The 144,179-nt window shown below is 41.8% G+C and overlaps 3 protein-coding genes across 3 annotated transcripts in view; all 3 read right to left on the bottom strand.

The window, feature by feature from the left end:
* The window catches only part of paqr6 (progestin and adipoQ receptor family member VI), a 20,490-nt gene extending 15,282 nt beyond the window's left edge, over positions 1–5,208 (bottom strand). Inside the window, exons 1-2 of the mRNA XM_044034018.1 lie at positions 5,052–5,208; positions 4,027–4,446 (exon numbers count right to left, since the gene is read on the bottom strand). Coding sequence (XP_043889953.1) covers positions 4,027–4,087 — 61 coding nt within the window. The 5' untranslated portion in view covers positions 4,088–4,446; positions 5,052–5,208. The remainder of the gene's footprint in view (positions 1–4,026; positions 4,447–5,051) is intronic.
* Positions 5,209–5,268: 60 nt separating this feature from the next.
* Positions 5,269–26,540, bottom strand: smg5 (SMG5 nonsense mediated mRNA decay factor). The gene is made up of 22 exons (XM_044034016.1): positions 26,102–26,540; positions 25,715–25,813; positions 21,846–21,969; positions 20,780–20,936; positions 20,144–20,233; positions 19,269–19,358; positions 18,960–19,038; positions 18,438–18,563; positions 16,966–17,034; positions 16,537–16,763; positions 15,457–15,594; positions 12,871–13,794; positions 12,522–12,691; positions 12,331–12,406; positions 10,922–11,097; positions 9,635–9,793; positions 9,299–9,358; positions 8,525–8,684; positions 8,197–8,287; positions 8,028–8,102; positions 7,800–7,938; positions 5,269–6,725 (listed from the first exon to the last, which is right to left on the bottom strand). The coding sequence occupies exons 1-22, from the start codon at positions 26,164–26,166 to the stop codon at positions 6,642–6,644; spliced, it is 3,378 nt and encodes a 1,125-aa protein (XP_043889951.1). The 5' UTR covers positions 26,167–26,540; the 3' UTR covers positions 5,269–6,641.
* An 8,867-nt stretch (positions 26,541–35,407) lies between these two features.
* On the bottom strand, positions 35,408–139,923 carry syngap1b (synaptic Ras GTPase activating protein 1b). Its single transcript, XM_044034307.1, is given in 21 exon segments — positions 35,408–35,769; positions 46,107–46,123; positions 46,126–46,178; positions 51,076–51,287; positions 52,581–52,754; positions 53,652–54,122; positions 55,109–55,702; positions 56,090–56,291; positions 56,976–57,178; positions 57,763–57,964; positions 58,285–58,521; positions 58,624–58,768; positions 59,981–60,125; positions 62,205–62,540; positions 63,513–63,752; positions 67,467–67,565; positions 68,393–68,546; positions 74,169–74,290; positions 77,793–78,289; positions 125,814–125,919; positions 139,835–139,923. Coding segments are annotated over 21 exon segments (4,545 nt in total). The 5' UTR covers positions 139,853–139,923; the 3' UTR covers positions 35,408–35,451.
* Positions 139,924–144,179: the final 4,256 nt, after the last annotated feature.

Here is a 144,179-nt window from a genome sequence, read left to right as displayed (position 1 = left end):
CAACAACAACAACACGAGCCTTTTGTAGCGTTGACTCGCTGGTCACATGACCAGAAGACGTCAGAAGACGATTTCATCGGTGAAAGCTGAGTTAAAACAGAATTATTATTTTTTTATAAAATTGTTGTTGTTTGTGTTTTGTTATTACAAAATGATAAAAAACACCAAATGCAGTATTTTAGTCCCTATTAAAATAACTTTTTTTAAGTCATTAACTTTTCTAGAACATATGGACCAAGTTTGACACCACTAGCTATTTTTGTTTTTCCAAAATGGCTGACTTCTGGGTGGGCGGAGCTACTGGAAGTACCTTAGAAATGTGTTTGGAATCATGAGAGCACAACTATGTGCGACTTGGACGCGATAGAAAAAAAAAATGCAAAATAAGCATTGAACGCAATTTTAGCCACTTCCTCTCATGGCAAAAGTTCCCCCCAAAAAATCCTCAAGAAACTTTGGAGTAAGCCGGACAAACTCACCAAAAAAGAGCGAAATACCAACACACACGGATAAAAAACTATCACACAGACGCACTTAAAGAGACAATATTTCAAATAAAGAGGAAAAACGACCAAAAAGAAACAAAAAAACATAATCAGCGAGGAAATGAAACTGGAAATGGAACTGCCCAGCCAGTCAGTGATGACCTCAGTGATGACCTCAGTGACCCACAGAGTGACGTCACACACACACACACATATGGTGGAAGTTATTTTTACTCCACTTCATTTAACAGAAGTGACGAAGCCTCTTGACTAAATCTCCCCAAGGTCACAGGACGCGGCCCTTTTTTTCCTGATGTCCACTCTCACATGATCACATGACTGCGTGGACCTCGTTCACACGAAACAGGGGGGGACGAGGACGCACGCCTTTGTCCCGATGCCAAATCCAGAGACAAAGACACATCCTGTTTTGATCAGCGCAGGCAGGAAAAACTAACTTACAGTTTTCTGTCAACACGACTTTCTCCTCCATCAAACTCCCGTTTGTTTTTTATGTCAAGGATATTTTATTTTTCTTCTATATGAAATTGAATTGAATTGAATTTAATTGAATTTAATTGAATTTAATTAAATTGAATAAGATAAGTAAAAAGGCCACACGGTGATGTAGTGGTTAGCACTCTCGCCTTGCAACGAGAAGACCCGGGTTCGAGCCCCGGTTGGAACAAGGGCCTTTCTGCATGGAGTTTGTATGTTCTATGTAGCTGAGATTGGCACAGCACCCCCCGCGACCCTCTGGTGGAGGATAAAGCGGTTAGATGATGACTGATATTTTAATGACATGCATAAAATAAGAGTCATAACTAATTTATTGCACGTGTGTTGGTAAAAAAATGATTGCTCTTGTCATAATTTATATTGTGCTTTGGCTCATGATAGTTTGTTATCTTTTAACAGTGGGACCACTGCATTTATTTTTTTAAAAAAGCACAAACATTTCATGTGCACACTCACATTTTATAATAATAATAATACTCATAATAATATTAATAATTACTCCTTCAGTTACAATAGGTCAATAGGAAACAATAATGGTGAACATACATAAATTATATTTATTTTATCTATAGTAATAATAATACTGTTATACTTTACAAGAGGCAGAATTGTCAGCATTACCATATAACTGCCACATCATTATATAATTATACTAACATATTTGTCATTGTTATATATTATATTCGAAATAAAAACAAATAAATAACATTACAATTTATTGTATTTATGTATATATATATATGGATACAGATCTTATCAAACTATTTATGAATAAAATTACAAAATATTTTCAATTCTGATCATTGTTACTGTCATTTCTGTATTATAATGTTATTTTGAATAGGGAGGAGAAAAAAATGACTCACAACTTAATTAAACACTCGTGTGACTGAATAAATAGTAAGAATTCTCCCACGATGCTTTTCTCCAGAAGTTGAATCCTCCCTCATTGCATGGAAGTGTTTATCATTATTTTGTGAAGTAATGTTCACCAGCGTTTGTGAATTATGTGTTTTTGGACTCGCTTGGAGTTGGGAGGGACTTAGTCTGGGAGGAGATGGAAGAGGAGGAGGGTTTAACTGTAAAACACAACAATTCTTAGAAAGAGGAAGAGTCATCCAGGGTTTGTGTAACGTCACATCTCTGACTGACTGAGAAACAGCAGCAGATTCTTACACAACTTGAATGAAGTGACTCGTGCAAGAAGCTAAAAAAGAAAGTAAATATACTGTATTTCCCCCCCACACGCAACAAAATTACCTCATTCTTCTTCTTTGTGTTTTTCTTCCCCAGTCTCCCTGTTGTACCAAGCTCTTCCTTCCCCCTCCCTCCCTCCCTCCCTCACTCCCTCTGCACATTCCTGCAGAAATTCAATGAAAACACTGCTGGACCCTCTGATGTCGAAACCCTGTCGCACCCCAAGGCCCGAGGCTTGTATGGAAGGCCAAGTGTGTTTACAGCAAAAAAAGAATTAGAACATTTATTCTCAGTTTAAATTGCGAGATAAAAAGTCCTGTTTATGAGTTCGAAAGTCAAACTGAAGAGAGACAACGTCATATTTATGAGACTAAAATGTACAATTGTTATTTACGATGTCAAAATGACGCTATAAAAAGTCATCATTTTGAGATTGAAAGAGATGAGAAGGCGAGATGGAACTACAAGGTCATATTTTACGAGATAGAAAAATCACAATTGTTATTAAAGGTGACATCGAATGCTTGTATCACACATATATGTTAGTTATGGAGGTCTACTTACATATATGAACTTGTTTTCATGATTAAAAACCTCCTAGTCGCTGCAAACGAGCCGATCAAAATATCTCCTCACTGACGCTCTCGTCAGCCACGCTGTTTCAGACCAAAACCACACCCCCAGAACGTGGACTGTGTTGTGATTGGCCAGCCAACGAGTCCTGTGATTGGCCAGGTACCTGGAAGTGACGTAATAGATAGGCCAGCTCTCGGATACACAGCTCCACCTCTGGCACGGTGGATGCTCTGCATCTCAGCAGCTACAACGAGAGTAGTTCTTCTTCTTCTGCGGTTGAATGTACGCAACCGGATGTGCCCGGACAGGAGGCGCTACAGTGGTGAGGATTTCTGATGACGACATCAAATTAAGGAAGTGCCGATCCGCTTCGCAGAGCCCAGGAAAACAATACAACACTATTTTCTCAGCAGTGGCTGAACTGTTTGTTCTGAAACTTTAGGGTTTCATAAACGAGGTAATGACGCAGATACACACACACAAACGCAGCGTTAATTGGAGCTTCCGGTCTATGTGGGCTTTAACAATGTCAGTAATGTGAGATAAAAAGTCATAATCATGACACGTGTAGTCAAATTGACGGGAGATTAAAAAGCAAGACAGAGATATGAGGTTATATTTAGGAGTTAAAAAGCCCTAATCTTGATTTACAGTGTCAAAATGACAAGATAAAAAAGTCCAAATTATGAGATAGAAAGACAAAAACACTGTAGATAAAAAGTGAGATCGTGACACACGGTCATATCTATGAGGCATAATCAAAAAAAAGTCTTAGGTTACAAGATAAAGTCACACTGAAGAAATAAAACGTTGGTTTTGAGACATAAAGTCGAAATTATGAGTAACAAAATTGAGGTTAGGGTAAAGATACAAAGTTAAAGTTGTGCAATATAAAAGTTCTAAAAGTTAAATTAGTATTTATTATTTTAAATCAAAAAGTAAAAATATATATACATATATATATATGCAAAGAGATATATAAAATATAATATATCATTTATAGTTATGAGACAAGAGAGATGAGTGATTGTGACACTGTTGGCTTTCCGTACACTTTCCTCTCTTGTATGAGGCAAAGACACAGAGCTCGTTTGTCATGACGGGGAGACGAGGCAGAGAGGGGAGCAGCAGCTCTGACATCATCACCATCAGCAGCAGCAGCACAGCATGCATTTACATTAATATCCCCACACAATTACAAAAGCATAAACATAATTCCTGAAAAGAAAAACAAGACAAAGTTACTTACGCATGAACTCCAAACAGGCGAGACATTTCCCCACAGCGAGCACCGACCCCTGCATGGACATGGCCTCCAACAGATGAGACACTTTTCACTCCCTGGGACACGCGTTTACAAAATGATGGGGGTTTGTATGTTTGAAGCCTTCATCGTGTCCCCGCCGCAGCCTTTACATCCGTCCTCTCCGAGCTCCCTGCAGCCTCACCGCTTCACGGGCTTCCAGAAAGAGGGACCGTCGTCAGCGAGGGTCAGTGAGGTTTCCCATCCCCACCCCCACCATACCCGGTACAAGTGCCCTGCGTCTCCAGTGAGTCAGGGTGGCACTGATCCTGCTGCCAGAGGATTGGCTATTCTGTGTGTGCTCGGTTAGTGTTGGGCACGAGGCCACGGGGACAGAGAGGAACACAAGAGATCCTGGTTTCAGAGCTGAAGCAGAGAAACAAAGACTCAAGGGGGTTGAACAGGTTCACGTCGCACAAGGATTAAAGATGCAGGAGCTGCAGCTGAAACTTTATATGTATCATGTTTTTTAAAGTTTTTTTTTTAACACTAAAGCTCCAGTTTGTGACATTTACATGGGTTTATTGACTGGAGGCTGGACAAAGTAACCAATCCCCATTGATTGGGTTAAACTGGACACTAATGGCCCTTTTCCACTATGGTCCCAGCTCGCCATGGCACGGCACTGCACATGAACATATTATCTATTTATTAAATGTTTACACCAGGTCTCAAACCCGCGGCCCGCAGGCCCCTGGTTGTACTTGCGGCCGCAGGACACCACTGGCACTTGCCTAACCCCCTGGTGGTCCGCAGGCCCCTTGTGGCCTGGAATTTAATGCAGCCCTCCTCTTGATATAAAGTCACAGTATATCATCACAAATATCGTTATGTTGGGGGATTTTTTTCCCTCACTTTATCGGCCCCTCCTGACCAGACTAGACACTCAGTGGCCCCCAGGTCAGTTTGAGACCCCTGGTTTACATCAAATCTTCAATTAAGAAATTACAAAAAACACTATCTTAATTCACCTTCCTTGTTTCCATTAAAAGAACTTTGAGAACCCAGGACTGATGAACTTCTGGATTTTCGTCCCTGAAAAAGTCACATAATAACATAAGCTGTGTGTGTATGGAAACATTGATATGATTGCTGTGTGTTTTAAACTCAAGTACGTGGGGAGTAAACGGATATTTGTGTGATGAACAAACAGAAACGGCACAGAAATGATCCAGATGAGAGACGCCATCATCATCTTATGAGTTCCTTTTTATTGTTCAATGCATGGCCACACACACATACACGGGTTTCTATTTTGCACGGTGTATGATGGGACAGTCACTATGGAAATGCTGATGTTGATGGGATACATTATTAGGAGTTTACATGGGGTCCCGAATTCCTCAAGGGAGGGAGAAAAAAAAAATTATCAGCCAGTCCCCTTCCCTCTCTCTCTCGACGATTAGCTACAACGTGACGCTAACCAGCTCCTCGGTCTAACACGACACTGTGATAAATAAAATCGGAATCCTTCTTTTTTTTTGTTTTAATTCTACTTCAGTGGATCCACAGGCGTCATCAAATCCTTTCCCTTACACATTCTTGCATGTCACTCAAATTTAGCTTACAAAAAAAAAAGCAAAATAAACGTCATTTGGGTACAAAAATAAAATCCAAATTAAAAACCTCTCACAGGGCAAACGCCTGTCGTGTCTTTTTTTCTTTTCTCTTAGCACAATACATAAGTCACTGGTCACAAAAAAGTACACTGCAAATAAAGAAAAAAAACTAATCGAAAACAAAAAAAGCCACATAGGAAAGAAACCGATCCCGAAGAATTGTACATCCGTCCTCAACCTTTACCTGCCAACGAGCTGCGAGAGCGCTCGTCTGATTTCGAAGGCTGGGCGCCTCCACTGTCACTCTGTGTGTCTGTGTGTGTGTGTGTGTGTGTGTGTGTGTACGTTTGTCATCATCGCCCGCTAGTTTACAAAAAACGCCGCCCGATCAGGCTCCAACCTTCTCGGCCCCGTTTCTCAAATACAGACTGAAGAAGGGGGAAAAGGGATGGAACAGAAAATCCAAACCACTACCGCTCTAAATATCTATATGGACTCATCTGAGCGCGAGTGTGTTCATGTGTGTGTGTGTTTGTGTGTGCGTGCACGCGCGCAGTTTCTCTCTCGACACGTTATGTACTCGTTTTGCTAACATATACAGTGTATTCCTGGTTAGGGTGTGAACCAGGGGCACTTTAAAAGTTGTGTCGCGTCCCCCACCATTTCCCTCACCCCAACCACTAGGGGTCACTCTTTATGTTAAAAGGATTGGAAGTGGCCGATGTGCCGCTGTTATTCTTTTAGTGCCACTTCCCCTCCCCCCTCGCTTGTCTCTTCTTGTTATTTTTTTTATTTTTTTACTCCACTGTCTTCACTTTTCCAGCTCTCCAAGCCTGAACTCTTCCTTCCACACCGCTTTTACTTGTCGGTTGTTTTTTTTGTTTGTTTTTTTTTGCCCTTCGGAGACGCAGATACACAAAAGAGTGGGAGAGAGAGAGAGGGAGCGAGTGTTGTGATCGATCAGCTGTTCGCAGCACCGACAGCTGCCGCCATTTTGACCTCTCAGCCCATCTCCTTCCACTGCCGGTAGAAATCCACGATATTCTTTAGCTCCATGCCCGCCGAGCTAGCTGCCTGCAACGCCGTCTGGCAGGAGGGGAAAAAACAAAAATCCACTTCAATAAAAATCGCTGTGTGGATTAGATTATTCTGTAAAACTCCCCAAAGCGAGAAGTTGATTGCACACAAATATTTGACCGTAAAGCTCAGGTATGTAACTTTTGTTGATTATAATTGTTGATGAATAATTGTTGCTGTTGTTATTCTTCTACCTCTGTTTGGTCTTTGTGAACAGAGACCATGATAAGTCATTTGTTTACTGCCTTGTCCTTCTGAAAACAGGCTCTGTCAAGCAAAACTATCAGACCTGACTGAGGGAGCGTTTGAGTATATACACAACAACAGAGCAGAGGCCGCATCATTTACAACTTGTGCTAAAATATTATTAACTCCCGTCAAGTCAGACAACTTGTTTTAAAAGAAACAACATCTAATTGTTAATCTAGTAATTAACACTGAGCACACTCTATCACAAAAAAAGTACTAGTGTTTGCAGGGTTCCCACACCTTGGCCGACATCAAATTCAAGGACCTTCCAGGACCAATTCCCCCAAAATTCAAGGACTGAATGTGCTGACAGAGCTTAAGATGGGAGCGCAACTTGTAAGAGCCGCTTCGCCCATGGCGTCCGCTTTTGTGGACAAGTGATTGTCCTTTTTGGGATCTTGATCCAAGTCAGTCTTTGTGTCATTTTCTTTGGCGAGACAGAGATCTTGGAATTTCCATTTCCCAGACATCACGCTGTCATTTGCTCACTCTCTTGCGTAACGTTACTCGCTCATTGTTCTCCGCGGAATCTCGTGTTAACGGCAGAGAGACAGTGGACAGAGTCCACAATCACAGTAATCTGCACGCATCAAGCAATGAAGGGCCTGAAACAGTAGGTGTCGTCGTAACAAACAAGGGAGACATTTACCTAAATATCAACCATTTCATTCTTGCAGAAATGTCAAGCAATTTCAAGGACCCATGTCTGTCTAGGGCAATTTTCAAACTCTTTCATGGGCCTTGAAATCTTTTTTTCCAAATGAATTTCAAGGACCCGTGGGAACCGCGTGTTCGACAACTTGCGAAATGTTGAAAATACAGCGTGCGACTCACCTTCATAGCTGCTGATCGATTGCAAAGCTCCTCCACCTGATGGCCGGTCAGAATGGTCACCATGCCGGCCGTGTCTTCATCTCCGTTGTTCTGGGAGACGGTTAACTGACGACAACTGTCCACCATCTTATACAGATGCCTGGAAAGACAAAAGAGGGGACCCCGCGTCACGTCAACGACCTCCGAGACGTCAAAAAAAAATCATTTAAACAGAAGTAAAAGTCTTACCAGGCTTCCACGTCCTGCCGTTTCAGCTTGTCTCTTTCAAAACTACGACCCGACTCCTTCTGGCAGCGTATGTACCTGCAGCAGCGTGAAGTAAACAGCAGTTAAAAAACAGCCTTGCATATAATTTGGAAAGAACAGCAGGAGGAGATCCAGTAGAACCCACACACACCTGTTGCCTTTGCGAAATTCAGACTCCAGGAAGCGGATGCCGTCCCTCGCACCAGGGTTTTCCTTCTTCAGTCGGTCAAGTCCATCGATTACTGCAACAAAGAACAAAAATCCCTTGATGTTGTTTGGATAAGAAATGGATACAGGTTCATGGTCTGCTGTCCCTCTCTACAGGTGAGTCATTAAAAGAAAGTTTGAAATAATCGAAGAGTTTCCATCCACTTCCTTGGTTCAGCGACACATCAGCGACAGCAGGAAACATCTCATCCCTTTCTCCTTCACCTCCTGCTGCTGCTCAGAAGAGTCAGAGGCGGAGTCAGTGCACTGACCTGTCCGGGGGATGATGATGATGAAGCAGCCGCTGCTGGCCAGCTGCCGGACGAGGTTCAGGTGCTGGCAGAGAGCAGCTGCGTCTGGCACCAGGTAAGGAGACATGGATGACTGAGCCTTGGGCTGTTGAAGGCTGCCCTCTAGCTGCGACACCTCCAACTACAAGGATCAGGCAGAGAGAGGGAAAGCCATCAGCTCATGATCTGATGATGATAATATGATAATGTCTGTGGCTTTAATGCTCCACATACACTCCGCCAATTTATTAGGTACAATCGGCGTCGCAGTGACTCAATTCACGTACAAATTAGAAGAATAATAAATTAAATTAAAATAATTTGCTCCTCTTGAACCAATCAGATGAGGAATTACATGGATTTTAACTTGATCTTTATCCAACATCTGCGAAAATGTAAAATGTTGTAAAACGTGCATCACCTAGTAGGGTGACCATGTCGTATTTATTCAACGTAGCAAGCTAAACAAGCTATAACAAGTGGTTGTTATGGCAACCCAAGTGCAGGTGATCAAAGCAAATGAGGCAGAGAGCAACTTTAAAAGTCTTCAACTGAGTTATGCAAAAAAATAACATTTTCATTAGATTTACTTGTGTTTTGTTTCACATGACTCATGAGTTTATGCATCTCTGCCAAGCACATCCATTTTTAATGTGACATTCTTGGAGTTAATGAAATGATCGTGCATGTGTGTGTTTTTTTTACAAACAGGATTTCACACGCAGGACAAAATAAAACGTTGGGCGTAAAAAAAACCTGTAATCGAAGTTGGGCCATATCCCTCATTAAGCGATTCCGACGCGCCTCCTCCTCCGCCTGGACGAACAAAGACGATAAGGAAGTCAACATTAAATGGCACACCAAATAAAGACCGTTCAGTAAATGCAATCGATGATAAGCATTTTAAAATCTATGAATATATAATGCATAGTATATGCAGTGTATAGACAGAGAATAACTAGAATATACACAGAATGAGCTTAATATTTACCGTGTAAACATTATCACAATGAAGTCGCACATCACTTCTGTTGCACTTTTAAGACTCTGCAGTAGAATAACAGGACGGACTTGCAGCCTCTGGTCACTCACCATTCTGAACTGGGCCTTGGCCTGTTGCACCAGATTGTCCTGTTCACACTGGCTGATGCTGGTGAAGATTCCCGCCTCTGGGTTGAAGTGAAGCACGTTGCCCTGAAGATTTGTTACAAAGTGGCCAAAACTGCGAATGCAACACACTCGCACCACACACTGGAGAAAAGAGACGGCAGATCATTTATAATTTAGTACGGAGATTTGTTGTTTGTTTGTATACGTGTTCTGTTTGGAACGCATCAAAAAAATACAAGGTCCTTTGGTGTGGAATTATCAAAGGCCTCATAATGTCGTTTAAGCAGCCACTACACACAGAAATTATTGTTTGTAAGAAAAAAGCTAAAAGAATTAGAGCTGCAACTAACAGTTATTTTCATAATCGATTAATCTGTCGGTTATTTTCAAGATTAATCATTTGGTGTGAAAAATATTGATCAGTGTTCCTCAAACCTGGAAATGATGATGTTCTCAAATGTCCTGTTTTGTCCGAAAACCAAAATGATTAGCTTTTAATGATTTCTTTGTTATCCAGAGCAAAAAAATTAAGAAAATATTCACATCTAAGAAGCTTAAACAATCGGAACTCTACTTTTAATCATGAATAAAGCTTCAAACCAATTGATCGATTATCAAAATAGTTGTTGATTAATTTAGTAATCGATTAAGTGACACATGATGAAAATATAACTCGACACCGAGACACAGAATTTATGTCATATCATTTTAAAGTGTTTTGATTACTTGTGTTGGATCAATCAACCTCCAAGGACTTTAACCTCTAAATGTTGTTAAATACCATAGAGCTCACGTGTCTTTGAGCTCTTGGACTTGGTTTCATGGCCTATAACTCTACTGTTGAACCGGTTTCCAACTAAAAACAGGACTCTACCAGCACACAATTGTTTAACATTCAATAGCCAGACATTTCCTTCAGGAGTTAGCGGAGACTAAACACAGAGACAAATAAGAGCAAATATTGTACTTGGATTCATCAGGTGGCCACGGACACGACTCCAAAATGAATAATAATGCTGTTCTGTGTCTATTTTGATGATCAATTAATCCATTGGGGTTAAGTTTTCTGATTCTTCAGCTTCTTAAATGTGAAAATGCTCTGCTTTCTTTGCTCCATGTGACAAAGAAACACTGATAAACATGTTATCATATTCAGAATTTCTTTTAAACCAAACCCTAACCCTATTAATTGATGACGAAAAGTCTATATAATGTTGAGCTGATTTAATTCATTCCACTGTGTGTTTCTGTGTGAGTGCATGAGTTCACCTCCTGCAGGGGGCTGAGGGAGGTGTTGCGGCGGCTGAAATCAAGGCGACGGTGAGCAACGCCGAGAGCAGGCAAGTGTCGCAGAGCCACGTCCTCGGGCAGCAGCAGGGTCTGGACCAAACCGGGCTGTTCACACTCATTTAACAGCTGCGTCAACTCTGTGTTCAGACCAAGCTCTGCAGCGCGCGCACACACACACACACACATCAGTGAGAAAAAAAAAAAAATGAAACGAGAAATATTCAGCGTATTAACGATGTAGTGTAAGTCAACAAAACATGGATGAGATGTTCTTGTGAACACAAGAGTTCAAATGTATAAGGTACATGCAAAAATATGAACTAATATAACAAATGACATAAAACTGCATGGACAAATAAGATTTATGATTTCACCGTTTAACAAACCACACCAGAAATGCATTATACTACTGAAATATATCAAATAATATCCCAATTAAACAACTACTGTATGGTTTTACACATGGGGAAACCACATATATATCATGCTTATTGAAGCATGCTTATTTCCGTGATTTTGAATTTACTTGCAATCTAATTTCATTACCGTTGTATTCCACATATTCCAAAAGACGCTCTTTCTTTGGCTTAATTTTGTCCCTCAAAACTTTGTAAACACGTAACGAATATTCAATAAAGCAAAACCTCAAACTAAAACATAATATTCTTAAGTGGGGACATACAGTACTGCACAAAGTGCTAATATAGAACCTTTAAATATTTAGATTTGTCAGTGTATTATGGACTTGACAGCTGTAGTGACTTGATAGTATTTTTTTTGGGAAGAAATATACACTAATATACACAAAACAGACAGTGGACCACCACCAGCAATAATGACATTACACAATGTTATTTTAAATGATAGTCAGACAACGGTTGTGAAATCAGCCATAAAAAAATGCAGAAAAAGGACGACTTCAGCACTATCAAATTTCAATAACTGATATACTGTGCAACACACTTGATGTTGTCTGTGTAGATATAGTAAGTTAGGACTTGTGGATTTCATAATTCAATAGATTTTTGGATGTTAATTTACAATTACGTTTGACCTCTGTAACCCGCTTTAGTTGTGTTAAACACAGAGACACTAGTCCAGAAGTAAAGGTTTGTGCATTTCACAGTTTGTCCGGTTGTTTTTTCCAAAGATGAATTTTACATTATACTAATATTGAAGCAGCAACGACACAGATTATTCCCGACTTCCGTTGCAAAGTTAACATTCTTAGGGGATTCACTACCACAGTAATGGCAGCTTGTTTACTACCAGTTTTCTACCTTTTCTGTGCAACCACAAAAGAATAACTGATTTAGGAGTAAAAGTCGATGTCTATCAGCGCTGCAAACATTTGAATCTTTATGAACCCAATGGTGTCAGTAACTCACCAGCCTCGAGCATCTTGTTTCCATCTGGCAGCAGGTTGAGCAGGACAGACAGTCGGTTCCACAGACTCTGAGAACTCTGCAGAGAGAACAGTGGATTACAGTCGGCTGAATCTACTCCTCACGTGTGTGTGTGTGTGTGTGTGTGTCCCCCCAGAGTCTCATGGTCATAACAGGAGGCGCTGTCGTCTTACCTGTGCACACATGAGGATAATATCAGTGTTGGTCCTTAGCCAGTCGACAAAGACCTTCACCACTTGGATCAAACCCTGATTGGTCAAGATCTCCAGCTTCTCCAGAAGGGTTTTCTCACTGGGCACGGACTGAGTGCTGGGTTCACTCCCCTCTGAATCAGAGTCCAAATCTGAAGAGAAGGGTGGTAGAACAACAGAACAAAAAACGAGTTAAAGGGAATCTTTGACATCACTAAAAGTCATCCACTGAGTAACAACGGAAAGGCTGCAGTTTAATTTTTTTCTCATCAAATTAAAAACAGCACACGTATGATTTAGAGCTCCATTTTCTAGTTGAAAAGCATATTACCATGTTCACTGGTTCCGTTGGCAGTGCCAGGGTTGATGTCGCTGGAAGACTCCCCTGGAGGAGGCGGAGTTTCTTGGGAGGGTGGAGCCGAAGCATCAGTGGAGGTGGGAATATCCGCGGAGGACGAGGCCTGTGGCCTCAACAGCATGTTACTGAACGTCGGTGCCAGGCGGAAGCAGCGTTTGGCCTGAAAGAGTTGCGAGGACATGGCCTGGAGGTTACTGCTGATGCTGGAGTCGGTGGGCAACAGTGGCCCGTTGGTAGTCGGAGGAGTGTCGCCGTTCCTCTCGCCTCCTTCTTCCTTAGGTTGCTCTTCGTCCTCCTCTTCATCCTGGTGCTCTCGAGCCTGACCCTCCAAGTTGTCCGAGCTCTCCGCGTCTTCGATGTCTTCCAGGTCTGAGCGGGACTCCTGGCTGTTCATGTCAGAGTCGGTCTCAACATCAAACGCTGTTCCGCCTTCCTCCTCCTCCTCGGAGCCACTCCCCCAGCTGCCCTCCTCACCCAGGGGGTCTCTCTTTGTCTCCTTTCTGACAGAGGACGAGTTGAGAGGGGCTCTTTTCGCGGTGCCACCAGTTGAATCGCAACGTCCGCGCTTCTCCTCGTCATCGTCTTCGTCGTCTTCGCTCTCAAAGCCTTCGCTGAGGTCACTGTCGTCCTCTCCTCGGCCGTCCTTGTGAGCACAGCGACGTCTGCGGAGTCGAGACAGGCGAGTGTATTTCTTCTTCTGCCTCTGTTTGTCGTCTTCAGACTTGCGCTGTTCGTCCACGCTGCTTTGCTTCATGGCAACAACCTTCTCGGGGCCATCTTCCTCCTTAGCTGCCTCCTCCTCCTCTTCATCTTCTTGCTCCAGAGAGCCATTCTGCAGAGGCTTCTCTTCGGAGTGATCCGTCGGTAAAGATGCCAAATCCCTGATCTCCAGATCATCTAGATGAAGAGGAAATGTTCACATTTTAAAAAATAAACAAAATTTGTGTTCAATGCTCAAGAATGCTCTCTGCTTCTAAAAAGATGTTTCACTAATATTCCTGATTGATTTCTTCTTTAAAGAGAATATCAGACACAGTCAATAAAACTGCTCTCCACAGCTGAGCCAAGGTGTAAGTGGAAAAATACATTTTAATAAGGTGGAAACTTCTCACACTGCTGTCCCACAAGATTTAAAACAAAAAGAACAGCACTTTAATCCTAAAAGATGTTGCTGATGAGGATACATTGGGATTGATGCATTGATCTATGAAGCAGGCTGGAAGATTTCCTGTACTGTGCTGACTAATCAGGATTTTTTTCAGCACTTTCTCACAGTTCAGTGTTCCCACACCTACTTAAAAATCACATTATAAAAGGACTTTCAAGGACTTTCCTGGCCCATTGATCTCAAACTCAAGTACAGCTTGAGACGCAGAGGAAGGTTAGTTACTGTTACAACACACACAGGCTTTAGAGAAGTTCATAAAAGCCCCCACCAGACTAAATGCATACGTTTTCTAAATGACCAAACAAAACAAATGCCAAATATTGTGTTCCTTCTCTGCTTCTCCCTCCTCTGAAACAACATCGCTCAGAGGAATTCTTCCAAAGTCAAATTTAAAGCACTTTCAAGGTCTATTTTCACATTTTCCCAGCACCTTACAGCCGTGGTAAACTCCATATGTATGATGAATAAACACAAGCTCATTATTTTTCCCCACTTAAAGAGATTTTTATGAGTGTAAACAACCACAATTGTTTCATAATGGCAGGATTATAATACATAACTAAATCCACACTACTACATTCACCAGCCAGTGGATTAGGTCAACCTGTTCAACTGCTTGTTGAACCACACAGCAGCAACTAACCACATTTTAACCGTGTTTATTTGTTTTTAATATTTATAGATTCATTTAGCATCAGATGTGGGGTTTTTTTTATTGAGAACTACACATCTATCTTTCCGTAACAAAAGTTACTACACATTTTCTATTTCATAATTCCATACTTTTCCAGTCAATATTAAACATCTGAATACCAATTGTTAGAACCTTATTATGTAAATAAATGGTTTTAAAATACAACTTTTAACAAGTATGTTAAATACTGACTTTGTATGCCATTATGTTGCCAAGTAATTATAAGACATGACACTGTCGCTGCCGACAATAGGTCGCTGGCTCGACGACACGTATGGAAAAAAATTTAATAAATGCGCATCGCAGTCGCACGGGAAACGGTAACCATGGTAACCGAACACCATTCTACAGCCAGCTTGATTAGTTTCATATCATCTACAGGTAGGGTATGTTGTGTTACTGAACAGATGGTTTTCTCACACAGTTGGACTTTTTTCACTTAACCGTCACCGCCTGACCAGACTCAAATGACCTCAAGTTCAACTCCAGTTCAAACTTCTTTAGCATCAGGACGAGGAAGTGAAAGTAATTTAAGTGACTTAGTGATATTTAGTCAGACAGATATTTGTTGTGAAATTTAAGTGCTTTCATGAATTCCAAGCACATGTAAGAGGCCCTGTAAATAAACTCAAGCACTTCCAATTAATTTGCAAACCCAGGGTGTTGAAAACTGTGCAGATAAGAGTTTCTCTCTCACCAGTGGCATCAGTGTGAAGTGGAGGCACCTGGCTCTCCGCTTCCTCCAGTTCAGCCTGCAGCCGGATGTTCACGTGGTTCACCAGGTGGGAGAAGAGGGCCAGAGTGAATGCGATGGATGCGCTGTACTGCTTAGATCCTAACGAAACAACACACCAACAACTATCAGTATGAGACAAATTAAAAAATGTGTCTACCAGTAGATGATTGTTTCCAGAAGGCGGTAAAACAGGTGTAGTCAATTCATTTCTTTAGGTTTGCTTTTCTAAATACCAAATTTCAATTGCCCCCCAGTACTTTCAATACTGGAGATAATTGATCACAAATACTCTTGTGAGACCGATGTTGGTCCTCGAAGAATTGGTACAGAAATGTTTTTACAATTTTAATGTTATACTTAAGTTATTAACATGAAGATTATAAAATTATTTTAAAATCTTAAAACACAAAAAGCCATATTTATGACAGTCAACTTTTATATATACACATATATACACATGTGTGTGTATATATATATATATACACATATATACATGTATACATATATACACACACATATATACATATATGTATACATATACACACACATATACATATATGTGTGTGTGTACATATATATACATATATACACACACACACATATATACATACATATATACATACATGCATACATACATACATATATAAATATATATATACACACACACACACACATGGCCTTAATATACAGCCCCGAATACACCCACTTTTTTGCACTGAAGCAGATGCTTATTACATAAAATGAGGAAGACTGCACATAAATCAGACGCCGGCTGTCTGTCCTAAACACCAAGTAAGGAGGAAGGGTAAATGCCAGAGAGGTGGGAGAAAGGACACTCTAGTTCCAGGACATGCTTGGGAATGGGAGGAGTGTGCATTCTCATCATTAGATGTCACCAATTATTAAACACTGGACTTTTAACAGGTTAATAACTCATAAAGTTGAATTCCCAAGGAGGCACACAACATTTTCAACACAAAAAACTCACAAAAACGTGCTCACATATACTGACTTAACAATAAAAATCATAGCAACACCGACCTCCCCTCTTCAGGCTGTGCACCACCATCAGACAAGTGACGACCATCTTAAAGACGAGGGTGTCCGGCAGCACGGGGCAGGAGCTGTCACTGTGCTGCTGCTCCTCCTCTTCCTCACTCGGCGACTGGTGAGCGCCACCATGTGTTATAGGCGGCAGGTAGAACAGCACCAGGTTAAAGTCCTCCAGCACCGACTGGCAGAGTGACGTCACCTCAGTCTCCATCAGACTGCAGGAGAAACAGTGGGAATTATAAAACAGCTGGTTGCGCAATAAACACACCGGGAATCATCGAGTGTCCATTTATGTATGCAAGTATTTGACTCTGATTTCACTGTGTACACGCCTTAAAAATGCCAATAAAGTGGTTAAACATTAAAAATACAGTAGAGTCAATGATTAATTCTACAGTGTGAACGTTGGTGTTTCACCTGTTCTTGGGCTGCAGGAGGCTCTGCAGGTACATGAAGCTCACCAGGAGGCGTTTGATGTCTTTTGATCTGCAGCAAAATAATGGACACTAATAAATAACAAACAACTCTTTTTTTTCTTTGGTGAAAATGAGCGTGGAAAGCAGAGTGAATTTCTCAACGGTTCTGTCTGAAGCACTCCCCACCATCCTTAACCAGGCTAACATTAGCTTAGCTTGCCATGCCCAGATGTTCAAGTGTTGCAGTAAAACATAAAAATATAAACAGTAGATCTATCAGTTTTATTCATCAAAGCATCAAATCAATTCTTTTTACCAACCAAATGACTGAATCTAACCTAGACGGTTTAGGATCAGGTTTACAATGTATAATAAAAGCACATGAATCACATGTATGACAACATTTGAACAAATAGAGTTCATCTCCAAGAAGTGCTGCAACGCGAAAACCCGATTATTAAATGATCGCTTAATGATCGCCGACTATTTTGATTATCGATTTGTTTTGTTTTTTTTCTCCAAACAATGAAAGTTCTTTGATTTTTCAGCTTCTTCAGTGTGAATATTTTCTGGTTTCTGGTTAAGAAATAATAGACGAAACGAGAAAATATTGGCAGATGAATCAATTATGAAAAGTATATATAACACACAGTACATTTGTACATGTATTATCATCAGTATTAGTGTTAGCTCTGAGGTCACAGCGTTATACTGACTTGAATTATGTCCAGAGATATTTAATAATTACCTTCTACATGCCTCTTGTGTATATTTAGGTCACATACCTAATAATTAAAATTAGAAATAGCTGCATTTATGTTTTATTTATTATATATTATAAAAGGGGATGTTCACAATGACAGTACTTTGAGTGTTCTTTCCAAGTGGCAAACAATCTGTTAATCTAAATGTCTGCATGCACCACCATGTAAATACTCCTGGTGACAAAAAGTGCCATCAATCATGGTTCACACTGCATCTTAAAAAAACAAACAAATCACCCGATTCAAATGTCTCTGTGAAATGTTTTGGACACCATCGTGGAGAAGAAGCTTCCTGAAGCACAAAGCTCTAAATTATTCACTTTGTCTTTAATTCCTGCTGCAGCTGCTGTTGAAACAAACTAATTTCCCCACAGGGATCATCAATCATCTAATCCCATCAGCGGCGAGACGCTGTTTTATCCCAACAATAGTTAAAGAGTGTTTCTGATTAAAAGGGAGAGAACACAAGTCAATAATTATATAAAAGACCCCGATATGAAATGGGACTAAATTAGAATTACTCTGGGGTGTCAAAACACTGAAGACAAAATATCCTGTTTATTCCAGACTGATTAGCCAGTGCATTATGAAAGGAGGCCATAATCTAAAGATGCCCAGTATCATTTATCTTGGCGTCATATGAAGTGTAAGGGATCTGCCGTGGTTTTCCGACATGGTCAGAAACCAAACCCACAGAAATGCTCCTCACCTTTGACGAGATGGAGACAGCTTCTTCATTTCCTGCTTCTTCACTTGATGGTACATCTTAGCAGCTTTGTCGAACAGGCGCTTCAGGTTGCCATAGGCGCCCTCAAAGGGGGTCTCTGATTGGATGCTGAGCACGGAAAGAAGCATCTGTTAGGAACTTAGTTACTTATGAGATCTGGCTTAGTTTCAAACATGACTTGCAAAAGTATTCACCTCTTTGGCAGGTTTCCTTTTCTACAGAATTTTGGGATATCATGGACTGAATTTACACAAAATATGTCAAAATTGGAAGCGAATGAAGAGAAATTAAAAAAATAAAATAGATTCCAAAAATTGCATTGAGAGGGCCGAGAGACTTGAAGCTGTAAATGCTCTACCAAACACCTTCAAAGTAGCAGGTAAGTCATATAAATCAAATGACACAACCGCCCCCTAAAAACATTATAGAATATGGGAGAAACGACAATGGGGTTGAATACTTTTGCACGGCACTGCAATGGCACATAAGAAAAAGTTTTCTCACCAGCGTAGGTAGTAGTAGGTTGCTTCGACGTTGTAGAACTTGCTTCCTGCCAATGTGCCCAGTTGGTTAAAAGGCATTCCTTTACACAAGTAAATAAAGAAAATGGTGAAACACTTTAATAGCATTGTAAACAGAATGTATGTGTAACAATCTTCCATCTTCAGTTACTATATTTCTCATTATTAAACCACAACATCTATAAGCTTCTAAAATACCAATCAACTCATCGAGAAGACAATCAACAGATTCATTCATCCTAAAAAAAAATAAAATAATACTATATTTTAAGAGGTTCTACAAGACACTCACCCATGTGTGGCATGACAGAAAGGGCCTGATGATAAAACCTTTCAGCCAGCTGCTCAGCCTCCACACCAGCAAGCTCATTCTGGTAACGGGCTGCAGAGGAAAACGCATCAAATAATAGTAAAAAAATAGATACTTTTTATCGGAAAAAGCTTGATCATTTACAAACACTTTACAAAGTACAGTCTAACATAGAAATTAAAAAGCAGCGGCAACATTTAAACTAATGAAAAAATTAAATAATGAAAAAAGTAGACATAATAGACATTTTAGCAAGAGTAACTTGTTATGGATTTTAAATCTCTAAGATCACATAAGAGGAGGTAAATAATGATGAAACGATCAATCAATTATTTATCGATTACTAAATTAATCAACAACTATTTTGATAATCAAAAGTTTTTTTTCATGGTTAAAACAAGATTTCTGATTGTTTAAGCTTCTAAAATGTGAATATTTTCTTCATTTCTTTGCTCTGGTTAACAAAGAAATCATTAAAAGTGAATCATTTTGGTTTGTGGACAAAACAACACATTTGAGAACATCATAATTTCGAGGTTTGACAAACACAGATCAACATTTTTTAAGGTTTTCTGATATTTTATGAAACGGTTAATCGAGAAAATAATCGACAGATTAATCGATTATGAAAATAACCGTTGCAGCTCTAATGTACACAAACGCAGACAACGGACTAGAGTTAGCTCACATCCAGTTCAATCATTAAAATTTCAATATCTCTGTCACAGATAAATCTAAAGCAGTGCACCTGCCAAATAAACTCTGCAGCGGAGCCAAGATTTCCCACACTGAATGACACGCATGCTGTCTCACAACTCGACAAGCTGGCTACAAAGGCGGCGTTATCATGTTATTACCTAGATCTCCGAGGTAAACCAGACAGCGATGACACGCCATCTGTGCCCACTCCATCTCCTTGGGTGAGGCAGACACTGGTTTCTTTCGGCCTGTGTGGGAAAAAATTTACCCAACACATTTTTGTTTTACATTTCATTTAGTTGATGCACTCATCTAGACGGGCGTCAGATTTATATAACAACGCATACAGATAATATTTCAGCAAAGCAACAGTTTGGAATCAGAGAACAAGTCAACATTTTCCACACAGTCTATATTAATTCTCCTTCTCTACATGTCAGAAGGTTATTCTGTTTTAAGTGGCCAATAATAAACCATTGTATGTATTTGTTGTATTTTTCCTTTGTGGCTCTAAAATAATCTCATGTCACTAAAATCTTAAATATTAAACCCACAAGTTTCAAAAGACTCATTCCTGACTAAAGCATTAATAACAAACTCATGAACAATTATTTATCACTTGACATAAAACAAAAGGTTTCATTATATTCTACTGTAAATTCTCAATTCCTACTTAAATATATAGAAAAATAGAGATCACTTTGGACGGATACACTACATGAACAAAGAAATGATCAAATTAAATGCAGCTCGTCTGATCCATGTTTGCATGAGGGTGTTTTTGAGCATCTGACCGATCAGAGGGTCTGTGACGTGCGTCCAGTCGATGCAGTCCTGCAGCTCCAGCTGGTAATGGGACTGGATGTAGAGCAGCAGGTGTTGGTAGAAACCCACGCCGGCGATCAAGTGCGTGCGGTAGGCACACTCCAAAGCGCTGCGACTGTGGATGTGCTGCATTGAAGGAAAGAGAAGGAAATCGGATAAGGTGAAACATTACAAAGGTGTGACCAGAATCAAAAAATATAAAGCTGAGGCAACTGTCAAATGAGTTCACACAGTGCCAATTATGCCCATCAGCTTCACAAAACTTTGTTTCTCAGTGGAGCAGAGATGTGTCTTGTGTCACCCAATGACATTTTGCGCGCCACACACGTGGAATAATGCATATTACGTCACGACTGATGGAGGGAAGGTGAAAGTGCGACAGTTTCATAGAGCAAGTAAAGCTGAGACAGCAGCAAATGTCGGAATATGGAGTTGTGGTATCGGAAAGCTGGAGAGCAGCTAGACTCTTAAAGCCGTGTGGAACGGTTCAGTACAGTATGTATTTTTTCTTTTGCATTTCCAACCGTTCCACTCTTTGGTACCCGTCCCTTCCACACTGTACAGGACTGTACCAAACGAACCATACCATGATAGAAACGCAGTATGTGTGCCAATCTAATGTAGACTGACTGCCATTTATGAACCCTTTTTTTTATCAACAGTTAAGGAAAATGCACCAAATTTAATAAGCAGTTTATGAATATTTTAAAGCACAACTCTTTTATAGCAAAAAAAAAAAAAATCAGCTGAGAAATGACCCAGCTACATTTGATTGTATTAATGATCCTTTTACCGTGTTGGTCAAATACCAAAGCAAAGTGCCATTTTTTAAAGGTTTGGTTTCCGCTGGCACAGCCTGTGAATAACATGGTATTTTGTGAGGTACTTTATGAGCCAGTGACGACAGAACAGCAGATGTCCTGTTTAAGTTGACCTTTAACCCATAACCAGTGTGTTGAGCCAGCTAACAAGCAAGAAACAGCAGTCTGCAAACACATGCAAAGAGGCATGTTCCACAGCTGTAGGACCGCTCACCTTCTTGTTGGTCTTGATGACCTGGATGACCTCGTAGTAAACCTTCCTCCAGAGCAGCTCCTCCGCCTTGCGGCCGTAGTCGACAGGGTGGAGAAACATCAGTTTCACACAAAGCTCTCGCAGCCTGAAAGCACACAGACGCGCACACACACACGAGTTAAGGAGGTGATTGGTTTGACTTGAGGACCAATGGATTTATTTAATTTCACAAGAGAAGTTTACACAGGAAGAGAAAAGAATTACAGGATTGAAACCTTTAGATTTGACCTTTGGTGATGTTGACCTTTGCTGGTTCAAGCTTCTGACATCGCCAGAGAGCAATAATATAATGATTAACACTATTTGAATATGTTTCAATTACTAAATTGATTTAACCATTTTGATAAAAGATTATTCAGTTTAGGTCGTTTTTTTTAATAATTAAAAGAATCATTTAGATTTGTCATCTTCTAAAAGTAAGTTTCTGGCTTCTCTGCTTCATATATCAACAAAACCTTTTAGAACCGATTAACATTTTCAAAAAAAAAGAAGAATAATACTGATAATTCCCAGCAAACAAGAAGGTGTACATCATTTATGTGTGACCCAGGCATCACCCCTTCAGATGTTTTCCAGCTGTTTTGAAAACATCTGGTTCACTTATGTTTGTTATAGGTTGACAGCGAACTACCCAGACCCCATCCAGACACAGATCTTAGACTTCACTACGATGACTCTGAATACATGAATGAAATCACGTCACATTCAAATATAATCTTAATGGTGTGTCCAACAAAATGCAACAAATTATTGTAGATACTTTTTGTTTCACTTGACAATTTAACTGATGAATCGCTTGGTCTATAAAATGTTATGTCCCAGAGCTGAGGGTGGAAAACTTTGTATGTGTCTCTTTGACAGTCAAAAACAAAAAAAGATACTCATTTGTAATTTACATGACCAAGAAGAAAAGCAGAAAATATTCACAGTTAGAAGACAGAACTAGAGAAAGATTTGCGTCTTTTGTAGAAAAACATTTAAAAATGCTCAAAGTAGTTGGTAACTGTTTAATTTTTAAGACACATTTGTCCCGACAACAGTGACAGGCCACCTAGTCAATGAATCAGAAGTCAGAAATGTACAAACTTCTTATAGACACTGAGCAGAACGATCTCGATCTGTGTCTGTGTAGACACCTATGACTGTTTCACACATTTACTTCCTCTTTCTCATTGTGTGCTTTCATTTTAGTGTATTCAGTTTGCATACATGCCCTGTTACGCTGGCTGTGCGACTAAAGCTCAATTTATCTTTAACTTACTTTCCTTAAATCTTTAAGAGATCACATGTTCGTGTACATACACTGATAAAATTAAGAGGCACAAACGGACATGTGGCTGCATTTAACAGGAACTGTAATGCGAGACTGCAAATCACTTTACTAACAATTTAGTAACCAGCCTAATTACCACACTGACCCGAAGGTTATTTCTGAGTTACTGTTCTGAATGTATTTCTAGAATCTCCAGCAATCCTTTAGACTAGACAGGTGGGAATGAACTGGTTATATCAAGAACATCTTTCTTCAGAAGCATGTTTACTTCTAAATCCAACAATAGGAAACAGGAATCACAGGTTTAAAAGCAGGTTAGTTACCTTTCATCCAGGTGATGAAGGAAGGAAAAGTATGTGGGGACTAGTTTGGAAAGTTTTGGAATGCACTGGAATGTTTCTGTGTAACTGTTTATGTATTCTAAGGATAGACTGAGATTACGTATTCAAACACATTTGAGCAGTATATGGTGGGTTTTAATTTGCTGGTCATAGCTCAAGACAGAAATGATGAGATAGACTCGGAGTCAGATCCATATTCAGGAGCTTTTCTACAAACCACTGTTAACCTAATGAGTGATATTAACACTGTGGCAAACTAAGCGGCCATTACCGATGTTTTTGCTCAGGCCTAATACTGACACCTGTCCTGAGAGTTTCAATCACATGCAAAGAACAGGTTTGAAAGTCCCTAATGCATCCTGAATGTGTCATCGGGTGCAATCACAAAAACACATTTAGAAATGTTTTGGGCTGCATTTGGACTCATACTCTGAGGTCAGTTTCAAGTCTTTTAGTTTTTCGTTAGTGAAAACAAATTGGATATGAATTGGATATGTGCATTTACATCTGAGAAGCAGATGGAACACATGTGGACACTATCCAAGATTACATGACTCTCTTTTGACTGGTGCAAAGGAGGACAAGGCCTCAAGCCAGAGGACTCATGAAATGTTCCTGCCCTTTTAGCCTTTGAGATAAGGATTTCTAAATGTCAAAATAACACTACTTTCAGTAGCAAAGCTGACCCTGTGGGCTGTCTGCCTAACTGTCAAGCAGTTTAAATGCAGATTTCAGATGTGGGTCACTTTTGAAACACAATGTAAGCAGGTTTTCAAAAGAAATTCAAAATTACATCTCAGCAAAAGAGCATCAAGTGTAAATGTAGCCTTAGAGATGCATGTGGCCTTATTCTTGAGCATGCATGAAAGCAATCCATCACAGATTTATTTACAATTCTCAGCACCCACATGTTAGTTTCCATTATTTATTAAAATACTGACAAAACACAAAACCCTTGATATTCCATGACAAAGATAAATACTCTTAAATCTCCTCTCTCTCATCTACACACTCGTACTAATACACAGATGGACACACAAAACCCATTCACAGCAGTACAAACTAGTTAACATAATTGTGTTAACTTGAATAGACATGACGTCAGTGTGTTTATGAATACAGTGTGGGTAAAGCTAGAGCCAAGCACATGTGGTCATCGGAGGTGCATTTTAATTCCAGGTGAGAACAATTATACTTAATGCTGTCCAGCTGCTGTGTGTGTGTGTGTGTGTGTGTGTGTGTGTGTGTGTGTGTGAGGGTAACAGACCCGACCCGACCTCAGTCGCAGTCAGTCAAATGTGCCTGAAATTTTTAAACCGACTCTAGACGTAATCAGGTAGTGTGTATTGACTACTGACCCAACTGCTAACACTGCCAGCAGCCAATGAAAGAGTAGGTTGGAAATAGTGCCAGTAGACGAAGACGACAGGAAGAAATGGGAATATCAAAACTGACGCTCTCATAGACATGGCTGCTCTCGCATTTAGATGCATTCAGTTGGTTTGACAAATGTAGTCTGTGATCCATCATCAGGCATAGTCATTAAAAGTATGATCCCCAGTCTTTCAGTCCTCATAAGCTGCTGAGTCGGTCAGTTAATAAAGTTAGTAAATAATAAAGTTAGTTTTTATTAATCCCCTTAGGGAAAGTATTCCTCTGCATTTTGACCCATCCTAGAATTAGGAGCAGTGGGCTGCCACACTGAGTGGCGCCCGGGGAGCATTGGGGGGATGGGTACCTTGCTCAGGGGTACCCCAGCCCTTTTTTGGCCGGGTGGGGATTTGAACCGGCGACCTTCTGGTTACAAGTCAAGTTCCCACAATGTGTGTAGTCAATGTGTAGTCTTTTCAAAATCGGTAACAACTGTGAATGTTGTGAAGTGGTTCTGCAGCTTTACCAGGACCTGAACAGGGCTTAAAGATGAAATGTCAAGGCAAGATTCCTATATGTAAATACATGCATGGTAAATCATTTATTATTCTGACTTCTGTAGTTAACTCTGTGATGTGAACGCAGGCAGGCAAATGAATGAAGTCCATAAACTGCAGGTAGATTTGAGATTAGCAGCTGTGCTGCAGGTTATAATAATGAAATAAGAAGACAGCTTGCCAGAGAGTCACGTTAGCAAAATAAACACGAAGTCAGCTGACTTGGGATTTGCGTGAAACGAAGGAAGATGTAAACAAATGTTCTGACAGTCGGACACATGCACTCACTTGTTGCGAAGGCTGATGTTCTCCGGCTTGAAGACCTCTCTGTAGGACGCTTTACTGCCGATGATGACATCCAGTTTGTGCACAGACTCCACCACAGCCCTGGACAACATTAAACATTAGAACTGTGACAAGGCTAAAAATTTACAGCACGCTAGCAGACAGGCAGGCAGCTCCCTTTTCTTTTAAGTTTCACTGGAACAAAGACAGTGGTGACTAATAACGTTCATTTTACACTGACGAATGCTGCAGGGTAGTTGGGCTAACATTTCAGATCTGATGTGTCATGGAATAGAAGAGGACTTGAGCTTATTCTTTTATTTGCAATGCGCGAAGTTAGCTATCATTTAGCACCTTGGTTAGCTTGACAGAACGGCCTCGCCAACTTACCTATAAAGCCGCTTGATGTGAAGGACTTTCGCCTCTGGCTCGCTGTCCTGTCCCGGTCCACTCATGTTAGAACAAGTCCAGTTATTTGTTCACACGCTCCAGGGTTCAGTCGCCGCTTCCTCCAACCCCCCCGACACTCGTCACGGCTCCTCGGGTTTGTTCCCCCGGCAGTGACAATCCTGTTGATAGCCCGCTAACGCTAGCTATCAAGGTGGCGTTAGCTTTCCTCTCCTTCCCTCCGAGTCTCTTTCGCTTCGTGTGTCCTTTGGCAAGACCCCCTCTACCCATCCGCTCTGAAACCCGGGTAGGAGGGGGTGCCCGCTGATGTGAGCTCTTCCCGGTCAGCTAAAACGCTCTGATATGCCTCTTGTGTTGTTACCCGTTCTAGCCATTGCAACGAAGGCGGCCATTACTCCTATCAGTCAGTGACCGCCTGAACGTCGCGAGAGTGTGGAGCACAATAACGAGATTATGGCACGGGTTGCCAGATCATCTTTAAATTCCTCATTTTAATTCAATACTTTATTGTCACGCTCCTTCAGTCCTTAACCCTAACCCTTTTAAATTCGTTAATAATATGAACTATATAACTATAATAACATAAAGTCTGGTGCCTACCACAAAAGTTATATAACACATACAAGTTTATGTTGTTTCACAGGTTTTAGAATAGAATAGAAATACTTTATTCATCCCCGAGGGGAAATTGTATTAACAATTATGCATTAAATTTTATCGATAAAAGCTCTTCTGCATAGGATCAAGTGCAACATTTACTGTATGTGAAATGTTCTTTTTGTGATTTGCACTCACATCTCTTTTGCTCTTGCGACTTTACTCAGAAGTTACTTCATTTATAGTTAGAAATAGTTTTCCTGACTTCACTCTCTGTGACAGAAATATTACATATGTTATGATCACTAAAGCAAAGATAATGATGCTTTTTATTATTATTATTATTATTGTTGTTGTTGTTAATTTGGTCCTATTTCTTAAATAATTAAATAAATAATTTATCTTTATTAATCCCCCTTAGGGGAAATTATTCTCTGCCAAATTCCTGATCCATAAATACACATATTATAAAGGGATTCAAAGCAGAAATGGAGCAGTATGTCTTAACTTGCCACTGTGATGAACAAAAAAAGCAAGCGGTAAAAAGTCTTGATGTTTGTACAATGTCTAATGTACTTATTTTAAAAAAAAGAAAAAGAAAATAGATTTCAGACCGCTATGCAGCAATATTCTGTAAGTTTCTTCTCTCGACTTCTCTCATGTTGCTGTGTTCATATGAAAAATAATAATGACAAGGGGAAAAAGTTTAAAATAAAATAATACAATTAAAAAAAAAAAGTATGAGTATGTTTGGTATTTTTTCTGTTTGATTATTCTTGTACTTAAAGCTCCAGTGTGTAACATTTAAGAGGGTTTATAGCCCAAAATTAAATATACCTGTGGTTCAAAACCTGAAGACAATGGACCTTTGATTAAAACTTCACATACAGGTCTTTTACTTGTGTACACATACAATGTGGTCATTCTACTACCTTTTAAAAAGCTTTTAATACAGTTTTATTACCATATTTTGGTGGCAGCACACGAAGAAAATAAATGACTGGTAAATTGCATCCATTCCTGTTACTACACTCTGGTCATGTAATTCTTATTTCTTGCCATTAGAGGTCGACAGAGATCACAGATTACTCAATGATGCTCTTCTAAACAGTGTAATGTATTTTTTAGTCGGTTTGGGGAGAGCGTCATTAAATTAGTGGCTTTTCATGTAAACATATGACGAAAATAAAATTCTTGCATTTGATGTGACTGACAAAATACTTATGCTCACTGTGACGTGAAGTGTAACCTGACAGACTTATTACGTGGCTGTGTTTCATTTCTGTGTGGTTTAACTTTTTTTGTTCCTGCTCTCTGCACCAAATTCAGAGAATTCATCAGCCCTGTGAAGGAAGCAACGGCGATTTACGAGGATAATTACAAGTTTGCAATATTCCGGTCAATCCTATACTTTGCCTGTCATCCTCGCAGTCGACACCTCAGCCGGGGGGGAGGGGGTTTTGCTAACCCTTGATTACAATTGAACCCAGTTTGAGCCTTTTCTATTCACACCCGGAGCAGGGTCAGCTCTACAGAGGCCATGTTTCTACAAGAGCATTCAGTGGACAGACTAAAAACTTTATAGTTTTGATGCTCACTAAAGGCTACATATGGACAAAAGCATTTGGACGCCTGACCGTTGCACAAACAGGGACTGTAATGACGTATTCATTCAAATAAATATACAGTACTTTAACATGAAGTTTTTGCAGCCATAACATGTAACGTCACATAAAATGTGACGTCAGCAAACTGCCGGGCCACTGAAAAATGATTGATGAGTGATTTAAGGAATGAGTAAGGCTCCTGTAATATTTCATATTTGTTTATCTGAGAGAGCGATCAATGTAAAGATGTCACGCTGGACCTACATTTATCCCACGTTATCCGCCTTTTATGTTTCCCAATTTTCTGATATTTTATAGATTAATATCAACATTGTCATTGACAGAGACTGGATCAGAACCCATGGGTCATATAGAAGCCTTTCACTTAAAATTGACCTATATTTTATTTTATTTTATTTTATTTTATTTTATTTTATTTTATTTTATTTTATTTTATTTTATTTTTATTTTTTTAACCATGGCCCATGGGTTTTCTCTTGCCACAGTTAATAACATTAATTGGGTCATGGTCATTTATCATCTTTGACCCATGATCAATCAATATTTTATGTTTTAAGATTATGATTTTAGAGACTTTATTCAAACAGTAGAAGGTTGTAGGTCGTGTTTTCTCCTGTGGATTAACGCATTTTGCATTTATGGCAGAAAAATAAAGGTAAAATGGAATTAACATGGGAAAGATCATTCACTTTTTGGATAATGCGGTGGATAGTGAGTTGACTTTTGTTGACGGTGTTTACATGGACAGCAATATTCTGACCAGATTAAGACAACAGTCTGATAAAGACACTCTCATGTAAATCAGTAAATCAATCAATCATCAAATTGCCTAAACCTGGATGACGTCACGCTCAGAATAAGATGTATTAAAAGTGTAGAGAGTGGTGATACAGAAAAGACCTTTTTCCACAAATGGTCCCAGCTCGCCTCGCCTCAGCACGGTTTAGGTTGGTTTTCCACTACAAAGTAGTACCTACTCAATGTGGGCGGAGTCATCACTGCACAGCTGCATGAAGGGGGAGGTGCAAGTTTTGAGGTATATTCTTGAAATTTTTAACTTGTAAATTTATTCTTATTTTATTTGTATTCTTTAACTGTGTAATTTTATTCTTAGGTCTATTCGTACTTATTTCTTTATTATTATTATATGTCATTTAGCAGACGCTTTTATCCAAAGCGACTTACAATGGAATTGATTACAGTCAGTGAGGGGTGGAATCGAACTTGCGACCTTGATGTTTTTCGCACATAGGGTACCAGTCTTAACCACTGAGCCACTCCGCCCCCCTATAGTTTCTATAGTTTTTAACTTTGTAAAAAACTGCTGCTATAACATTCGTTACCTTTGTACACTGGAGCGCTGTGACGAAAGAATTTCCCGCAAGGGATTAATAAAGTATATTCTATTCTATTCTATTAGAATCAGCAGTGCTGTTGCTAAATACGTTTTTATGATTGCTAAGTCTTTTTAACAAATCTACAGTTCAGCTTCGTTTGGTATTCTTGTGTCGTCTCTTCCTGTGACGGCGCTCTGACCAATCAGTGGCCGGCAATCTGGCGACATCATGCCTAGTATCGCCTCAGCTCACTTGAAACCTCGCCAGAGCAGAAAGTACCAGGTACTATAACGGAAACTAACCGCGCCGTGCCGGAAACGAGCTAAAATAATCAGATGTGGAGTAATCTGATCTGTAGTCAGATGGAGACACTGTCTATTCAAATCTTAATCAGATTATAATGCCCTTTTGGAGTTGTGTTGAAGCACATAGGCCTGAGTCGTAATCAGACTATACTCTGTGATATGTAAACTGGAATATGAATGGAATATTTGATTAGAAACATATCAGATTACAGGCGTCAGCTCACCTCACTAACCGCTTCAACAAAAACAGACAGACGGTGGCGCAGGAACAGAACACACGGCGTTCGCCGCCAAGTTAAGAATTTAATTATTTGTTTATTTAATAATTTATTTACGTCTTTCTATATCTCCAGATTCACTCATTCGGAAAATATAAATTCCGGTGTATTCCAAAAAGAAAATGGGAGGAAAGAAGGAACAATGGCATCTTCATCAACCGCATCAAAAAAAAAAGAATCAAGTGGCAATAATTATGATCATTATTACAATAATAATTCAATGACCAGAATATCCACATTCAGAACAAATCCATATACAACTGCAATACACTCGTCAACACCACTCTTCCATTAATATACACAAAATCCCCAAATGTCTGTCCTGGTAAAACAACAATAGAGGGGGGTTTTCTGGGGGCTATGGCTTGTCAAGGGGGGGTTGAGATGAGTGACCAGTGCAGTTATGGATCTAAGGTTAGTAAGAGTATAAGTGGGGAGGCACACTGATTTAATAAGGACCTATACAAACAAAACAAGCGATGTTCCGTCATGACTTTCATGGAAGAAGTTTGCCAGTTTTTCCGGAGACGGGAAAAAACAAAACAAAAAAACAGGCTAGAAGGCTCCATGAGAGGCAGAATTTGGGGAACAAAAGAATTCCAAGAAATATAATATTAAGGGTTGTCAGAATAAATATAGAACTCTGAAGGACAACCGCTGAAAACATAGACGTGAGAAAGTCAGATACGCAGCAGGGAACTCAAAAACAGCCGATGGACTGACGGTTTTCCGAAAAAAACCCAAAAACAAACAATTGTCTTAAGTCTAAATATGTACAAACATTGCTTGGTCACCCAAATCTACTGATAGAAAAGCTCTTGAGTTGATCAGAAAATGAGTGCAAGCTTGTTAGGATTACATGAGTCGCGCCGTACGTGACAGACCTCGCTGATATCTCGGAGTTTTTGCACAGAAAAGTGTTGTTTGTTTTTTTTTTTGAAAAACCCCTTCCATGCCTCAGTATTGGTAAAACTTGAGAAGACCCTATTCATAGAAAGAGAGAGAAACATTAGAGGGGAAAAAATAACTGTACACTCTGCATATACAAACAAACTGTATATACACATAGACACACTATATATACACATTTACCCGCTATATACACGGAAAAAAAGGTTGATGTACGCACACACGTATGTACAAACACATTCACTCCTTTTAAGCAGGAATCTCTAACGTGTCTCTCTCTCTGTCCTCGGTTTGAGTCGTCTCGTGGGACTGGCAGCTGGGGTTTTCTTTATTAATCCAACGCAGATCGGTGTCAGTGGAGTCCGGCTTCGCGGGGACTCGTTGGACGGAAAACGTCGGCCCGTGCGCCGAAACCAAGAGTTCGTCCACGGAAAAACTCCGCGAAAGACACAAAATACCTGTAAGAAAAGTGGTGGTGGTCGTCGTCGTCGTCGTCGTCGTCAAACAGCTTTCACATCGTCCGTTAAATGGAGAGCTCCATGGCGATTTGTTTGTTTGGTTTTCGGGAAGCAAAACATGGTTCTTTTACGTTGTTTTTTTTGTTCTTTTTTGAACGATCGCGACCAAGAGGAAGGAGGGCACACGTCGCGGCGGGTGTTTTTGCGAACTGTGCATAATAGGGGGAGTAGGTAAAACACAAGTTTGTCCCTCGTTTTTTCTTTTTTTTTTTGTCCTCAAGGGCAACGATTCTCTCCCACACAAGATTGTCTTAGTAAGAAAAAGTCGGTTGATATAAAATGGATTTTTTTCTTTTTATCAACTTTCCATCAGATAGAGGCATCTATCTATGACCGAGACATAAATATCTGCTCCGGAAGATTTCTGATGAAGAGGTTTTTATATAATTATATATATATATATCCATATATCTATAGATAGATATATATATGTAGAGAGAGACTATTGTAAGAATAAGCAGTATCATAGAAATATAAATCATAACATTCTGTCCAGTTGTTCAAAGTCTTCATTGAAGCAGATTCACTTGTTGTATTTTATTAGACTGTGCATATTTTTAGTTTCCTTTAAAAATGAAGAGTCCGAGAGAGAGAGAGGGAGAGAGAGAGAGAGAGCGAAAACTATGTGGAATCAAGAAAAAAGAGAGAGAACGTGGTTAAATAATGAATCCAACGGTAAAGAGTGAATAGATTAATTGGAATTTGAAGAGACTACGGAGGAAAGAGAGGGAAATAAATGCTTTTAAAATAGATTTTGTTGTGTTTCAAGAGCACCTTTGAAATACACCTTACGTCCCAGAATGCATCTGCCTCCCCTCTCCTCTCATTTCGAGCGTCACAGCCCTCCTTGGCCTCTGATTGATCACAGACTGCATAGCTGTTCTTTGCATGCGCGGCAGGCCACCAAATACTTCACATAAATGTCCGGCCTGCCTTTTTAGAAAAAGAAAACAAACAAACAAACAAAAAAAAAAAAAAGTAAAGCAGATCCAATCACAGGGTCCAAACACCACTTTTAAAAAAAAAAAAAATCCTTCTATCAAATCAGAGAGAGAGGGCGCAGGTGTAAAGAGGAGGAGGAGGAGGAGAGGGGGGGGAAAAAAACACCCACAACTTCCCAGCATTTCCTTACATGGTCCGCTGGGGCTCTGCACCATCCTTTGAGCAAAGAGAATGGGACCAGTGGCCCAAGTTCTCCCTTTGTCAGCCAATCGCGTCACGAGAGAGGGCTCGGGACACTTGGCCGTGCCACCCTGTGGACTGCCGATGGTGCATCAGCCAATTAGGTTCCACATTGTCCTCCATGAAGCTTTGAGAGTGGCTATAGAGGGAGGGGAGAAGAAACAGGGGAAACAGAGAGAGAGAAGAAAACGGGAGGAGGGTGCTTGATCAGGTGCTATTGAGGCATGTCGCTATTTGACCCAGTATCTGCACTGTGGCAGTCTTTCCAAACAAAAAAAAAAAAAAGAAAGAAAAACTGGACTCGTCTCCTCTCTATAGTTGTTGTGTTCAGCTCTGAGGCAACTGCTTGTTTACCTGAGTCACTGAGGTATTTTCACAGCAATGTTAATTTATCTCGCTCACGTCTCTGGAGAGATGTTCAAACTTATATCTCGCTTTAAATCCACCCATAAGAAAAAGAAAGTATAGCCCTACATGCTGCCTTAAGAGAAGACAATCTTTTCTTTTTTTTCTTTTTACTGCGCAACACTGCCAGCATGATTAAAACATGTTTAAGAACATCGACTGTAAATGAGAGTCTAATCTAATCTAATCTAATCTGATCTGATCTGATCTGATCTGATCTGATCTGCTAGCTCTGGACTGTTTGGCCCGACAGTCGCGTGGGTTCTTCTTGGTTCAACCTTCACATTTAAAGAAGCAGAGTTGTTGCAGAGCGACACCAGAGTGTGAGGCTACAGGGACAAGAAAAAGAAAGACAGATTGACAACCAGACAAACCTTACAACAACAACAACAACAACAACAACAACAACAGACACAGTTCATACACAGAATGAAGAAGAACGACGATGGAACACGCGCGCGTTTGCGGCATCTGACACGTGAGAAAGTGCGAGGCGACGTACAAAAAGGAATAAAATACGACTTAAAACTACACAAATGTGTCAAATTTCCAATTTATCATCAGGGGGGTATAACTTATATGTGTTAGCAAGGCTTTTTAAGGTGCATTTGGTTGATAGCTAGTGAGTCTACTGGCCAAAGGATGCTTATTATACTATATCCCAGGCACTTAATGGCAAAGCTTCGCAAAATTAATGGTGGAAATAGTTGCGGCCGAGCTGGAAATGAAAGAAAATAATAATAAAAAAAAGATCCTGGCAAAGTTTATACCAAATACTGAAACATAAGGGAAATTACTAATGTACAACTTTAGTTTTTGGCACCACTTTTCTTCCATATTTGGACCGACAAAAAAAAACAACAACTCAATTTATTCCCCGTGTCTTCACACATGTGATAAAACCCTGTGTAAAAATGTTTAGTAGCTGATGCTTCGAACTGGAGCCGGAGCTGCGTTCATTTACTGTAAGTAAAAAACCAGAGATTGGAGGAGGTTTCTTTGTAAAAACACAGACATGGAAACTCTCCCGTTAAGACACAAGAACACAACATGATGCACAGAAAACACAGAGCGACAGAGAGACAGGGGACATATACAACACATACTGAGGTGAAACCCTGTCAAAGACACATCGCAGCCGAAGGAGACAGACAGAGAGAAAAGACAGCGAGTGAGTCATGACAGAGGCAGTGCTATGGCAGACACAGACAAAAAAAAATGGCACCATTTGTTTCTGTTTAGCACCAGTTTTGTCACATATTGGTTCTGAGATTGAGAAGAGAAAAATTGCACGAGCTCAGTCCCGCCCCCTCCCCTCCCCGCCCCGCCCGCCCGCCCTCCACAAAAACAAAAACACAAAAAAACACCCCACCCTTATATTGAAAGATAAGAGAATGTTGCAGCCTGACACCTGCACGATGCTCGACCTTTGAACCCCTGCTTTTCCCCACCCACACACACACACACACACACACACACACACACACACACACATCGTTTCTCTTGAGCGAGCAAAGCCGACACGGACGGACGGACGGACCTCTACGGTGGGAGAACCCTGTTGTTAAAACACTCAAAGGCACTAATGAGGAAGCCAGACTACAGCGCCCACATCTGGACCCTACGCACATCTGCAGCCTGGCGTGTTCAGGTATGTTTAAATGCACCTACGAGTACATCCATGGGAGTCAAGAGCTGCTCGGTGAGCCGCAGCGTACGCGGCGCGTCTCTGCTGATGGCTACTACGAAGTCTTTGGGGGACGAGGGGGTGTGAGACATTCTCTAGCGCTTGTCCCTCGGGGACAATGAGTGCACGGAGGAGATAGTGGCGTGTCTGTCAATTGCTTTGTTCGACTGATTCAAACAGTAAGTGATAAGGTATCATTATCTTGTCCAGCAAGACCGATACGAGCGTCAAGTGTCCATTTAAGAGCCCTTTGTGTTGTGTTGTGTTGTGTTGTGTTGTGTGTTTTTTTCCAGTGTACAGTAGCTGTGTGGTCACTACGCGTCCACCCCTGCACTCTTTTCTTCTCTCTCTTGCCCAGGGAATAAGAAAATCAATTCTTTTTCAAATCGTAAAAAGGCGGGGACTGCGTTTTTTCCTCTCAAACCCCACCCCTCAAGCCAGCTTCTTTTGTTTATTTATTTCTGCGCCGTCTCTCTCTGATTTGGCTCAGCGTTGTGTTTGACCTACTCCCCCTTCTTCCGTGGTCGCTGTTGCCGCGGCGGACGTTGTCGCGGGGGAGGGCGTTCGGTTGCCACGGAGCTCTCCATTCTGACTAGTAGGGCGTTGGCGGGGAGTGGGCAGAGAGGGAGGGTCTACGGTTTGAGGGAGGACTCCACTGTGGGGCAAGCTGTCAGAGGAAACACCTGAGGGAGAGACTCTGAGGCCTTCATCGTCGGTTAGCGCTCCTCCTGCTCCTCCACCTCCCTCTCCACCTTCAGTTTTCACACCGGGGTCTGCTGAACCCAGGGAGGAAAGCTGGTCCTCCTAGCGAGATAGAGAGAGAGGGGGGGAGGGAAAAGAGGAGTAGGAGCAGGGGGGGAGAGATGGTCGTAGAAGAGAGGCCATTCAATGAGCGATGGGAGGAGTGGGAGGAGTTTTCAAAGGAGACGTCCAATCAAGGCAGATAACGTGACAAAAAGAATCACATGTTGAGGAGGTGTGAGAGCGTGGGAGGAAGACGAGTGAGATAACCATGAGGAGGAGGAGACGAGGAGACGAGGAGACGAGGACACGAGGAGGGCGATACCAAAAAAAAAAGAAGAATTGAAGTTGACGAGTGGCAACATTGATAATTATAGAAAAAGACCAGTAGGGATGAGGAAGCAATGACAGAGGCAAAGTAAGAAGGAATCAGGGAATAAAAGACAAGCGAGGAGGGATCGGAAGAACCACACGGAAAGGAGGAGAAGACAGAGAGAGAGAGAGAAAGAGAGAGAGAGAGAGAGAGAGAGGAGAGCCAAATGAGTTACAGAGTCGATGTACACAGATAAAAATGGCAGCACAAGAAAAGAAGACACAAGGAAAGAAGGGATGAAGGAGGAATTAAAACTCTTCAGGTCAAAGGGTCCTGATCCTTTTGGGATGAGAAGCAAAGAGTGTGTGTGTGTGAGTGTGTGTCGGGTGACAGTGTGTATGTCAAACTGCAGAGAAATATGTGCTTAAAATATCTTAAAGAGGAACTCTACATCTACGGCTTGAATAACATCGTAACAACACATGACGTTGCATTAGCTTGTGACTAAGAAACATGCAAAAAAAAGACAAGAAAGTAAAGAAAAGGAAAGAAGCTCAAAGCCAAATTTAAAATGCAAGATAAAGGAGCATCTTCAATCCAAACTTTGGTCAAATTCACCAACGAAAAGAGTCAAAACTCATAGCGGAAGAGATTCTGGGTTTTCTGCAAACCAGGAAACTTTGACTTTTTTATGTTTTGTGCAAATATCAAATATTGTAATTTTGATTTTCCACCACAGATTGAGAACCATGGAGTTCAAATCAAATCACATTTCATATATTTTTTTAAAAAAGATGAAATTATTAACATTACATAATTAACAGTGACTCTTTAATCTGTTATACGGTCTATGGGTGTACACCGTCACACCGGCTCATTTCGTATTTCAAATGAATAATTGTTGTTGCAGTCTACATGGTGATTTTGCAAGCAGTGTGTGTGTGTGTGTGTGTTAAAGGTATTACTAATATTGTGGGGGACTAAATCTGTTTACACAGTCACACAAAGTCCCCCATCATGTAAATGACTACATTTTAAAGGTGAGGACATGTTTTAAGTTTGAGGTCAGTATTATATGGAAGCTTGTTCGAAATTATGAGATAAAAAGACATAAATATGAGATAGAAAGGCATATTTATGAGATAAAAAGTCGAAATTGTGAGTTTTAAAGTCATAATTATGAGATAATAAGTCAAAATTATGAGATAAAAAGACGAAATTGTGAGATAAATAGTCTAAATTATGAGATAAAAAGGCATAAATATGAGATAAAAGGTCGAACTTGTGAGATAAAAAGTCATAATTATGAGATAAAAAGTCATAATTATGAGATAAAAAGAAATGAATATAAGATAAAAAAGGCATAATTATGAGATAAAAAGGAATGAATATAAGATAAAAAAGTCATAATTATGAGATAAAAAGGAATAAATATGAGATAAAAAAGGCATCATTATGAGATAAAAAGGAATAAATATGAGATAAAAAAAGTCGAAATTATGAGATAAAAAGGAATAAATATGAGATAAAAAAAGTCATAATTATGAGATAAAAAGGAATGAATATAAGATAAAAAAAGTCGAAATTATGAGATACAAAGTCATAAATATGAGATAAAAAAGGCATAATTATGAGATAAAAAGTTTAAATTATGAGATAAAAAGTCTTTTTCTAGCTCTTTTTTGGCAGAACTGGCTTCCATAGGATTAGGCCAGTAGTAATATAGTTAAGGTCAGAGTAATGGCGTGTGCTCGCCTTGGCAGGGTGTGGTTATTTTGCGTTTCCACTTGCGATAGTACCTGGTCCTTTTTTAGCAAGCTGAGGCGAAATTATGCGTGACGTTGTCAGAAAGTACGTACTATTTTTATAGTGGAAACCTAAAGCGTGCCGCGCTGAGGCATTAGTTGGACCCTGATCATCATCATCATCATCTGTAAACATGTAACGTCATTTTGGTTGAAAACATAATCTGTGCATGGTTTGCAGAAAAAAAGACAATTTGTGATTGAGTCAAAGTTTGGATTTCTGCCGTATCTTCTTACCTACAGTAACAGCAAAGCAAAGACTAGCTTCATTATCATTATTGTTATTATTATTTATTATTATTATTACTGTTGTTATTTTTTTTTTTTTGAGCGCCTTCACTCCCAGTCTGCTTCACTGACGTCTGTGTGGGAGCAGTGGGAAGAGAAAACAATGGGGTTATTGTGAGTAAGAGACAACTACGAGTGCTCTATTCATAATAACACAGAGCTGATCCACAGATGTACCATCAGACCTGGGGGGGCGGAACAAAACCTCTTGAAATAATTGCTCTTGATTTATCAGGCCTGGAACATTTGCTGTGAGGAGTCTAGACACAATGAAAGAGACTTCTTAAATGTGAGAGTCATCTAGAAGACAGTGGGAATATGTGAGGGTTATTAATATGCTCTATTTGTTCTCTAATCACACACTTTTAATGCCATTAAATCGCAGCGCTCACAAACACCGGCGTGACGTATGAGACACTGTAACATGAATGGAAATGGCGGAAAAAGGAGGGAGGAAAAAGACAGGAAGGAGGAGAGATACAGTCGTTTGCACCCAGGAGTAGAAAAAAAGAAATAAAAAAGAAGAAATAAAATGAACCAACATTATCAGTGGATGTAGTGTTTCTGATGGGTGTGCCCACTGTGAGTGGGAGGCTGTTTCCACTCCACTTAAAGGGATAGAAATAAAATAATAAGGAAGGGAAAAAGAAAAGAAATCAAAGTTACCCCCAGCATGACGTGAATTAGCCTTTTCTCTTCTCAATCAGAACCAAAATGAATAGAGAACATCTCCAGCTGCTAACTGGTGCTACGGTACAGACACTTCCAGGATGCCAGTAACATGACTCCATTTGACACTTTATTTCTCTCAAACACAGTCAACAGTGTTGCTTTAATATCCATGTGTAGACCAATACACATGTCTATTAAAGTCGTAAAACAAAGTCAAGCAGCTGAACAAACACATGGCAAAAATGTTTACTGACATCCTTTTTGTTTGTTTGTTAGTTTGTTTTGTTTTTTGGGTTTTTTAAAACAAATAAAACTTACCAAACTCGCTTCACTCTCTGCAGGCTGTTGTGTTTTGATTTCACGGTGCATTCAATTAGCAGCGTATAATTATGGGAGTGTGTTTGTTGCTTTTTATGCTACGTGAAAGCGCCGGTAAGCTGGAGACAGGGAAACACAAAACAGTTGGCGTCGGTGGAGTGTTGAAATGTAACGTCGTGGTAAAGACGATGCCCGGGTTCTTACCCTTTCTCCTCCAATCTCCAATCTGCTCTCACACTTAAAACGGCAAACGGAAACCTGTCTCGTCTCCACGTTTGCAATAAAAACCTGCTGCGGGTGTAAGTTTTATATATTTGAGAATGTGAAATAAGAAAAGGAAAGAAAACTTGAAAAAAGACTTAACGACACGGACAAACTTGCCAGGTAGAGACGCGGAAAAAAATAGGGAAAATAAAGCAACACATATATGTCCTTCATCCACGTGATGAGCCCAGGTGTCAAATACAAACACAACATTTAAATAACCAACACGGACTCACATACTAACATGGAACAAACACACACACACACACACACACATACAACAACAACAACGACAACGACGACAACAAAAAAAAAATGTGCACATTAATCAGTGTTCTATGGGGGAAGCATCGGGTCAGATACGGAGATTTCCCATCATTCCTGTGGTTTTTCTGGGGGTGGTGGGGTGGGGTGGGTGAACGTGATGTACGTGAATGTGTGTAGAAAAAAAGAAAGGGGGAAACAAATCTACAATAACAGAGACGTCACTTCACGTCAATGAATGATTTTATGAACTGATTAAGTTGTATCCGATTATCATTATTATTATAATAATATCCACTTAGAATTCTCTGCATTTTCGCTGCAAAAAGAGTTTTTAAAGCCACCGTTGTGCTAATGTATTTTTCTGCCAAACAAGGCATTTCATTTTGTTGTTTTATAACAAATAAGTCAAAAAAAAAACAACAACCAAACAATCAAATTAAACTCAAATAGTTCAAATAAACCCCTGTATTTGAGATCTGTCAGAGTTAACAGTTAATTGCTGAGTCTAAGTGAATCAAACTGAACTTTTATTCACCTTTTTAAGGAAAAAATTCCTTTGTTACATTAACACGACATTAGAAGGAATTAAATGATTCTATTTGTCCGGCTACAACTGGACTTTTAATACACATTTAAATGCTCTCGTCCAACTAAAAAATAGCTCTAAATTGAATTTCTTAAAGTCAGATTATGTCTCAGATAATGCGAATTGGACTCGAGTTACTACTGTACGCAGATTCTTTTGCTCTGTAAGCTGAAAGAAATGAATATTTCAAAGCTCATGGATGGCGGGAAATAGCTCAAAATGCTAACAAAATGCTAACAACTAGCTTCTGGTAGCCGGCAGCTGGTAGTTAGCTGCTGGTAGCCAGCTAGCTGCTAACCCTATGCAGTGAAACCACCAAACAGAGCCCGGCTCAAGCCTTGATGGGGCCCTACGCTTAATTTGATTTTAATTTGAGTTCTTGCTCCGCCCATTTTATCAAGTATGGGTCTGGTGGTGACTTGTGTGTACTTGTGAAAGCCATGAATCCCAGATCCCATACATACTTGCAGCAGCACTGCTAAATCGCCTATTAGTGCTTATATACTAGTTGACCAGTCCACTGTCCTGATTTATGGCCACTATAGTTTGTACATTGAGATATTTAGCTGTGACTGCTTTAACAAAGACACATTTTGTTCCTCTGGGAACTGACGCAAACATTCTGTGGACAGAGTGACTCTTCTCTGAAAGATAAATGGGCTAAAAACAAGTCAAGTGAGTGTGTCAGTGTGTTTGCTTGCAGTGAGTTCACACGGTGCAGCAGATGGACAGGGATGCACACAGAGAAGAAAGGAGAAGAAAGTGGAAAAGAGGCAGCAGGTCATGGATGGAGAGTGAGAGAGTTTTGCCGGCTTGTTTATTACCTGGATACTCGGGGTGGGACAGGCGCAAGACGGGGCTGCACTAGGATGGACTGACGCCTCCCCTAAGAGAAATCACCGTATCTCATCAACATAGGAGGCGAGGAGAGGAGAGGAAAGGAGGAGGGAGGAGGACGAGGAGGCAGGATTCAGACGGGCGTGGAGGGTTGAGGGGGGGAAAAAGCAAAAGCCACCACACAACAGTACAAACACAAAAACATTGACCGCAAACAAAGGACATCAATACACACCAAAAATGCACATTTACTGTTCGGGAATGGAAACCACACGCACAAAACATGATGGGAAAAAAACGCCTGAAAGCACTGAGGCAGCCCCTGCCATGCTGAGTATCATTAACCCAAACCATGCTTATGGGACATGAAAGTAAAAGGCATTAAATCGTGCACTCCAGACGACATCTGCATCTGAGAGCGGCTGATTAATTCATTAATCCTCCAGTCTCGCACGTTTCCCGCTTCAGAGAAAGACGTGCGTATATCAAGCATGCATTCATCATCGACGACGTCTACAGATAGAAACACAAACACACTCTCGGCGAACGCAGGGTCATAATTACACTCAAGGGTTTGTGTGTAAAACCGCGTGGAAATATCACCACTGTCAAAGATTACCACCGTTCGACGCACATATTTAAACCTCCCGTAAAGGAAATATTGACATGATTAATGCGTCTACAAGCTCAGGAAGCCTTTTCTGCTCCTTCACCTGACAACAGGTGTTTTTTATTTATAAAATCCTATAAAGGTTGAGCAGATTCAGCAGTTAATGCAAAAAAATAAAAAAAAAATAAAAAAAATCACTATACGGGTGCTAAATAAAAAAATAAATAAAATGTGAAAAATAAAACTTATTTAAGGTCACTGCACCTAATAAAATACATTTCAGCAGATTCACCTAATAACATCCACAACATCAGTCTCCTGCACTCAATTCCATTGAGAAAATCTACGTTTTTAACACAGGAGCTGCAGCTCTACTGCTGCCTCATCTGGTAACTTTGCTAAGTAGAAGTCAACAAAGGAATTCCAAACACACAAGTCACAAGATAACAGACTGGGACTTAGTGACGGAGTCAGCAGAGGATCGACAACTCCTATGTGCTGTGATGGAAAATCGCTGATTTTCTCTATGGACTTTGGTGCAGAGAGAGAGACAGAGATTTACTAAAAGTTCAGTTTCCAGTCAGAAAAGCCTGTGCAACAGTGAAAATGTTCTATTCTATTAGATATGTCAACATATCTTGATGATTATCAGCTATGTGTAAGATGGAGGACTGCTACAGGGAGGCTAATCAGGTGTGTGAGAGCTGTTCTGGAAGTTCATTTCCATGAGTGTGTGCGTGCAGCAGCCTCACACACACACACTCACAGTGAGTGTGTACGTGCAGCAGTCTCACACACACACACTCACAGTGAGTGTGTGTGCAGCAGTCTCACACACACACACTCACAGTGAGTGTGTACGTGCAGCAGCCTCACACACTCACAGTGAGTGTGTGTGCAGCAGCCTCACACACTCATAGTGAGTGTGTGCGTGCAGCAGCCTCACACACACACACTCACAGTGAGTGTGTGCGTGCAGCAGCCTCACACACACACACTCACTGTGAGTGTGTGCGTGCAGCAGCCTCACACACTCACTGTGAGTGTGTGCGTGCAGCAGCCTCACACACTCACTGTGAGTGTGTGCGTGCAGCAGTCTCACACACACACACTCACAGTGAGTGTGTACGTGCAGCAGCCTCACACACTCACAGTGAGTGTGTGCGTGCAGCAGCCTCACACGCACACACTCACAGTGAGTGTGTGTGTGCAGCAGCCTCACACACACACACTCACAGTGAGTGTGTGCGTGCAGCAGCCTCACACGCACACACTCACAGTGAGTGTCACCACACTCACTGCACTCATCTGTCAGCTCATCTTAGATGCCACGGTGATGATGAAGCAACAGCCTGAAACCACAACGCAGAGCAAACTCCCGACAGAGGAGACCCACAGAAACTCTCACTGAAAGAAGGCTTTTAGATTCAACTGCATATGTTTATGACAGCAACACATACATAGCTTATCTTATCTTAGCTTATCTTATCTTATCTTATAGTAGATAAGTAGTAGTTGCCAGCAGCCAGTTACCTGTTTACCGTGGACTTGTTACATCTTGGGTTGCCAACTGTTCCGTAAAATAAGGATTTGTGTTACAGAACGCACGTTTGTCCTTATTTTTTAAATCAAGTCAGTGCAAAACCAAGACAGAAAGAGAACAGCTTAGTCCGCTAAGTGCAAGGGAAAATAAAATCCAGGCCCTCTCCATCCACCTGTCATTCATTACTGCACACAACCAGAGTCAGAAAACTTTGTTAATCCTGAAAGGAAATTGTGTGGTCACACCGTTGCTCCATGACAGATTAAGAGATATACAGTTACATGAAAGAAAGTACCAAATATTACAAAAAATATGAGTCATTTCATATAGATCATCAAAAGTAAGTAAAATGACATGAAAATACCCCTTATGAAACATCTAAACCCTTATCCAACAGAAAATGGACACAAAGGTTGGTGGAAGTTGGCAACCCTACTATTAACTTAACTTAACTTAACTTAACTTAACTTAACTTAACTTATCTTAATTTATCTTATCTTATCTTATCCACCAAGTTGACAGTCATACCAGGAAGGCACTACAGCCTGAAACATCCCAACAAGTACAGGATAGACTGTGATAGAACTTTCCTGTTCACACCGACTCCTTCACTCTAGCGCCACCACTGGGTTAATATCGGTGACTTTGTCCAAAACAGAGCACGGCAAACCAATCAAATACATTGACAGGCAATTCTGTTTTATAGCTTAACTAACACCACGTGAGTTGGTACATGTATATATATACATATACATGTATATGTATATATGTATATATGTGTATATATATATATATATATGTATATATATATATATATATACATATATATATATATATATATATATATATATACATATATATATATATATATATATATATATATATATATATATATATATATATATATATATATATATATATACATACACATCAGAATCTATTTTATTATTTGTATATATTATGACATGCCATTGAGGATGAATTAATTAATTTAAGAATATATATACAATGAAAGTCTGAACATATATATATATATATTCAGCCCTGTGCATGTGTATGTGTGTATATATATATATAGATATGTAAAAAAAGTGTTGCCATGAGGCACTGTCATGTAAAATCAAAGGCTGCAGCACTGAGCAGGATGTAGCCGTCACACACGGCTGACATCATCAGTTATAATAAAAACAATAACTACTCGCAGCCTCAGATCCCAGGTTCCATTTTAAAAACAGATGCTTTTCAGTAGCAGTCCTGTGTTGATATTATTACTTATCATTAATTAGAATTTGACACGTATTTTCCCTTTTTTTCTAAGCGTACGACCCTCGTTCTCTCAGAATACATCACTGTCACGCTGTACGTTGTAATGATTCTTATCAGCGTGACGCTCACAGCTCGCGGCAGCTCTTCCCCCTCTCTGCAGGTTTCATTATCTCTTCCTGCTCACCGCTGCTTTGTGACGACGTGACTGGAAATACATCCGCCGCGGACGATGGTTTGTCTCTCGTAGTTCGTGTAATTAAGCAGAGGGAGAATTCACGGGGGAGACCAAACGTCAGACGCTATATTTGAAGTGGGGGCAACAGTGTGATGTGAAATTAGAGTTTTTAAAGGCGAGGAACGGCAAAAAAGAAAAAAGACCCTCATATGTGGTGTCATTAAAGGAGGAGAAATCCTGTAGTTTTGATGTATATTATTCAGATTTCAATGAGCCTGTGGTTCCACGGCGTAACTACGGCAACCCTACTTCCTGTTTAGTTGATCAAAAACATGGTGGGGATGTAATTATAGATTTATTTCATGGACGAAACCCATATTAACTCCCAACTCTGACCTTAACCTAACCAGAATTCACTTCACCGGTTCCTCAGACTTGAGATTCTGCCTCATTAGGACCAGGTTTAGGTCTCCACAAGGACTACTGATCCTGACAAGGTCAGTGTTTATGTCACTTTGCTATCATTTCCTATAACGAGGCAAACTGTTGGGTTCGTTAATCTGATTACCCACAGATTCCAAACTTAACGATAACGTCACTTTTACTTTAAACGTGTACTGAGCGCTTCCAACCAGTGTCCGTGATGATTATCGGCAAAAGAATCAAGAGGATTATTTGAGTTTGGAAGTGTTTAAAGCGTCAAAATGATCGCAACGCGAGAATATCTGCCGATCGGTGCAAACCTTTTAGTCAGTTTTTTCGTCGCCATGACGACGGACTTTCATGCGCTCTTCGTTCATTTCGTACGGGAAACACTCGTCGTGTTCCATAAAAAAGCTAAATATCGCAATAAAAAAAACTATTTTTTTGGGTATTTGGGACGAAAAACGACCCAAATATCGCTGAAACGCTCTTACGCTCCCAATGAGGCGTTTTTTCAGAAGTTTATCGTCCGTCCTCCTCAAACTAGAGTTTTACGAAAGTGACGGCTCGTATGCAAATAGAAACACCCGCATGTAGCAGTTGTCGCTTTGATTAAGAGAAAGCTGTAATGGAAACACAACTATTGAAGCTAACGCTAACCCAGTGGTTGGGAAAGCCATAGGGCACCTTCAACTGTTGAAGAAGAAGAAGATGGAGAAGAAGAAGAAGAAGACTAAAGGAAGAGTTGGGCCTCAGCTGTTCAATAACAAATGCACGAGATCTCTGGAAACACACCCGCGCGCACAAACCCTGCGGAACGGAAACCGCGGCATCCTCCCATCTCCAAGCGCTCTCAGGTCAAAGTGGGAGTCAAACCCAAACACGGGCGGGTCAGGGACCGGGCAGGACAACCAGAGGGACCACATACACACAGCAGACAAAATCATAACAGGGGGGGTGGGGGAGGCAGAGGGGTGGGGGAGAGAGCACAGGCATCTGTGGACTCGACGAGAGAAGAAAGAGTCTCACAGACCTGATCGGGGAAAATCCTGGTTTTGGCTCAATCACGGGTCCTCCCCTTAACTCATCCTCCACAGCCATGAGTCTTGGAAGCAGAGAGAGAGAGAGAGAGGGAGGGAGGGAGGGATTGGGTGGGGGAAAGAAAGGGGTATAATGAATTCAAGATGATACTTGACAAGAAGTTGAGCAGATGCATGTGCAACATCTGGCTCAACAGCTGATGAGATGCTCTTTACCTGCATCTCAAATCCTAATCCAGCTGCTACTGTCATTTTCACAGGCTTAGCTTTTATCTTTTCAGACCCCCACACACACACACACACACACCCCACCCCTCGAATTCATTAAAAGACATTTGCCTCCATTTTGAAGGTGCTTTCAAAGAGCGATTACGTCTCAACTCTGGGCAATTATCCCCGCTTACTTGAAGTGAACGCTTCAGAAAGTGATCCCAGTCCCTCCCCGGGGAATTATTGCCCACGTTACGCAACGTGGACGTGAGCGAGGCTCCGCGGTGGGCAATCCTTTGACTCCGGCGCGTTCAAAGACTCGCCGTATCGCGAGCCAGCGTCAGCGCGGGTTCTCGTGATCACTATCGGGATTTTTCCATCTGCGGGAGGAGGCGGTCACATCCGGCAGTCACACAGCCGGTGCTGCAGTGTAATGGTGGTGTAAATAAATAAATAAATAAGGAAGAATAAACACCCTTGCGATTTGTTTGGGAGTGATAAATATCCCGATATTCCAACAGCTATCCGTGACCTCGGACACTTTATCCAATCAGGAGCCAGGACTCCACAAAGAGGCGGTCCTAGCCAAAAGAAGATATCACTGACCGCAGCTTTAAGACTCTCGGCCAATTTAGGATTTATTTTTGTTTGTTTTTGTGATGAATCATGAATTTTGATGAGTCATGTTGTGTTGCCTCCACTTCACATTTTATTTTAGCGCACAGAGACACACACACACACACACACACACACATACAGGCACATGTTTGACAATAAAGAAGGAAAAATCCACAGGTGAAGTTTCAAACATAAGTGTTTGGATGTTTTATTCCATAAATAATGTACAGTGTCGTTTTTACAAAAGAAGAAGAAGAAGAAAGAGAGGAAGAGAGATAGAGAAGAGGAAAAGAAAAAGAGAGGGAGAAAGAAAAGAATCAGTCAAAAGCACAGACAGAAATATTAGCACTGTCCCAGGAGAACAATGGAATGTAACATGGGTTTACAGCATTAAGTCTTGACATGACTTCAAAAGGCAGACGATGATTCATGTGGGTGATGTGTTACAAAGAGAAGAGGGTGGTGGGGGCGGAGTAAAATAACATGTTTGTTGTGGTTGTTGTTGTTGTTGTTGTTGTACTTCAAGTAGTGTGCTTCTGAGGTCAAGTCGTACGTAATCACGGTTCCAAAAAAAAAAAACCCCAACAACGCGTGTGTCGTCGACCAACGTGAGGTCACGAGGTCGGAATATTTCTGCTACACAGACAGAGAGGATGTAAAGAGTTCATGCTCAAGCCCAACGGAAGGTGAACAGACCTGCGTCAAACCACAGCGGCAAAAACTCAACCCCAAACCCCCCCCCATCACCACCGTGTGACCGTGTTAAACCCGATCCTGTTGTGCTTGAAACAAACCGAGAGTTATTTGCAACGGATTGACACAGGTTTGTGTAAAGTGAATTTAAAAACACCTTGGCTGTTGCTACAAGCCATGTTACACACACACACACGCACGCGCACACACACGCACGCACACAAATCAAAGCCACAACTCATCACCACTTTGATTTCATTTGCAAGATTGAAACATTTTGCCTATATCAATATACTCTTGCTACAAAAGAGAGGCAGATATATACTGACACCAGAATATTATCGATAGCTCTGAAAAGTCAGACAAACAAAGAAAAGTGATCATAGTAGTAACAATAGAGTTGCCCTTTTTAATCGTCATGGTAATAATGAGATTTAAAAAAAAAACCCGCGTATACGGTGACTGCATAAGTTCTGACTAACTATTATCCCATCACCACGTCACTGGAACACCACCAATGACGGAGCGAGCATGTACAGCAAAAGAAAATGGAAATAAAATCGTACAGGTGCAAGATTTCTCGCTTGAATGAATAGATAAGAATAATAATAATAATGATAATAATGATGCTAATAATGAGAATACACATCCATTGCAGTCTTTCAGTTCAAAATGCAGAGAAAAATCACAAACACCGTACAGAGAAAGCCAAAAGAAACAACTTAAGCACACACACTGTTTTTTGTCACACCTTGTCTCTCTTTTATTTATTTCTTCTTTTTTTTTTCTGTGTACTTTTTCGTATCCCCAGTGTTTTATTTCCCTCTGTTTTCGTACTGTGGACGGCACCAGGTAGAAAGGTTTCAGCAGGAAGTCACTTTATGTACATTAAACGCAGGTGTCGACATATTGTAGCTATTATTGCGCTTGCCCTGCTTAAAAGTTTGCTATTGCAAGGTTAAAATAGTTAAAATCTCACTCTGAATAGAACTCATACATATATATATATATATATATAGATAGATAGATTTATTTATTTTATATATTATTATTATTATTATTGTTATGGCTCTTGCATCACAGACCTATAGAATATGCTATGGATTATAGTTAAAAATAAATTATTACTATGTCAGGTACAATCAATTCAATCATTGATTTTTTTTATTCATATTTTTTTATTTTCAAACGTGTCACTCGGTTCACAGCGAGGAAAAAAAGCTCCGGGACGATAAATTTATATTTGTTTTAACCAAAAATAAATAGAATACATTTAAAAAATAGGAAGCCTGCAGCCGACTAACAGGATTACTAATCTAATGGGATCAGAGCCCTAAAGGAAAGTGCTACAGGTAAAGTGTTTTCAGTGGATTTAACTAAGCGTGACCTAAACTTGACATTTGGCTTTGGTTTAAATTAGATTGTTGAGTTAAAAAAAAGAAGAAGAAGTGACTTTAATGTTTATGCACGCAGCATTAAGGCTTCTCTGAAAGGAAAAAGAAATCTCCTGACACTTGAAACGTGATGCTAAGTGTTTTAGTTCTGCAGATAAAAAGGAGATTTTTTCTTTTTTTTTTCAAGCCTGTGCAGGAGTCAGGGATTCAGCGTCGCTCCCGTGTTGCAGAACCTGAGCTTGCACTTGCATCAAGTAACAGATTTGAATGGAAAAGAAAAGAAAAACTGGTCAAATAAACATTAATTGAGGATGAAAAGAAAAAAAAAAAAAGCACCTATAAGGCTCTGGTTTGTCGTCGGATCCAGAACGACCCACGTCTTGGATTCAGACGACGTCTAAAACTGCGGCCTGGGCTCAGTGAGACTTTGTCGGAAGCGTCGGCGTCTGCTACTTAAGTTCATCCTCGTGTGGGCGGGGCACGAGAGTCTCGCGAGCTACGAGCGTAAGCCTCGGAGAACGCGCCAGTGTCCCCGACACGCTCACGCACACACACACACACACACACAGATTTTCATTCCCCTCGTTCTTAATAATCAATAAGTGCTTTGACTCAGTCACTAAATGACTCTTCATCACTCACAGACTGATTGAAGCTTTGTCTGTGACCCTTTTTCTTTCTTTTCTTTTTTTTTTTTTTAACACCAAAGCATCATCATGTATCTAAGAGGCGTAGAAAAAGAGTGTAGAGATCTACTGGTCCATGTGATCACTGTGCAGAATCAGCGTCCCTCCACGCTTCTCTTGGATTTTAAATGGAAGATCTAATAAAAAATCCTCTGCAGTCCTGTGCCTGAAGGTCCGAGGAGAAAAAAACCCATAAAATCAAGCTAAATAAAAAAGTTTGACTCCTCCTCCTTGTGCTTTTACAGTGTAACCTCGTGGGAGAGTTGACTGGAAAATTATTCTGAGTGGATTCACCTCCGGTGACCACGAGATCTGGTTAAAAGCAAAGCGCTTTGTCCATTAGAAAAAAAGAAAGAAGAAAAAGAAAAAGTGCAGCGGCACAGAGACATGGACGGGCGGGGCCTTAAGTGATGATGGTTTTATATACAGTACAATGTGGCTCGGCCGTTCTAGATGTTTCCCCGTAAAAGACGAGCAGGACTGTCTCTGTCTTCATTCCATGTCTTCTTTCCTGGAGTGGATTAGAAGTGGCAATAATCTCTGTCACAGACATCCACCCTTTCAGTTTGAAAGACCACACACACACACACACACACACACACACTAGGAAACAGTTTGCCTCACAGAGTCTTTTTTTAGCTGAACTCTTTCCACAAAAGAAAATGAATAAATCTAAGCAGCAGTCAAACATTAAAAAAAAAAAACAACAACCAAAAAACTCACAAACACAAGCAAAACATTTGGTCTTCATGCCTCAAAACATCTGAGATACCATCGATGAATGAAACCGCGCCATTTCAGTTTCACACAAGCGGCGTGATCGCAAACGTGAGAGCGAGTAGACGACAATCGGACATCTCCTTTGGACCAACATCATTTCATTTGTCACTGGTCACACGTCTGCAGCTTTGACAGCTGCCTGCCTGACTCCCGGGGGCTGAAGTCCTTCATGAAACTGAAACCAACCTCCTGCACGAGAACAACCTCTGCTCGGTCGAGTCCTAATCTTTCGGGAACAAACTCATCCGGGGCTGCAATGATTCACCGACTGCTAAATTAACTGTCGACTAAACGGTGAATATTTTCACCGTTTTTTGCTGCTCCGTAGAAACAAGAATCGCGAAGACTCAATAATTCTGGTTCGTCATGTCAAGGTTAGTGTGAAATAATGAGTGGCAGCCCCCGCAACTAATGTCGTTTAACAGAATAATCCAACTGAATCTTCACCTGTGAGATTATGTCACTTCCACTTAGTAATAATGGAAGAAAAACTCATGCATGTCTATTATTCACCACTAGGTGTCATGATAAATAAAATAAAGAGACTTCTGCCCTCCATCCCAACCACAGCCTCCATTTACCTGTTAATTATTCCTTTAATTTGGGAGTCTTTCTCCACTTGCTGTTGCCGTAGCTTCCGCTCGCTGTCGTCCAGGCGATTCTGGTACTGCAGCAGGATCTTGTTGGTCTGCTGCTCCTGCGTCAGCAGCCTGCGCTCGTACTCCTCCAGCTTCCTGTGGGACATGATCAGGCGCTCCTTCAGGGAGTTGATCTCCTCCTCGTACTCGCGTACCTGAGGAAGAGGCAGGATTAGGAAAATCTGGATTAAAGGTCAGTTCATGCACAAAACCTCAGCACCTAAGTCATGTTTTTCTCTTCATTCTCAGGCGTCATCTGCTCGGTTCCCCTCGTTTGTCTGTCTGTCTGCTCGACCTCATTCTATATCACTTTTCTTTTTACTGTTTAAAAGTTTGAGGAAAACATCTGTGTTGATAGTTAGAGGAGAGAAAAAATGAGTCAGGATTTTGTGTTCAGTCAGAAAAAAGTCAGAATTTTGAGAATAAAAATTGTGGGATTAAAGTGAGAATTCTTAGAAAAAAAGTAAAAATCGTGGGATTAAAGTCAGAATTCTTAGAAAAAAAGTAAAAATTGCGGGATTAAAGTCAGATTTCTGAGAATAAAGTGAGAATTCTTAGAAAAAAGGTAAAAATTGTGGGATTAAAGTCAGAATTCTTAGTAAAAATTGTGGGATTAAATTCCGATTTCTGAGAATAAAGTGAGAATTTTTAGGGAAAAAAAAGTAAGAATCAAGGGATTAATTTGCACCGAGGAAGCCAATGTCAAAATTTGACTGCAGTAGCGGGTGTTTGACCAGGGAGGGCAGTAGATGCACCGATTTTCTTTTTTTATCACGACATGTTAGATTTAAATATTTCACACTGGATCAGCAAATAATATGACTAAGACATTAAACACTGGTTTACACCTGAAACATGTGCAGTCTATGGCAATCATTTATCTATGAAATAATCTCTAGAGATTATGACAAATTTATCATAGATTGCAGTTCATTAGACGCATCAACTTTCTCTTTGCTCCAACGTTCTCTTCTCTACTTTCTCAACAGAAAATGTCATTGTTAAATAAAATAAAATACATAATTTTAAATAACAACAAAATCCCTTTGTTTCTTTTTCCTCAAAACCAGGATCAGTTAAAAAAAGCCTAACATCATACAGTATTCTGGATTAGAAGAGAATGCAGTTGCAGAGTACAGAGAGACCTTTAGTGGCCTCACTGGTTGGTGGAATGAGTTATTCTGAATCCTCACAGACGCTCTCAACAAGAAAGAAGCAAACACTTTCCAAACACTCAAACTCAGGACGACCGAGGCGCAGCGAACGTCGCAAACACAGTGAAGGTTTATGAATATTTGGCAGGTGGTTATCTTCCACACTAATTGCGACCTCTGGACTTCCGCGATGGGCGCAGATCTGAGCGCCATCTGCTCGGCAGTCGCACACATGACTCAGCATTCCTGCGTCGAGAAGTTTCTCTTTTAAAAGAAATAAATAAAAGTACCTACCCTGTCCATGCGTGACTCATCCATGCTCTTGGAGTACTCCTTCAGCTTGAACTCTTCACGGTCAATGCGAGAACTTTCAATGTCAGCGGACAGATGAGGCATGTTGGACACCCACGCCACTGTGCGCTCGTTGGCTGGGGTCGGGGGATTGAGGGTGGATGGAGACTGGGAACCCTGGGAAGAAAAGGCCAGCACACGCACTGAATATACCAGAACATGAGTTCTTAAAAGTCAAGTCTTACTAATGAGAAACTTTCAGTTTGTAGAGTTTGACACTTGCTGGCGCCCTCTGGGATTATGGACTGTTATATAAAAAGTGGACGTATAGTCTTCCACTAATCTGAAGATTCAAGCTATCGATCACACTGGTGTCCACTCATACTTTATCGTCTTTTCTCCTCTAAATGTGAACCTAATTTTACAAAATTGATATCATGTACTGGCCACACGGTTGGTGCAGGGGTTAGCACTCTTGCCTTTGAGCAAGAAGACCCGGACCCTGTGTGTGTGTGTGGGTTTTCTCCGGGTTCTCCGGCTTCCTCCCACAAACCGGACACTTTAAATCGACCGTAGGAGTGAGAGTGAATGGCTGTTTGTCTCTATATGTGTTTACCCCACCACAAAATGGATGGATGGACATCATGTTCTATTGGAGAAGACCTGAAACTAACGGTTTGGATCTTAAACTGCGATACGCGAGCTTCCTCTGATGGAAATACTGTTCAACTGAAGGGTGGAGCTGAGGAACGTTGACCGGAGTGTGTAGAAAACGAACATAAAATAATCATTGGTCAGGATGAGGGAGCAAATGATCTTATTGGGAGTAAATCTGCCACCTGTGAAAAGTCTGTAGCTGACTTGGCTCAAACTATTTCCACCACTGCATTTTAACGTTTTGAGCTCGATACTTTTCCAGGTGGCAGTTGGTATAAAAGGTTTGAGAACCACTGGTTTAGACGTCAACTCTGACATTACGGATCAATTTCGGCTTCACTTTTGAACCTGGAAGTAAGCAGAAATCTTTGGCAACCGCACAGAAGAATGAAGGAACCTGTCGGCCGCAGACGTTACCTGTTTGCTCATGGTGGGTTTGAGAAGGTGCTGCTGCTGTTGCTGAGACTGCTGCTGCGGGGACTGTTGAGTGCTCTGACTGGTGGTTCCCTGCGGACTCTGGCTTTCCCTGACGGAGCTCTGCTGGTGGGGCAGACCCGGGGCAGTGTTGTCTTTTACGGACAGCTGTCGGGGCCCGTGCTGCTGCTGCTGATGCTGCTGCTGCTGCTGCTGCCTGCCGCCGTAGCCGGTCTCCGGCGACTGGAGGAGGTTCCCGCTCTGCGGTCGCGTTTTAGCCGGAGCGACGGGAGCGGCAGCGGCGCTCACGGACAGCTGGTGGGAGGTCTGGGATTTGACGCGTTGAGTGGGAGGCGGGGCAACAGAACTCTGGCGCACGGGTTGGACTGTGGAGGGGGGCGTGGTGGCCAAGGAAGAGTGGGAGGTTCCAGTCTGGGACGTCATGCCCATCATCTGCTGCTGTTGGAGGTTGTCCTTCAAAATAAAGCAAACACAAAATGGAGTGAAATGGAGCAGATGATGCAACATGGGTGTGTTAGATAAGGTACCAGAGACATTAGATTTAAAGCTGCAGTGCACAACCAGAGGGGATTTATGTTGTTTGCTTCTGTTTGGTCTTTAAAAATGAGTTGGATGCTGCGTTGGTTCACCTGAAAACAAGCTCTGTCAGGCAATACTATCAGCAGCATCACAGAAGTGGACGGGGACAAGAAGTGTTTATCCTATCAAACGGCTGAATGATCGGGTTTTCTGAGCAGCAGAATTCACTTCCGCTTACAGTCGCACTTCCTGTGCGCAGTGCGAGAACGTCACCGGGCGACACAAGATCTAAACGCCCCTATGTAATTTACATTTAAACGTTATGCACTACAGTTTTAAGTGATCTATGGAGGTGCAGAGGCTCATCAGACAACACAATTAATCATTCAAAGTCACTTTAAAACATGAGCTGAGATTATCGATCAGGGATGGGATCACACATACTGTACATCGCACACTCAGAGAAGCCAGAGAGGGAAAAAGTATGGTGCACCTTGTGTGCATGTGGAGCTGGGCTGCACACACACAAGTGGGCAATGAAATGTAAATAATAAGGCGACAACAATGAGCTCTTGCTTGAGCTTAATTTTCTTGATAAGGTGGGGGGACCCATACAAGAAAGCAGAGATGGTAAAGCCGGTCTCTTTCTTGATTTGAATGGCTGCCTGGGCGATTGAGTGTGACATAAGCAAGTGAAAAGTTAAAGTTAACTTTTCTACACACAAAAAAAACTGTAGGGAGAAAGGCAAGGGGGGGCACTTGAAAGGTGTGTGGTGGCCATTGGAAAAAATGCTTGTTATCAATTTTTTCCAGGACTCAACTTTTAAATCATCCTCTTTTGCCAGATTTGACAACAATGGACAACCTTCCATTTTTTTTTTATTCACAGTAAACACAGAATACAGGGAACTCACGTTTACCTGCACGTGCATGGACATCTGCCTGCGTCCATATTCAGCCCTGCTGTAGTCATCGCTGTAGCTGTGTGAGTGGATGATGCTGGGTTGACCCAGGTGACCGTCCCTGGTCCTGAGGGTGGACAGGTCCTCGCTGCGAGAGAACCCCCCGTGGGCGAACTGTGGGATGTAGCCCTGGTGGGAGGGCTCGGGCTCTGGGGCCAGGAGCAGGGGCGCGGTGGGTTGGGCCCGGCTGTGCTGGTGATGGAGCTGTTGCTGTTGGGGCCCGTCAGCGGTCGCCAGATGAAAGAGGGGATTCTGGAAGGAAAGCGGGTAGCGCATGGCGGCGGCCTGCTGTTGCTGCTGCTGGGATAGCGAGTCGGTGGTGGTGCCCATCTGGCTCAGCTGGCTCAGCCGAAGGCCGCCCGACATGCTGGAGCCGCCAGAGCCAGCTGACAACCTCCCACCGGCCCGCAGCTGGCTGCTCAGGCCCGACCCCAGGCCGCCACCGCCTCCGCTGCTCAGCCCTCCGAAGCTGCCCATGCCAGCGATGGAGGCCTGGGAGGAGTTGAGCATGTCCACCGACTGCAGGTTAGACACGCTGTTCATGCGGGAATCCTGGAGGTCCATCATAGATACGCTTTTACTGACACTGAGCACCTAGGTAATAGCGGGTATGAGAGGCCACTGCGCCCCCGTATTATTATTTTTTTGCTATGTTAGGTGGGCACGGATGATATGGGTGAGGGTGGTGCGGGTGTTTTTACCGCGAGGCCTGGATATCGGAATGCCTCAAAGTATTTCCCAGGAAATACCGCTAGGATGAGTTGCGAGGTGAATCAGTGGGAAAAAGGCAGATGTCATGATAATCTACAGCCTCGGTCAGAGAATGACAGATTCAATTAAGTATGACTTCAACATGCACGTCATACTAAATTCACTTTGGTTACTTAAACCTAGTTGATGGGATGATTGATTCCCCCAAGTCAGAGTGGTCAAACTCACCTTAGGGTCTGGTTCGGTGATGTCCGAGCTGCTCGTGCAGTAGGCCGGGCTGGATCGAGCCAGAGGAGGACGGGACACATAGAACATGTCTTTGGAGGCCGCTCGATGAGGATGGTCACGGTCCTGAAAACTCAGCTGGCCGCGGGATGGCATGACCCCTCCGGTGGAGGTAGGGGAAGGCAAGCGAGTGATATCTATAGAGCTGGAAAACAGCGGTGAGTAAGGCTCGTAAAAAGTCACGCGGATGAGGCAGGTGCACTGAAATCTAAATCAAGATGTTCCATGCTGGAGGTTCTGAACAGTGACATCTAATGATGAGCACTCTTCTCGCCACTCCTTTTCCACGTCCCATCAGGTAACTATGGTGGCCTCTTTCTTCTAGAGAGGGAAAAACCCCCAAGTCTGACAAGATCAGGCTACGGCCTTAGATACACTTAGATAAACACAGTATATTCAATTTTTCCCCTGATACGTTACATACTGGACAGTTAAGATCCATCACTCTACTAAAACGATCAATATCACAATGTGAAAATACTGTAATTGCCAGTTTCAGTCGTAGTCGTAGCTGGAATTTCAGAGTTCCTACTGGGATGTTTTGACTGGAACGCCAGAGTCAGAGACAAACACGCCATAGGTCACTTAAGCCACTACAATAATAACAATAAGCCAATTATGCATGGCCATGTAACTTTAAATAATAAGTAAAGTAAAAAAACTGAAGTGAGTTTAGTTCAGCGGCTGCTCGCTGAGGGAAAAGTAAAACCTGACAGCTTTTGAGACGCACATATTTGTTCACTTTAGATTCCTCTCATCTTTGCTAAAATATTAAAATCCCAGATGTTTTTGTCGTGACGGGCGCGAGCACAGACGCGACGTGTCCTACCTGTTCAGATCCCTCATCATGAGATTCTGAAAGTCGGACGAGATGCCTCTGTTGAAGCTCGGCCGTGACAGCAGCCTGTCGGCCTGTCTCTCCGGGACCCTGTCTGTCTGATGGCTGGGCTGCCTCTGCAAGTGAGGGTTACGCAGGGCCATGCTGATGTCATTCAGGAGGCGGGGCAACGGACCCAGTTTGATGATGGCATCCTGCGTTTAAAAAAAAAGAGACATTATTTTTACCGTAAGTGACCAAAACAAGCCTTTACTGCCCAGTTGCTCTCGTCTGAACTACAGAACGTCCAGGGTTTGTTGTGCTTCCTCTTTCCTCCTCACTTCCTGTGTGCGGCATGGAAACAACACGAGATTTAAACACAGCTGTAGCGTGGCGTGAATTCATTTGACAATAAAGCGGACGTTCATTCAGCGATTCAAAGTGCAAAGAAGGTTATTCTAAAGTCTGTCTTTGACTATTTACCGTTCTAACGGCATTTTTGTTCTATTTTTGTGTATTTTAACGTCACTTAAAATGCTGCTAATTTAATGATTGTCGCAAAAACGGAATTTGATCCTGTAGAAATGATGCAACGACAAAATCTATACATGCAAAGTGCTGTTTGACCGTCTAAGGCTCACTGCAGCGTTGATTCTGACGTTGTGGGTCCATGTGTTCTGCACTAGTTAAATAAAAATGCACTAAAAACCTGTTAAATACAGTGTTTAAAAAGTGTCCTAATATAATAACTCCAGGGGGAAAGTTGTTTACGTTGTGTATAATGTTGATCAGGGTTTACCTTGCTGAGCTGAGCCATGACCTCCCACAGGAGACTGTGCAGTATGGAAAGCTCCCTGCCCAGGTCGATGTAGCCCTCGAAGCCTCCGGCGCTGCTGACGCTGTCCAGGTTGGAGATCTCGTACAGGAACTGCTGCATGGAGCCCCACTCCATCTCTAAAAACTCGTTCATGAAGCACATGTACTCCTCCTTAGTGACAAACCTGCCAAACAGAACAGAAGAGACCAGCGAGTAAACACACCACATGTTAAGTTTCTTTTTCTTTAAAGAGTCAAACTGCCAGGTTTGGAACGGTGAATACAATAAAACACTTAAAAAACTTGGATTTTAAGGTTTTAAAGTGGAAAAGGAACAAAAAAAACAATATAAAGGCGTCCATTTTGGACCCACATGCTTTTACAGAAGTCCACAAGGACAAAACTAACTGAAAGCTACATAGATTCTCCAGGTGAGGAAAATCCAGCTGCAACACCAAACCTCACCAATAAGCGTACGGTAAAAGCAACACGAGATCAAACTGACTTGGAGAAGTTGGCCAGGTTCTGCACGACCTTCGCGATGAGGGTGAGCGTGCGCGACGTCTGCTCGTCGGGATACTCCTGCGTGAGGTTGAAGAGCGACGGGGACATGATGGCGGGACACAGGAAGCGCAGAAAGAGGGAGCCGCTGATGAGGCGGTCGGCGATGTCCTCGCGACCTCTCTCGGCGCAGCGGACTCTCCAGGAGGCAAACACTTCCTTCAGCTCCCGGGGGAAAACGCTGCACGTTACAGGGAAAACCAACCGCAGACTCTCAACCTTCCTCAACCGACTCTGACGCCTTGTGAATCTTTAATAAACACACTCAATACAAAACACTCACCACTGGGAGTTGACAATCTTGCAGAGTGCCAGCTCACAGCACATTCGGAGATTGGCTTGGTGGTCCGGGAGAACGGAGGGTGGTATTCTCATGGGGTCCACTTCGCAATTTTCCTCCGACTCATACAAGGCCCTAATGAACTCCCCTTTAATGATAGTTCATTAAAGAGCAGTCAGTGAAGAATAAAGACGCATTTTTATTTATTTCCTTTAATAAACAATGGCCTTCATAAACAAAACACAGCCCGACGTTAACGCAGGTATCACATTTCATGGTTTGAAGAAGCAAAAATCAGTTCAGAAGCTTAATGAATGAATGAATGAATGAATGAGTAATTGATGGATTCAGTGTGTCACTTTGATACGAAGCACTTTTAGTGTGAAGTCATTTATTCATGGGAAAAAAACAGCCTGGAAAGGCCTGGTAATTACATCCATGCAGTAGATTAGATTAGATTAGATTAGATTAGATTAGATTAGATTGGATAAAGATCTCCCTGTATTCAAATGAATTGAGTTGATCGATTACTACATGAATCCATCATTTTGAATTAAAACAGTCAAAAATAGTCAATTAACAATTAAATTAATAACTCTAATACATTTCTCAGATTTTCATCTTATTCAATTTGTCCTGGTTTCTTTGCTCCGTAAAACAAATAAATCATTAAAATGGAGTACATTTGGCTTTTAAGGTCATCAATCGTCATTATGAGGTTTTAGGAAACACTGATCGACATCTTTCCAACATTTTCTGAAAATTTATGGATGAAACAACACATTGATTAACGGAGAAAATAATCAATGTTTTAAATCGCCAATGAAAATAAAATAGAGGCTGACGTCGTGATTGTTTGTGGGAACAAAATAATGTTTTTACTGTCGGTGTATTTGTGTGTGTGTGTGAGTTGCTGTATCATGAATGAATAATTCATTTGTACAAACTGAGATTATCTTGATTTACTTCCAAATGAAATCATCTACAGATGCTGGATTACGCTGGGACTGGTCTCTACAGATTAGATTATTGACATTCTATCACATAATTTAAGGAATGAATCAATAAAACTGCAGCTTTTTTATTTTCCTTCCCCTATTCCTGTGAGAGCTGTGTCTCATTTTCATAGACATCGGGCAAAAAAAGACACGTGTGACTCTGAGGAATAATCCCACAAACAAACCAGACTATGTCACTGAGCCAAAACACTCACACACACACACACACAGTGAAATGAAAGTGGGAAATATAGTATCAGGGGAAGGATTTTTTTTTTTTTCACCTTTAATAAAAGTTTTGGTTTTTCCAAAACTTCCAAAAAAGTTTATCTCCTGAATTTGAGGTTGCTATGGAGACTCACCTATAGCATCCTTGAGGTACTTGTGTCCGATCAGTTTGAGGTACTCTTCTATGGCTTTGGTGGCCAGAGTGTTCTCTCTGAAGATAAGGTGTTCGCGGTCGATGAATCTGTCTACCTCACACATCGCCATGTCTGAGAGGAAATCCTGCCGAGCAAAGGAGGAAAAAAAATCAACAACGTCACAAACTGTGAAGAATTTGGAGATTCAGTTTCGATGCCGTCGTAAGATAAACGAATCAATTATGACCTGGAAAACATCGCTTCACGGGGGGAAACAAGGTTATTTAACTTGGCTCAGGTCAGAAGAAGTTCAGAACGCTACTTTATGAATATTTACAATGTCATATTATCAAGAACACATATTCTGACTAGTTAGACGTATATGAGACATAATCATTTTCCCAAAAGGATTGTGGAATGGCTGTAAAATATGACAACACAAAGGTGGTTCCAAAACCACCAAAGTTTTTTATGGGACTGGCGATGTGTCCAGGGTGTTGTGTCCCGCCTTTCGTCACCTGAGATTGGCACCCGTGACCCTCATGTGGAGGATAAAGTGGTAGAAGATGAGTGAGTGAGTGTTTTAAAAATGCCAAAATGTGTGGATAAAAGGTCAATATGACACAAAACACTTGTGGATTCTCCTAAATTGTACGAGCCCTTCGATGTTAAAGTGCAACTAAACCCCTAAACCACTTTTTTTCCAGGTGTAATCCAGTATGTGTATCTAGTTATTTGTTGATCCAGGTGCAAATCTTCACAGTTTAGTGTTAAGTATTGAAATCACACATGTTGCATCTACTGCCCTCTCTGGTCAAACACTAGTTACTGCATTCAAATGTTCTCAGTCCACTCTTGTGTCACTGGTACAAGCTTTCGTCACTGAAAAGACTGAGAGTCTCAACTCGGAGTTGGATTTCACACCCAGACCACGCCCCCTACACCGCTCCCCACCCTCTCTCGCTGCCACTTCTTGGCATTTCTCAAAATCAGGCACCGGGCGGGTTTAATATACAGAGTAACCTGGAGAGGATCCGTGTCGGAACCCTGTCCTCTAGCTACTGGGGTCCCTCAGGGTTCTGTCTTGGGCCCTCTCCTCTTCTCTCTATACACCAACACTCTTGGTTCGGTTATTCGCTCTCATGGTTTTTCCTATCACAGCTACGCCGATGACACCCAACTCATTCTCTCTTTTCCCAGCTCCAACACACAGGTAGCAGAACGGATCTCCACTTGTCTGACTGACATCTCTCAGTGGATGTCTGAAATCACCTGAAACTCAATCTCGACAAGACTGAGATTCTTTATCTCCCAGGAAAGGGCTCTCCCACCACAGACGTAACCATCACCCTCGACAACTCTGTGGTAACTCCTTCTCATACCGCAAGGAACCTGGGTGTGACAGATGATGACCATCTCTCTCTCACTGCCAACATTGCTGCAACAGCTAGATCTTGCAGATACATGTTGCACAACATCCACAGGATACGGCCTCTTCTAACCCAGAAGGCGGCACAGGTTCTGGTCCAGGCTCTTGTCATCTCACGCTTGGATTACTGCCACTCCCTCCTGGCTGGTCTCCCTGCATGTGCCATACGACCTCTGCAACTCATCCAGAATGCAGCAGCTCGACTGGTCTTCAACTTACCAAAATTCTCCCACACTACACCGCTCCTCCGCTCCCTTCACTGGCTTCCTGTAGCTGCTCGCATCCGCTTCAAGACTCTAGTGCTTGCGTTCCATGCTACAAACGGATCCGGTCCAGCCTACATCCAGGACATGATCAAAACCTACACCCCAGCCCGCCCACTCCGCTCTGCATCGGCAAACCGGCTCGCTGCCCCCTCATTGAGAGGATCGCAGAGGCACTCGCAGAACTCGAGACTGTTCACTGTCCTCGCTCCCAAATGGTGGAACGATCTCCCCATCGACATCCGGACAGCTGAAAGCCTTCACATCTTCCGCCGCCGACTAAAAACACATTTCTTCCGACTCTACCTCGACTAAGACGCCAAAAAAAAAAAAAAAAAAAATTGTACATCGCACTTATGACTAGCACTTCATAGCTTGATCTACTTGAAGCTCTTACTTACTTCTAGCTCTTATTTGTACCCAAATGTTTAAATGCACTTTTGTAAGTCGCTTTGGATAAAAGCGTCTGACATGTAATGTAATGTAATGTTTAGTTCCCGTTTAAAAAGACATTGAGACGACGTATCCGTACCTTAGCTTTCCCCGTGCTCTGCAGTATGTGCACGAGGGCGCACGCCACCTCCTCTTTGCTCTTGACGCTCAGCACGGGCTCCAGCACGGCACACAGGGTGCGGTAGTTGTTGGTGACGTACTCGGCAAACTCCTTGTACAGCTCCATGGGCAGGATGTTCATGGTCTGGAAGCGGGACTTGAGGCGTAGCGATGCGTTGATGATCTTTCCTCCTCCGACGCCGGCCCCTTTGGTGAGGACGCTGGGCTGGATGACCGGGTACCACTGCTCCACAAACTGACGCCCGGTGATGCTTGAGATGGGGATGCTTACAAGTCCTAAGTATGTGCTTTTTTCCTTTATGGATTGTTAAAAAAAACAAACAAACAAACACAATATCCATTCAATTACAGATAAACATGTTGTAAATTAAACCTTAAAACACTGAATCACTTGAGTTTTTATGTTATGAATTAGAATTTAGGTGGCTCTTAGAATAAAGTGATCATATTTGCTTTCAAAATGACTTTACTTTCTAAAATAAAATAAATTTAACAACCAAAACACTTTGCATCTGCAGGGGTTTTATAGACTTGTTGATGTACAGCGTGGCTGTGACTGCTTCTTTTATGGTTACGATTGTTTCTGGCGTCTTTACTTCACTTTTTGAGCGGACTCTCTTCACTTTGTGGACGGCGCTGCATCACTATAACTTGTTTTCATGTCACCGCTCCCCCCGACAGCATGTTTCCTCGTGTCTTTGTCGCTGCGGATACTCCATCAGGCCAAATTGGGAAACGTCTGTTGCATAGATGTCACGGGGAGCAGAGAGGTTTAACGTAATTATTTTACCGTTTGTGTATTTTTAACCTCATAAAATCTAATTTCACAGCGTTATCATAAAAAATAATTCACTTTTACTCAAGCTGTTTTTTTTCCCTACTCTTGTGGAATGAGATTTGTGTCAACACTTTTTAAAAAGCAAATAAAATATTGATTTAATCGTTCAAAAATACTGTATTTTATTCTTTGAAAATACACTTAGGGACCGGAAGTAGACCAGGCTTGGAGTCGCGTGAAACATCCAATGTTTGTCAGATTATAAACGTTAGATGCTTAGAATTATTTTGTCGGATGTGCGATGATGGGGGACAAGTTCCAGACGGACAGAGACTCCAAGCCCGGTGTCTTGTCTCGTTCAGGTCCTTTGAGCTGACGCTCCAAAACTCAGTAGCCAATCAGCAGGCAGCTTCCTACGGCCCTATTTTATCTGCTTCGTGAAAAGTGTTGCTTGAAAATATTAGATATAATCCCAGTTCTGTGGATCACCTTGCGTCTCTTCTTGTCCGTCTCCTTGTAAAGGTGAAGGCGTAGGTTGCGGACAGCTGGGAGGTTGTTGAATTCAAAGTGCTCGCCCCAGAACACGGTATCGGTGCGGGGCTTGCTGGTGGTTCGTGCGTACAACATGTCGTCCAGACAAAGTTCGCAGTAGTAGCGCTTCTTGGCTGGAAGCTCGCGGGCCTCGATGATCCACAGTTTGAGCACATTGTCCACTCTCCGACTGTTGTCCTGCGAGGAGACAGAGCCGGGGTCAAACAAAGGTCAAGAGCATCTTAAGTATGGACTCATTAAATGCTTCTTTTGTTACTTGTTAGACAGAGGACAGAGGACAGAGGAAAAACAAGACATGGAAGCAGAGACAGTGAGTGTGTGTGTGTGTGTGTGTAACATACAAACACACAAAGCACATGTGCTGCAAAGACAGAGGACAAACGATGGCGGTAATGTTTCTGCACACTTCCTGACCACAATCACAAAACCTGCTGCTCGCCTCCTGTTCCGACTATTCCATCCCTAATCGACACGCAAGTTCTTAAAGTCCTCATGACACGGCTCTTGGAGCGCTAGTAGCTTCTGCATATTTGCGAGAAAGAGTCTCATCGGCTAACTTATCAGCTAACAGCGCTACGACACGTGGGAGACAGTCTATCGAGTGTGTCTGATGTATCATTGGTTACAGACGTAAACAAGGCTTCCACGTGTTGGCTACGCACAGAAAAGGCGCTGCTGTTCCATCACAAATTCTTGAAAACAGAAATGTTTTGCCGTGAATAAAAGTTTTTATCTCGCATACACGATGATAAATCCTGAGTTAAAGAACGCTGCAATGAATAGAATCGCTCACTATCATGGATGAAAGTGTAGTGTAGTGTAGTGTAGTCGTGCGTCTTCTTCTTGGTGCGATGGAAATGGCCACACGAATGCTACGTAGCGTCCAGCACTTGGATTGGATGCTATCCACGCAGGAACAGTACTATACTGTAGTATATATGCCAGGCCTGTATGTGGCGCCGTAACCCTGCCACGGAAATACACCGGAAAAATTGGATAGTGGGAATTATCCAGGAACTAACAGGTTTGTAAATTTATTAAAAATTTTTCTTATTTTATTTGTATTCTTTTAACTTTGTAATTTTATTTTTAGGTTTATTCTCACTTATTCTTGGGCACACTGGAGCGCTGTGACGAAAGAATTTCCCGCAAGGGATTAATAAAGTATATTCTATTCTATTCTATTCTATTCTATGATGTCATCTTTTTCCCAAAGTTGTGTTTTGGTTATGAACACAAAAACGCGCGGGTTGCGTTTGGAGTCAAGGACCTAGCTCCGATCTTGTGTGTGTGTGTGTGTGTGTGTGTGCGGGCCGTGATGCTGCGTTCCATTTTCACCCGAACTCGGAAGTCTGGAAAAAAAAAAAAAAAAAAAAAAAAAGGGGGACGCAAACATATCTCTGGCTAGCCATTGTTAGCAATTAGCAATACCAGTCGATACCACTGCTCTACATGTGAGGCTGATCTGAGTTCAGGGAACGTTCCGACGTCACGCGAGGAATTCCAATGACCTCAGATAAAACTGAACACAGAAGAGTTCTAAGGCGTAGCGACATCTGCGATTTCATCATTAAAATGCTGATTTTTCATGTCATGGGGACTTTAAGTCATTTGTTGACATAATTAAATCCACACCTCTGAGTTTGAAAGTAACCGGGACAATCTGGTGGCTCATTTTGCCAGAGCACACGCGGTGCAGACGGATCAGCATGCGCTCGAAGGCCGCTGCCTTGATATATCGCGTTAACATCTTCCCTCGTCTCTGTGTGGTTTTTTTGTGAACACACAGATCTTATGAAACAGTGGCGCGGGGTGGAGTGGCCGCTTTGAAAAGACCCCAAACAATCAAAGCCCAAGGATGGGGTTCTTCAAAGGGTCCGGCGAGGACGACGCGCCTCCGCGGTGGACTCTTATCTCCGCCGATGCATCTGCTGTCAGATGTATTGTGCGCGTAGAGAGAAGAGTCCCCCACCCCCAACGCGGAGTCCTTGGAGCTCCGTGACTCAGCCAGGATCCCTGCAGCTCAAGCATCTGGACGAAGCTTTCAGCTCGGCTGATGTTTCATCTCAGTCTGGCTTAATAACTTTTTAGCCCGTGCTTGGCTTCAAAGCTGCATTTCTGTGCTGAATGTCTGTCCACTCTTATTTTATTTTTTTTAATAATAATAATAATAATAATAATAATAACCAAGAGAGCAGATATGGAACAGTTTCATAGAAGTATGAAATCTTTCAAGTCCTGTCAGGCCAATTTTATTCATACAGCTCCAAATCATAACAGAAATCATTTCAGACTGCTTTATGGAAATTAGCATAGTGACGCTGATATGAGGGACTGAGATTTGTTTCTTGAGCTTTGAGGAAGGAAATCACAGTATCTTAAAGCTGCACTCGGGGGGGAATGAAAACGTGAAAATACACCGTCTTATCTTCTTTTCTTTCTTTTTTTTTAAACGACAGCAGAATCTCAGCTGCGCTAATTAACTGTTAAATATGAACATCGCAGTCTGACGAGGAGCCGAGAGAGAAGGAGGTGAGTGTGAAGCTCACAGAGGAAAAATGACACCAGATACAAGATAACAAGAGAATTCAGATTCTGCTCTGTTTAGATGTTTGACTTATCAATTATTAGCAATATTTTACATTATTGACATCCTGGTGTTTAATGATGTCTTTTTTTTTTATCTGGATTTTTTTTTAACTCAAAAAGCGAGGTGTAATAATTTCCATTTAATTCAGTAGCTACTTTTATCCCTGGTGTTTAATCCTGTTTCTGTGTTGATTTTGACCCTGCTATGTGACGCACTAAAGCAGGGGTCATAGGTCAAATTTTCTTTTCTAAGACATTTGAATATCAGAACTCATAAAAACTTTATCATCTGTCTTTCTGGCTTTCCTTTAACGACTGTTGACAGTTGAGTTTGTGTTTTACCAGTCATTTTACTTACTTTATATTTATGATTCGGGGAAGAGTTTTAAAAAAAGGAGTATTTTTATCAGTTTAAAAAAGTAAGTAAAAATTTGTCACAAATACTCTTTTAAAACACAAATGTGTGTGAGACGCGGAGAATAAAAATGTCCAAAAAAAATGCTCTTAACAAACCAAATTTGCCCTTTTCGTATACTGTCAATAGTTATTTGATTGGACTTTTATGGATCCATGACAACAAAACCAAAACACGTGTCAATTTTAGCAGCAGAATCTCTTTCAGTTCATAAATTTTCAGAATAAAGGCTCTGAATTCCGGATGATTCAAGAAAATTGTCGTCTTTGTGAAAATAAGCAAATCCGATGTTTGAAATCATCCGTCAGGTCGCTGACCACAAAAGACTTGAAAGTTGAATAAAAAGGTGTGAAGTAAATAAATAAATAAATGAAGTGATGCATTCTTTAAAATCACTTCTATAACCTTGTGGCGCCGGTGTTTGTTCCGGAGTCGCGAGCAAAGACTCAGATAAAGATATCGGTGGATGTTTTTCAGTCTCGCCGCCTTCGGTGCCCCTTTGATTCTACGTTTCACAGACACGCCGCGATGGTAAACATCCGCCCTGCTGCGTGCACTTCACTGACATCCCATTACCACATTTGCGGCTGCCAGAGTTTCTCCCCAATTCGCTCCATTTGGGACGCACCCGCCCTGCAGCATTTACCTCATGGAGATTTAATATTTGCCAGGAGAGGCGACGAGATTGTTGAACACAGACACACACAGACACGAGGATGGAGTTCACACAGAGAAATGAAGCGGTGCGCTCTTATTGAAAAAACACACAACAACGGGAGACGGGGAGGAGAGAGAGAGACACACAGACAGAGGGATCATCCTTTTTTTTGTTTTTTTTTGTTTTTGCTTTTTTGCTTCCTCTACCGCATCCCTTTCTCTCCCCTCACCTTGTTGGGCTTGACAGCTCTCTGCAGGTTCTCGATCCATTTGTCTCTCTCTGCAGCTGAGCGACACGCAAAGCACTTGGTTCCCGATGCCGTAGTCACCTGAGGTTATAGCCAATAGCAAATTCAACAACCACAGCCATTAGTAACTATGGAGACTGCAACCGAGGCGCCAAAACAATGTCGTGCACTCACTCTCAACCTCATGTCATGCTCCGCTAATGGAAAGGTGATTGAAAAGCTCACAGGAACCTGCTGCAAAATTACGTAGGTGCTCGTGCTCATCACTCACTGTCCTTGTGTTACTTATTCTCTTAAAATGGTAAAGAACAACATTTCATTTCACATCTCTGTCACTTGGCAGGAGTTTGGTTGGTATTTTCTGCTCTGTGCACTTCATGTGGATCATGTTCAGACCTGGTTTTAACTTTTTTTCACTCCTGACATTAAAAGGGGTCACATCTGGACTCTGATGGCCTTTACTCACACAGAACACTGACATCATGTCTGTTCACAGGGTGTTTTTGCTGCCGCTTTCTATGAACTCTCTCATCCTCACATAAAATCATTCATTTATTGTTGTATATTGTATCGTTCATTCTACACTGATCTAAACGTAAACAGTGAAATATGAGAAACTGGGATTATGCGGTCTTTAGAGAGTGGAGTCCAAGACTCATGTGTGCAATAATCACACTCTTTAATCAGCATCTTGATATGTGCAATATCTAACGGACACATTTGTCATTAAATGACCTGATAATGTGCTTTTTGTGATCAGATCTGAGGTCCCATTCAGGACAGATGTGATCAGACGTGTACTTAAGTCTGATCTGGATCAGATGGGATGTTAAACACCAGGTCTGAACGGCTGTATACGAGTGCGAGTGTGGCGTCGCTCGTCGCACACCGTGCAGTTCAGCTCTCACCTCAAAACAGTACTCTTGTCCCAGGATGCTGGAGTGGACAGGTTTGATGATGGCGTCCTCGTCCAGGGTGAGGTCCAGCGCCTCGGCAGCGCTGCTGGGGGACAGCAAGGACTCATGGGAGTGGGACTCTTTGAAGCTCTGCATCAAACGAGTCCTGCGAGGAGTGACAGCGGTGGTTAGACGAGGAGGAGGAGAGAGAGAAGAGGAGCTCTTTCATGGGAGATGACACGTGTGTGTGTGTGTGTGTGTGTGTGTGTGTGTGTGCGTCGGCTCAGGAATATCAAAAGAAGGACATGTTGTCCAATGAGAATCAATGAATTCAACAATATTCACACATCCACAATACACGTTACCAAATATCCAGTTCAAAGAAAAAGACACTTAGACATGCTCTATGCTACGATGTAATTATTCCTAATTCCTGATTATTATGTTCCAGAATAATCACGGTAATACAACAACATAAATATAATGGAAAGAGAACAGATGGTTTCAGACTGAAGATAACATGTGTAATATATTATTTGATCTGTTTGAATGGTTTGAATTGTAATCTGGACCCTCCATGGCTCAGATTATTACCATGCTGTGCATTCAAGTATGTTTACATGACTACATGTTTGTTGTTAGTAAATTAAAATAAAGGTTAGATGATGAGGAGGAACCCTAGATAATACAGTATATCATAAAATAAGAATAATTGTTATTAAACATTGATTAGTGATTACATTATTTAATACAATTCAAATATATCATAAATAATATTAATATAATTATTAAACTAGAGTTTCATGATTATATAATCAACAAAAATAAGGGGGAAAAGCATTTATTTTACATTTAAGTAAGTTCTGGACAGACGATGCCTTCACTGACTTTGCAAGATATTAGATTTAAAAAATAAAATGTACTATTTTTTACTGTTGATGTCAACTAATAATTGGTTTAAAACCATTGAAGGACCAGTGTGTGAGATTTAGTGGCATCTAGGGGTGAAGATGCACACTGCAACCAACTGGATACCATTTAAATAATAATGGCAGCACAACAATCTGGACTTGAATGAAAATATAATTAAAAAAATAATGTCAATAAATGACATTATTTAAAAACTTCCCCACGTAAATTCTACAAACAGGACCTTTAACCTTATGTTATGGACATGAGAGCAATAATTTATAGACAGAAAATCCACTAGATTGAGTCTCTAATCCCATGTGTGAACACTTATTCTCATTCAAAATAAATTAGAAGGGTAAAAGTACATTAGAAGGTTGTTTTTGTGTTAAGTTTTCTCTATTTTTGCCCTTAAGGAAAGCAAAGATTGAAGTAGAATGATGGCAAAATGGCAAAAATGCAGCACAATGGTGAAATTATTGTTATTATTATCATTATAATATTAGCATTTGAAGCTCCACACACAATCATTTACCGCAAAACCTTCAGAAAATACACACTCACAAATCGTCACACTCTCACATGCACAGAGTACATGAAATGACATGTCAGGTCAGCAGAGTCACTGAAAGACAGACAGACAAACAGACAGACACATGATGACACAGTTAAACCTGACCAGAGAGTGAGGAGAGGTGAAGCCCCGCACAGACGACGAGAAGGATGGAAAACACCCCGAAAAAGAAAGAAAAGAGCCCGGGGTTTTTTTTTATCTTTGAGCGACGTCCAACTCCCGTCTGCTCCCGTGCAATCACACTGCTTTTGTCTTTTCAATCATAATGTTCATCAACAGAGCGCTGATTACATGTCAGGGACCAGGAGAGGGGGAGAAACACACACACACACAGAGAGAGAGATAAAAATAGACCCAAAGGAATGAGTCAGATTGAAGGGGAAACAGAGGAGAGAGAGAGAGAGAGAGAGGAGGGGGAGGTCATGAGAGTATGGGAGGGAAGAAAAGACTGAGAGTACGAGGTGAGAAGATCTCGTCGATTATGTAAACAGTGGATCCTTTGGAGAGGAAGAAAGTGACGGCGTGGATTAGAAGGCGGGGGAGAGGGAGGATGTGAAGAGGTCGCAGTGGATGAAGGGATTGAGGAGAGAGCACTGGAAGTAACAGAAGAAGAAAAAAATAAGATAAAAGACGTCACGGGACCTGACACGTGGGAGAAAACATCCTCCGCCTCAGCAGCCGCGGCGACGGCGTCAGAAAAACTAATTAACAGACATTAAACTAATCAATGAATCAGTTTCTCTGTTCCTTTCTCTGCAGTCTGACGCCAACAAAACAAAACAGGCCACAACCAATTACAGCTGATTACACAGCTGAGGAAGTGGAGCTCACATGATTGATTGATTGATTGATTGATCAATCAGTCAGTCAGTCAACAGAAGATTCATCTGCTACTTTCGATGCTACATAATTAATTAACTACTTTCGAGTCAATTCATTTCACTAAAAATGTCAAACATTTGTGGAACATGACACCTGTTTGCCGATTCTTCTAAATTAAATTAAATTATCTTTGTTAGATTTTTTTGGATAAGAGATAAGTCGCTTTAAACTTTCAGGATAACTTACAAAGACCTATATCAACAATATAAATGCTAATTAGTTAAAGTGGGGAATCAAATAAAACAATAACTCAGCCTAAGCACGACTCTAGAGTTTTTACACTCAGTGGTGTTGTACAAATATGTACTCCAAAACTGTAGGGGGAGCTCCGTAGAGAAAAAGATGAACAAATGACCAAAGTTCTGCTTTAAAGTTCCAATAATGAACCTCTCTCACCTCCTGTGGATTTCTGAGTGACTACCCAAACAGTGAGAGAGAGAGAGAAAAGAAAGAAGTGAGTGTCTAGATCTGTCTTTTAACGGAAAGTTATCTGTCCAGACTGCATCCAGAAAACTTAATTCATTGGAGCTGCGTGGTGAGGGAAACAGCAGCAGCTGTGTTGGCGCACAGAGGCTGTTCAGAGGAAGCTTGATAGCTGTTTGCAGAGTGCAGTTTTTCAATATTTGATCGTAAGGAGCTATAGGTACAATTACGACAATTATTTTCACCATTAACTAAGAAAAACAACATGTCACTCACTTAATATAAGGTGTAAGAAATAATTAGTATAACTCCTAAATGTGTTGATAATGAAAAAAAGAAAATTAATTACCAACAACTTATATATATAAATATTTACACTGTTACACGCTCCACACTGTTGTTTATTTCATTCTAATAGTTTTGGGAATGTTTGTCAGACCTCTGGTTGTGTCAAGTTTTGAAAAAAGTAAATGTAAAGGCTAAATAATTGATCAGGTGATTTAAAAATGTCATAAACAGGTAAATTAATTATGGAAATATAACAACATAATATTCTCTGCAGGACAGAAAACCTTAGAAATGCATTAAGTCCATCACAGGTCAGTGACACACGGGCAGCGGTATATTTATGTTGTGGGAAGCGGCTAATGAGCAAGTAATGATTGAAAAACAATGTGTGACAACGATGTCACTGCAGGTTTTAGAGTCAGAATTTTAATCCACACTGGGGAAAAGAGCGAAGTCCTGTTTTCTTTAAGAAAAAAAAGCAAAAAAAACCCAACTCCCTGGATAAATAGAGATTTATGAAAAGAGGAAATAATAATGAACACGGCTGCAGATGTTCACTGACGTCGCTGACAGGAAACATCCAGAGAAAACCACGAGCGGCGAAGATGACGCGAGAGTCTTGGCAAACAACCTCGACTTCACTGGATGACTTTTTCTTTTTCATGTCTCCTCAGACCAACCGCGGGAATAATAGACATCTACAACCTTCCCTGATGAATAAATCATGTGGAAACGCTGACACACACACACCTGCTTCTCCTCACTGCACTTTCACCTCGTGTTAGCTTTATCAAGATGACCTTATTCACACGAGAAGTCAGAGTTGAACCTGACTGCAGCTCTTCACTGGACGCTTTAAGATGAAGTGAATGCGTGAAAATGGCGGCTGAAACTATTGATGAACAGGAAACTGATCAGCAGCTACTTTGATACCTGGTGTTTAAAGCGCTGTCAATCAAATCCCTGGTTTGTCAGTCAGTAAGAAACTAGGTAGGTAGGTACAAAGGTAGGAAGGAAGGTTAGGTAGGTTGGTTGGTTGGTTGGACAGTCAGTTGCAAGCTAGGTTCGTAGGAAAAGAAGGTAATTAGGCAGGTAGGTAGCGAGGTTGGTTAGTCAGTCAGTAGCTAGTTTGGACAGTCGGTAGCAAGCTAGGTTGGTAGGAAAGAAGATAATTAGGTGGGTAGGTAGCTAGGTTGGCTAGTCAGTCAGTAGGAAGCTAGGTAGGTTGGTTGGACAGTTGGTAGTAAGCTAGATCGGTAGGTAAGAAAGTAAGAGGCGAGTAGGTAGCTAGGTTGGTTAGTCAGTCAGTAGGTAGGTTGGACAGTCGGTAGCAAGCTAGGTTGGTAGGAAAAGAAGGTAATTAGGCAGGTAGGTAGCGAGGTTTGTTGGACAGTCAGTAGGAAGCTAGGTAGGTTGGTTGGACAGTTGGTAGTAAGCTAGGTCGGTAGGTAAGAAAGTAAGAGGCGGCTAGGTAGCTAGGTTAGTTAGTCAGTAGGTAGGTTGGACAGTCGGTAGCAAGCTAGGTTTTAGGTAGGTATTTGTGGGTTGTCAGTCAGTCAGTCATCATCTAACCGCTTTATCCTCCACCAGAGGGTCGCGGGGGGTGCTGTGCCAATCTCAGATACATCGGGCGATAGGCGGGGTACACCCTGGACAGTTCGCCAGTCCATCGCAGGGCCACACACAACTAGAGACAAACAACCATTTACTCTCACATTCACTCCTATGGTCAATTTAGAGTGTCCAATTTACCTAATCCCCACATTGCATGTTTTTGGACTGTGGGAGGAAGCCGGAGTACCCGGAAAGAACCCACGCACACACGGGGAGAACATGCAAACTCCATGCAGAAAGGCCCTTGTTCCAACCGGGGATAGTGCTAACCACTACACCACCGTGTGACCCTTTGTTGGTTGTAGTATTTTTTATTTCTTTTTTTAATTTAAGTAAATAAAGTTGAAAACAACACTTGGCAGGAGTCTGACTTCATACTATCACTATTAAACAGGTCAAACATCACTTAGAGAATTGGAAAATATTTAAAATATGGACTTTTTCCATCTTAGAACAAAAAAACCCATTCCTGTTGGTTCTCCTAAATTAGCAGTGTGTCTGGTTGGTGCTAGAACTCTTACATGATACAGAGGAGGAGGAGGTATAATTAAGCCAATCTCCCTCTCTGACTCATTATGGTCTATACAGCTGCCATATGACTGTCTGCTGGTTACCATGGTGAAAGAGTGGGAACGGTTTTACATCAGACCAGTTGTGAAAAATACAATGTGGAAGATAGATAGATAGATAGATAGATAGATAGATAGATAGATAGATAGATAGATTGATAGATAGATAAAATTGAATTAATTTGAATCTAACTTTAGTAACAAAGTAACATTGAGTGCAAATACTGAAATAGGTCTGTATGTTGGCCAGCTGATACTGGATACTTACACACGACATCTTATACGTATTTCTTTAAATCTCTGTACACATTTTACAGCAATTTAAAAATCTTAATTACAAAACTGTACATTTAAAAGCAGATTTATTTATATTTCATTACCTTTCACAGCCCACCTGCAGTACCATGACTGTGGCCCATACTTTGGGAATTGCTGAATTAGATACTGTATGTCAGTCACAGGCAGACTCAGCAGACTAATACACGCATGTTTCACTCACTCACACTCACTCATTCACTCAGACACTGACCTGTCTTGGTCGGCACTGCGGAAGCGGGGTAGGATCATGTGGCGGAAGCTGCTGGTTCGGTCCAGTTTGGGCTGACTCTTGGCCCTCTTGATCGAGCCCTTCAACCTTCTACTGAGGAAACTCTGGAGCAGGTGGAAGAGGAAGAGGAGGAGGAGGAGGAGGAGGAAGAGGAGGAGAGCGACAAGACAACAAGGACAAACAGATGGAAGAGTAGAGGGAGGACGTCCATGATGCCGATGGTGGAGAGAGGACAAGCGGTTTTGAAGAGGAACGATTGAGTGTGAACACGACACAAACACGTACGTGATTCCCGTAGTTTGTGTTGGATGCAAAAAAAAATGTGACACCCAAATCAGGTGAAGACACACACACACACATAAATGATAAAGTGTGATGCATGATGGGAGAAAGCACAAGGTACATTTATTGTTATTATTATTATCAACACATCACAGAGAACTGCAGTGCCCTAACACAGCCTGCGGTGGGCAGTGTTGAGCCACAAAGTCCAAAGACAAGAGCAGAAGTGGAAAGTTTACATGACACAATATTCCAACGCTGCACACTGATATACACTATTTACTGTTAGTAGAAGTGAAGTATTAGAATTGTTTTGAATATAATTACACAAAGCTATCATTTTTTTTTAAATTAAACTGATTAAATTAAAGAATAGAACCAATGCAATTTACTTTGAGAAAATCTAAAAGTCAATTAAATATAAGTAGTGAAAAGGGATCTGCTTTAATAGAATCCATTCATGCTTTCATGATTCATTTCTTGATTCATCCACTGTTTTGAGTCATCACTTTTTTTGCCTGTCCACCATGGAAAAATGAAAAAGAAGAAGGTAAGGTAAGAAAAGAAAGAGGAGGGGAAAAAAAGGGTGAAAAGCAATTTAAATCAGGCAAGATAGCAGCATGTTGGCCTACTGGTACATAAAAGAAAACAGCATTATATTATTTATCACCTTTTTTTATGTACATAATTTTAATAGACCAACATAAACATACACATATTTATCCAATCCTTATTAAGATGCACACATCTCTGCCTCAGTTTGCTGTAAACTATCTTGAACCTGCATTTAATGTAAATAATTTCATCAATTATTCATTTGTCTGAGCAACAATCAACAACCATTTGTGTTTGTCGCGCAAACTAAATCTTGCAGGACATTTTGGACAATATCCGACATTTTGTAAACTGACCTATGAATAAAATCAATCAACGATAGAATCTGCAGATATTTGCAGCCTGTTGGACACTTTGCACCTCAGATATCTCCCACCTGGAAGACATTGTTTTCCAATGATGTGCATTTAAAATAAACCTTACAACGTCGGCTGTGAAAACAGATTCAAATGCATGAAATATAATCTACTGTTCTGTTCTTTTCACCCGTTCCAGCTCTCAGGTGCATCCTGAAGACTCGCCGTCTAAGATCATTTCTGCACCTATAGCCTGACAGTTGGATTCAGAGGGAGAATGACTGGAGGGGGGGGGGAATGACACCTCGTCATCTGGAATGAGTCAAATGGCTTTGAAGCCTGTCTGCAGGATATGACTAAAGACTTGGCTCCATCTGCTGGTTCCGAGCTAATAGGCTGCACGGCTAAATTTGATTTGACTTGCTGCTCCGTCTGACACTTCAAGTCTCAACACGGTAAAAGAATTCAGGGAAGAAAACCTGAAGCACTCAACGAAGAAATGGAAAAAAAAACCTCCACAAAAACACACAATCAACACAAGAAAAACTTCAGCTTCATCTCCTTCAAACCCTGACTCTGGTTTGAAGGAGACTGCTCATGTCACTTAGTATACACTTAAGTATAATTTGAGGGAACACACTGTGCTACATTAAGACTCTGCAACCAAGAGTAAAACATGCAACTTGATATTTTTTGCCACCTTTCTTCAAATACTTTCTCAGAACTGATTAAGATCTGGAATTTTAGACATTGGTCTCGTCCTTTTTGTCCACTATGTACCCTTTATGCCTTAAAATATCTAAAAAATAATGAGAGCCATGTTTTGTCCTTTTAAGAAAAGTGCTTAACTCTCTTTAAACTCACAATAATCCATATTTATATTGACATTTCATCCATTTCCAGTCATCCTCTAATGAGGTAAAACACAGTTTGGTTGACATCAGATTCAACGACCGAATGTGCTGACAAAACTTAAGATGGGAGGGGCAACTTGTAAAAGCTTGTCTTTGTCCATGGCGTCCACTTTTATTGATTTTTAGGACATTTCTTCTCTGTAGGCCTAAGTCTACGTACATCAAGCAATGCAGGGCATAAAACAGTAGGTGGCGTCGTAACAAACAAGGGAGACATTTACCGAAATATCAACTTAACTTCTAAATTCAAGCGCTTTCAAAGACGACTCTGAAGTATTCACTGCAAATATGTAATAATAAATGCCTAGTTTAATTTCTTTTGTAGGACTAGGGTAACTAGTGAAAGCCTTTTATTTTGAAACTCAGAGAGCGAGTGAGGGCCAGTGAGGTCAGTCTGTGCCACAAAAAGTTGGAATCAGGAATAAGAGCCAAGAGGATCAGTCACTTAATCAGGGAGTGAGCTGAAGCTCATGATCCCACGCTGCTCTTGTTGGTCTTTTAATGTTGTTTAGAGTAAGAAAGAAGAAGAAATTCGATAATTATTGTTTGAATTAAACCATATTGACACAAAAAATGATCTTCACTCTGAATATCTCTGAATCTTGTTCTCATGGGTATATTCTCTGCATGTTTGCTGCTTTCCTGGGTGATGCACAGCATTATTTTGCTGTACACTTCGGCCCAGCGGCGATAAAAGTTCTCAGTTCAATTCGCCGAAAGTGCATCACCACACAATGAAGTAATATTCATGCATATTAACATGCACCGGGTGTTTAAAGGCACAGCGTGCGATTATCAGCCTGTGGTTCCAGATAAAACTGGCAAACACTGTGTGGACCTTTGAGATAATACGCCTCACACCTCACAGACTGAAACTGAAGGGTGTGAAATGTTCTCATGTTTTTATATTATGGTATGTTAGGGCTGAACGATTGGGGCGGGAGGGGGAAACATCGAAAATGCAATTTCCCTGACAGGTACTGAGATTTCAATTTGATTAGGGGTGTGATTTCTTTATTTAGGTCAAGTGTCTGTTCAATATTCATAGTTAAAATATTTAAAACGGTACTTGAACATGTTTGTAAAATATGTGACTGTGTAAAATAACTAATAACCGGTGACCTCTGTGACCTCTTCCATGTTCCTCATGGTCAATATGAGCTCTTACCGTCGGGACTTGTAACCTGTAACACCTAGTTTGTCTTATTTATTTCCTATAAAAGAACTAAAGGACTATCTTATCTTATCTTATCTTATCTTATCTTATCAGTGGCATTATAATAAATCAGGCTGCATTTTGTCAGGTTTATGTGAGACGGTAAATTCTATAATCAGGTTCAGTTCTGCACAGATCCAGAAAGTCCTCTGGGTTCAGTGGATCAAAATGTACGTCTTGAAAATGGCTAACTGTACTTTCTGCTAAAGTTTCTTTTTACACCTGTGACCAATAAGTTTGGTTTAACGAGTGAGTAACTGCTGCTTGTGTTTGTGTCACATACCTCCACAGGGGGCAGTGGTGCAATAATCGTTCCTCCCGCCACTGGACTCAAACCGGCAGCCCTCCAGTCTCCGCCCCAGTATGAGAAGTGGGGGGAGGAGGAGGCGGCAGGTGAGTGGGGCAGGGTGAAGGACAGGGAGGAAGGGGAGAGGGGCAGCGAGCGGGACAACAAGGGGGGCGTGCCGGGCCCTTTCTTCATGCCCTTTAGCTGCTGCTGCTGCTGCTGCTGCTGCTGGCACAAGGCGAAGGAAGGGGAGACAGCCAGGGAGGGGGGGAAAGGGTGAGGCGGGGTGCCGCTGGCCCGGCGGCCACAGATGTGAGGCGGGCCCAGGGCGGGAGGAAGGAGGAGGGACAGCGAGAGGGACGGAGGCAGCGAGCGAGGCCGGGAACAGGGAGGGTTACTCACGGATTGTCGGAAGGGTTGAAGGGGGGCAGTGGGAGAGACATCCATGCTGGGCTGCTTCCCTGTAGCTATGCTCTTCCGCCGGGGGCGATGATCTGTGACGGTGACAGAGAAAGAGAGAAAGACAGGAAGTGTTTTAGTTCAATGCCGCTTCTACTTCTGCTCCATAATCCATAATCATTCCTCACATAGCGCCTTCAGGAATAAGGTGAATATCATACACTGGAGCAGAAAACTTGTTTTTGCGGTTTAGAAAGATCAGTGGGATCAGAGAATAATATAAAAAAGAGAAATTTACAAAACTGCGTTATTTGCCGATGATCCCGAATCATCTTCCAGCTCAATTTCTCCTCACCTCGAGCCGAGATTTCTTCCCCACGACTTACTTTACTGAGACTCTATCAAACTGCACCTCCTGCCCTTTGCTGCAAATATTGTGAATTAAGATGAAACCATTTTGCAGCTACTACCAATTCCTTTTGTTGACTGACAGGTGGAAGTGAAGCCGCTGTGGAAATAAACATCGACAGCACAGTGCTGTTATTGACAGTCCGCCCGAGAGCATGAAAGAATGTGGGCGCCTGATAGAGGTCAAAGGTGAGTGAGGCAGAAATCAAACAGCAGAATGTGGCGACACGTCCGAAATGAACTGCCGCCGCCGTCGCTGCTTTCACTTCACAACACAGACAGACCTTCCTCCCCGGAGCGAGGGGGACTGATAAAAATGTGCAAGAGACCATTGAGGGGATAGATTTTCTGTCTGGATGTCAGATGAGGCGATTGTTAATCGTGTGCATGTTGAGGGGAGGAACTGTGAGGCGCATGAACACAGAGGAGCGAGCATTAAACCAACAAAGTACTTATTGACGTCTTATTGGTGCCCAACACACTGACTCGGCCGGTGAGAGAACAAACTCCGACCCTGTTGATGGACGACGGAGAATGTGAGAACGTGCAAAATAAAGGAATAATGGAAATTCAACAACAAAATCCGACTGGATGCTGTTAAATCAATAAATAGTTTAGCCTAAAAACATCAAAACATGGGAACAAAAAACAAAAAAACAAACCCCTACGCAGCTACTGATTCAGAGCAGAATCAACCGATCGTTATCTTACTTTCAAACATTCTTCTACTATGAAAACTTGCTGCCTACATTACCCACAATGCAACAGTTTGCTCCATGATTTGGGCTCGTTATGTTAGCAGCAGCATGGGAATACTTTGGTTCTCCAGGAATCAAACCTGGCTCTTCTACTCTACATACTCCTGTTCTGTTCATCCCAAATGTACCTACATTGCCACTAATGTGGCCCCGAGTGTCAACTATATCCGGCCACTGGGGGGACATGAGTTTTTGGTGCCGGTGCTAAGACCAGACATATAGAGAGGACTTTGGCGTAAGAAAAAAATAATCTATGCCAAGAAAACAAGATTGACTGAGGTGAAACCCCCACAATTAGGAGCAGCCAAATTGGGACTAAAAAAACCCAAAAGTGTTAGTATTAGTGCAGCATCTCCTCCTTTTAACTTCACAACTTTAGTTTTAATAAGTCATGTTTTCACACATGTGCTGGAACCGATGTTTGCCAAAAATGCTCTGCGTGTCGAGCGTCTGTCGCCAAAACACTGCTAGCATAGACGAGAAGGAAACAACCACCCTGTGTTTTTTAGCTTTGTCTATAGCATTAAAGCTGCAGTATGTGACATCTTATATACACATATATACATATCTATATGTATAGATATATAGTCACTCTAAATTGACCATAGGTGAGAAAAATACATCGAAAATAAAAGATAAAACGGTAGAAAATTAATGGATATATTAATCCATGTAGGGTAATTCCTCTCTGTATTTAGCCCATCCTCTACTCGGAACCTTAAAGCAGCTACTGAGCAGCACCAGCACCTTGATCCGTCAGGATTTGAACCAGCAACCTCTCAGCTATGAGCCAACTTCCCTATCGTCTTGGCCATAGGCTGCCAAAAAGAAATACAGTATATACTAATTCAAGTGTTGTACTGTGTTCCGATATCAGTATACTGGCGTAGGAAATGCACAGACACACAACATGAGAGAACTTAAAGGTACAGTGTGTAAACTTTAGCAGCATTTATTGAAGTTGCATGTTGCAGCTTTTGGGGCTAAAACACGGTGAGATAATGTCACCTCAGTTTTACATACTGGACATTTAACAGGTATCCGATGATTCTGCTTCACATCACATCAGCTGTTCGTCGGCGGTCAGACCTCGTCGCGCCTGCGGCTCCATGGAAACAGACTTAGCAGTAATTAGCTTATAGCATCACCTGTAATCAAGTCTCACTCTCCTAATTGAAAACGTGAGCCGCTTGCGTTCAACGGGAACAAATCAACAAAAATAATCGCAGTCAATTCAGGGGGGGAACATGAATTCCATGCCATTGCATCCAATCATCACCGAGATAATTAACTCCAACGACGCTTTGGCGAGATATTTGATATTACCGTACAAAAAGCTTTTTTTTTTTTACGTGGATGGTGAATATGTAAATCCATGTTGCATCTTTTTTTTTACCAGAGAAGAACAAAACAATCCCTTCTCTGTCTAGGTGACCACTGAGGTGCTGCCCTGCTTAGATAATCGTCTTTATCGTCTCCAAACTACAGCAGGGAAATTTCAAAGAAGCCATTAAGTCCCCGTGTGTCCTCCGTCTTTCACGTTTTCTGTCTTTCCGTAGCTTTTTTTATTGTGCGGCTCTCTTGAAGAAAACTCGTCAACACCAGGACCCTGATGTAAAGCGTGTCAGTCAGATTTTTACAGTCTTTTTCAGTCTCAGTGTCGTTCGCTGCTCTTTGCTCTCTCCGTCTCCCGCACAGACACTCACACACACACCTGCTTTACATAATTCAAATAGTGCAGTTATTCCTCCACCTCCCTTCATCCTCGGATCTCCATCTTCTTTTCATTTTCTTTCCTCCCCTCACCGTCCTCTCGTTCCGTCCCCTCCAGATATGCACGCCATCTAGAAACCTCCGTTTCTCTCCATACTCACCTTTGTATTCTGTATTCCTCTTTTATCCTCCTCCTCTGCTACCTTTCATTTACCTTTCCAACCTCACAGTCCTGTCCCAAGATTTTCTCCACACCACGTCAGACGGATAAAGGTCGACCAAGAAGGTGCTGAGAAATCAGACGATGCCCAAATCCACAGGTACAAAGTCGCTGGTGGACGACACGACTAAACTGAAGCTGCAAAAATACAGCGCTTTAACTTTAACGTTCTAACAACATTGTGTTGACATGTTACTTCGTTACATGTCATGCACACGGACATGCTTACCTACAGTATTACCCAATTCCTTCTGGTCAAAAAAGCTATTAAATTAAATGTGTGTGTTTTAATTCATTCACTCCTGGGTCAAATGACTGCATTGCACACCAGTCTTTATCAACTTCAATGGGAAGACATCCGTCCATTGTCTAGTGAGAAATCTCCCACATGGGGGTCACAGGGAACCAGTCCCAACTGACAACGGGGTGAAATGCAGTGTACACCCTGGACAAGGACCAACATACAGAGACCAACAACCAACACGTTCACACCTTCAGGACGTCCAGCTTGTTTCTGGACACGGGAGAGGAAACAGGAGAAGCCACAGAAAACCTTACACACACACTGAAGGAGAAGAACCAGCAACCTTCTTGCTGTGAGGCAACAGTATGAGCCACAAGCGCTTCTGTGCATTTGTGACGTCACATTTTACACATGGGTGATGGGAATTGTGTTAAAAGGCCCTGGTTTACTTCGCATATTGTGGACCTCGGTATACTCTCGCGTCAGGGTCCTGGGGCGCATTCCTACTAATGAAGAAGAGAACGATGCTACAGCTTCCCTTGGACACGTCTGGGCAGGGGAGTCGCGGGGTCAGCCGGTTTGAGGGTCGCCAGGTCGAGGCTCGGATCCTTGGTGACTACTTCGGGGCTTATACTCATGAGGGAATTACCCTAACCGCAACCCTAACCTTATACCAGGACCATTTTTTTAGTGGGTTCACAAATCCCGGGCTGGTGTAACTGCGGCTAAAGTGATATTTACAGAAATGAGGACAGGAAGGTGATGATAACCTTCCTGGGCAGCCTGTGGCCGAGTGGAAAGGGAACTTGACTTGTAAACCCATCCTAGGATTAGGAGCAGTGGGCTGCCACACTGAGTAGCACCCGGGGAGCATTGGGAGTTGGGTAACTCAGGGGTACCCCAGCCCTTTCTGGCATGGCGGGGATTCTGGCATGCATCAAAGTCGCCGGTTCAAATCCCCGCCATGCCAGAAAGGGCTGGGGTACCCCTGAGTTACCCAACTCCCAATGCTCCCCGGGTGCTACTCAGTGTGGCAGCACACTGCTCCTAATCCTAGGATGGGTCAAAATGCAGAGGAATACTTTCCCTAAGGGGATAAAATAAACTTTACTTTATAACCATTTCCTGTTTATGGATGTGGTTAAGTTTAGCCACAAAAACAGAAATCATGATGTTTTTCCATCAAAGGTCAACATAAAAGTCTCCATGAACACAATGTGGTAGAACGTAGTTTCCTTACAAAGTGCTGTAACTTGACAGTGCAGTGTTGTTGCGTTGAGTCTAAATTCTATCTCTAAATAAATAGCGTTATTAGCCCGAGTGTCGCGATGTTTGTCTAGCACTGACTAGCCACAGTGTTGCATGGAAATGTAACTTTTGAGCGAGAGAATGTGGAGTTATTAGCGCGGGGGAAAAGTTAAGGAGCACGTGTGACAGCTGATTATAAAAAGTCACTGATTGTTTTTGAGGCTTAGTTCATGAGCTTAGGGAGATTATGTGGCTGCTGTCAGTGGTCGCAGTGTCTTTTTACTCGAGATAAAGTGTTAATTGACAGGCTGGAGGTTATCCCATCATTATGTTTGCATTTACAGTTGCATGTCTCAAAAGAAAAAAGGATCAAAATCAAACTCTGCATCAAAAACTAATTGTCTTCCCCTGGATGAACAGACAAACGCGGTGAGAGGAACCAAACTCTGGGCTGTTTCTGACGGTTTAGCTCCAGACAGTGGGAGTGGAAATGAGTCTGTGAGTTGGCGTGTTTTTCTATCCCTTGGGGTGATTTTAAAACACAAAAATAAACAATTGATCCCCGTTGTTGCCAATTTGGAATCGTCAGATTTAGAGCGCACATGCTTTATTACGTCCTCCAATGGAGAGATTCATCGGGGCGGGAGTCTTGATTACTTCTGGAAATAAACCAAGGCATTTCTTTTTTTTTTTTGTCATTTCACCCAAAAAAGTACAGAAAGTAAAGTCTGCAAAATCAATTTTAGCTGCATCATTATTCAGAACACCATGTTATTGCAAACTAACATCTGCATTTAGTCGCGTGGTCCTGCTTTGTGGCACAAACCGATAACATCTCCTGCAAATGATAAATCCTTCACCTGTGTATGTATGTGTTATAAAATGTTTTTTTTTTTTTAAACTGCATAAATCATGGAGGGAACGCCATCTGTGCCACGCTTTTAAAAACAGCTGATCATCATCATAATGTAGCATATGCAACTTAAGAAAAAAATAAAAATAAAAAAATTGGAATACAATGTGATTTTGGAACAATCACTTAGTCAGGAGGTCAAATAAATAAATAAATACATAAATGAATGAATGAAGCTGCAGCTGCTTCTCTGTGTCTCACTATCACTGTTTACTAATATTAATGCACTTTTATTTTAGGCACCTTTCAGAGCACTCGAGGTCACCTTACAGGCGAGTGTGAACAAATATGAAGTGTAACAGTACAGCACAAAAAAAACAAGTTAATAATGCATCAAACCATTATATACAGAGGGGATTGAAATGGACGGATGAATAAAACAAATCAAAGTGGATACGCCGGTTTGAACAGAGGTGAGTTTTCACAACGCGATTCCAAAGTGGAAAGAGAGTCAGCGTTGCAAACTGGAGGCTCTGGAGCCCATGACTGTACATGGTTTATGTTAACGCTGACATTTGTCTATATGACCAACACTACACTATACACGGCCTGTATGACACAGACAGAAGGCAACTAACCTGGATCTCCTGCTTTATTCTACTTTTATTCAATGAAATAATCCAACAAATCCAACACTAAGTAACTTCGATTGCATTCGTTTGATTCCCACATGTGGTTTACATTGAAAACATGTGCTGAAAATGCAATTCATCACGATCAACTGGCACCTATGATTTCACTTTTCCTTTAGCTCCATGGAAAAGTTGTTATTCTGTTTATGAAGAGCCACTTGCAGCAGTTTGTGTTCACGTTAAATTTAATTAGGACTTCACTGAGCTAGAATCCCCTGCGCCATGTGAGCATTTACTTTCTTAATCTCCACAGAGACTCGGCAGCATTTTGACCCTCAAAACAGGGTATTTTTGGACACACTTGTCTGCTTTTATTCTGATTATTCTCTGTGTGCCCACGCATGAGGGGAAGAAATGTGACTGGGACACACTAATCCCTTTATTGTCATTTGCAGGATTGTCCACAGAGGGCAGATTACTGCCGATTCTTATTGTACATTATTTAAAGTTTAAGGAAAATTCAAAAGTCTGAATCACAGTTGAGGCAAAAGTCCTGTTCCCTTTATTTAACCATGGATTCCAAGTTCTTATACAATATTCAGTATAAGTATATTGGTCTAATAGCAATATAAAAACAACTAAAATGTCATATGAATGGTTAATAAAGCACAGACATAAACCACCAACACAATATGAGTGTGAGGGAGGAATGATATGATTATGGCATTTTTGTGGACTTATTTCAAGATAAAAGAAGGGAAAAAGCAAACAGACGAGTGCAGACGTTTACAAGCTGCTCCAAGTCTTTCCTATTGGTTTATTAACTACCTATAAAGTAGTGTGTTAAAGTAAATGAATTATTCATCATTTAAGGGAAAATGGAATTGGACGTAATAAAATATTAACACAAATGTGTCAGAATCAGTCAAAAGATAGTCGTCTTTAACATGACATGGTAAAAAATAAAATTGTGCCCACGAAATAGCTATAATGTGCGCACAAAATACTATTTCGTGACCACAAAGTAGGTATAATGTGCGTAGGTATAATGCTAACTCATTCAAAACAGAGTTTTATGTTGATAATTATCAATTTTGTGCAAATAAAGATGTTGATGACAAATTATCCACAGGAACAAAAACCCATCTTTAGTATAATAGCGCACTTTTAGCCATAATGCTATCTTTAATTAATTATTGACAGCTGGACTAAACTAACCCTAATAAACTAACAGGGCTGATTATCAAACTTCTATTTCTGATGGTCACGCCTGCTTTTTCTTATTCTCCTAACACAGTAATGAAGGATTCACATGTTAGGCTTAGGCTAGCTAGGTTAGCGGAGTAGTGTCTGTCATGGCGAACTAGGTAGCAAGCGATGCTAATGTTGCTACAGTGATAGTGTCGCGATGTCTGCGTGAAACTGTGTGAACTTTGACCGTCAAGAAACATCGAGAACGGAGGGAACAACCTTTTTGAGGAGCTCAGTTCTGAGCCATGTAGCGTTAGTAGCCAGCTAGCGCGTTGTAGAGTGATGTCATGTTTTGATTGGCTGATACGAGTTCGGACACTTTCTTCATGTGAACAGCTTTGAGTAGCATTTGACGCTTGGCCATTTGAACATTTCTCAACTTTTGCTGCTTTTTTTTGGAAGCAATTGAATATTTGGGCCAAAACACGGTATCTTCATCAGGCAAAAGTGCCTTCAAACGTCTTCGCTGCCTGAAGCTAACAACAATGTGGACATTGTCTTTAATCAGCAGCTTGTTACGAAGACAAATGCGTGTGCATCATTTCAATTTTAGGTTATTTTACGTGACATTTAATCCCCAAACCTGGCTGTCCATGACAACAGCAGTGTTTTTATTTTTCAAATCAAATCAGAATCTATTCGAGTCCATTCAGATTTTTAAATTTATAAGTTTTCATTTTTTGGGGGAAGATAAGCAAATCATTTAAGATTTCGGATTTGTTAAATCATCTTCCGGGCCCAGATACAGATGGTGGCGGGCCAGTTTTTTGCCCACGGGCCACCAATTGCTGACCACTGATGCAAAACATCCACAATCTGGGAGGGAGTAGGAGCTAGTGGGCCCCTGGGCATGCATGGAAAAGGGGCCCTTTTATATACAGTATAAAGGGTGAATAACTGTGGTATAGTTTATAGTTTCATAACTTATGTTATGTGGCTTCAGGCCCCCATTCAAATATTGTAGTAGTAGCACAGAGGCTTGGGCCCCGGTATGCCCGTGCAGTAATCCATCCTTGCCCACAATGCAGTTCAGCAAGAAATAAAGTAGCATTGACCACAGAGACGCCGTCAAGTCAAAACATGGACATGGACATACAGTGTCTCACCCCTATGTTCATAATGCACCTGGATTAACTCCACACACACACACACACACTGCATTATTCACACTCACTGGTAAGAGTGGGCGCTGAGAGCTACATTTTTGGTCGTTTGGGAAAATTGGTACTCTTCAATTTGAACGCAGACCAAAAGTCAGCCGGTCCTGAAACATGAATATGTCGTACCTGCCCCCTTTTTTCTCTCTCTCTCTCTCTCTCTCTCCCTCTCTCTCTCACTTAATATGCACAGAGCAGAAGAATGTGGGCGGCGGCAGCAGCAGCGTGTGCAAAGACTCAGCATATAAATCAGTGTATAAATCTGATCAGATTCACAGACTATCAGGCCGGGGTTATCTGAGGGAAGTGTGCAGTGACAAATGAAAACCCACAAAGATCTGGGTTTAACAAAAAAAAAAAAAAAAAAGAATCAAAGCCATTTAGCTTTTCCTTTTTATTCAAGTGTTAACAAAAGAGTCAGTCTAAAATGGAAAGTGTGGACAGGTCCATTTAAATCTATTTCTCACTCTGGCTTTTCTCCCTAACGCCAGCTCTGTGTTTCGTTGCCATGGCAGCGTTCCGTTTTTCTTTTTCCTGCCTTACATTTTAGCTTCAGATATACAACTCTGTACAGCAGCGGCTCAGAATAGAGGAGGTACTTGGGAATATAGGGGGATTGTTTGTGTCATATCCACGCACACACACGCAGCAAAGGAATGTGTGAAAACACCTTTTAGATCCTGCAAACAAAGCATTTCAAAGCTTCATTAGTCCTGGGATCATCGCTGATGACTGACACGGTGTGCTAATGAGTTTGATTATGAGCAGCATTGAAATGGTAAGTGTGAGGACATTGGGAGACCTGTCTTGCTTCACTTGTTGCACCTAATTTAAAAATCCAATTATGTAATGATTGTTTAGAGATGATGTAAGTGGGTGAAAAGGAGACTTGGAGAACACAGACAGGCTGAAGGCACGGGGGACGCGCCTGTCTCGTTTATTTAGCTGGTAAAAACAATTCTTTCTATATTTTATACCACTACTGTGTTCAATTATTACTATAATGCGCAGATGTTTGAAACATTAATAATAATTGTAAATAAGTTAAAATCGGTTGAATACTGGTCAAAAATAGCAAGATAAAACACTTTATTTTCCATTGTTTTCCATTATACAGTTCTAGCACAACTCGGGTCCACTCACACTACTTCCATCAGTGATAGAACTAACAGTCACGAGTGTGGATGCACCCAAATGAAAAGTACTGGACAGAAACCGAAACCGAAAGAAATGATCGTGCCAATTCTGTGCATGAATGTCGCAAAAAAAACAAACCCAAAAACATCACATGCCTGTACATCACATGCTTCTTTATGAAAATAAAAATCAGTAACACCATATGGAGTCGTGTTGTGAGCTGTTTATTTCTCCTTATCTTATTTGAAAATGGCTCGGTTGTAAATGCATTGGGTTCTTCTCAGCTTTAAAAGGTGTTAAATGACTCATATCAGACTGATATCATTATCAGTAGATACTTGTAGTTGTGATATTGGTGGTATTAAGTCAGAGAGTGAATGTGTCGTATTTAACTCCTCCTTATAGCCCACCACAAGTGCCTTGCTCAGGGGCCCATCAGGGATAGATCCATCCAGTTACAAGCCCAATTTCTTTCCTCTTGGCCATTGGCTTCTAAAACAATCTACCAGGAGTGTTGATCGAACGTATGCAGACTTTTTAGGATCTGCGTGAAACAGCTATCGCCATCTTACATAAGCACGATAAGCAAAAGTCTGTTCAGATATCGCCGAGATATACACATGTGAACGCGATAAATGAGACTACGCGTGATACATTGCTGCCAAAATCTGTAATCCGGATCAAATCTGGATGAAAGTTCAAGTTCGTGTGATGGTACGCAGATATTTTTACTGTTCTTTTCTATGATAAAAGATTTCTTGATAATGTAATTGAATGTGATTTTGTCATCAGTTACCAAACCTTGGGGCGCATTCACACCAGCTCCTTCTAAATCGAATCCGAGTTTGTTTGCTGGGAAAGTTCCGGTTCGTTTGGGGAGGCGTGAACGTGCAAAGAAGCCTAAAAAACGTAGGTCTCGGCTGGCTTCAAGTGAACCGAATGTAGGAAGAGGACTACACCGCAGGGCATTGTGGGTAAACGCAACCAAAACATACGGGCGCACGGAATGATAGGTGGCTGCGTATGTGTGTCGTATGTTCACGTTCTCGATGCAGCGCCGCCTCAGGCGAGGAGAGGAACACGTTATTCAAAAATGTTTGGTACGTTTCGCTGATGTGTGAAAGTGTGAAAGCAAACTCGGACCCGGCTCAACGTCGCCTCCCCCGAGTCTATTAGGTGTGAAAGTGACCTTAATGGGAACATACTCTGGTCCTCATGATCACCTACCCATCACAAAAAGAACTCAGATTAACGAAGGTTCTAACAGAAGGACAAACGTGCAGATTAACCCACACCAGAGAAAACAGTTTACAGGTTACAGATTGGATCTAATCTGAGTAAGTAAGTATTATCAATCAAAATGTAGCTGAAATTTAAATCAGATTTACCGTTTATACACATTTTATTAATTAGGTTATCAATTAATCTTAATTTTAACCAGATTTTTTTGGTCCTAACAACAGAAGGGCAGCATCTGCTCGGCGGCTGCTTTGCGTTACTTCACTGATGTCAACTGTCAATTAGTTCCCTGTCAATCATCCACTCATCCAATCATTTTTGTTCACTCGATCAGCGCAAAGAGAACCGTAACATGTACCCTCCTACCACAGAGTGGGTGTACGCAGTGCAGGGCACATGTGCTCACGCGTGGGTGTGCTCCCGCCCGTGTTCACATGTCTGTGTGTGTGTGTGTGTGTGTGTGTTAAGCATGTGCCGGGCGACATGTGAAACGCGGCGCGCGTTCATTGTGAATGTAAATCTGGTGTCAAGCTGAACGCTGAAGAGGGAATGAGTGGGTGGCAATCGCTTCCAGCTTAAACCCTCTGAGAGAACGCAGAGAGACAGAGTTAAAGGAGTGGGAGGGAGGGATGTAGACACACATGAGTAAGAGGTTGGTTAAAGGAGAAGAAAAAATCTGTAAAGTAACCCAGTGTGTGTGTGTGTGTGTGTGTGAGGGGTGGGGGGCGCGTAGGAGTGAGAGGGACGGCGCGAGAGCAAGGATGGAGCGAAGTCAGGACGACAGAAAAAGAGCTGGAGAGATGAAATGGAGGAAATGCATGTGGGGGTGTGGTAACTGGAGAGAGAGAGAGGGGGGAGTTTCAGTGAGGCTGGGGGAGTTGGATGGTGAGAGAGGGAGGGAGGGAGCACAAGAGGCAGAGATGGAGGCTGGAGAGGGAGTGGGTGTCTTAATAGCGCTGAAGCGCTCAGGGCTTTTTTGTGTGTTTGCCTTTGTTATGAAAGAAAGTTGCACGGTTGGCTCCCGGTTTGCTTTTTTGCTTTTTTTGATCCATGAACTTCCATGAGCACAGATGCACGGCAGCGTCTCCCGAGCCCGCTGTGAAATGCAGCGGCTGCATCTGTTGCGCCCGTTACATAATCCTGGTATGTAGCGCAGTGCTGTAGGTAAAGCGATGCACTCGAGGCTGGAGGTGCCGCTGCCTGCAGTGGCTCCACCCACTGTATGCTCAGCACAAATGTATCTGAACAGGTCACGGTCTGATGAGGCGCTGCAGTGACTGTTCAAACCCAAATGAAAGAACTGTTTGCGCTGATTTGGTTTGGTCAGCACCGCATTTTTGTTTTTTTGCATTTCCTTTAGGAAAAGTACCAAAATAACCGTTCCAAACCGTTCCATTCTTTAACACCCTTCCCTTGGGATAGTCAGTCAGCTGACAAAAAAACGTAACTCCCTTGCGATCAGGTACAGACTGATCCGGGGCTTTACCGTCCCAATCCGTAACGGAAACGCGACATAGTAGTGTGTGAAGTCCGTCAGAAGCTTCATTTCTCCGTCTTCTGCTTTCTAATCAACTCCCTGATGGAAACAACACAGCAACAGTTTCCAGGAATGATAATGAATATATAATCCTTGTGACTCATAGCGTCTTACATTTGTTAATAAACTCTCCATCGTGTGAGAGATAAGCTGCAACGAGCAATTTCTTTTATTATTGAATGATCTTTCACTTATTTTCACAATGGTGTCATCATTTAGTCTTCAAAGTTTAACTAACACCCTTTACCACTTCTTTGTTTTTGGATGGAAACCATATAGGTAAAGAAATTAAATAATACATGTTGTGATAACTCAGCTCTCAGCCTACTTCTTGGCATTTTTCAAATCCATGAATTGGGCAGAATTAGCTTCATAACAGGGGGTTTAATTACCCGTAAAAAGATCTCTGAAAAGGTGACATTTTCAAAAATGAAAGTTCTGTCCTGGTCCAAATAAAAAGAGAGACGTTCTGCACTAAAAACAAATATCTCCGCTTTACCTTTGGCTGTTTTACCAACCCAAAATAATATTAGGCCATACGGAGATGCAGTAAGACATTTTAAAGTAAGCACAAATTTGCACTTGTCACGATTCATATTGTGAACTGGGTCATGATAGTTTGTCATCTTGAAAAAGTGGGTCCTCACACAGTCCCACAAAGTCTGGGAGACACTGCTCCATGGGGACTTACATGCAGGAGAGACCTGGACTGGGGTGAAGTGGAGAAATCACCTGTCTCATCTGAACCTGGGTGGCTCTTTAGTGTTGGGCTAAAACTGCTCGTCCTTGGCTGACGATAACGTTGGTAAATAAAATTACATGTTACCAGAACAACTAAGGTCACACGGTGATGTAGTGGTTAGCACTCTCGCCTTGCAGCGAGAAGACCCAGGTTTCGAGCCCCGGTTGGAACAAGGGCCTTTCTGCATGGAGTTTGCATGTTCTCCCCGTGTGTGCGTGGGTTCTCTCCAGGTTCTCCGGCTTCCTCCCACAGTCCAAAAACATGCAATGTGGGGATTAGGTGAATTGGACACTCTAAATTGACCATAGGAGTGAATGTAAGAGTGAGTGGTTGTTTGTCTCTATCTGTGTGTGGCCCTGCGATGGACTGGCGAACTGTCCAGGGTGTACCCCGCCTGTCGCCCGATGTAGCTGAGATTGGCACAGCACCCTCTGGTGGAGGATAAAGCGGTTAGATGATGACTGACTGACTGACAGAACAACTAAGATAAATGACTGATAATCTGTGAAGTGTGGAGTGGAACAAGGATATCAACGATGACCTTCAGGGGTTAGCTGTAGGCAGCTCATTACTGTACGCTCAAGACGGCTTCTTGAGTTCTGGCCATGATCATGCCCTTAAGAGTTGAATGACTTCTGCATGTGTGCATGAAGTATTTAGGATTCAAGCTGGCCTGGGTGTTCTGCACATGTGCTGCAGGTTCCACCCCCAGGCTAACAGAAGAAAACAGCCAAACGGCCAAAACACGACAAAATTCAGGACGGTACATTTGTTGTAGCTTAAAGAAATGGATATTCACTCATTAGTCTGGTCAAGCGGGGGCTGACAGAGGGAAAAAAAGTGGAAAAAAAACAACTATTTAGTAGCCGGTGGTCAATATTAGATATTCATTATGATATTAGACAGAATTGCAAAGTAAATGTGCTTGTTTTGGTATAAAATGATTCACAATAAAAACGATGCACAAAAACAGAGAATTAAATTGATAATTGTGATTAAAACAGCTTAAATATATGTCATTTCATGTTGGGTGTAATACATTTAATAAAGCAATGATTACAACCCAATGTCTTATTACTATTATACACAAAATATTGCCAGCAAATACATTTAGTCTTATATTCTGTCTCTATTCCATCACCTCGCACAGTGGTTGGCGGGCCGCGGGTAATTGATTGGAGGGCCACATGTGGCCCCCGGGCCACCAGTTTGACACATGTGATTTAGAGTGTCCAGTTGGGAGGAAGCCGGAGAACCTGGAGAAAACCCCGCAAACTCGAGTCTTTTTGCAGCAAAGGCAACGGCGCTAACAACTACATAGAATGGCATGCTGAGAACTAGCCACTAGCTAAAGTAGGCATCACCACCTAGTGTAGTAGCGGCATATACACTTCATCTAATAAACCAATGAGCCACTGATGCTCGTGTACTGGGACAAGGACGGTAGTCTGATTGGGTAGCGCTGCTGCAGTAACCACAAAAGTGAAACATTGCTATGGTAACAACTAATAACACCATGCTTTTAAGCCACTCTAAATTTATCACAGTAGCACTAAAAGGGGAGCCTGGGGTGTGTGCTTAATTTAGGGAGCTAATACAATGCTTAGCTTATGCCATGGTGCTGGAGAGGAGGTTTTTTCAAACCACCGCTGCACCTCTGTTCTCTGACCTGTGCCTGGAACCACCGATCACTGTTTTAAATTTGCAGTTTTGTTGGGGAACAATTTTGCTGCGTTCATGTCCCTCTGGACATCCTGCCAGGGTTTGAAAGATGTGGGTGTTTATCAGCATAGTTTATTTTAGGAAACGTAGAATTAAAGGTTTTTTTTGGGGGGGGAGGGGCAAAACTCACAGAGAGCTGAAGTGACACTTTCAGGTTTTCAGGTTATCTCGCTGATGCTGGAGCCCCGCCTTTAAACCATTAATCAGTTGTCTCTGTTAATCGACTAACTCAGCACTATTACTACTACTGTAAATATACAATATATAACCATACAAGCCCGGACTGGCGAAACCATCGTGGAGTCGTCTAAAATAGACATAAAGTTACTTGGATAAATCAAGTCATCTCCAGTGGGAACGTTACACAACAGCACAGAACAGTATCAAATACACAGTGAAGAGAAGGAGCTCTCACCAATCTGCTGCTGTAAATGAATAAAACCCCAGCCAACTTTCTTATTGTGATGAATTTTGACTGATTACAATTTTCTGATGAGCCAAGTTGGCGGAAAACCAAAATTCTTCGCCATAGTCTGGGTGAACCGCCGCGAATCTGCCAACGATTTGATTTGGCTCTGGCACGGACGACGTTTGGGCCAACTTCAAAATCTTCTAGAGATTTTGACTAACACGACGACGTCCAGTCGCTTTTTGTTTACATTCAACATGGCGGCCGCAAAGAGAGCAGCTGTCTTTCGATTCCAATGTTGCTTCTATTTTATCCACAGAGCTCGTCCGTAAGACGCCATTACTAGATAACCATCGTTCTTTGGTAATTGGTTGTACGTCTGTCCAATTACGTACAGAGGCATTTTCATCTATGTCCGTTGGTCCCGCCCCTTGAAAGTGGGTGGTGCTTTCACAATTTCCAAACTCCAAAGTTGTTTTACTCCCATCATTGTTTACTTGGAGCATTTCTGACATATTCATATCTACTGTTATTTATAGCTGCCGGTTTGGTAGAAGGCAAAAGTAATTCTGATACGAGATTAAGAGAAATTAATTTAGAATGTCAGCGTCTTGGTATCATTGATAGTAGCATCTCTCTGCCATTTGCTGCCATCTTAAACGTGGTGTCTTGGGCATGCGAGGTGCTCTTTTAAGCAGGAGAGCTTCTATCCGAGCTGTCAATCAACCGCCCGCCGATTGCTTTTCCTTCAGTGTGAAGTGAAGGAAGAGCGAGTGTCTTTGTCTCACTCTGCAAATACTCCTACTGCAGCTCCGACGCAAAGACAAGAAAGGTCTAATTTTGGATCGAGTTTCTGTCGTCACGTCGGTAATCGTTTGATTTTTTACAGCAAAGAGATGAAAATGGAGTCTGAGGCGATTTTTACACGCTCGTTCGTGTCATGGCACATCATTCATCGACTGTACTCGTGCTCTTTTACACTACACGAGGACATGATTGCCTTAAATGAAACAACGCTCTCTCACACTCACTCTCACCGATCATCAACAACACTTAAAGTGGCACATAAAAAGGGTTAGGATTAACGACGCCTTTTATTAAGCTTTTACATTTGGGAAACATTTGTTTAACGCTGAAAATTATGGAGTGGATTGTTCGGCTCTAACAGCATAGTAAATACGGTCTCGTCTCACGCAGATATAGTCTGCAGTTTCACTTTTCCTGCAAGCCGTAGGGAAAGCTGTATTTGTAGATTCTTTCAGTCATGTGTCATATCAACTTTTGAAGTGTGTGGGGGGGGGTGTGGGGGGGTTGTCACCCGGGTGATTTTTATAGATGTGACAGAGTTGCTCTTAATTATCATCCTCCTCCTCATTTCCTCACTTTCGCCAAGAGTGCCACCAGCAGTTTGAGCACCATCACAATCACACGTGCATTTGTAGATTAGCTCATTTTGTTCAGACACAGCACTATAAAGCTGGGTTGCTGCTTGAGGATTACACAGGGTGTGGTAGACTGAGTGTACTTGACAAGACACAGAGAAGAGGGATCTCATTAAACGAGAGATTATATCTATGAAATATGTAGAACTTATTCACATAATACAATAAGTCCAACCCGAGCACACTGCAACGCCAGCATCAATGGCGTTGCTAATCGACGCTTGAAAACATGACTACTAATATGCAATATATGTATAAGACCGTGATTATATTACGAAATAAAAAGACCACGACGTGTCATCAGAGGTTAAGGAAACAAGTATACAATTTTCATCTGCGGGGCACAAAGCAGCTACTCGCCCGTGTCAGAAACACTGAACTTAACCAGACCTAAAAAGCCTCAGCACCAACCTCAAAAATGTCTCAACGAGAGGAGAAACCAAATGGGGATCTGCAGTGAAGGACAGATATGCCGACGTGGATTCTTTCCCCCCAAACGAGAAACATCTCTGTCATTCTCTGCTGTGCGAAAACAGAGACGCTTTCACATTCAATCTCCGCCCGTTACTGACGGCTTCAGAACTAAGAGCTTCAGTGACAAAAACAGATGGCGGGACAGTTATGTATGTAAATGTGCATATGCATGAATACAGTGTAACATTGGGTTTAAGTGCAGCTTTGATTAAAGTATTTTGTCAGATCTGGCAACCACACTTCATGCAAATGGGACTGTTTGAAATGCAAAAAAAAGTAGCTGTTGTACATATTTACAGTCATTTGAAGACAATATTTATCTCTGTGACAATTCCTGTTTTTTTAATTCAACATACATTTGACGACAGAATGACTTTGATTGATGGAGAGGTGACGTCACATAAGGAGAATGTCCTACCTAGAAAAAGTTGGCGCTTGTTGTGCTTTGTGTCCAGACTCTTAGTCCCTGTGAGTCCACAGAGAGCTGACGCCAGCCAACGCTGAAGGTGTGTTCACTCACTTCCAACTGTATTACTCCACCGAGTCTCAGCGTGCAGTTCGGCAGTTTCGCCGTTACATTTCACCAAGCATCAGAACTCCCTCAGAATCAATACTCCAGGAGCACACAGTGATACCAGTGTCTATTAATAACTGAGTGGGTTGGGGCGCCTGCCAACAAGTGTCATGACACACACGTGTGTTTGTCTGAAGAGCAGATGACCATCGTCGGTGTGTGTGTGTGGTGGTTTGTAAGGCCGTGTTTAAGTTCCACACAGAGAGGTATTGCTCCAATAGCCTACAATCAAGCAGCCTCGAAAAACCAGGGGCTGGAGAAGAACTAAAGCACAGCCGGTGAAAGTGATTCCACTGCAGAGCAAAAAGACGTCCACGTTGCGAATGGCTTATGGCTGTTGGCGTTAAATCAATCCGTGGCCTTTTAATATTTCATAGAGAAACAGTATATGAATAAATGATTAATCACCTGCCTCCCTTCCACCGAGGGCTCTTAAGGTATCTGGATATATCCACTAAGTGGTTAGAAAAAGAACTGTACTGATCTAATAATAAATTTAACGGCAGCACTCAACAACTATCACAGAAAACTATATATTTATATAGAATACTCTAAAGAAATACTATAGCCTTGTAATATTTAAGAGATAGAAAATACCACCAAGTAATATAGTGACTATAAACTCACTGCTAAGCACCACAGACACACTAATACTCCTTATATAAAGATTACAGGAATATTATGAGGATTTCCACTTTATAAACTACAAACACTTTAGCCTAGATAGAAAACAATACTGTAACTGGACAAAGTCACACAGGCGTCAGTGACCTGTGAGTGTCAGTGAGTCCTTTCTGCACAGGTAAATTTGCAGCTGCGAGATTTTAATTTCTCCAAAGTGCTTAATTTACCTTTGAGGTGACCCGAAAGTGCCACAGGATGAGAGTTTGTTTGTTTTTAAGTAGGCCACTGTTCGTTTTCTCGCATCTTCAGACTAATTAGTGAGAGATACAACGACAGAAATACAAGAGCAAACACTCAAACAAAGCCAGTTGAGTGTTATAATTTCACACTGAGGCAGTTTTCTTCATCCTCCCCCCGCCTCCCCCCGGCGGCGGCGGCAGCAGCAGCCTGCGTAATGAGCACCGGCAGCAGCGGCTGTTCCGCGGCGGGCAGTCCGGCTGAGAGCTCCTCCTCCCCGGCCTCTCCCTGTCCTCTCTCCCCGGTGCCCTCCGCCCCGACCCCGCACTCACAATCCCGGTGACCGACGGAAGATCCGCTGGGGCCAATTTCTCTCATCTTTTAGATGGGGACTGTTTCTGCGATGGTTTTCCTTTTAGTGGGTGTCCGCCGCGTGCGCGTCAAATGTACACTTGCCAAAAAGGGTGGGGGGCGGTGGGTGGATGAGTGAAAAGGTAAACGCGCTACTGCATGGGACAGTGTCGTAAACTGTTTAGCTGCAATCAAAAGCTAGAGTATCCACGCGTGAGGGGAGAGAGAGCTGCGTGTCTGTGTGCATCCGCATGAGTGCGCGAAGGAGCGCTGCGCTGCGCAATCGTGCGCCAAAGGATGAGCGGATGAGGAGCGAGCTGCATGCGCTCCGCGCTCTGCCGCGTCCTCGACTCTCCAACGGGGCAGCGAGCGAGCAAGTAAGATGACTTTAAAAACATGAATTTCCAAAAAGGAAGCAGAAATATGTGAACAGACGCCAAAGGCGCTGCAGTCGCCAAGGAACGAGAAAATGCAACAGAATGGAGTGGAACTGCAGCCTCGCGTGCCAGCAGCTGAGAGGCTGCACAAGAAAAAGAAATAGAAAAAGAATAATAATGGCAACTTAAGTCCCTTATCTTCCTTCCTATACAACCATAAGTAATCCGTCTGTTGGAGAGGCTCCGGTCTGCTGCTTGGAAGAAGATTATCCAGCACAGGTGGACAGCAGAACAGTTTCTGGAGAGAACAGCAGTGCACTGATGCTCCTGCGCTTCAATCTCCTTCTCCTCCTCTCACACAGAGAGAGAGAGAGAGAGGGAGAGAGAGAGGGGGATAGAGAGAGAGGGAGAGAGAGAGGGGCTGACTGGATCCCCACTGGGACCTGGAGTGATTTTAAGCACTGTGAGAATCCCTCATCACTTATGCCCTCCTCCCTTCTATTTCTCCTTTGCCTGACTCCTTCCTTTACATTTCACCTTCTGCCGACACACACATTCTCGCACAGCATCCTTAGTGAAGACAGTCATCATGAACATAATGCACCATCAAGCCCCTGACTCTAAACATAAACCATTACAACTAAATAAAAGGGCTGATTGCAGAGCGATCCAAGACCAGAGTGAACATCGGTGCTGCATTTGAACGGTGTAGCGACAACTGAAAGCCCAGAGAGGGCTGCAAATTCATGGACATGGTGGCGCTGGTTCTACTGGACTGTTAACTTTATGATCTTTTCACGGTATAAGTTGTTTGTCATCATCACGTTGTTCGCTGCGTGTTCGGAGGGAAGTCTGAAGAAATCTCCAAGGATCTCCAACCCTACCTTTAACCTAAACCTAAACCCAAATGTCCTCACTCCGTATGGTTTATGTCCTTCAAGAATACACACGTTTGTGTAGCTAGTCTTCACTTGAGTAAACATGAGCAAAGCTTTATCACCAATTCTTCAGAACTGAGGTTCTGCCTCATTAGGACCAGGTTTTTGGTCTCCACGAGAGCTACAGGTCCCAACGAGGTCAGTGTTTATGTCAGAAAAGGGTCTTAAAGTGGTAACCAACTCAAGTGTACACACACATGCAAGCACACAGCACAGTGTGAAGTTCAGTGCCACGGGCAAATGTGTGGGAAGCATGCAAGCATGTTATTACTCACACAATACACATGTCTACCCACAAAGAGCTGCGTGCAGCAGTACCACCTGCCCTGACACGCTGTTCCACGCCAACAGGCACACCATGACTTATCAGAATAAGAAATGACAGCATTAAATTCTGCTGCCGGTTGAGCTAATTTCCCATTAACTCGTGGTGCTGTGTTACACGGCCAAGAAATCCACTCTTAATAAATCCACTCTTAATAAACCAAACACATTAAATCAAGGTAATAGCTAACGGTAGTGTTTGCTGATAGTGCCGATACAATTTAGGAGCCTATTATCAATATAAAATTACATATGTTATACATTTAAGTTAGCCACACTGACTACAGAGTCTCCTGCCAGCTAATGCTAACGCAGCTCTCCAGCGGTTACAGCTAGTCTGCTAGCTTCACTGTTATGACACTTGTTAGTTAGTCGTTAGCAGCTAACTTACCAACGTTGTATGTTCTTTTCATGAAGTTTCTCACCAAACAGCATACTGTGTTAAGTTTTTATTAATCCCCTTGTTCCCCTTAGGGAAAGTATTCCTCTGCATTTTGACCCATCCTAGAATTAGGAGCAGTGGGCTGCCACACTGAGTAGCGCCCAGGGAGCATTGGGGGTTGGGTACCTTGCTCAGGGGTACCCCAGGGTGGGGATTTGAACAGGCGACCCTCCGGTTACAAGTCAAGTTCCCTAGCTTAAATTAGCTTAAATGGCACCTCATACCATGACGACCAAGCTAGCCCTTTAGCTTGTTTTACTAGTAAATCACTGGATAACTGAAGTTTAGCCATATTTTGCTTTAACTCCAGGGGGCTAAAGTTAGCTAATGCTAGTGTGGTGGTGCAGTACCTATATTTAGCTATTATTGATATACAATAAAACACGTCATTTTAGCAATTTAGCTTCTTTAACATATGGAGCAGGTTAACCATCATAAAATCAAATGTATTTAAAGGGAAAGGGAAAAAAGCCAACCAAATTGTCAACATAAAGAAAGGCATATACATATCTGTGTGTACAACTACATACGTTTGTGTGTTTTTTTATGTGAAAGACTTTGAGACACATTTTATGTATGAAAAGTGCTACACAAGACATGTATATTTATATTAGCTCACAAAAATCAACTTAAATATGATTTGCACAATTTTATTTGAAGAGAAGTCTAGATTTGTACCTCCAAAAATCTTTAAAAATAAGTGTGCGAGCCCTTGTACGCTTCCACGCCAAGAGGCAAACCACAACTCATCTAAATTAAAAAATGACAACGCTAAACTCAGTCGAACAAGCTAATTTCCCATTATCTCATGTGCCGCACTGAAATTAAACATGGCTACTGAATCCACACTTCATAAACCGGCTGGCAAATGCTGTGAATGGAATGACTCAGGCTGGAAAATAATCGATTTACAATATGATGTTTGCCAATAGCAGGGAGCTGCGATCAATATGAAATTATATTACACCGTCACCGGCCGCTTCATTTGGTACATAGGACACAGAACAACGTGGCGAGAGTGAGAACCTGAGAACTGCTGCTTTCTGTATTTATCCCACTGTCAATCAGCAGTTGTTGTCATGTCATGTCTTCACCATGTCTTCATTGTCGTTATTTAATTGTATAATACGCAACATTTCTGAATAAAAACAAGTAAAAACGACAAGAGTAAAGTGACACTTCCATCCGTAGACATACAAATTGGCATTGGGGATAGATATGGAGCTCATTAGCATCATTCTCTTTACTTCTCTCTGCTATAACTCCAAGGGCCAGCCCACTATGAAACAACTTTTCATTTCATTTCACTGTTCAGTGTTTGTTGCTGATTGGACCACAACTGATCATTTCCATTTTCCACGCATAGATTCACGGGGGAACCATGATCCCAATGCTGCTGCCTGATGTCACAAATGAAGGTGTTATCATTTTTGATTGAGAGTCCTCTCGCGGCAGAAATTATATATTGTGGTTTTCATGAGATGTGAAAAGGTGTATCTGACAAAGTACAAAATGTCTCAGTTTATGCAGTTACCATAAAAAAGAAATATGATTTTCACTATTTTATTTATTTAAGTCGTGATTTTGACTACATGCATGTCGGTGTGTGGAGCGCGAAGCGACTTCTTGTTGCCAGTAGGTGGCACCACAACTGGCTATGCAGGTCATTATCGTGGAATGATTGGCCCTCAAAGGAAGGGTGAAAAAGATTGGTTATTATAAGGGAAGCATTTGTGTGGGTGGATGTCTGCTCCGTGGCTAGTGGGAACACAAAATGTGAAAACGTGTTTTTAACTGTAATTCCTGCAAACTGGATCGGATCGCCATACAACCCGGTCAGATTGCAGGTTCGGCGCGTCCTGATGGGCACACCGAGTCTGGTGAGTTTCCGTGCATGGCGAGGCCCTCAGTTTTCAGTTTTTCTCACACTGATGCATTCCTCAAACAGGGAATTAATGTCTACCCCCCCAAAAAAAAACATGAGCTCATTACACGCCAGCAGTATTCATGACAGTATGTAAATCTACCAAATACTTAGCATCCGAGGCGTTTCTGTCTCTGGATAAGTGAAGTTCGTGACAGCAGGTACTTCTTAATTCCAGTGTTAAAGACATCAGTGTTGATTGTTCAATTCAGTAATGACAAGTAATCAGTCCTTCAGTGGGGCACTGGGTATCTTAGAACTGTTGCCATGACAACTGTGGTGGGTTTGAAGCAACTTTTTTTTTTTTTTCCTTCTTTAACCATTGTTGTATTATGCCACTCTTCTGTTGCTGTACTCACCGCATCAAAAGTCCTTTATCTGTGCTGAGACAGAATTATGGAAATGTGGCCTGAAGGTGGTGGATTACTGTATTTCTGCTCCTTTAAACCTCTGGGACATGGGGAGCTCATATCAAAGCGATGCTTTACATCAGGATGGAAAGATGGTAATCTGTACTCTGCACCTGTAGAGACGCTGGTTTCACTGAGTGTACAGCATGGGATTAACCCGCGTCCTTGTTTGGAATTCCAACAAACATTTCAACTACTTTACCCTCCAGTTTTCTCTCCATCTCTCCTCCTCGCTGTAGCACAGGCTGTCTGTCTGCACTATAATTATTTCCATGGTTACCATTAAGGATGTGAAGCTAAGCCTGATGTACTATGGTAGTAATCTTTCCCTCTCCGCCACCCGCTCCCTCTGTCCTCTCCGCTTCCTCCTCTTCGTCTTCTTCTCCCTAACGCTCATCTCCACAGCACTTTTCAATCTGCTTAAAACAACCAACATTTAATATGGGAGCTTATGGAGCTCCGGTACCTGCACAAATTCATAACCACGTAATCCATATGTAAGCAAAGCAGGCAGTCAGCCTCACCCGTAAAGAATTAATCATATCGTGTTACGCTGCTGTAGTTCTTCATGTGTATGCGTGATAAAACAGTGCAGGGAGGACTGTTGGAGCTTACATGGGGACAACATACACTGATCAGCTCCAACGTGACAGTCAACACTTCTCACCTACAGTCTTCTATAAAGTGACTAGAGTGACTTCTAGCTCCCCTGTGACTAAAAGTGTCTCCAACTTATTTTTGTTTTACTGTCCAGAGATAAGCCGTTTCAGAAACTGTCTACAGAAGCCGCAGGTTTGTTTTTCTCTATGTTTGAAATGATCTGTGTTTTGGCACCGACTTTACAAGCACTCTATTCTTATTTATATTTCATGGACCCGGGCAAATTGTGGTGCATGACCCCCGGAGTACAAAAATCAGTCGACACTGATGCACCGATAGATTTTCAGGCAGCACCAGTAGACCATGCATGGTCACGTCGTGGTTTTCAAGGGACATTTTTAAAAAAAACAGCTTAGTTTACTGAAGATCAATGTATGTGGAAGTAGAAAAACTCTTGGAATTCCCCCTGTGTTAAGTCAAACAATGACGATGCTTTGTGTAATGTCTTGTCCTTCAGGATTCTGAAAACAAAAACCCTTCGATATTTTTTTTTATATTTTTTTTAATCCAAACAATTTGAAGTAAATGGCAGTTGGAGCGCCACCAATTCTTCGGCGGGCATGAATCATCAGTGTAAATGATAAATAACTGTGTTTGTCAAAAACAGAAAGAAAGCGAGACAAAGGCTGAGTAAATAAAAACCTAATTTGACATTTTAAGAAAAATGCTTATTTTCAGTTCTTGACAGGAGTTGGATGAAAGCTTTCTATAAATGAAGCTCAAAGCAGAAGAAGCTTGAATCCGATTCTACCGGCATCTCACGAGGTAACACGTTTTTATCTCGTTTGTTTGCTTCGCACAAAAAACTGAGGTGTAAATATGGCACATTGTGGGTTTTTTAGGGGATAAAATGTGTGAGTATTCACGGTCAGGAACAGATATTTTCTTGGAGTCTCTGCCGATTGTCTCTGCAGGTTGCAATATCATAAAATGAAATTATCCAGGAGACGCCGGGTGAGCTTATGCAAAGGTGTCACCGGGGCTTTTATTCAAGCAACATATTTAAATGGTAATTTCCATTGGTTACAACACTTATAGAGAGACCATTTCTTTTACCATTTTGAAACTACACGAGCGTTTTCTGAACCCGACCGCGCACTCAAACCTGAAATTCAATTATCTTTTAACGCTGTGACAACGTGCAAAGGCTGAGTCAATAATAATTCCCTTCAAGAGGGAGTGGACTCTTGAAGAATCTGCGTCGCGGGATACGTCTCGTGTTTCCAGTGAATATTTTTACATTATTTACAACTAACAGCGTGATTTCAATCTGTTATTTAAATTCAAATCCCGGAAAAACAGCAGCATTTTAATGTTCTTTTTCCCTCAGTGAGACGCCTCCCGCGGTCTCTTTGCTCCTTTGCTCTCTGCCTCACACACTGTCATGCCTCCATGGTGCAGAGTCAGTGCTCATTAATGAATGTCATGATGCCAAGACCTGATTCTCATTTGCGAGATTACTTTGCCCATTAAAAATATTAGGGAAAAAAAGAAGAAAAACAATGGATTGATCCACACTGAGGAAATGGGGCGAACACGTTGAGCTCATGAACCCGTCTCGCGGGGAACCGGTGCTTTTACTACACACGGGTCATGCCACAGTTATTCATTGACCTCACCTCCTCTCCTGACAAGGTGTCCATGTTTCAGACAGACAGACAGACAGACAGACAGGGGGAGATGTTGGCCTGACAGCAGAGGACTGAACCACGGGAGTAGTAATAGGAAACACACTGTGACAACCGGAAGAAGCTGTAGAAAAGTCTTGTATTTGGCGGCTAGGTGATGGATGGTGGAACACGGAGGATGGGAGTCGACAAGCACACTACCACCTGTCCGGGCCTGACGCCAAGGCAGGAGGGGATGAGGGGCAGAGAGGGAAAAAGGTCAGTGAGGAACCGACTGCTATGATCATTTGGGACAACGAGCATTAAATCCAAATGGTGTGAAAATAGTCATTCAGTCAGTCATCATCTAACCGCTTTATCCTCCACCAGAGGGTCGCGGGGGGTGCTGTGCCAATCTCAGCTACATCGGGCGATAGGCGGGGTACACCCTGGACAGTTCGCCAGTCCATCGCAGGGCCACACACAACTAGAGACAAACAACCATTCACTCTCACACTCACTCCTATGGTCAATTTAGAGTGTCCAATTTACCTAATCCCCACATTGCATGTTTTTGGACTGTGGGAGGAAGCCGGAGAACCCGGAGAGAACCCACGCACACACGGGGAGAACATGCAAACTCCATGCAGAAAGGCCCTTGTTCCAACCGGGGCTCGAACCCGGGTCTTCTCGCTGCAAAGCGAAAGTGCTAACCACTACACTGCCGTGTGGCCTGGCGTGAAAATAGTATAAATCTAAAAAAAAAAAAAAAAGGGGAGTATTTAGCTGCCGTCTGTCCTGAAAAACATGTTCACAGGTGCTGCACCAGTTTGAGTGAGTCTCACCAAAGGTGCAACTGTGCTGGTTGCAAAAAGAGCTCGAATGGAATCGTAAAGGCAAATGAGCTTCTTCCTTTAACACCAGTAAGCATTTTTCTTTTGTTACTTGACCTGAAGTTAATGGACTCGATCAGTAGTTTCAGCTCTTCTTGGTTAATTTAGCAAATCGCGTTCTCATAGACGATAAATAAAGCGGACGCAGTATGACGGGCATCAGGAGCCTTGTTGCTGGGGAAATCTCGAGGCTTAAAAATGGGACTTTCTATGTGGTTGATAGAAAATAATTGGCCATCGTTGGCACATTTATTGTGTACATTTTATCGTCTGACACTCTTTTAGATTCTTCTTTTTTGGTTGCTATGCTGTTAAAGACGCCACAGAAGTGTTTGTCGTCGCCAAGTGGAAGAAAAGGAAGTTGGTTCATGACCAGAGGGTTGACCGTTTGAGTCCCCACCAGGTCAAGAGCTGGGCTACTCCTGAGCAAAGTACCCAATCCCCAGTGTAAATTGGACTCTCTAAATCAATCCAATCCAGGTCCCAATCCTGGGTAAATGGGAGGCTTAAATCAGGAAGGAGCGAATATGTGGATCATCCGCTGTGGCAGACCCTTGAGAGTGAGCAGGAAGTAGTGGTCAGAAGAAAATGAAAGTGGTAAAGTGTAAAATGTATTACACGTGTGAAATACTTCAGAAAAGCTCCAAGAATCCAGAAACCACGTGATGGTCTCTCATCATGCAGAGCCTGTACTAGTTAAGAAGAGTCAAAAAAAAAAAAAAAATACTAGCATGGTGACATTTCAAGTGAGTATAAACCAGGCTTGAGAGCCACACACACACACACATGGAGCTGCTCAGCTGATTTTAATGACATTTTGTCAGCTGTAAGAAGGTTTTGGCGCATCCATCCCTGCTAACCTTGGGAAGTTATGCTCAATTTCTTTCTGCATTTACGAAACAGTGCAAGGTTTTAGCTGTCAGCCTCAGAATCACATCAGCTGTTCCAGCCTTTTCTTCCATTATTTTCACCCTAAATTTCACATTTTTCCGACGCCACTCTGCAGATCCAAATCACAGCGTTTCCAAATAAAAGCCCACGGTTTTTAACCTTTAAAATACTGCCACTAACCACCCACACAAACACATCTCTGCAGCGCTGCTTTTTTTTCCCTCCCCTGCTATCCAGTCACTGCAAAGTCATTTGTTAATCATCATCAGTGCCTTTTAGCGAACTGCCGCTGCGCAAAGGGGATGTGGAAGGATTTGATGAGGTGAATCCAACAATGCCAAGAGCATCCTTGTGGGATGTAATTTTCTTAAGTGAGCGCAAATGATCGCCGCAAAGAAGCGACGTGGTTCACAGTCAGAGGTGGACGTTTGAAGTAGACGTCACTTCAGACACCGAGCTGCGCATTTCGGACGCGACGTCGCGACGCTTGGATTTTGACTTTGACCTTTTTGATTCCCGTCTGCATTCACATCCATCTACTGCTCGAAAATACGACCGCAAATGAACTTGAGGCGAAACTGAGACGAATTGTACCTTGAATTCATCACGTTTGAGTCTTTTTTTTCCCCCCTCCTCTTCTGTTAACAGACGGTGCGACGAAGACATGTGCTCGTTAACGGTTACCTGGCATCAAGCAGTCATTTCTTAAGTGGTGAAAGATGCTTGTGCGGTTGCACTTCTATAACCAAGCAACTGAAACCCGGGAGCTGCAGAGACGACTAAAGATTTCAGTCCCGATCTGGTCCTTCCGATTTTTGGCTGATTCATCCTGGAGCGTGAGGGGTTAACAGACGTGATTTCAAATGGTGTCAGTATTACACATGTTTGTTATTCACGACTGAACAGAGATTGGGGGCGTGGGCAGAGCCTCGCCATAGCCAATGAGAGCGAGTCGACCGGTTAGAAGCGTAACTTGTACAAGCCAAGTTGATTCCGTCTTCTCAGCCATGACCTCATCCACACTTCCATCACACACACAACAGCTATCAACCTCCATTAAATTCTGAAGTCACGTTATATCACACGAGTTTTGATGATGGGAAGTTCGACTCTTCTTTCCGACTCGGATCTTTTACTCGCGGACAGTAAATTGAGCTAATTTAACATTTCGTTCATTTTTACAGCGGTTGGCGCTGTATCCCTCTTGTGGGCGTTGTAAAAAAAGACAGCGGTTCTCAAACACTTTAAATAAAGCAATTCAAACCATATGAAACCCTAGGAAAGCAAATACACACCTCAATAAAGTGACTTGTGTCCTGTATCCTCTCTGCCATTGTTGTTTAACGGCACGACAGTGACTAGGTAGCTGTCACGTGACCTGAGGACGGACGCTCGCTCAGTTGAGTGAATCCTGAACTAATCATTTCTGTTTCCTGTTCTGCTATCTGAGCTTAAGCAGCTGTCTGCCATGTGGCGAAGGAAGGTACTGCATGAAAATGAACGAATCACTCACTGAGATGACTCATTACTCCCGAGTCATATAAAAGATTAGTTCATTTTGAACGAAACGTTCACGAACGACACATCACTAACGAGTTTCTGTGACATCCCAAATCCCTGGAATCTCCTCCCTGAAATTGTTTGATTAACCCTCTAACACCTTTTATCAAAAGGGCCAGAATATTATCCTGGTAACTAAGTGCTTTTGCCCATTTTTCCAGAACAACTTTCAATATCTGGCAGTTGTTTACAATTTACTGCATGATAAAATGGTGTATTAACAGTTTAAAATGGAGAAAAACAAAAAGTTTGTACCGTAGTTGTACATGGACACCAGATTTTGCGTGCTAAGTTTGGCTAAATTTGGCCTGTTTTTGTCTCGATGTCCAAAAACAGACCAAAAAAATGGAAACCAACTCCTCAGCTTCCCATAAACAGCACATCACTACGGCTCAGTTTAGCCCTGATCTTCACAATACTCCAAAAATGGAGTGGTTGGAAAATGTTGCTTTGGTTCGAAAACTCCAGGGCTGCGTTTTAGTCTGACCTTTGCAAAGAAAAGTGCCATTTTCACAGCTGTGAACTTTATAGCACCTTTATCATGAAAGCCTAGTTCAAATGACCGTATGGCGTCAAGTTTTATCACTAATCGCCCCCAATTGCCCATAATTGGCACGTGATCAACAGCTGGAAGACGCAAAGCGTGAAATATTTAAAGACGTAGCCTCCCATGATGCTTCATAGACCACAATCTCATTTCCAGCATGCTGAAAATTTGATCGGAGACTGTGCCAACGCAAGGCCACTCAAGTCGTTCAGGACGGAGCGACGGCGGCTTGAGCCCGACGTTGTTACAGCAGCGGTTCTTCAGAGAGAGGAAGAGCTAAAAATGGTCTCAGTGAGAACTCACAAAGACAAAATCCACTCTGAGGTGTGAGGCAGCGACGACACACACACACACACACACACACGCGCACACACGTGAACATATTGGCGTCTTTGTCACGTCCACCTACGCGCGGGCAGGAAAAAGAACCACCTGTAGGAACACTGTGCAGCATCTATACTCTGACTAAGTTCTGCCTCCTTCACTTTGCCTTGAGAATTTAATCGACGCCGCCACAACACGGCCGCGCGGGGGAAAAAACGGTGCACAGGTGCGAGTGGAAATAGACGTGTGTGTGTGGGGGGGGGAGGGGTTGACAAAAGCAAGGATGCTTGCAGAAAAATAATCGCTAAACTTGGATTCTTCTGTGTTAAGGCCACACACACACACACACACACACTCTTCTTACTCCTGGGTAAAGAAGATTGTGCATCAGCACAGAGCCTTGAGGTGACAGAGACACAGAGCCGGTGTTGGCCTGACAACACCATCCTCCTCTCTCCCTCTCTCCATCCCTCGCTTTTATCTCACAATACTCAGTCCTTCTCTCTCGCTCTCTTCCTTGAACTTCCTCCTCCCTCCCTCTCTTTCTCTCTACATCCTCTCTCTCTCTCTCTCTCTGTGTCTGTGTGTTCTCTTTTTCTGCGGCTGCATTTCACTGCTGCGAGCAGGCATTCAATTAAAAGGCTGTTGGGTACAAACTGTAAAGCCTAATGGTTCCTCACAGGCAAGGGAAAAAAAAAAGAAAAGAAGAAACAACACAGATGCTTACACACAGATCACGAGGGATAAAAGTGAAAGGGAGATGCAGACTAATATCACAAACCGTGCAAAAAGGTGGGGAGGGATTGAAAGAAAGATGTTGTGGAGATTCTATTTTCTTAGTGAACGCAAAGATTTCCTTTTTAATTATCTGTGATGAGTCTCATGTCTCCTTTTGAACAAATCCAATAAATGGCAGCGACAAGAGAATTCTTGGGAGGCGAGTTTTATTTTGCCGCGATGCTGCGAATACTACAAACTGTCCTTCTTTGCCTCATAGACTGTGGAGGCTGAAGAAGAAAAGAGAGAGTGAAAGTGTGGTCTAAGGAGGTTTTGCTGTAATCTCGCCGCGCGGAGCTGCAGCTGAGCGCCGCACAGATTACTAATGACGTATAATGTGACGTATAAATATTTCAGCGAAAGAAAGATCAAGTTTTAAGTGAGGCTGTCAGACGTCACATTTAACACAACAGCCCGAGTTTTAAGGCGAGTTTTTCTACTTGTGTAGAGTGTTTGTATCTTGTATGCTGTGAATGTGTGTGTCAGTGTATGGTGTACGTGTGTGTTTTCATATTCATGATTTTGCAGATATCCGATATATCGGGTGTGCTTGGGCTGAAGAAATTATACAGATAACGTACGTTTTTCCAACTGCAGTGAAATTAACATAATGTATTTTTATACTCCTTTTCAGTATATTGTGTCCCATAATACATTTTAAAGTCACTTCTGTCTAATAACAATGAAGTATCGATAACAACATAACATAATATAGTCATAACCCATTCCTTTTATATGGTGGGTATTTATGACCAGCAGCACCACGGGTGTTTCTGGGGCTTTTGGTTTGTTTGTTTTTTGAAAATGTAGCTTTTAGCAGTTTGAGTAGCATATAATCTCATCTGAAGGGACAGAAATCACATGTGGAGTTCCTCAGGGCTCTACTCTGGGGCCTCTGCTCCACTCCTGCATGCTCCCACCAGCTCAAACTTTTATGCAGATGACACCCCATAATTTAGTCAACTTAATGTGGCTGAATTGCTCACTTTTTGTCTGATTCAGAGCTTTTTTCCCCCCATGAATGTGAAGCAAATAAAAATAGGCAGATCTTTTCAGGAGGAGAACATTCCAGTATAAAAACCGTAGAAGTGTTTCATCTCAGCATTTACATTGTGCTTAAACTAAGAATTTGAAGATGCTTGGGGTCTCGTACTCGACTTATTTCTGTGGCAGACTGAGAATTATACATGACAGAAAAAGACAGGTGTTACCAAGCAGCCGCCTCCTTTTTGATCTCAGGGATTTTGGAGAAATACTTCACAGGGATGTTTAAGCTTAAAAAAAAGCCCAGGGTGATTAGTTAGACGGCGCTGCCAGCAATGACTAATGTTTTCTTTTCTTTTCTATTTAAAATGAAAAGTGCACATTCTAATGACCCAGAATTATCATGGTTCATCTACAAAGACTTAAGAAGGTAGTTGATCAAACTGTTAGGTGCAAATGTGAGAGCGTTTGAGGTAATAAAATCGCATTATTCAGCTGGAGTTCTACTCGACCGGGTCAGAACAAACTGCCTTTCATCAGAAAAACACACAGTCGCACAGTTTTGGTCCAGATCTGACAAAAGTATCATAGCCTATTCCCCTTTTTACAGTTTTATAAATAATCCCATACAAATACACAATCACCACAGGGCGTGATTAATGTCTCACAGTCTTTAATACTTGACGTGAAACTGGTTGTTCTTGTTCTTGGTGATGATCAGACCTGGTTTCGATGTGAGGAAATAATATTGGAAGATGTTGTGTTAAAAACATGTGATGCTACGTTGACTCTATAAAGACTTCATATTGAAGAAACTTCTTCAAACTTGCGAGTGTCTTGGCCATGAAGACGGCTTAAATTAATATTCTTTTTCTCATTATCTTTCTGTCACAGAGCTGGCACATACGGCTCCATTCAAACACTCTCCGCAGAGTAACTGTCGTCATGCCGATCGTCTTGTCCTTGCTACGCTTCCTCCTTCCCCCTCTGCACTTCCTTCCAAGTCTATTTTTACTCTTTTGTCAACGCTTATATATACTGTATATATATATATATATATACACACATATATATATATATACATATATATACACACATATATATATATATATATACACACATATATATGTATATATATATATATATATATATATATATATATATATATATATATATATATATATGTGTATTATAAACTCGCCAGCTTTGCTGTCACAGTTGTTGCACCGACATTTCCTTGAGCATGTCTACATCTACTTCATTGTACCATCACACAATGAACAAACATTGCAGCTCTCATCATGCTATTCATGAGTCACACCTGGGTAGCTGATGGATTGCTGGGAGGTGGTGGGAAGCTAAAGGTTACAGCAGTGCAGTGCTTTGGGTTTATGTGCGAAAGGCTGCTGCCGCCGCTGCTGCTGCTGCTTATATGACAGATGCCAGAAGACAGAAACACATGTTTTATATCCATCTCGTCTTGGTGAATCTCTGAAATGTTAATGGAAACTGAAAGTGATGCTTCATGTCTCCTCAAGACTTCAATCTGCTGCACAACCACATCAATCCCGAGACCTAGACCTACCAATTGTTACCTTATTCAGACCTTCATGGTCCCCAGAGGATCATCTAACCTTTCCAAAGGCATTTGTTTTGGATGCATCGCGACAGAAACTGGTACATATTTACGTTACGTTGTAACACCTTTTTAGTCAACGCACTCTAATCTGTAGAAGCTTCCCTTGAGTGACAAGTAGTTTGTTTAGGCCAGTTGGGATTCACCGGTGTAGATGATCAGTATTTCACCGATCAATGACTTTCCAGATCAGTGCGCTCCAGTAGGTATTGTGAAGATAAACGAGTGAAGTCTCGTGAAGGAACTGTCACATTCTTCCCTGCGCCTGCACACATTTATAGAACACTAATGAACACATGTGACATGTGATACGCGAGACACGACACAGATGTGTGAATGTTTTTACAGTTAAGAAGCACTAATGGACGACAAGTCGTCCGTTTTTTGACTTGATGTTTGTGACTGAACCTTTCACAGACGCTTCAAACCCCGTCGTGTTCTTGTGGTAGACGGAGACACAGTGTACATGGACGACAGAGACAACGGGACGCTGTGTGTGTGTGTGTGTTTCTGAGAATGTATTCTAATTTAAAACCTATGTTTGTGAGGTTTTAGAGAGTTTGAATTCCAATTAGCCTATTCAGGAAGGAGAGGTCTATCAACGGACCTTAAAATGTGGTTTGACTTTGGGGGTTACACAAAGGGTTCTCCTTTCTGCATGGAGTTTGCATGTCCTTACCGTGTGCGCGTGGTGGTTGTTTGTCTCTGTATGTGTCCCTGTGATGGACTGGCGATCTGTCCAGGGAGGTTGTGACCCCGCCTATCGCCCTGTCAGCTGAGATTGGCACAGCTCCCCCCCGCGACCCTCATGTGGAGGATAAGGCGGTAGAAGATGGATGGATGGTTGGATGATTGTATTTGCTTGGTTATCAGGAAAAACCATCCAAGTCTTGGTAATAAGGTCCTTTAATAATAGATGAGACTAAATTGTACACACTTGATTTTGACACCTGCAATAATGTATTTTTCACAGCACCAAACGTGTTGTCTGCTCCTTTTTGTCAGTTTTTCTTCTGCAAAAAACATAAATGAGTCATCACTCTCTGCCACAAGGCGAGATCCGGATCTGGATCCACTTTAACATAAGCCCTGGAAACATTTGGAGCCGAGAAATCGCGGATTACATGCGACAACCAGGCCGTGTTTCTGGTGTTGAACTTTTTTAGCAGTTAAATGTGCGCCCTCTATTCACGTCATATCCATATCAACTGATATAACATTATTAGAAAAGTGCAAAACAAGAAGGCAGACAGTTTCTTCGACAACCAACAATCAGACCGCCATCACTTCCTTCTTTGACATTACACAGCACGGCAGGGTTATATTATGCGGAACAATATGTTAATGGAATTGTTATGCAACACCAAATGTCTTTTTGAATGATATTCACTGGTGGGCTGGTGTGATATAATGGACAGCTATAATCTAACACTCCGACAACAGGCTGTAAGTGAAATACACAGCGAGGGAAAGCAAAATCAAGCCGAGCCCTCCATGTGAGTGACAGCTGGCCAACAGCTCAGCACACACGAGGGTCGCCGGCTCTCAGTCGACTTCAAGTGTGGCAGTCAGCACACACACAGTTTTTATTGATTTATTCATCCTTTATTTAGCCAGCAAGGTCCCATTGAGATACAAGATCTCTTCTTCCAGGGAGTCCTTGTCAAGAGAGCAGCACAAAGACCACAAATAGTTATGGAGGTAAAACTAATTCAGATATAAAACAGAACAGAATATAAACGCTAAAAGGAAGTAGAACAAGAGTGAGATCATAACGTGCAGAAATATACCAACAAGACCCTAAATCCGAAACCAACATGTAGGAGGAGAGCCTAAACAAACCATTATCCCTATATCACATTGACCGAGAACTAGTTCATGCCTAACCCTAACTTTAACCTAACCACATACCAAAACTTGAACCAGGAATGTCTAACTTTAACAGATCGGGACAGATTGTGTCATGTTTCTGTCAGATGGGAATCGCAATAAGCAAGTTCTACACCAACTTTCTTCTAAGACGGCCGTGAGCTACTGGTGTTTTTTAATGTGATTCTAATAGCTTGAAGTGGGGATTGGATAAAAATGCAAGCAGGTTTGTGTTTGATTATTGAAACCTTTGGCGAGCTACTTGGAAAAGGGACTGGGAACTACTGTTGGAGTTCCAGAAAATCGACTCTTGTGTCTTTGAACAAAAAAGGACGTTAGATGTTTGAACATGAAGCTTTGCCCTTGCTGTCTTATTTAAATCTACTCTTTGGGCTTTTGTTGCTCCGCTGGATAAAGTTATTCAGTCACGTCTTTTTTGGCACCACAAAGGAGAAAATGTTCCGTCTGTATCCTCTGCAGACCTGGAAAAGGTTATCCGGTTGCTTCATTCCCACTTCCACCGCAGACGTGCAGCATTACTGAGACGGCGTTAAACTCCAACCCCCGGCTGGTGCTGCGCTCATTTGCAAGTGTCCATGTCCGTCAAAAGCCAAACACAGTGCACGCCATCTGCATTCACTCGCAGTCGCAGGCGAAAGGCGAGGCGGACAGACGATTCAGCGAATCTCTCCACAAACAAACACAAGCCCGCGGCTTCAGAGGCTTCTCACTTTTCCCGCTGACTGAAACAAAAGGTTTATAAAGTGTCACCGACTTTGTGACTCCAGCTCACGTTCGCGTAGAACGCTTCTGTTGTCATCAGACTATAAACAGCCTCTTATCACGGAGTCAAACACTGGGGCAGCTAATAATCTGGGTCTATATTACACTGCATTCATTTTTTTGAAGTGGAATTTTCTTATTTAGATTCTTTAAGCAGAAAAAAACTGAATTGTGAATACTTCTTTTGACTTTGAAAGGGACATTTCAGGCTTTTTGAAGTGTAGTTCAATGAATATTACATGGGACTAGCAGATACTCTGGGACACGAGGTTTAGCCACTTTTTGAAAGGCCTGTTTAAAAAGATCTTACTGGTAGAGTCTTGTCTAATTGGAAACAGCGAAACTGCTCATTCTCCCACACGAGAAATATATACGTGTCAGTTTTACAAGATCCAAGAGAGTTTGAAACAGTCCAGTCAAATGATTCAGTTCACAGCTAATAAAAAAAAAGTAAAAAGAAAAAGGTTTAAGTGTGCTGCTCCTTCGGTTTTTCTGTTTGACATGTAATAAGCACAGCCCGGCAGATTGTCAGCCCACAAAACCACAGCAGACGGCTCCAGTCACGAGTTGCCATGACTTTCTAGTGCTGATGGAAGAAGAGAGGGGAGTGCAGTCGGCTGGTTGGGGCTACTTTAACTGCAAATGAAGGCCCGAGATTGAAAGGTCAACTGTGGCCAACCACCGGAGATCAAAGCTAAGTCTGGACGTGTGCACGGCTCGGTCACCGCAGCCTCTGTCGGGTTAGCAGCAGCGACGGACAGGAAACAGGATCACTACTATAGCCCTTTGTTCACCCACACTCCATCACGTACAAAAATCCACTTTCCCACTCGGGACTGACTGACCTGAGATGTCCAAATATGCAGCATGTGCACACAAACACATCTGAGTTCAACCCCCATTCACTCCCATATCAGAGACAGATGTTAATCAGAGCACAGTCCGCGCTGGTTTAATTGCATTAAGTAATAAACGGCAAGAGAAGGCTGATTGATGTACATCTGCGGCTGCATTAACTGTTGGCCTGTAGCCTGACATCCAGTCACGCTGCTGTTTTGTAATTTTCAGCCCACACAAATTAATGAGCACTGATGACTATTTAGCCGCCTATGGGATGGAATCATTACTCACTATTGCTTTAATCTGGTATTCGCTGTTGTGTTGAAATGCCTTTAAAAACTGAAAGTGAAACGACACACACACACAAGGCTCGCGATAGGATCTTGATTCACTCAGCTTTTGGATTGAGTTGAGACTGCGAATGGCATATGGCGAGTGCGTTTCATTTGTGAGGAAAACGGAGCTACTGGAGGGATGAAGAAGTCTCAGAGTGTCTCAGAATAGCAGCAGAATATATGAAACCAGGGCTTGTGATTTCTTACAATTGAACAATTTAGTGCCTGTGTCGTTTTTTCGCAGGCTCTAACAACTTGATTTTCATGATAAAGGATTTCACACACGATATTTTGAAATCACCTGGCTACAAATGCATTGTTATAGTTTTTTAACATATTAAAGGTACAGTGAAAACTTGCCGTAAGAATGTTACCATAGCAGTGTTTTGTTTTCATGTCTGTACATCATGAGCAGCCATGGAGGCGGAAGAAGCGCACAGAGCGAGTAAAGCGAGGGCAACTTCATACCAAGAAAAACCCACAAAAAATGGATTGTTTTGCTAAAAATGAACCTGGGTGTTCAGTAGGAGCTCACAGTCGTGTTTTATAGCAGAACTCTTTTTATCTAACTGTGATGGTTAAATGTCTTGTTGTGGGAGATTGGGGCTGTTAGAGGAAAACTAGCCTTGCAAGATCAAGGCCGCCGACCCAAAATCAGAGGTCTTGTGAAGTCTCGGATCTCGCGAGAAACACAAATTGCTTTATGGCACAACACACACGCTTCCTGGTCCTCAGGTACTGCTGCCCTGCATGTTTTAGACCCGCTCCAACACGCCGGATTCAAACGATTGAGTCGTTATCAGGCTTTTGCAGAGCTTGGCGACGAGCTGACCGTTTGAATCAGGTGTGTCGGAGCAGGGCAACATCTAAAACACTCAGGGCAGTGGGCCCCCGAGGACAAGGATTGGGAAACACTGAGCTGTAAGATCAAGGCAGCGATAGCGTTATTTTAGATGTTTGTCATGGCAGAGCCGGCGAAAAAGAAGCAGAGACAAACTGTTGTCAGAGGAAATGAGGAAGAGGAAATTACCGTGTGACTGAGCGAGCGGCCCACACACCACCTTTTCCTCTGAATGGTGAAAACTGAAAACACAGAAGCATGCAAAACGGATGCCAACCTGGCGTTTTTCCTGTTGCACTTGTGAATATCTCTGTTCTCGCTCTGTTTTATTGATTTTGGCTGCTGCTGTTTCCTGCACCACGCAGCTCCAATTTTCCTGGATTAAGTTTGGCTACGTTAAAACAAATATACAATGTCCAATCTCTCCTCTGTTTGTGTGTTTGAATGTGTGGGTTTGTACACTTATTTGTTACTTTAAGACCTTTTTCTGTCATAAACAATGATCTTGTCTGGACCATTGGTCCTCAAGGAGAGCAAAACCTGGTCCTAATGAGGAAATACTTCATTTCTGAGGGACTTGTTAAGTTCGGGGCTTTGATTTGAAGTGTGGTTAGGTTAAGTTAAGGTTAGACATTAACTGGTACTGGTACAGTTTAAGGAATAATGCTATGTGTATGTGTGTGAGACAGAGTGTACTGGCAAGGGAGAGAAAAATAGGTCACAGAGACAGCACTGTTGTGGTAATTACTCACAAGTCCACAGGGGGCGATGGAGCTTTAAAGGTCCTGTGTGTAACATTTAGGAGGGTTTACCGGCAGACCCTTACCCATAAGTAGGTTTGTGTTTGTGTTATAATCGGGTTAAAATACACAGTTTATGGCTATGGAAACACAGACTGGGTCATACATAAACTCAGTTCAACTGACATCATCATTTTAAGTTCATTTAGGGAAACACAGAGTTACTTAAAAATAAAAGTCCGTTTAACAAAAACTATGAAGAGAAACAAATCAGAAGAGAAGAAGAAGAAGTAGAGATCCAATCCGACGAACGGAGGATAGGTCGCTCTACCGGATATCAACATGGAGGAGGAAACACGAGGAAATGACGGCGTTAGGAAGGAAGAGAGAAGACGTTTCAACCAAACTAACCGACCTGAAGCGACATCGAGAAATCCATGTAAAGGCTATTTTATCCATTTAAAGTGTTGTTCATTTGGGATTTTATATCAAAAATACCAATTGACAATAAGTCACAAGTTAGTTTTTATTAATCCCCTTAGGGAAAGTATTCCTCTGCATTTTGACCCATCCTAGAATTAGGAGCCGTGGGCTGCCACACTGAGTAGCGCCCGGGGAGCATTGGGGGTTGGATACCTTGCTCAGGGGTACCCCAGCCCTTTTTGACCGGGTGGGGATTTTGAACTGGCGACCCTCTGGTTACAAGTCAAGTTCCCTTTCCACTTGGCCATGGGCTACCCCTAATGTTGTACAACCCAGGCTTAGAGTGACAGACAGGTTACAATCACCACGTCAAGATGTTGATTTCAACAATATATGATCCCAAAGTGTTTCAAGAAGCGAATAAGCGACACACTCCTGCTCAAAATAACAGTCGTCGAAATCCTGTGGAATGAGTCACCGTGCGTGTCTCAGCACTTACAACAGTGTTAAGTCTTACAGGTTTTCTGTACTCATGTGGTTATTAATTGTCCTCTTCTTTCTAGGACGGAGACACACGGAGAGTGTGGAGGTGAAAGGTCGCGTGGCGTGACAAGAGAGGGAGTTACGGGGGGGGGAGGGGAGGTTAGACGTTAGAGGGTAGAAAAGTGTTTGAAAGCACACTTTATAATGGTACTGATGCTGTATTATTTATATCCGAGTCTTGAATAAATTGCATGAGCAAAACGAGTGAGTCTGCGTGAAGGTCACAGTGGAACAACGGCTCTGCTGAGGCTGCTTCATCACGTCGACCGCTAAGCTGAGGCGAAGGAAAGAATAAGTGAGATCTCCAAGGACGAGCCGGGGAAAAGTCGCCGCGTGTTTGGAACCGAAAAACTATTGACCCGAAGTTAACGACCAATCCGACGTGTAGGGCTACATTTGTTTTTGTTTTGTTTTTTTTGTCGTCTCCCTGCAGCAAAGTTATTCAGATAATAAGGTTTCTCTCAATAACAGCGCACACGCAGATGAAGTCAATTTGCAGCTCGAACACGGAACATAAAAGGCCACGTTCATTAATGGGGATTATTGGGTCGTATTTTGTGGAGGTTAATGAGGGAGACAGAGGGGATGGAGTGAATGCTTTCTTTTTGTTTGCCTTCTGTGAATCAAACGGCATCATGAAATACACAAACGTGTCGGGATTTACATCTCACATCGCCATGGAAATGAGCTATTAACCGTCCTCCATTCATGTAGGTGGCCATACAGAGTTATATAATACAACATATAATTGAATATGCACACGCGAGGTTATAAACTTAGTTTTAACTAAAAAAAAAAATCTAACATTACTGTCAAACGCCAATATTTGTAAGAAATCCTTATTTTCAGTTGCGTTTACATGAGGACCGCAACGATTATTTGATTATTAATCGATTACTAAATTAACCTTCAACAACTTTTCTTCTTAATTTTGTAATATATTAATTTAAGTAATATATTTAAACTATTTTCTGGGCATTCAAACTGAATCATTTTGGTCGTCATTTTCCATTTTATGGACCAAAGAAGACCTCGATTCATCGAGGAAATAACCGCCGCATTATTCCGTTGTGAAAGTAATTGTTAGCTGAAAGAAAGTACTGCTACATGGTAATGGAATAATTAGTTAAAGGTTTGTGACCCCCCAAAAAACAAACACAAGAGAGATTAACATTTTATTTCTTTTTTTTTTGTCTAGTTAAGAGAAGTAATTTCCCTCGTTTCAATCATTAAATGTTAATTAAGCACCATATTTGCATGAAATGCTGACGCTGCACGGTAATTATCCGGCAAAATTAATGTCTTCATTATACGTTAATTACCTCCTTGACTTTAAAATGTTTTCCGGAACCTTAAAGGATGCATTAGAGTGAGGGAGGGAGGGAGTGAGGGAGCGAGGGAGGAGGGGAGGACTCAATCTTCATGGCTTGACGTCGTCGTGGAGAAAACCTCTAGAGTGTTCCATCTGTGTGTGTGTGTGTGTGTGTAAATGTGTCGATTCATCAGTATCACATGGAAAATGACATTTTAGTGTTTTCACAAAACACAAATAAATGAATGTTTAAATGATTAAAGGGCCTTTGTATCGGATTTATGGGACATTATTAGCTGGAATTAAATATCATAATAAAAATTACAATTTTATTATGATTTGTGTAATTAACTAAAATTAAGAACTGCTTGTGATTTTATTAGCCTTGAATTCAAGTTAAAAGCCACAGTGGGGAGCGACGGGATGCACTGCGACTGCGCTTTTGTCAGCGACGACAACAGTGCGATAACTCCAAATTTCACGTTAAAAATGTATGCAAATGGTAGAAGTGGAATAACACATGATTTGCTTTAAAAAATAATTATAATGATCTAATTATCAGTAATTTCACCGTAGTTTTCACTGTATTATTGGATCAATAAAAGTGTAAAATACTCTGAATTACCACTGAAATACTATTACTCATTAACTCCACTGATTACTGTATAGAGCTGTAGTTTTAATTGGGTACTGATAAATTATCGAATGATTAATTGGACTGTAACAGGACGTTTGATTCCATTATATGACCAGGATGTTACCATATAACTTGTAATAGATCAGAGTTAAACATGATCATTTACCCGTAGCAACCGTGTTAGCGACGCATTCACTCCCCCACTTTGCCTTCTCTACACTTAACAACACCGTGTGTAACACGTGAAGGGGTGGATCACTCCGTTAAAGATAACGTCACTGATAGAAAATGACAGAATCATCATGAAATTGTCAGATTTATGCTTGAACATGTGAAAAAACCCAACAAACAAAACAGACCCTCGAGCTGACAGGCATTAACGTGTCAATTGCGGCTAATTAAGGGCCAAAATGATATGTTATTTTCTTTCAATTGCCTCAATCACGTGTGGTCTGTGTGTGTCGGGAGGCGTCACAAACAGCTGGTTATTATGGTGTAGCGTGTGAGCCACTAAAAGAAAAAAAGGCTGTGGATTTGTCACTGAATCAGGAAGTGAAGCTGTCTGTTTACATATGTTAACGGCCTGTATGAAAGTGCAAATACTGTTGTATTAACATTGTTTTTATTATTTATCTTCAGGCTTATTGCACTTCTGTTGATTTGAAATAATCAAATCAATCTAAGAGTCCATAAAGTTCATAAACTAACTTTCTTTGCACTCGTTCGATTCCCAATCAAGATAAACTAAACATTGCTTTTCTTAACTGTTATTATATTTTAAACTGTGGGCTGAGTGGAGGAGGGAGGGCGAGGTGGGGGGCGTGGTCTGGTAGTGAACTCTGAGTTTGTCAATCACTCACAAAGCACTTGAAAGCGTCAGAGAGAGAAAAACGACAAAGTGACAGTTGTGGCGTTTATAAAAGGGGGAGGAGTCTGGGACTGTATCAGTGACCTAAGAGTGGACCGTGAAAGCCAATGGCACAATTTCAATACATTAGCTGGTGTTTCCCTAGAGAGGAAGTAGATGAATCCAGCACATAAACATGACTAAGCACACACACACACACACACACACACACACACTGGTTTACTGGTCCCTTTAATCTTCTGTCTGCATGTGGACATATTCAGAACTGCGAGTCTCTCTTTTAAAACCAAGGTCACATCTGTTCAAATGTTATGGAAACAAAAGAATAAAAAAACATCTTCTTTTTAGGTTGATAACAAATGGTGCTGAATATAAGCAGAGTCATGTACAGATGTGTTAGTGCCCTAAAAAAACACTGAGTGGACTAAACTAACAACAACAAACGGAGCAAGGAGCTTCAAACTTCACCTCGCCCGTTTCGCCTGCATGTCCCTTGACCTTGGTTTTGTTTGGGTCGTGTGTTGAAATGTTATAAATAGCTTCTGTGCCGCTGTGCTGCTCGCAGAAGAGAACGTGGCTCGAAATACAAATTAGCAGCACAGACTCTGACTTTGCTGAAGATCCTTTTTTTTTTTTTTCAGGCCAAACACGATGGAAAAAAAGGATGGAAAGTTGTGATCGCCGTTGCTATGATTCTCCTACGATGACGTCGGCGCGGTCAACGCTGGGGTCGGCAGAATAAGAGTACACATTACCTGACGTCTAAGGTTGACACACGCTTTCTAACATGGCCCAGCCTGCATCTCCATGGGGATTATATTCAGGCTCCTAAGTGGGTTTGTCCATGGTTTCCACCCATGTTTGCCCACTTCAAGCTCACACTAGCCACTTCATACCCTTTCCAGGCCACTTGGGTACTGGATATTGGGTACCCAGTCTGGTTTCAGTTTGTGGTGCACTCACTCTTTCACATTCAGGGTATGAATATGACATCATTACATGTCATTTACCTTGTTTCTCTCTTGTCTATGTACAGAGCCTTGATTTGATTGTGATTTGGCACTAAAACAAAGCTAATCAACTTAAAGCAGTGAGGTACTAACAATAATAATTACAACAACAATAATAATAATAATAATATTGTTATTATTATTATATTATATTATTATTATTATTATTATTATTATTATTAATAGTAATAATAATAATAATAATAATAATAATAATAATAATAATAAAAATAATATAATATAATACGCATTTCTTCCGACTCTACCTTGACTAAGAGACAATTTACAAAAAAAATCATACATTGCACATTACTTCTAGCTCTTATTTGTACCCTAATGTTTAAATGCACTTATTGTAAGTCGCTTTGGATAAAAGCGTCTGCTAAATGACATGTAATGTAATATAATGTAATAATAATAATACTAATAAGAATAATAAGAATAATAAGAATAAGAATAAGAATACTAATACTACTACTACTAATAATAATAATAATAATAATACGACTACTACTACTACTAATAATAATAATAATAATACGACTACTAATACTACTACTACCAATAATAATAATAATAATAATAATAATAATAGTGCTTGTTGCCCCCTGATGGCCATTCAAGAGAGTGCAGGTTTTAGAGAATTCCACATTGGCTTGACTTTCTGGACCTGAAACTCCATCCTTCTCCTGGTGACAGTCATGTAAATATTGACTGAACACAAAATAATCCCTCTGTGTTTTGGACCTGAACACTAAACTTCATTTCAAATTCATTTGATTGCTTTATTTAATTAGCTACCCCTTCAAAAGAAAACAGACGATACAGTGACTGTGTTTATAATGACTCGACAGTCTTACTCACACTGAAGTAGAATTGTCTGGGAACCTTTCATCAGCTCAGTGTTACGTGTCAGGGGTTTTATAAAATAGGTCACATGATTCCCTGCAGAACGCGGCCCTAAAGCAACCTCATTTGCTTTTTCTTTTTTTTTGTTGATCTAATAATTACTAATTGCCCGCGGCTCGCTAATCTCTCTTGGCTCTTTGGGGGCGAGGGCAACACAGATGGTCCATAATGGTGTCAGTGCGTCCGCGGCATATGTGAACGTGTTTACGATACGAGGGGACACAATACGAGGGGACACTGCCTTGTCAGTGCTCTGTGTGTGTGTGTGTCAAAGTGGACCACGCTAATGTGTCACCGACAGACCAGCCGAGTGGAAACAGAGGGAAATCCAGTCGGATCAGCACAACAGTTTGGGAGCAGAGCATCGCGGAGTCAGACGCCGAGGACGTCACAAGGGAAGCCCTTAAAATAGCTGAGTGAGACAGAGGTGGAGGATGAGGGAAGAGGGGGAAAGTGAGAGGGACGATCGTAGAGGACCCGCGGACACTGAGTCAGGCGATACGAACACAGGCGCAGAGCCGTGATAATAAATCAGTTATTACAACGATGTACATAATCCACTAAGTAGTTTAAGGGATTTTTAAATAACTTTTTCAGCCCCTGAAATGTGAAAATGTTCTGCTTTTCTTTGAAATTAAAACTGAATCATTTTGTTTTGTGGACAACATTTTTCAGACGTTTCATTGACCAAACATCGATTAACTGAGAGAATACCAACATTTTAAACAACTGCAGCTATGACTGTAGCTTGCCGTCACCCTATAATTAAACCACTGTCCTTATCCCAGGATACAAGCACTAGTAGAATACTGATTTATTGAATTAAGCATTCAGCTCCACATGACTGCTTTTTTTCTCTTTATAGCCGTGTTTTATTTTCATGTCTGCGGCGACGCTTCCGTCGTTAACTTCACAACTAAAAAGAAGAAGTGGATTCGACTGCGACGGTTTTCACCTTTGTGTCTTAATCCTACTCGAAATCATGATTTTGGCTTTTTGTGAACATTATGTTCCCCGTTATTGAAAATGCTTCTTCTGTCAAGCAGATCACAAGTCACAGCTGCTGCTGTTCATTGCACCACGCAGCTCCAATTGTCCTGAATGAGTAAACGCTATGTTGAAAGACAGATATTCAACACAATTGTAGTAGATACAGAAGCACTGCCAGAATGTAGAATCTGTGTGTGTGTGATGTCATAATAGAAGCTGGAGCTTGAAGCTGACACAGCATAAATTCCGTCTCCTCGTCCATCCAAAAGTGCACCAGCCTAGATTTCTCCATGTTTTTTTTGCTCTCGCCTTTTTTTTCTTGTATTTCCTAACTAACACGTCTCCATGTCTTGTTTTTGTATCTGATTTCATTTATACTAACGCAGCGATAAACCAAAGTGTTGTAATTACATTTTGAATTGCTGTAAAGTGTACATGAAAGAAAGATGGCGTTTGAATGTGTTATTTTGTGAATGTGTTATTTTGTAAATGTGTTCGTTTATGTCGATGGATAATCACACACATTGAGAGAGAGCCCTTAGTTGTGAAGCGAAAACCTTTCAAATATGACATGAAGTGATTTAAGGTTTGGGTGTATAATAATAATAATAATACTAAGTGCATTTCAACATTTGGGTACAAACAAGAGGTAGAAGTAAGTAAGTGCTTCAAGTAAGTCAAACTATAAAGTGCTAGTCATAAGTGCTTTTTTTGTTGTCGTTGTTTTAGTCGAGGTGAAGTCGAAAGAGATGTGTTTTTAGTCGCCGGCTGAAGATGTTCTGCTGTTCAAAGTGGGTGAGTTTAAGAATGGCTGTACTAAGGTAATATTTAGATATCTTTTAATGTCAAGTAAAGGTACTGACAGATTAAGAGAAAAGTTAAGAGCCACATAACAAGTAAAGTTTAAAAAACGTAAATATGTGCATCACTCTGCATCACTGCTGTTGCTACGCGACCATACCCTTATTGTAAGAGGCTGAGGATTATGTTGCTGAAAATCAACATGGCCGAGGGAAGGGAAGGAAAGTTGAGGGCGTGAATGTCGGCAAACACGTGTTTTTTAAGAGAAAAGTTCACATTAAATCTAATCCTGTGTCCATGTTCCCTGAACTCTCACTTACCGCAGTGTGGCTGACTGAATAATAGTCTTACCCACTTATTTTCAATGCCAGTCTTTTTTATTTATATATCAGGGGCACCAAAAATGTGACTAAGCTGAATAAACCATTTAAAATTCCATCTAAGACGAAATCAGCATTTCTCATCGCGAGGTCTTCGGACAAAGACGATGAAAAAGACGATGCCACAGTATAAAAATGTTTATACTGTGGCAGAGTTTTGAAAAAAAAAAAAAAAAATCCGTCAGATTAGTCCGAACTGCTGCAGGAAGGTTAAAAATAAACTCAAATGTCCATGAAATGAACATTTATAATAAGTTTTGCTGAAATCATCCTCGGGCCTCATTTTAAAGTTCAGTAGAAGCAAAGACGAGACGTCAGCAGTTTAAGTTTGGTTATATCCGCCGGGTATTATCTAAAGTGACAGTCTATTTAGCACACTGCTACCTCTTTTTTTCTGCTACTATCCCCCGACTGTAATTTTGTGAGTGTCTGGGAACAAAAGCAACATAAAGAAGGCAAAGTTTGACTGAAAACTTCTGCCCTGATACTCTCTTGATTTGTGCGGCTCAGACTGCTGAGACCTCGTCTGAGCTCCTGTATTAGCTTTTCACACAAAACGAGGATTTCATGTCTCATCGCTCACTCGCCTCCAGGGTCTGCGCTAAAGTGACCACTAACTTCCTCGGTGTTCACGCGGCCATTTGAAAATCTGCATCAGCATCTCCTTTAAAATATGTAATATCTGCTGTCGGGGGGTCTATGGGAATTGTTCTCCTCACCACCAGGAAAGCTTTGGTGTAAGAATGCGAAGATCTCACATTTCACAGAATCAGGGTTAACTTCTTAACCTAAAGTTCTCTTTCAACATTCATTTTTAAGAAGCTTACAATGGACACGCCCCCTTATGGAGGACAGTGCGAGGGGCGGGTCCCATGGTGATGGTGAAATGTCATACCCGTGTGTCAAAGACCCTGGGATTATGATGTGACATGATCTGATTTTAAGATACTTATTTGGATTTGACGCCGATTGATTTCAAGTTCAAAATACAAAGTGATTTTGATCATTTAGACTTTTGTTAGAACACGACACCAAAGTGTTAACGTGGGATTTTAAACGTCTGTGTGCTCACCCATCTCAGGATGGTGCCGTCCCTCAACAGGAACGCTGACTGTCCGCCGCAGTAGCTTGTTCCTGTGAGACTCTGAGCGCCTTTCGCGCATCAGCAAAGGGTGTACCTGCAACACACAGAGAGTAACAGGTCAGTACACACAAATACACACACTGAAGTACTGTATCCTCAGCGTCTGTCAATAAACAGTTTCTTTAGTAGTATAATTCCAAAATCACAGTAAATATCTACTTTTAGAAGCCAAGTGAATAGAAAATCAGCTACTAGGTTCATATCGGGGATCAAATGAAGTTACATTGTGTGATTTAAAGTCACTCACTTTATTCACTGATTCACAAAGACTGGGTCGGGACCCACAAATGGGTCTCCAGAGATTTTTTTTTGGGTCCTTAAGCAAATTAGCCAAATTTTCCCAATCTTTTAGTGAAGATTTACATGTATGACTTTTAATTAACATGCATCAAATTCCATTTTTAAAGAATTTATCAAACATCTAATGGAAATGATGTTGAGCATATTGTGTGCGACGTAGCCAACGATTTACACTAAAATTTCAACACTTCATATTATTTTGAATTGGTAAATAAATTATTTCCAAGAGATGTTTAGTAAATGAATTAAAACTTTACTGTATGCATATTTATTTAAAACATACCACACAAAAATATCTTAAATAAAAGTTTGGCTAATTTCTTTGGGGACCAAAATAATTTTCAAGCGACCCATCTGTGTGTCCCGACCCAGTCCTTGGGACTCACTACATTAACCAATTAAAAATGGCATGACGTGTCACAGATATGGCTGTACATAAGTCACCACATTGTACGCGTGATTGTCGTGATTTTTAATTTAGATTTGGCGCACAATCGTTTTGTTATCTTAAAAAAAAAGTGGGTCAGAATGTAGAAAGTTTGGGAAACTCCAGTTAATCTGGTCAGAGATAAGCCAGATTTTTGAACACTTCCACATCATCCACTGCAGTCCATGCACTAATGTAAAAGAACTGTATAGACGGATATTATATTGAAAATATAAAAGTGTGTTCCACAAGTCCCATTGTCCCTAAATTCATAAAAATGTAACCTGAAGGAAAGTGAGTGTGTGGATGTGCTGCACTAATCAGACGCACAGGTCCTTTTGAAACATCACGCATACACTGTAAAAAAAAAACACACTATAAAAACAGTATAAATCTTAAGCACTGAACGTCATTTTAAAATAACCGTGACGTACAAAAACCAACGTCTGAGATCTATTTATAAAACATATTATTCGGTCTCATCCCACAAACTTCACACTTGTCGACCCTGTTCTCAGCAGATGATCTCAGACAAAAAAACCTCCACGTCTTTCATTATTCAGGACAAACTGGAGACAAAAACAAAGCTGCAACAAGGACTTCACATGGTTTCAAAAGATGTTTCCACACACACAAAAGAAGGCTGTCGTGTATATTCCAGGCCTGTATGTGGCGCTATAATGCCGTTAAACTCAAAACACAAGAAGAAGACGAAGACGGCGACAACGAACGCGAGAGTCCGAGAAATGGTTGTTATTGTATCTTATTACAACTTTAACCTTTATTTAACCGGATAAAGTTCCAATGAGATCAAGAGGCGACCTGGCCAAGCAGTCGACACGTCAAAATAAATAATAAATAAGTTCAAAAGATTTCAAACAATTAATTAATTAAACAATGAATTAATTTAGGAATTTAAAACAGTAATGGCCATTCTCCACTATGCCGTGCCGTGCCGTGCCGGTGGAACAACACCATATTAACCAAAAGAAAACATGTACATGTAACGGTTAAAAAAAAGAGAGGAGATCCCTGCACAGCCAAAAATAAGCCACTCTGATATGACTTTACTTAGATTTATTCACGGGCGAGCGGCTTTGCTTTTGCCGCGGGGACAGCGCATTGTTCACTCGTTCACTCATGAATGAATCTAAATAAAAGTCGGCGTGTGGGGCAGTGATTTAGCAACTCTCGGTGAATTGGTAAATTGGATATCGGCAAAAAAAAAAAAAAGGTCCAGTATGGTGTATTCCTGTAGAGAAAAGACTCAAAATCTACATTATTAAAGTTGTATGTAAGAGACCACGAGCATGTTTTAGCTTCCAGTCATGATGTTTCAGCATGTTTACTAAAGTTAAAGGTCTACGTACGTAAGACTGCACTGGGTGATAAAATGAGGTTTCATATCGGGGATCAAATGAAGTTACATTGTGTGATTTAAAGACTGGGTCGGGACCCACAAATGGGTCTCCAGAGATTTTTTTTGGGTCCTTAAGCAAATTAGCCAAATTTTCCCAATCTTTTAGTGAAGATTTACATGTATGAACGAGGTTTTTCTTTACGAGAAATGAATCCTTCTGCAGCTCTGACCAGAGCAGTGACACGTGTGAACGATCTGGGGTTCTATGGTATAAAGAGTTTTTTTCCTCTGTCCATTTCTGTCGTTCCAGACGTTTAAAAAGTGAATAGAGTAGAGTGTGTGTGTGTGTGTGTGTGTGTATGCGTGTCCAGGTATTACTAATGTTGTGGGGACCTAAACCTGTTTACACAGTCACATTATGGGGACTTGTCTTCCTTGTGGGGACAAAAAGCAAGTCCCCATAACGTAAATTACTACATTTTAAGGTGAAGGTATGTTTTAAGGTTAGGCTGAGATTGAGATTAGGGTTAGGGTTAGGATTAGGATTAGGCCAGTAGTAATTGTGGTTAGGGTTAGAGTAAGTCTCCAGGAAATGAATGTAAGTCAATGCAATGTCCCCTCATGTCATGAATGTCGAACATGCGTGTGTGTGTGTGTGTGTGTGTCCCTTTGAGACCCGGCGTCTGACACAAATGTAAACTGTTGGCACATAAAAAGATGGCGGTGTGAACACAGAGACACCGAGAGAGAGACAGAGACACAGAGAGTGAGACAGACAGAGACAGAGTCGCTGGTGGTGTTAAAGTGCAGCGAGCGCGGCGGGGCGGAGCAGCCTCAGGGGCTTTGGAGCGAAGCCAACGCCAGTGAAGGACGCCGGCAGGTCACACTGAGCCATATGTACCACAAGACCGCGGAGACAGCGTCCCTCACTCTGTGAGGCGGACAGCATGTCACTGTGTGTGTGTGTGTGTGTGTGTGCCAACATCTGTGAGTGTGTGCACAAAAACAACGACTTTGTGTGTGTGTGTGTGTGTGCATCATCACAGGGGCACATAAAAGTTTAATGCAGACACTGCTCCACTTCAAGTGACTAATATTCTCCACAGCCACTCTACAGGACGAGGCACATGAACACACACACACACACACACACACGTCTGTACAGCTATTCTTCTCAGGACTCTGCACTGACTTCCATTCATTTGGATCACCTACACGACAGTGTTAACCATAACCAGTTAGTGACTAACCTTAACTACAACCCTAAACTTAACCAGCTCCTCAGAAATGAGGTTGTGCCTCACTTGGACCAGGTTTTGGTCTCCCTGAGGACGACTGGTCCTGAATAGTGTTTATGCGAGATAAAAAAAAAAGGTCACAAATACAAGTATAGTACAGGAGTCTCAAACTCATTTTTGTTCAGGGGCCACATACAGCACAATTTGATCTCAAGGGGGCCGGACCAGTAAAAATAGTAAAATAATAGCATAATAACCTATGAACAACAAGAACCCTTTTGTTTTTTCTCCTTTGTTTTACATTTAATGAAGGATAATTTTACAAAACGTGAAATTTCTTGAGAAATATAAGTGCAATTTCAACAATATCATGCCTAATTTTACTATTTACACAGCACACTGGATCTATAAAGGCACAAACATTTAGTCACGGGTATCTGGAGCATTTGACATTACGTTTAGATTAGTGTGAAATTTTAACAAATTCATCCTGTGGGCCAGATTGGACCCTCTGGCGGGCCGCATGTTTGAAACCCCTGGTTTAGAGCATGGGTGTCAAACTCAAATGACCCGGGGGGCCAATGAGCATCTAGCCTGGTCAAGAGGGGGAAAAAAAGTGGAAAAAAAGAACTATTTAGTATTGGGTGGGAAATATTAGTTATTCATTATAATATTAGACAGAATTGCAAAGTACTTGTTTTGTTATAAAATCATGTATACTTCACAATAAAAATACATTTATGATGCACAAAAAAAACCGGAGAAATAAATAGAAAACTTGATAACTGTAATTAAAACAGCTTAAATATATGTAATTTAATGTTGAGCGTATACTACATTTAATAAAGAAATGATTATAACCAAATGTCTTATAACTATTATAATAATAATAATAATATTGCTTGCAAATACATATAGTCTTATATTCTGTCTATATTCCATCACCTCAGTGCCAGAGTGGTGGACGGGCCGCATGTAATCGATTGGAGGGCCACGTGTGGCCCCCGGGCCGCCAGTTTGACACCCCTAGTTTAGAGGATCAACCAAAAATGTCCCGAAAAACACAGGTTTGTCCTCACGACCTCCACACACACACACGCATCAATGTGTGTGTCTACAATAATCTCGTTAGAGCATCAGGATCCCGTTTGTACCAAGTCTCTTCATCCGACTTAATCTGGGACGAGCGCCGTAAATCATCGACGGCGCGCGCGATGACTCGTGCGACCCGAGTGAACATAAACTGCGCAGAAATGCTCGTTGTGATGAAATTATAAGAAAAAAAACAAAGTGCGTTATTAAGCAGCGGCATCCATTCTTTATGAGTTCCCCGTGTGAACGCACATCCACAGTGTGTTCCGTTACAGAGTTTCCTCTTTCGCTGCTGCAATCATATTTTTAATTTGATTTTTTTTTTTTTTTGCCCCGTCTCTCAGTACGACATTTGTTTGCGACTAAAATTAAAGAAAAAAAAAAAAGAGAATCCTCTGAAGAGCTTGCACTAAATGTTTAAAATTGCATCCACAAGGTCAGAACTCAGATCATTGAGTAAATAAGGCAACCAATCACAAACTAGTTTTTCCCCCCGGCACACTAGAGGCGGGCTTAATGCGATTACGACAGAGCAGCTTTTGATTAGATCCAACATGGCGTCCACAGAAGACTCGGGTGTTTCTTTAATGTTACAAACAACGACGCGCGCGTTTGTCGCTCTGCGTACGTCCATCAATCCAGTTTCTACTGCTTGGGATACACCCGGGACAGTTCGCAAGTCCATCGCAGGGACACATATAGAGACAAACAATCATTCAGTCTCACATTCAGTGTCCAATTTACCTCATCGACGTGTTTTTGGACTGTGGGAGGAAACTGGAGCACCCGGAGAAAACCCACGCACACACACGGGGAGAACATGCAGAAAGACCCTTGTATGCTCGGACCCGGGTCTTCTTGAAAGTGGGAGTGGAAATCACGATACGTGTCACATGGTCCACGATGATAGTCAATTTACCGCGAGACAAAGTGCAGGATTTCTCCATCACGTAGCGTCCCTCCCCCCCCCCTCCCCCGTACTCCCTCCTCTTCAGCCCAGGTCACTTCCACCCAAGTTTCCCTTCATTCATTTGAGCAGCGCCGCCGCGAGGAGACGCGAAGCCACTGAAACTGACACCGACCGGATTGAGAGGAAGGACGACGACAGACTTAGACACAGACTTCACACCGTGTCCAGGCTCGTAATGGCATTCTGGCTACAAGGCCGAGTAATCCGTACCCATTTAAAACCAGTTCTCGAGACCTGTCCCTGCAGCTGTCTGGGGTTACAAAAAAAACACACGCGGAGCCTTTCTTTGGAATAAAATAAGACAGCACAGAGACACCAAACTTCACCCTGTTTAATCCAAGTCCTGTCACAGTGCACAGAGCTTTTCTTTAATTCTCTGTGCCAGATTAAAGCAGCGGCGGCGGCGGCGAGTGGAGAGTGGAGAGTGGACGGTCTCTTCTATCTAATTGAAAATGCTTTAGCGCCAATGAGTGACACTAAGCCTGAATTAAGCTCCCATTCCGACCAACTCTCCATTGATCAGGAGCACAAATAAAGTCCCGGCTGCACACTGAGGCGTTATTGCGACAACGACGCTTTACGGCGTTTCTAAATATACGCGACGAACAAAGCGGTTTTGGCGAATCGCGGCATCGGAGGCGCGGGAGTATCCGACGCGTATCGCAGTTTTCGGGGGAGATGTTCTGCAGGGATACAGCGACGCTTCACTCTGTCATCACAATATTCCAGCTGTTGCCATGGAATCCAGAGGAGACAAACGGGCTCCGGTCACCGTTTTTTTTTTTTTTTTCCTCCAGCATTTTCAAACGCTGAGGTTTGCGTATAGATTCACACCTTAAACGTGTGACCGTGTGCAGAAAGAGATCAAATGATTTGAGGCTACACCACTTGCTCCGATATGGTAAATGGCCTTAATTACATCAACTTGAACAGTCGCAGTGCAATTCATCACTGACAACTTGAGTCACGCAAAGAGACTCCTCAGACAACTGAAGGCTATATTTACCCCGTACACGGGGAGTGGGGGGGGAGTTGTTGGTACAGCTGGAGATGTGACATAACACCAGCTCTGGGGTTTCGCCATGAGTGGGCACAGGAGGAAAAGTAAGTATTTCACTTAGTGCACAATAAACGTCTTTAAAAGGCCTGGCATGGTGCCTCCGAGAACATCCATTAAGGCCCACCTGCGGCAGGAAACCTTAATCTCAGTGTCAGAGCGACGTGGTCTTGAAAAGGTGAGCTTTAACTAAAGGTTTTTTTACCTGCTCCTAAAAACCATGAGCGAGAAAACGCAAGACGTGGAGCTGCGTCAAATTCTATCGTTTTATCTGAACATATTTGACTAAATTGGACCATAATTCCATAAATAGACATCGTGAAGGACTGAGAAAGACACTAGACACAGAGACTCATCAGTAAAATGTTTGCAAGTATAAATCAGGTGCGACAATAGTTCAACAAACTGACTTTGTTTCACAACCAGTGGCCATTTAAGAGATTGCAGGTCTCAGACTCAATCTCTGGGTGTGGAATATGAAGCTTTTGTTACTAGTTAATATGTCACTTATGTATATGTGTAAGGATTTTTGGACTAAATTATTTAAATAATAAATGTGAAAGGACTCCTCCTCCTCCTCCTCCTCCTCCCCCTCCCCCTCCTGCAGTCTCATGATATTTCACTAACTCTTACACTTCTTACACGATTACACTCGACTTGACTCTTGATTTTAGTCGGCGACTGTGCCGCACCGTCGTGGGACAGACGCCGACTCTGGTCCGGTTGGCAGAGAGGAAGAGGGAGAAGAGGGGGAGGAGGCACGGGGGAGAGGAGGGGAGACGGAGGGGGAGGCAGCGGCATTGATCAGGAGAAGGAGGAGGGTGTTTTTGTTCGACTTGGCAGGTTGAGTTGAGCGATGCTGCAGGCTGGTTGGCCCATATGTCACTACTGCTTCCTCAAGCCCAGCGGTGAGAAGCAGAGGAATATGGGAGGACGTGTGTGTGTGTGTGTGTGTGTGTGAACTTATTTGCTGCTGCAGGACTCTTCTTTAGCAGCATTTGTCAGGACTCTTAGTCCTCATGGAGAGCGAAACCTGGTCACAATGAGGCAGGACTTCATTTCTGAGGAACTTTTCTGGCTAAGATTTGAATTTGCAGTTAAGTTAAGTTAAGTTAAGTTAAGTTAAGTTAAGTTAAGTTTTATTTAGACCAACCAAATGAATGGAAGTCGACACCAGGTCCTGAAAAGAATAGCTGCACAAATCTGTGTGTGTGTAATGTGCTGCAATCCATTATTTCTTAACAGGGCAGTAACTGACGATGCTGCACACACACACACACACACACACACACACAGTCCCGAGCATCATGATAATTGTCTGTGTTTGCCAAAAACACATTTTGTCCTTCAGACCATCAGTGACGTCCTTTTAGGGACAGATGTTCCTCCTCCTCTTCCTCTTCCTCCTAAACTACAGTGGTTTTCATGAAACGTTGTGTGTGACAGCAGCTTAACATGGCTGACCAATTACCACATTTCATTCATTGTTTGGTTTCATCATTGTTTAACCAAAATGAGGCGACTTAGTTGGGTTTCGAGTCTTGTTCCATTCAAGGGGTTCTCATTGTAAATAATGTTCATTTATCGTTCATTCGAGGAGGTTAAAAGAAACCATTTGATGTTGAGAGTGGTATGAATCATTCCATTTGGATTTTCGAATTGACAAGAAGATGTTGAATCAATATACGTCATATTCATTAGCGGAAAGGGCTGCTGCATGAGTACCCTGATGATGCTACTGCTGTCCTTACCCGCCTCACGGAAAACTTATGAACTAATCCACAACTATTTTGATAATCGAGTAATCGGTTTGAAGCCTTTTTCATGATTAAAACACAAGTTCCGATTGTTTAATCCTCTTAAATGTGAGTATTTTCTTCATTCCTTTGCTCTGGAGAACAAAGAAATCATTAAAAGTGAATCATTTTGGTTTGTGGACATTTGAGAACGTCGTCATTTCCAGGTTTGACGATCACCGATCACCCTTTTTTAAGGTTTTCAGATATTTTATGGACCAAACGGTTAATCGAGAAAATAATCGACAGATGAATCGATTATTAGTTGCAGCTCTACTCTGATGAGCATCAAAGCAGCGAACTCTAAACACGTAGGTCTTTGCTTCAAGTGAACCACGTGCAGGAAGGTAAAAGCTCTCTCCGAGCAGAGTGAACGCAAACTCGGACCTGCACGAATGTCTGAACACTGCTGACGATCAGAGCGTCAGAGAAATACTTCCATTCAAACGCACAACTGCGTTGGTTTATTACGCGTCGTACACGTAGATGCTAAGTGCGTGCGAGGGGGCAAAAGTTCAAACCACTCATAAGTGGTCGCATCCCACAGAGAGAGACCTGGCCACGTGCACTTCTTCTTAATAAAAATGATAAATGGCAGTGGATTTCTTTAAGGTCATCGAGATCTGGCAGTTGCTCCTTGTAAGTCGGAGGGAGACAAATTAGGCTCGAGTTTTTCCGCTTTCTCTACGCGCCCCCGAGGTATTAAAGAAAGAGGGGAAAAAAACACATTACCCACACGGTGAGACGGATTAATCAAAAAACGCTGAGATAAAAGCCATTTAAACTCTTGTATGTACAGGATGACCTTTTGAAAAATGCTTCATTTGAGTGAGCGACACGTTTCCATTGAAATATAGTTCATCAGATATAGCAAGGACTTTGTTGTCGGGAGCTAATCGCTTTAAAACAATCAACCTCGCTGCACGCCTACGTTTATTACATAATTAATCCCCCAGACTCCCACACGACAGCCACCGGAGCGTGCTCTGCAAAGCAGAGCAGCTCATGCAGTCGCCGGTTCAGATTCAGTGTCAACGCTGTGAAACGGGAGCCACAGATATTCCACAGTGAGGCAAAATGGAAACTGTACCCATGCGATCCTTGGATTCTTTTTAAATCACTACATTCCATTCTACTCATCGCGTATTGATACGTCTTTGCTCATTCCGTGGGCTCAACGAGGCTCGTGACCGTGAGGAGGACAAAAAAACGTCTCTGAAAAACCAAAAAGCGACCGCGGAAAATGTGCTTTTCACGGGCACTTTTCACTCGACGCTGCTCAAATGGCCTTTAATGCCACAAAGCCTGAGATGAAAATGTCAAACAGTAGCATAATAACCTATTAACAACAAGAAAGTCCACTTTTTACAAAACATCTTGTCAACAACCTGAGGAAAATAAGTGCAATTTCAACAAGTTGATTCTTGCAGATCAGGCCCAAAAGGAATCTGGAACTGAAAATACAGTATTTCACATTATGTAGAGAGTCTAATCATCATCCTGAGGGCCGGATTGGGGCTGGTTCTGGCCCACGGGCCGTATGTTTGACACCTCTGGTCTAAAGGATTACAGATTATGGGAAATATGTCTATAAGTAATCATTTAACATGTCATTTAAGCAACATAACGTCTGTATAATCTGTATTAATCTGTATTTTTAAGGCCTTAAAGAGCCCTAAAAGGAGAATCCAAGTATTTTACGGTTTATTTGGTAAAAACTGCTCTGGAAACATATTTGACAGAGGCACAAAAAAAATGATTATTATTCATTTCCTTATGTAATTCTAGCACAGTTGGTGAAGAACAGCCTGCATGGACATGACTTGAGGGACAGGGCAGTGGTGCGTGGCAGTGGTATATGAAACTCTGTCACCTTAGATTAATTCGAGATAAGAGAAGGAGGAGGAGGCGGAGGAGAGGATGTCAGGCAGCCATCCCTGCCAGCTCGCTTCCTCCCCCTACAGGACAGAAGTCGGCAGAGCAGCGGTGGTTTGGAGATTTGAGACTCGCAGATCAAAAGAGATCTCGCTGATTCTTTTAAGTCAAACAAACAGTGAGACCTCGGTTCCTCGAGAGAGAGAGACAACGTCTCTGTCGCATCTCTCTGGCGACTGTCATCCGTAAAACATCGATGACAAAAGCCAACAAATGAAATCAGGAGGAGGAGCTGAATGTAGATGTGAGGAGCACAGAGACAGGTGGCCTTTAGGAGAGCCAGAGATTCCTGAGAGGGAGGGAGGGAGGGAGGGAGAAAGAAAAGGATTGAGAAGCCGAGATGAAGCAATTAAAATGGAGGGAGGCAGAGAGAGCACATACATGAGAGGGTGAGAGGAGGTAACAGAAGGAGGGAGCAGGAGGAGAGGTAATAATGAACGACTGATGGAGGGAATTAAAAACAAGGAACGATGAGTCAAGCTGCTCCCTACAGTCACTGGGTCGGAGGGTTGTTGGTTTGAACGCCGTTCCTGGGCGACTTTAGAATGTCTCACCAGGTACAGGAGCAGCGGGCTGCACACATGTGTGCACACATGTACCGCTGGTTAGCTTGCTCAGAGGCACTTTAGCCCACTTTAGTCCTGGAATTCAAACCGACAACCGTCCAGCTGCAAGCTCGACTGACACGGAGCGTAATTTGCTGCCTCTGCTGAAATGTAAGCCGTTCATCTGTCCATTGATCACGTATCCGCTGAACGGTTTGCCTTAGAGGCTTTAAACTTGGCAGGTGACATACTTAGGGCACCGGTGTATGCAGTGCTGACTTTGGCACTGTTTGGGGAAGAATTGCAGGAGATATCTGTAAAAATATCCGGCACACATAGAACATAGAACAACAGGTAGCGCACTAGTAAATATAATGTCCACAAATGGAAATAAATTGAAAGAGAGAGCGGTGTGCGTGCATGTAAGTGTGAAAGAGAGAGATGATGAGGTGAGTGACAGGCATGAATATTTCACGGCGGCGTCGCCGAGGTGACGGATGCGAGCACGTCACTCCATCCACAGCTGCTGGTTTATTGGCACAATTAGACAGGGATGGAGCTCTGGTTAATTGAACCGGGCTCTCCATTCAGTCCCTCCACGGCAGCGCGGGTCTCTCATCGTGATCACAGCGCGCTCTATTCCTCTGAGTGATGACAAGCCCAAACACTATTGGCAGCCGTGCACACACACAGTTACAGTGAAGGCACCACCCGCGCGCTCTCACGAAGGGTGGGGGGGGCCACATAAGGATTAATTACCTTACTGATGTGCCGGCACAGCCAAACATAGGGACGCGCCTCCGTGCGGGGCCTTAAATTATCTGGCATAAGTGAATACACGCTGTATCATAAACATACTACATAAATTAGCACAAACATAAACGCAGATTCACTATAAAACTCGACAATCAGTGAGATATGGAAACAAATGTACTCTCACACATGCAGCGAGCTCACTCCGCTTCACTAAACTGCCGACGTCGGACACTTTTTTTGGGCTTCAGACCAAATTAAAAAACCATATCAGCGTCTCTATGGGCCAATAAAAGTCGCGCAAATTTGGAGGAGGTGACCTATGGATTTCAGCAGGCTGTGGTCCGTTAGAGTGGTGCTATAAATCAACACGCGCGGCTTAAACTGTGCCGTTTTGTGGAGGAGAGGAGGACGAGTGCACATAAGTTGAAGAACAGTACCCTCTCCTGGCACAAAGAGCCAGATGAGATTGTTTATTTCTTTATTTCTTTTTCTTACACAGCAGCAGCAGCAGATGTAGTGATGCAACCGAACTGTCTGTGCCTTCATGGTTTGGTTCCTTTGAAGTGAATCAACATTAAAACATAGAAAAAAGACTGTGAGATGTTGCCAAATCAGTCAGTATCATTAAATAAAGAAATCAATGTCAATTTGATCACTTGATATGAACAGTGTTGGTCTGTATAAGCACAATGGACACAACTTTTCTATCGTTTATTGGACTTTGGGGTGAATACGACTATAAAATGCATATTAATGCATACGTGTGTCTGCTGGATGGACTGTTTATCATTTTCAGCTTGTTAAGTGGAAAACGTAAACAAATGTAAACAAAACATTAACAGACGTTAACAACTTAAGTTAATACATTTTTGTTTCATACCAACTTAGAAGTGGGTGAAAGCTATCAGGAGCAATTCATTCTATTATAATAATAATAATAATAATAATAACAATCTTTCACCTTTTTGCTTTAATTGTATATAATTTCATACAATTTTATTTTGATTACTACTTTATTTTACGTTTTATACATTTTGCCTATTTATAATTATCACATTACATTAAGCAGCCTTTACTTTAATGTGTGTTTACTTCATTTAACACTAATGTTACCTGGAGTCAACGACTACATAACAGAGTTCATGTTACATATGAATCTGACACACAACATATTTGTGCTGACGCATTTATTTCAAAGGTATAACTGTGGTTCCCAAAGATGGGGTTGGGACCCACAGATGGGTCACAGGTGATTTTTTTGGGGGGTCCCCAAACAAATTTGCTGAATCTTCCGAACTATTACTCTTAGTTAAGATTTACTGTATGTGTACTGTGTATATATATATATAAAAAAAAAATTTAGTTTTTTTTTTAAATAACACAAAATTAAGTTGTTACCAAATGTGTCTTAGAAACATTATTTTACCAATTGAAAAAAAGATAGTTTGCCATCATTAAAACATGGGTCCTCATGTAGAAAGTTTGGATTTTACACCATTAGATTGATTAGATGTTGTTTCAGCAATGCTATAACGACAATAGAGGATAATTATTTCTATTTCACTTTACTGGAACACATCCAGAAAATATGTATGCAGTTTTTTGTTGTTTAAAAAAAAAAAAGAAAAAATCAGAAAAAAGACATGCTTGAGCATTACATACACATGTTGCATGAGTTAAACTCATTGACAGATCGCTTATATGTATATAAGACCAACTTTAAGTCGCATCACTTCATTCCAAATTCCAATGATCACAGAATTAGAGAGCTGGTGGTGCCTGAAACTTTTGCACAGTACTGTACAAATCCAGTCCAGTGATTTTAATCAGCATCAGATCAATACTGACACTAAGTATCGTATCAACTCATCCCAAGTACCCTTCATACCCTTTAATTAACTTCTTCTTAACTTCTTACTGACTCATTAACTCATCTGCGTGGGTTTATCTCTAAGTTTATCCTCCTGTTAGGAACTTCCTGTCTGTAGTTTGTCGACGGATCAATCTGAACTTATTGTGATGGGTCGGTAACAACATTAGAGTACAAATCAGATTAGACACTCTACAATCAGACTACGCTTCAACTGATCCAGATTATGAATTTGGTGGCAATTTACATTTAACCTGGGACGGCCCACTTAACTTTTATTATTATTTAACCTTTATTTTACCAGGATAATCCGAGTGAAATTGAAAATCTCTTTTCCAAGGGCACCAGGATGAATGTTGTCATGTTTATGTCAGAAGGTAATGGCTATATGTACGTCAAGTCGGATCCGGTGGATAAACACGTTAACGTTTCAGGTGCTGGTTTGTAAAACACAGGTGACAAAATGAATTCTAGTAAGAAAATGCTTCTCTATCCCTGCAAAAGCTGAGATTTGTTTATTTATTTTACAGGCCTAATACTCATTGATTATTGATGCATCCCTGCATAAATCAGCATCTGTGCATGGTGTGTGGAGTACAATACCTCCTCCTGGTCCAACATGTAGATCTGATTCCCAGGGCTCACACGAACACGGGGGTTCCAGCGGTCTTGGGGCGGTTGAGGTGGTTGGGGTGGATGGTCGTGTGATGGTCGGTCGTAGATGGGGCGCTCGTGGAAGGAGCGGTTGTACACGGGACCGGGACGGTCGAAGGAAGGGCGGTCGAAGGAGGGACGGTCGATGGAGGGACGGTCGATGGAGGGGGGCGGTCGATGGAAGGACGAGGAAGGAAGGCGGTGTCGATGGAAGGGCGGTCGTGAGTGCGGTCGGATACGGAGGGGGACGGTTGGAAGGGCGGTCGTAGGAAGGGCGTCGTAGGAGGGACGGTTGTAGGCGGGACGCTCTTGGGCAGGGCGGTCGTAGGAGGGAGCGTGGACGGCGTGGGCGTGGGAGCGATGAAGGTGATGATGATAGGAGGGGGGGACGGCACACCTTGCATCTGGACAGGAGATAGGAAACAGGTGAAGGAGAGGGGGGGGGAGGAGGGAGGGAAGGAAGGAGGAAGGGGAAGGAAAGAGAAGGTCACTTAGGATCAGCAGTGGGAGGGCAGAGCTGCTGTGACACGTCTGTCCTTGTAACATCAGGTGTTATGTCAGGTGTGATCACAGTGTGCGCTGCTTGGAAGAGGTCATCACATGTTACTCATAATAAAACTGTGTGAGTCAATGAGCCGAGAATGAGGGAAAGAACATGGACTGGAATATCTGGGATTAAAATACACTCTAAAAAATGTCTTAATGACTGAGTTTTTCTGTCATCACACATAAGATATCAATTATTTACAAATGCAGGACATTAATAAATACATATTTTTATAAATATAAATATATATGTACATATATACAGTATATATGTATTTATATATGTACACATATATGTACATATAAACAGTGTATATGTGTGTATATATGTACATAAATACAGTATATATGTATTTATATATATATTCACATATATGTACATATAAACAGTATATATGTGTCTATATATGTACATAAATACAATATATATGTATTTTTATATATATACACATATATGTACATATAAACAGTATATATGTGTCTATATATGTACATAAATATAGTATATATGTATTTATATATATATACACATATGTACATATAAACAGTATATATGTGTCTATATATGTACATAAATACAGTATATATGTATTTATATATATATATACACATATATGTACATATAAACAGCATATATGTGTGTATATATGTACATAAATACAGTATATATGTATTTTTATATATATATACACATATATGTACATATAAACAGTATATATGTGTGTATATATATATATATACATGTATGTACATAAATACAGTATATATGTATTTATATATATAGATATATATATATATCCGTTGGTACTGCGCAGTTTGAAATGAACACAAAGTACGGAGGAGCTTTGTGTTTCGTCTCTTGTGTCGAGTATAAATGTGCCTTTAGAATGCCTCACAGCAGTCCATGGTGCTGGGCAACAATTCCAAAACAAAACACATCAAATTATCATTTTCTTTAGGATAAAAAAGGCTCAATAACTATTTCCCTGTGTAACACATCTTGCCGTTTTATGCCCCAAAAATGTCCAAATCCAAAAAAATGCTTTCACTCGGCAGCAAAAATCAATCCTTTTTATCATGATAATTAGCAATATGAACTTTGTTTCTCTATTTTGGCAAAGTGTTTTTGGTCACAACATCCAGACTCCATAGAATTGAATGATCAATAATAAGGTTGTTTTTATTCTTACTGTAAATTGTTTAAATTTAAATTTAAAATGAAGATTAGTAACATTCTAAGATGAAGTAAATCACAGGTTACATACTTGACAGTGACTCTGCAGAACACACTAAAAGTCTCACTTGTCTGAATTAGTTTTTTTTCTTCTTCTTAAAGTCATAGCTAAAAATGATAATAGTCTAAATGAAGATCCAGCTCTCCACCAAAATCTAATCATCTCTTCTCGGCCTGAGGCAGCGCCGTCCACCAAATCTGTTCGGAGGCTCCCGAGATACGCGGCTGACCGACAGACAGGGGAACTCGACGATAATCTGCCCGCTGGAGGTACAAATTATCTTTCACATTATCCCCCATTCAAAAGGAACATTTAAGGAGAAGTGTGGGTGGAAACATGAAAATGATACCCGACAGCTCGGTGCTTTAGATAATTAAAGAAATTGATCTCACAGTATTGGAGACATTAATATAGATTTTTTTTTTTTTCCTTTCACAGGCAGCTGTTTGACTTTGTCTTAAGTGAAAAATGACTGGCCGAGCATCTTTAGTAATTGAAGTACTGTCTTTTTTCTTTCTTTGCCGTTGTCCAAGTTCAGTATACACGCACAGATTTTAAATTAAAGCTGGGGTGTGCAATTTGTTTTGATTCCATAATAACCATTCAGCATAGTGTGTTGATCACATTCACTTTTTAAAAGATATTCCATAGGAACACGACTTACTCGTTTACACTTATCTCTCCTCTTTAGAAGAAATAATGTGTAAGAACAACTGCAAGAAACGCTGTTGTATATATTCCACGCCTGTATGTGGCGCTGTAACGCTGCTGCAGGAGTACACCAAAAACAGAGAAGACGACGTGAAGCACGTGCATAAAACCTTCCAGAGACGGAATCAACATCAAATTCGGGTCATTTTCTTCAACATTCATTGCAAACACAAGAATATTATTATTTAAAGCAGTAATTCTCAAAGTTTTTATACCAAGTACCACAAGAGAAAATACTGAGCTCTTGAATTAACACCATTATCACCAACGTTAACACACACACACATACACTGGAAACCTCCTGAATAATCCCAAGAAGAAACATGGATGGATTTGTATCTCGCTAAATTATGGAGCAGTATCTGTAATCTAGGATTGTTCAAATTAAAAAAGTAAATTACAGGAGGGTATTATGTGATATCTTGTCGAAAGCAGATTATAATCGAGATGGCTGTCTGTTTAAAAACACTTTCATAATGATGGATTAGCGGCTGAGAAAAGAAAAAAAAAAGCTAATTAACAGGATGAAGGTTTTGACTCAGAGCAGTTCTGTTGCACAGTCATCGTCAGAAGCGACATGACGCTTCTTGGAAGACGTTCCTCGAGAGTTTTGAAGTGTTTCTATGGTGAATTTGTGTCCATTCAAGTCTGTAGGGCGTTCACAAGGTCAGGCACTGATGTTGGACGAGAAGGTTCCGGCTCACAATCTCTGCTCCAGAGAGTTCATTCTCTGTGTGGGCCAGTCAAGCTCTTCCACACCAAACCATGTCTTTATAGTCACGCTGGAAAAAGAAAAGGGTCTTCCCCCAAACTGCTGCCACAAAGGTGGAAGTATAGTATAGCACAAAATGTCTTGGTATGCTGAGAAGTTAAGATGGTCCTTCTCTGGAGATAAGAAGCCTAATTGAAACACCTGAAAGTTTTGAAGAGCTTCTACGGTAGAGCGTTGAGACGGAGGTCAGGTCAGTCAAGTTCTTCCACGCCAAACTCAAAGTCAAACCCATGTCTTTATAGTCCTTGCTTTGTCATGTTAGAGAAGGGTCTTCCTGGTATGCTGAAGCATTAAGATTGTCCATCAGTGGAGATACAGTAAGAGGCCCAGAGCCCAAAGCCTGATTCATACATCTCAGGTGAATACTGAACAGGTGCGGCCAAATAGGAATTCTGCATTTGCTTCACGCGCTCTTTAAATCCATCGATCGACGGCTCTAACCCGGACAAATTTAAAGCAGAAACAGTGTGAAGCACACGTGAGAGACGCCGAGTAGGTCCACCATGAGAGCGCTGTTCATTATCACAAGTCTTCAGAGGGATCCAGCACCGTGTGGCACACAAAGCACCGACAGTATAAGCCCTTCAGCACCAAACTTTGCAACTGTGCGGAGCAAAGTCATGATGTTGAGATATTCACAGGGGGAACAGCAGCGTGAGTCATCCGCAACCCAATCTGTAGGCCTACCTCTCCACCCCCGAGGCTGCCTATTAAGAGCCTGTGAAGCGCAGTGGACAGAATTTCAATGAGCCGACTCATTCTTCTGTCTGTTACGCATACGTACAGGTTGGACAGGTGCGGCGCTACAGTGTATGTTGCATGAATATACTGTAGTGATTTGGCACAAGCAGAAATGCTGAGGCGCTCTTTTCACCCCCTCATCTTCCTCTTCCTCGCTCCGTCTTTCATTTGCTCTCAACAGTCTCTCTCTCTCTCTCCGTGGGCTATTTTTCCCCTTTTCTGCCTTCCCTAGCAGTATACAAAGAAGAGGACCGCGCACCAATCGGATGACTGGTCAGCCTCGGTCAAC

The sequence above is a fragment of the Solea senegalensis genome, linkage group LG9 (assembly GCF_019176455.1).
Source record: "Solea senegalensis isolate Sse05_10M linkage group LG9, IFAPA_SoseM_1, whole genome shotgun sequence".
NCBI lineage: Eukaryota > Metazoa > Chordata > Actinopteri > Pleuronectiformes > Soleidae > Solea > Solea senegalensis.
This window is presented reverse-complemented; position numbering and strand designations above follow the sequence as displayed.

What these genes read in the sequence shown, in the direction of transcription:
- smg5 (XM_044034016.1), bottom strand. Translation starts at nt 26,166, where the DNA reads ATGAGTGGACCGGGACAGGACAGCGAGCCAGAGGCGAAAGTCCTTCAC. An exon ending in TTATCCTCATGTGTGCACAG is followed by an intron (nt 12,407 to 12,521) that starts GTAAGACGACAG and finishes TTCTCTCTGCAG; the next exon opens with AGTTCTCAGAGTCTGTGGAA. An exon ending in CCAAGGCCCAGTTCAGAATG is followed by an intron (nt 9,359 to 9,634) that starts GTGAGTGACCAG and finishes TTGTTCGTCCAG; the next exon opens with GCGGAGGAGGAGGCGCGTCG.